The sequence below is a fragment of the Scyliorhinus canicula genome, chromosome 11 (genome assembly GCF_902713615.1).
Source record: "Scyliorhinus canicula chromosome 11, sScyCan1.1, whole genome shotgun sequence".
NCBI lineage: Eukaryota > Metazoa > Chordata > Chondrichthyes > Carcharhiniformes > Scyliorhinidae > Scyliorhinus > Scyliorhinus canicula.
In genome coordinates, this window is record NC_052156.1 from 161,494,360 (window position 1) to 161,625,741 (window position 131,382).

At 44.9% G+C, this 131,382-nt stretch overlaps 3 protein-coding genes and 1 long non-coding RNA gene across 6 annotated transcripts; 1 reads left to right on the plus strand and 3 right to left on the minus strand.

The window, feature by feature from the left end:
* Positions 1-3,833: 3,833 nt before the first annotated feature.
* On the minus strand, positions 3,834-21,986 carry atp5f1c (ATP synthase F1 subunit gamma). 3 transcript variants are annotated; one of them, XM_038811881.1, is made up of 10 exons: positions 21,848-21,986; positions 16,074-16,108; positions 14,437-14,568; positions 13,071-13,275; positions 11,924-12,067; positions 10,991-11,055; positions 7,672-7,827; positions 6,323-6,419; positions 4,531-4,570; positions 3,834-3,978 (listed from the first exon to the last, which is right to left on the minus strand). In XM_038811881.1, the coding sequence occupies exons 1-9, from the start codon at positions 21,889-21,891 to the stop codon at positions 4,561-4,563; spliced, it is 888 nt and encodes a 295-aa protein (XP_038667809.1). In that variant the 5' UTR covers positions 21,892-21,986; the 3' UTR covers positions 3,834-3,978; positions 4,531-4,560. The 3 variants fall into 3 exon arrangements, with proteins under 3 accessions (XP_038667809.1, XP_038667810.1, XP_038667811.1); XM_038811882.1 differs by lacking the exon at positions 4,531-4,570; XM_038811883.1 differs by lacking the exons at positions 3,834-3,978; positions 4,531-4,570 and having other exon boundaries at positions 6,319-6,419.
* Positions 21,987-22,258: 272 nt separating this feature from the next.
* kin (Kin17 DNA and RNA binding protein) lies at positions 22,259-50,868 on the plus strand. Its single transcript, XM_038811886.1, has 13 exons — positions 22,259-22,428; positions 25,465-25,559; positions 32,235-32,278; positions 33,979-34,101; positions 34,493-34,674; positions 36,905-36,953; positions 38,607-38,664; positions 42,564-42,681; positions 43,706-43,756; positions 47,451-47,519; positions 49,482-49,581; positions 49,702-49,802; positions 50,451-50,868. Exons 1-13 carry the CDS (start codon positions 22,315-22,317, stop codon positions 50,511-50,513), a joined length of 1,167 nt encoding a protein of 388 aa, XP_038667814.1. The 5' UTR covers positions 22,259-22,314; the 3' UTR covers positions 50,514-50,868.
* A 92-nt stretch (positions 50,869-50,960) lies between these two features.
* itih2 (inter-alpha-trypsin inhibitor heavy chain 2) lies at positions 50,961-108,446 on the minus strand. Its single transcript, XM_038811884.1, has 19 exons — positions 108,412-108,446; positions 105,108-105,280; positions 97,692-97,796; positions 96,557-96,719; positions 93,476-93,583; positions 90,415-90,543; positions 90,196-90,312; positions 86,786-86,954; positions 82,621-82,746; positions 72,066-72,247; positions 69,606-69,788; positions 67,151-67,290; positions 64,408-64,580; positions 62,477-62,611; positions 60,085-60,198; positions 56,195-56,393; positions 54,129-54,301; positions 53,644-53,755; positions 50,961-51,566 (listed from the first exon to the last, which is right to left on the minus strand). The coding sequence occupies exons 1-19, from the start codon at positions 108,415-108,417 to the stop codon at positions 51,419-51,421; spliced, it is 2,655 nt and encodes an 884-aa protein (XP_038667812.1). The 5' UTR covers positions 108,418-108,446; the 3' UTR covers positions 50,961-51,418.
* Positions 108,447-122,346: 13,900 nt separating this feature from the next.
* On the minus strand, positions 122,347-124,205 carry LOC119973090. Its single transcript, XR_005462233.1, has 2 exons — positions 124,010-124,205; positions 122,347-122,403 (listed from the first exon to the last, which is right to left on the minus strand). It is a non-coding gene; the product is annotated as an uncharacterized LOC119973090 (long non-coding RNA).
* Between the last annotated feature and the right edge of the window lie 7,177 nt (positions 124,206-131,382).

Genomic DNA, 131,382 nt, shown 5'->3' on the forward strand with positions numbered 1-131,382 from the left:
CACCACACAGCTATAGTAATCTATGTACAGTAGTCCCCCGTTATACCGCGCTCCGCAATACCACGGTTCGCGATATGCCGCGGGGGGGCTTATGGACCCCAACTGTCAGTTGTGTCAATTTCAGCGGCCGGCTCACTTTGATCCGGAGAGGGAAGCTGCTCTCACTGAAACAATCAGCCGGCCGCTGAAATTGACACTGCCCACTGCTCTCTCCCTCCAATCCAACTTTTAAGTTTTAATGTTTCTGATTGGAGGGAGAGAGCAGCCGGCAGTGTCAATTTCAGCGGCCGGCTGATTGTTTCAGTGAGAGAGCAGCTTCCCTCTCTGGATCAAAGTGAGCCGTCCGCTGAAATTGACACTGCCGGCTGCTCTCTCCCTCCAATCAGAAACATTAAAACTTAAAAGTTGGATTGGAGGGGGAGAGCAGCGGGCAGTGTCAATTTCAGCGGCCGGCTGATTGTTTCAGTGAGAGCAGCTTCCCTCTCCGGATCAAAGTGAGCCGGCCGCTGAAATTGACACTGTTTTAATTGGATCCACGATGGGGGTTTTAAATTTATTTAAAAATCTATGCTAGCACTTCCCATTGAGAGTCTACGGGGGTCTGACCTCTCCCCCCGCCCCCCGTAGACTCACAATGGGAAGCGCTAGCATAGATTTTTAAATAAATTTAAAACCCCCATCATGGATATCCGCGGCTCGGATACAACGCGGGTGGCTGTCTTGGACCCCAACACCCGCGTTATAAAGGGGGACTACTGTATAACACTTAATGAATTCCCCCTTAACTGTCCCAATTCAAGAACAAAATCCAATGGACCAAAAACCCTTTTCAAGGGCAAGGCCCAGCAGTCTTATTCTCACTTGACTAAGACTGGTCTTGTTATTGAAATTCTGACCCAATTTTCAACTAGCAGATTCAACTCCTTTCGGATAGCAACTATATATCCAAAGCCACCACCAAGTGATTTTTACTGGAAGATATTTAAAATGAAAATAAAGACAGGAAAAAACCCCACTTCTTTCTCCTTCTGAGTCCACAGCAGTTAAACTGAAAATGAAATTTTAAAAAAACCTCTCAGCCACAGCTCAACTCCACCCACAAAATTACATCACTGAAGCCATGTGATAAGACAAAACCTTTCTTAAAGAGACACTCCCATGACACATATTCCAAATGTGGCCTCATCAATTATCCTCAAAAAGTTAGTGACATGCGATATGGTTACTTAGCCACTGATCACTATTTGTTCTTGGGATATGGTATGGCCAGTATGTGTTCCCTATTCCTACTTGCCCTTTACAGGTAATGATGGCTAAACCACCTTCAGTGCTGAGGGAGAGGCATGGTCAGAGAACTATATGCCCTGTTCCCTGGAATGACAGTCATTCACTTTTTTCCCTTTTCTAATATTCCTTCTGATTTACTCAAAAAATGGACAGCTTACCACAGTAGATGAATGCAACAAATAAACTATTCAGAATACTAGAAACCAAATTCCCATTACTCATAAAAATTGTACGAGTTGTGTCCATGAGAATCACAGGTATTGTTCCACCTGTTTGGAATGTACAGCAAAACCTAGACATGTACAAAACCATATCAAAGGTGTTCTTGTCTAGACTGAAAAACAAAATCATTAGTTGAATAGCATTGTGCTATTTTAAGTTTCTGTACTATGAACCAAATAGGTTCAATGTTGGTGCTCTATCAATGAATCCTCAGGTAGTCACTTCAGAAAATATATCGCCTGTGGTCATGTGCTTTCTTTTGTTCAGATTATGCTGAGAATAACCTTTTACAAATTCTCAAATATTCTATTGTTGTTTGGACTGATATGTTCCAAAAGATTGATTCCAACTCAGTTGATTTCCACAGCTAGTTTGATTCCCTTTCACCTTGCCTCGTGTAAGGAATTGATTCTATTAACCCATCAGCTTCATCGCATATTCCAACAATGCTGCCTGCTACAGCAGAACTTCCAAAATGTCCTTTTTCCTCAGCAAAATGTACCCTTTCATTATGGTTGGCAATCCTACGAAAGGAGACAAGGACGTACCCACAACCGCCACGACAGACACTACTGGAAGACCTACTGGACGCAAGTATCCTAGAGAAAGGGAACTGTAGTGACATGTATGACCGACTGGTAGATAGGGACGACACCGTACTGGACGCAACAAGGAGGAAATGGGAGGACGACCTGGGGATGGAGATAGGGTGGGGACTCTGGAGCGAAGCACTGCATAGGGTCAACTCCACCTCCACGTGCGCAAGGCTCAGCCTGACGCAACTAAAAGTGGTATATAGAGCCCACCTAACAAGAACCCGTATGAGTAGGTTCTTCCCGGAGGTGGAAGACAGATGTGAGCGGTGCCAAAGAGGCCCGGCCAACCATGCCCACATGTTCTGGTCTTGCCCCAGACTTGTGGAGTACTGGACAGCCTTCTTCGAGGCTATGTCCAAAGTGGTGGGGGTGAGGGTGGAGCCATGCCCGATAGTGGCGGTCTTCGGGGTTTCAGACCAGCCAGATCTATTCCTGGGGAGGAGGGCGGACGCCCTTGCCTTTGCCTCCCTGATCGCCCGCCGTAGAATCCTGTTTGGCTGGCGGTCAGCAGCATCGCCCAGAGCTGCGGACTGGCTGTCTGACCTCTCGGAATCTCTCCAAATGGAGAAAATCAAATTTGCCATCCGAGGGTCGGACGACGGCTTCCACAGAACGTGGGAGCCATTCATGCAACTGTTCCGGGACCTATTTGTGGCCAATGTACAAGAGGAAGAATAGTCGGGGGAAGGTAGCGGGAGGGGGGGGGGGGGCTACAGGTTCGTTACGGGGGTTCGATGGCTAGCTAAGGCCCAAAACCAAGCTAAATAAACATGTTGGGGGGGGGGGGGGGGGCGCAGTTACTACTACGAAGATGCTTACCTGTAAATATGTATGTTAATTTTTGCGTGTTTGTTTTTGTTTGTTTTTTTTTGTTTCTCTCTCCTAACAATTTGTAATTTGTTCAATATAAAATACGAAAACTGAATAAAAACATTTATAAAAAAAAAAAATTATGGTTGGCAAGTGTTCATTCCAACTTCTCCATCCCAGAACCACAAAATATTCCTAGAGTCTTCACATTCCACCCAGTCTCCACCTGCTATAATTCATTCTGCACCATTTCCATCACCTCCAGGTATAACCTTTCAGTATTCTGATGGAACCACTCTGGTATCACCTGTAACACTTGACATCTTCCTATGGAAGGTGAACAGATGAGATACTTGTACTTTCACCTCTCCCTATCCAAGGCCCCAAACACTGTTTCTGGTTGGAACACAAGTTTAATTATACTTCTGCCAATATTAATATACTGTATATTAATATATACTTACATAATGTGGCCACTTCTACATTCAGGAGACCAAATATAAACTGGGTGATTTCTTTCCTGAATACCTCCATTCCATCAGTAATTGTGGCTAAGCATTTAGTCACATGCCACTTTGATTCTCCATACCACTCCTCCAGCCTTGGCCTCCCACACTGTTTCAATAAAGCTCAGCCCAAGCAGAAGGACCAGAACCTCAACTTTATATTAGGCAATTTACAGCCTTCTGGAATATCAAGAGTTTATAACCTTTGGACGCAAACAATTTTCTATCAGACAGCAGATACTCCCCTTTGTCTTCCTTTTCCTCGGCCAATGATACCCCCTTCCTTGTGGTTGACAGGACCCTGGACTGTTTTGTGTTCATCCCATTGCTTGTACTTTCTCCCTCCCAGAACCAAAATGTCCCTTGTGTCCTCACCTTCTATTTCACCAGAGAGAAAATCGTAAAGGAGACATTCACTGTGTAAGGTTTTTAATGGTATCATAATTTACAAACTGCAGAAGATCCTACGAATTTAACTGAAATACAGTCCATCATCTTCGAACAGAAACATGTTTTTATTCATTTCCACTGGCATCTTTCTGGAACACCACGTTTACCTGCAAAATTACAATGTAATAAGCATATGAGATCTCAGGATTAATTTAATTAAGGACAAAGTGCAAATCCTACTTTATCATCTCACCATTAAGATGAGTTTCTGTCAGTGTGAAAGTATGAAATATTTACTTTCAAATCTATTTATAGTGCACAACAGGGCAGATTAGAAGCATCCCAATTCTGTATTTAAAATCAATTTAATCGGACAAAGCAAATTCTTTATGTGCATTTCCATTACAATGACCTACACCAAAGTATATTTCCAATCCTTCATACTGCAAGTTGTTGGATAGGTAACTCCTTCAGAAGGTGCTGAACAAAAGGTAATATTTTATATTTGTTATCTGGAATTGGTGCCTAACCACTTTTGGTTACACTGCTGGACAAACTTTGTAACTAAAATTGTACTGGAGAAAAGTTTCATTTTATCTGCTCTTCAATCACAAACTAAATATCTAGCAGACAGAATACGAAGATCTAGTCTACAACTTACTACCAGGCGTTGTACATTTAATTCCGTTTTTGGCTCCTGTACCAATATGAACCATTACCTCTTTGTGGTCCAAAACGTTGCTGCAAGCTTAAAAACTCCTTGTAATTGCAGAAAGTAAAAAAGGAAACAATGATTTATGAAGCTGTACATGCAATTCAGTCATGGCTAAATGTAAGCCCTAGGGTCAAACAAAGGCAGAGCATGCTGGATGCAATTTAATCACAACAGCACTCAATATTATATGAAAATGATGAGCAAAAATACTAAGTGAAACGCACAGAGCTATACTGCATGCAGTTTAAAGTCACACAGGACAAGAACAGAATTGATGCGGTGACAAACTACAATGAAAAGAAAGTGAAATCAAAGCTAAATTGTGTACTATGTCCCATGGCAAAACGTGACAAGGATTACTCAACACTGCAGGATAACATGGTTAGCAGACACTTATAAGCGCCAGATTCAATTAATTGTGCAAAGGAATGTGTGAAATAATACATTTAAGGAAGGGTAGGGAAAAGAAATACATCTTAAAAGCTGAGATTTAAATGTGTGGAAAGCAGAGGGATTCCCACTCTCATCAGAGGTGGTAAAGGGGTAACTGGAATGCTCTTCAAGATTATGAAGGGTTATGAATAACATTGTTTCCAATGATTAGCAAGACAACAAAAGAGAGTGATCAAATTCAAGATAATCGCAGAAAACTATAAAGGGGTGGTTCCAGCTGTAAAAAGGTGGGTGGGTCCTGCTTCACTTCACTCCTTTTACTCCTCGCTACTAGAGCCCCTGAGCTGTTTCTGTCTCACCTAGCCGGAGTCAGGAAGGTCAGGCGAGACAGGGGCTTTGGATTTCAAGTGAAGGCAATTCGCAATGGGGTGGCAATCCGCTGCTGATCGCCACTCCAAGTTACGGGCCAATATAAAACACAATATTTTACTTCACAAACTCAAATATTAAGACCTTCATAATAACAATAGTTATTGTCACAAGTAGGCTTACATTAAGACTGCAATGAAGTTACATTATGCAACAAAATATTGTTTAAACATATACCATAATTTTGTATAGCCCGAGTGTGGTTAAGAATCCCAGGAGGGTAACAAAGCTTTTGGATTTAAATTATCACGTGCTTACTTTTAAGTAAAGCTTTTTCACCCAAGCATCGAGATTTTACATTAAGCTCTCATTCTCCACCTTTATTTCCAATTTGTTTTTTAAAAATAAATTTATAGTACCCAATTCTTTTTTTCCAATTAAGGGACAATTTAGCATGGCCAATCACCTACCCCGTACATCTTTGGATTGTGGGAGTGAGACCCACTACAGCACCGTGCCGTCCTCCCAATTTGTTTATGGTACATATTTTTTTTACACACAAGAACTGGGAGTAGGTAATTCAGTCCCTTGAGCCTGCTCCGCTATTCAATGCGATCATGGCTGATCTCATCTCGGCCTCATCGCCATCTTCCTGCCCACTCCCCATAACCCTTCATCCCACTACTAATTCAAAACCTATCTCGTCCTTCAATTTTAGTGTACTGACATCCACTGTACTCTGGCATAGAGAATTCCACAGATTCACGACCTTTGAGTAAAGTAATTCCTCCTCATTTCTGTTTTAAATCTGCCACCCCTTAGCCTAAAACTGGCCTCTCGTTCCAGAATGTCCAATAAGGGGAAACATCTGCTCTGTGTCTACCCCGTCGATCTCCTTTAGCATCGTATATACCTCAATTAGACGTCCTCTCATCCTTCTAAACTCCAGCAAGTAAAGGCCTAAGAAGTGCTCATGACACTATTTTTTCCGTAAAGGTAATCATATAAAATATCCATCATAAAACAGTACTTACAGAGCAGCAGCACCGGAGATAATCTCAATCAGTTCCTTGGTAATGACGGCTTGGCGAGTGCGATTATATGTCAATGTCAGCTTGTCAATAATTTCAGCTGAAATAAATAATTTTATTTAATGTCATTTCAATAGCCATCTTTCCGATGTCCAACATCTGGGTAGGTTGCTACTGACTCTTTTAGTAAAATAACATCTGTGTTCGCATTAAAAGAAATATCAAATTGCTGAATGTGATTTGCTTCCTCATTGATTAAACTTGCTGAATCAAATTTTGAACCTTCTTGCTTTTTGGAGATTTAAGACGAGAATCTATCTCAGGGATTTTTCTCACTCTGGTTTTGTGAAGGCACCCAAACTTGTGGCAAATGCCCTGCTCCTGATCTCAGTTTTGATACCCAGGCCAGGGAGATACACAAACTGTTGTGCAAAGTGGGAGAGAAGAGGGGTGGAGGGAGGAGAGGAGCTACTACTCGCCCCAAGAATTGAGGGCGAAAAAACCCCATTATTGTCCAGAATACCAGTGCTCTGACTAATGCAAGAGTCCTATTGGTTATATTCTTGAATATCTGCTGTACAGTGTCAAACAGCTGGTGCGCAAAATATTACGTCAAATAACCAAGATCAGAAATGCCACTGAACAGCAGAGAAGGCAGCCAAGAATATGAAACAGCTTTGGGCCATGTAACGTTTTCTTTGTTAACTGCTTGTCAATTTGTAGACGCACAATTCAGGAAAAAAGTATCTATACGAAATAACCTTTCTCACTACAAGGTCAGCATTTGGATCATAAATAGTAACATATACAGCCATAAAGCCAACCATGAAACCCACCCTCCCATCCTAAACTTCATGACCCATTTAAGGAAGACAACTGGGGATCTTGAGGTTTTTTTTCTCTATTGAAAACTATTGAACTTCTATTGACTCTTCTGGCAAAATTTCTACTGCCACTGACTGTCCTCCAGTATTATACTCAAAATGCCATTTGTGTGTGCATTGATAGTATGAACAGAACTGTTCCATCATGGCCAAACCTACTCCCACCACAACGCTCACACAAAAGGATGAGCCATCGGGATCAGAAGGAACAGCAGCTCATTTTCTCTCTAGTGCTCCTTCCGCAAGTTCACTTAATTCAATACATACACCATCTTTCCCATGTACAACATCTGGGTAGGTTGCTACTGACTCTTTTAGTAAAATAACATCTGTATTCGCATTAAAATAAATATCATACTAACTTCCTGGTCTGTAGAAACTCATGCACTCATTGAATAAATTCAGAGAGCCATTAAGAAAGCAAAAGCATAAGATATCCTTTTGAAAATGCCGTAAAAGGTTTCTTACAAGCATTCTTGCTGGCACTATCCATAGCTGTCATCCTGGCACTTTGCTCGCTTGTGGTGGATTCCTTCAAGCTCCAGTAAATGATGTTTGCCAGAGAGAACTCCTGGTAGTTACGTAGAACATCAGCGTCAATGTCGTCATAAATACTAAGGTTCTCTACAAATAAAGGCAAGGATTAATTAACGGTTAGATTTTCACAATATGGATAAATTACATATTGGCAGTGATACAAGATGATGTGAAGGTAAGGACCAAATCAATCACGTTTCGCTTATTCTGTGATAAATGTAAAACAGCCAGAGAAATATTTTCTACTGTGATCGATATAAAGACACAAATACCACACTGCAATTTAGCTTCATGGCAGTACTTGCTTAATGCTTTTCTCCCATTTGTTACAAGAATTTCAAATACATCTTCTAGCCAGAAGTCAGCAATTCTCTAACATATGGAAGTTCCATCAATAGGAAGCTTCCATTACTGTCTGCAATCTGCAGCCTTCTTGGTTGTAGGTGCTGTCCCAGGACCGCAATACAATTTAAAAAAGTTTGATCGGATCCCCAAGACTGTTACTTCGGTCCAGTAGTTATGTTAATCTCCAATTTTATTGAAAGTTTCCCACTAAAGGGCTCACTGTATGCAATGATAAATTGACCCTCCTTCAAATACCCACAACTATCAATCTAGAATTTCTCGAAACTTAACACTTAAATTCTAGTCCTAGGTGACTGTGGAGTTTGCACATTCTCGCTGTAACTGCTCAGGTTTCCTCTCTCAGTCCAAAGATGGGCAGGTTAGGTGGCTTGGCCATTTTAAATTGCCTCTTAGTATCCAAAGATGTGTAGGTTAGGTGGGGTTACAGGGATAGGACGAGGGAGCAAGCCTAGGTAGGGTGCTCTTTCAGAGAGTCAGCATAGACTCAATGGGCCTCCCTCTGCCTAGTAGGGATTCTATGATTTTGTAAATCTCCTCTGTACCCCCTCTAATAAAAGCATACAAGAGCAAAAGAAATAGGAGCTAGAATAGGCCATTCTGCTTTTCGAACCTCCCATTATATAAGATCATTGGCAGTTTTCTACCTTAACTCTCCTTCCCACACCATCTCCATATCCCTCAATTCCTTTTGTTCCCAAAAATCTATTGATCTGCATCAGTACTCAACAATTAAACATGTACATGGGCGGCACGTGGTGCAGTGGTTAGCACTGGGTCTACGGCGCTGAGGATCCGGATTCGAATCCCGGCTCAGGATCACTGTCAGTGTAGAGTTTGCACATTCTCCCCGTGTTTGCGTGTGTTTCACCCCCACAACCCAAAGATGTGAAGCTTAGATTTATTGGCCACGCTAAATTGCCCCTTCATTGGAAAAAAAATTGGAAAAAAACATGCATAACTCTCTATGGTTGAGATTTCCAAAGAGTCATAAACCCTTTGAGTGAAGAGATTTCTCCTCATCTCAGTCCTAAGTGATTGATCCTTTATTCTGAGACTATGACTAAATTTCCAAACCAAGGGCCTGGTCCTATCACATCCTCCTTGTCAAGCGTTGTCAATAATTAAACCCTGTACCCTAGCCATGGTCTAACTAGTGTCTTATTCTAGTTACAGCATAATCTCCTTGCTCTTATATTCTAAGTCTTGGCTAATAAAGGAAAGTATCCCTGATGCGGTGACAAAAGTGGTATTATCACTGGAATAGAAATCCTAAGACCCAGACAGGAGAGCAGTCGGGGAGTGTGTAGGGAGGGTAATAATAATAATCTTATTATTGTCACAAGTAGGCTTACATTAACACCGCAATGAAGTTACTGTGAAAATCCCCTAGTCGCCACATTCCGGCACCTGTTCGGGTACACGGAGGGAGAATTCAGAATGTCCAATTCACCCAACAGCACTTCTTTCAGGACTTGTGGGAGGAAACTGGAGCACCCGGAGGAAACCCACGCAGGCACAGGGAGAACGTGTAGACTCTGCACAGACAGTGACCCAAGCCGGGAATCGAACCTGGGACCCTGCCACTGTGAAGCTACAGTGCTAACCACTGTGCTAAGGAGTTCAGAAGTATCGTTGCCCATGAGTTACAAGTGGTTTTAATTCTAATATTTCCTGGGTAACTATACCTGTAAGACAGTCAGAACCATCCGAAGACTGCAATTTAAACCCGAGTATTGGATGGTTTCCAGTGCAGGGTAATTGTCCAACTGAAGTTTGAACTTCCCTAGAAATCACCATGTAATTCCAATGTGGGGTCTTCTGGGGGTGGGGGGGGGGGGGGTTCGTTCCTCCAGCACACCTCTGGGGTATCCCAGGTGTGATGCCCCAGATATCAGAGGTAATGGGCCACTATTTATTGTGTACTCTCTGGTCTTTAGTGTCCAATACATTACCTCAAACTTTTCAGCATTAAATTCCACTTAACACCTTTCTGCCCACCTGACCAGTGCATTGATATCTTCCTGTGGTCAAAAGCCTTCATCCTCACCATCAGCTACATTCAATCTTTTGTCACATCTACAAAACTTCTTAATCATGGCACCTACATTTTAATCAAAGTCATTGGTATATATGAGCAAACCTCAGGGACCTAATATATTTGTAGAATCCCAGTAGAAACAGCCTTTCCAGTAATAAATTTGCATTAACCATTATCCTTCACTTTCTGTCACTGAGCCAATTTTGAATTCAACTTGCCACTTCCCCATAGATCCCATGATTTTTTTTAATTTTCTGATCAGTCTGCTGTGTGGGATTTTAAAAGCCTCACTAAAATTCACGTAGACTATATGTCAAACTCTATCTTCACTGATTCTCCTAGTTACCGCCTCAAAAAATTCAGACATGACTTTTCCATAAGAAATCCACGCTGATTGCCCCTAATTAACCCGTGATTTTCTAAATGATGATCTGCTGTCCTTCTGAATTAAAATTTTTTTTTTTCTTTTTTTATAAAAGAGTGATTTGCCACTGCCAAGTTTAGGTTGATTGGCCTGTGAAAATTCGATCCATCCCTTTCTCTATTTTTATATTACATCATTAATAGTCCTCCATCTTTAGTTAAAGAGCACAAGGGTGTGGCATGGATAAGATGGGCAAAATGGCCCCCTTCTGCGCTGTAACCGTTCCATGGTTCAATGAATGGAGTACACTGGTCAAAGCCTCCACTCTTTCCTCCCTTGCTTCTTTGAACAGCCTGGCAGATATTGTCGACTACATATTTTGAAATCACATTAAGCTATCATGATGCAGTGTTAATTCGACAAGGTAAACCAGAGTAACACCATTTTCATTTATTTACCTTACAGACGGCAAGGTAACTTACCAGAATTTGTAAGTGTGTCAAAAGAGAAGACTGGTTTCGCCTCAGTACTATAGGAAATCACGGACCTGAAAACAAGAATAAGATATTTGTAGTAATGTTTAAGATGCAGCTCACAATTTCAAGATGAATCTGTAGATTACCTGAATGGGAAACAACTTGCATTTATATAGCTAATAATGCCCCAATATGTTTTCTGCATCAATAAGCAGAAGGCATGCACTTCTTCAAATCTAACATGAAAATATTAGCCTCTTAATTCTGGTATAAAGTATCCCAGTTCAATATCTGTACTGTCGGCATAATTCTGACTTGGACCAGCATGGGTTTCCATGCTGTGAGCAGACCAGAAGCCAGTCCGAAGAGATTGGAACAGGAAATTTAGAGAAATCAGAAGCAATGGCATAGTCGGCACGGTAGCACAGTGGGTAGACCCGTTGCTTCACAACTCCAGGGTCCCAGGTTCGATTACCGGCTTGGGTCACTGTCTGTGTGGAGTCTGCACTTTCTCCCTGTGTCTGCGTGGGTTTCCTCCGGGTGCTCCGGTTTCCTCCCACAGTCCCGAAAGGCGTGCTGTTAGGTAATTTGGATATTCTGAATTCTCCCCGTGTACCCGAACAGGCGCCAGAATGTGGCGAGTCGGGGCTTTTCATAGTAACTTCATCACAATGTTAATGTAAGCCTACTTGTGACAATAAAAATTATCAGTCGGATACTCATGTCAGCTATTTTTGAGGGGATAATGGAAGTGGCAGATTTGAAAAGGAGGGGTCCTTAGGTACAGAAAAACAGTAACAATGTTGGCAGATACAGGGGGCAGTAAAGGAGATTAAGTTGGATGGAAAGGACAATAATCAAGGGAGCAGGATGTAGATCTTATGGAAGAAAAGTAGAATTTATGTACGTTTTTGAGCCGGTGGCTTCCAAGCTACTTACTTAAACCTGTTGAATACAACAGCACCTTTATCAAATTCAAAGCCAGAGCTCAAGAGCTCAGAGGCAATAATTGAGGCATCACCAAATGTTGGGGGTTTCCGGCCCATTTCCTTGAAGGTCAACAGCAAATGACTTCCATAGTTTCTACGATTTAAAGCAAAAACTGAGTCAGACTCATCTGTTTTGGAAAGTTAGACATTGCAAAATAATTTCTCAACATATTTGCAAATGAAATCTTTACTCCTTTGCCTCTAATTTATTAAACTATGGTACTGCTAAAACCGGTATTGGAATATTACCTTGCAATGGCTTGAATATTGTAGCAGTTGTTTGGATGATTTAGCTTAATTCTGGATTGCTTTCAGTGATGTAAACCCTTAGGAATAGATTAATATTTTGCAACCAAATTGAAGGATTGGCTTTAACATTTCTCATACTGCAGAACTGAAGATACGCTGCCTTCACTGTTAGGCTGGCGGCAAGAATTTTTTACCTTTTAGTGTAATATGTTGAATCCAACATAAAATAAAGTCTAACATAGAAACACAAGTTCCCAGTAAAATCAGCAGCTCAAGTATTTACAACACAGTTCCCCAAAGGCGACAGGGTGGCACAATGGTTAGCATTGCTGCCTCAGCGCCAGGGACCCGGGTTCGATTCCGACATCAGGTAACTGTCTGTGTGGAATTTGCACGTTCTCCCCGTGTGTGCGTGGGTTTTCTCCGGCTGCTCTGGTCTCCTCACACAGTCCAAAGATGTGCAGGTTAAGTGGATTGGTCATGCTAAATTGCCATTTAGGGTGGAGTTACAGGAATAGGGCAGGGAATTGGGCCCAGGTAGGGTGGTCTTTCAAAGGGTCAGTGCAGACTCGATGGGCCAAATGGCCTCCCTCCGCACTGCAGGGATTCTCTAAATGTTGCTGGAGGAATATAATGAACATTTAAGATATACCTCTCTTTGCTAATGTTATGGGGAGGTAGCAAGCCATTTAAACATTCCTATAAAATAGCAAAAAAGAAATAGATGGTGCTAAGTATCCATACCACTAGCCCACAATGTCATCTCAAAGCCAGTGTTGTACACAAGAGTATATTATCAATGTTTTTTATTAAGCATGAATGTTCTCAAGCTCAAAGCCAACACATACCTATACAGCAGTGATCTCAGCTTCTCACCAATAGTAGCAATCTTAACCTCCTTTCCTGCAGCAGTCAATTCCGCAATTTGATTTCTTATATTCTTAGCAACATTACTATGGATACCACCACAGAGACCACGGTCAGAGGACACCCCAATGATCAGGTGTTTGGCTTGGTCTTCAGCAGCTTCAATTTCTGCCTTGTCATATAGAGCTTAAAAAAAAACAAAAGGATCAATAATAAAACTTGTATTCATATAGTGCCTCATCACATCCATCAATAAACCTTAAAAAGAACCTTTTCGGGTATGATCAATTCGTGGGCAGCACGATAGCATGTTGGTTAGCACAATTGCTTCTCAGCTCCAGGGTCCCAGGATCGATTCCCGGCTTGGTTCACTGTCTGTGCAGAGTCTGCACGTTCTCCCCGTATCTGCGTGGGTTTCCTCCGGGGGCTCCGGTTTCCTCTCACAATCCAAAGATGTGCAGGTTAGGTGGATTGGCCGTGCTAAATTGCCCTTAGTATCCAAAATTTACTGGGTCACGGGGTAGGGTGGAGGTGTGTGCTTGGGTAGGGTGCTCTTTCAAAGAGCCAGTGCAGACTCGATGGGCTATATGGCCTCCTTCTGCACTGTAACTGCTATGATTCTAAGTGTTCAAGTGCACCGCCTTCTATGTAAACAACCCAGCAGCTATCTTGCACAGCAAGATCATATAGATATGCTCAGTTTCTGGTGGAATTTGCTTGAACTGCAAGAATCTACAAAGAAATTGAGCAATTCTGTGGAAGCACTAAATGGTACAGACTGCATAATGTGCCAAAAGTATCTGACCAGCTGCTCATTTACAGAATCTGCAGCTTGCAAATTTGACCAACAGTCATTTACAGACGAATGAACTATCTCAAATGTTAAATGAGAAAACAGTACTCTTCTGGCAGGAATCATAGGCAGTATTAAGTGAATTGACTGAATCAGCTAGCTTCAGAACCCTACACAGATAGGCCATCGATCTGAAAAATCTCCATGTTCTTGTTCACAAATGCTGTATCTGTGACTAGACAAGACATCCCTCCCACATCTCCATTCAGGTTCAGCATCCCTTATCCGAAATTCTGAAAATTGAAAAATTCCAAAATCCAGACTCGAGCGGCAACGTGATGTCAGGAGTGGGAAATCCCACAAGGCTCTGGGAAGGTTCCCAGGCATTGCGCAGGTCCCAACCCGCGCTGCAGATGCACATTATATTCAGAAATGCGAAAAACTCTGAAATCCGTTATACATTCGGCCCCAAGCATTTGGGGATAAGGGATGCTCAACCTGTATTATGTTGTATTTATTCAAATATTGTAGTGCAGTTGTCTTTGTTTTCATACCAAGAGCTCCAGTTCCATAAACTCTTGCTGGTTTCAGCTCTCTCTCCGCTCTTGCATATTTTGCTGCAGCCACCATTTTCATGGATTGGGTAATCTTTTGGATGTTTTTGATGGATTTCAAGCGCCTGGTAACTGAAAATAGGCAAATATTTAATCAGATAGTGGTTTATCAGGGCCATGTTTTCACATTCCATAGCCAAAACATATTTTTTCCCCCATGAAGTCACCTTGATATATCTGCTTATAAATGTCATGTTCCATCATCAACAATTGTGGTTTTCTCTGGAAGAATATGAAAAGTTACTTTATGGCAGAAATATCTGCTTTTGATGGATAACGTTTTCAAAAATCAAATATAAACTAAAAATCCAGCTATTAGTGAAAACGTCCAGCACTTTCACTTCAATTAAGGCTTTTGCCATCTACTTGTCTAAAAGTAAAGAAACAATTGTTAAAGAGAGCACTTCAAAAATGTCAACTTTGTTCCGGTGTCTTTTTTTTTTATAAAGTGACTCATTCCTTGCCCCCAATATTTGGTCCAAGCAGTCCTTTCAATTCCAAACATTGAAATTCAGTACAAAAGGGGCTAGATTTAAAATCAAACCCAGCGTTGCTTGTGTTCTAATGCTGCTTCATCTTTTTCCAGACAGAAAATTACCAAAATTTCATACTAGTTTGCACTGAATTTTACATGCATTTTTAAAAGGCTGTGTTTGATGTGTTACCATACAAAATCTCTCAATGCAATTGTGTGTGTGAGACTGCTGTCCATCCTAGAACCTATAATTAGTAAAAGCACTGCATTTCAATAAATACATTAAATGCACGCAGAAATGCAAGTGTCAGTACTCAGATCAGGAACGATCTCACTGAAAGACAGAACAGACTTGATGGGCCAAATGGCCGCGTCTGCACCTACGTTTTACGGTCTTACTGTGATAGTAGTTATGCCTTTTAAAAAAGATTATGGAAAATAATGTAATTTTCGACCATATAAATTGTGGTAACTTGAGACCACAAAGGTGGTAGTCGAATGTCTTGTTTAAAAGAAGGAACTTATTTATATAAATAAATAACAAAAGATTAACAGTAACCAGAGCAGTAGTAACTCAAGCAACAGTTATAACTATGAAAACAGGAACTCTCGTAAAACAGATTTTGCTCATGGGTCATCACTTACAGACTGAAAAAAAACAACCAAAGCTCAGAACCCTCAACAGATGCCAGTGAAAGGAGAAAGGCTTGTAAGAACACTTTGTACTAACACAAATATCGACAATTAATTTTACATGCACTAAGATATGCCTATCAACTTCCAACAGCTGGTGAAGTGGGTGGTTAGGAGAGAGTCAACTACAAGAGATAAACAGTGAATGAGAAGCTTTAGTTGTTCAAAACTGCTCCTTTTATATGATCTCACCCACAATGAAACAAAGTGGATGCCCATTTAGCCAGTTGTGTTGCTCATCTTGTGAGCTACCAATGCAGAAATCCAATTCAGTAAAAATATCCATTATGACTCCTTGAAATCCTTGAAAACCATGACACTATAAAGCACTCAGGTTAAAGACAGTCACATGTGATGTGTTCAATATCTAAAACACGTTCTGCAATAATGAAGAAAGTAGAATACTCACTGTCCTTCAGCGTTGCCATGTTTCGGACTTGACCCCTGTAACACAATTAAACTAGACTTTAGTAAATTTCAACAGAAGGGACATTTTATCTGGGTGGGATGGGAGAAACATACCCAAAGTTTAAAAACAAAATGAAAGACTAGAAATTTTAACCGTCCTCTCAACTCAGCAATGCTGCAAGAATTGGCTACTGCAATCATTTCTAATGGCTGATTTTCCGGGACACATGCTAAAACACACATCTTGGGATGCAAAGGCATGAAACTGAGCAATTTGGTTGCTTAATGCAACAATTATCAAAGTTAGATTTTATGAATATTGATCATGTTCCGTACTTAGCAGGACAGGTCAATGGCGCTCAACTCTGCTTTGTTGTGACTTTTTGATATCCCTGCAGCCCATGAAGGCCAACTGGCCTTATGTTCACAGGAATAATTTACAGACACTTTTATTTGATGCCGAGGTTCCAAAAGAGTAGTGCTTATTCAGCAGACCACAACTTCAGAATTCATGCTGTCTTTCACTGGAAGGTTAATAGAAAGCATTGTTTACTTTCTCTCTGCTTTGGGAACCCATAAATAAAGTTTGGTTAAATGTTCGATGTATAGAGTTCATCACTACTAAACTATAATGTGTTATAGAATCATAAGATACCTAAAGTGCAGAAGGCGGCAATTCGACCAATTGAGTCTGCATCGACCTTCCCAAAGTGCACCCCATCATGCCCACACCCAACCCTATCCCCATAACCCTGCAACCCCAATTAACCTTTGGAAACTAAGGGCCAATTTAGCATGATCAATCCACTTAACCTGCACATCTTTGGACTGTGGAAGGAAACCGGAGCACCTGGAGGAAACCCATGCAGATATTGGGAGAAAGTGCAATCCACATAGTCACCCAAAGTTGGAATCAAACTCAGGTCCCTGGCGCTGTGAGACAACAGTGCTAACCAGTACATCAATGTGCTGCCCGCTGTCAGTGGTAACTGTCTATTAAAAATATAAAAAGGTGTCAAAGATCCCAGAAAGGTTCTGGAAAAAAGTTGTGCGTTTTGTTCCGGGATTAGATGGAATAGTTTATCATAGATTAAGCAAATTCACTGATTCTGTGACAATCTAAAAGATACAAATACTGAATCATCGTTGTATGTTAGCCTATAAATCCATAAAGTAAATTATGCCAGATAATGAGATTACTGGACAAAATTGCAACAAGACCCGGACAATATCCAGGCTTGGGCTGACAAGTGGCATGTTACAACTGCGCCACAAAAGTGACAGGCAATGACCATCTCCTATAAGACAGGATCTAACCAGTGCCGTTTGACATTCAATGGCATTATCATCGCTGAATCCCCCATAATTAACATCCTGGAGGTTACCATTGATCAGAAACTGAACTGGACTAGTCACATCAATACTTTGGGTACCAGGGCAGTTCAAAGGCTAGGAATCCTACAGCGAGCATTTCACCTCCTGACTCTTTTCCCCCCCCCCCCCCCCCCCCCCCCCCCCCCCCACCCACCCCACACAAACCCTGTTCACCATTTACAAGGCACCAATCAGGAGTGAAATGGAAAACTCTCCACTTGCCTGGATGAGTGCAGCTCCAACAAGACGCAAGAAGCTTGATACCATCCAGGACAAAGCAGCCCGCTTGATTGCTCTCCATTGCACAAACATTCAAACCCTCCACCACCAATGAACAGTGGAAGCTGAGTGTACCATCTACAAGATGCATTGCAGTAACTCATCAAGGTTCCTTAGACAACATGTTCCAAACCCACAACCACTACCATCTACAAGGACAAGAGCAGCAAATACCTGGGAACCCCACCACCTGGAGGTTCCCCTCCAAGTCACTCACCACCCTGACTTGGAAATATATCGCCGCTCCCTCACTAATAGCAGAGTGGGTGTACCTACCCCTCAAGGACTGCAGCGGTTCAAGGCACCGCACCACCACCTTCTAAAGGGCAACTAGGGATGGGCAATAAATACTAGCCTAACCAAAAGAAAATGGATCCAAGGTACTGACATTTTACACTTTTGCTATATAGAGCGGGGTTTTTCGAAATGCGATGCGTTTTGAGCATAATACAATTTTGACTGATACTCAATTATAATGTAATCAGATTTGTGTGAGCAGTTGCAGTAGCACACTTAACTACACATTTTATCACCTTGTAAACTAGATACTCCAATAGTATTAACATCGTGGTGCACAAAAAGCTAATTCTGAAAATCCTCTCTCCCTCCACAAATCAAACCAATGCTTCATGACGCTGTAAGCTGAAAGCAAAACTTAAGGAAAACCTTGTATTTTCAGCCCAACACTGAAAATAGTTTGCAGAAGTTAGCCACTTGAATATTTCCGCACTGACGACTGGGCAAATACAACACACCCTAACCCCAAACAACAAAGTGTCCAGATTCAATTTCTGATCAGTATTAAATTAGCTAGCCTCTTTCAGATTTGATTTGATTTGATTTATTATTGTCACATGTATTAGTATACAGTGAAAAGTATTGTTTCTTGCATGCTGTACAAACAATGCATACCAGACATGGGGAAGGAAGGAGAGACTGCAGAATATGTTACAGTTATAGCAAGGTGTAGAGAAAAGATCAACTTAATACGAGGTAGGTCCATTCAAAGGTCTGATGGCAGTAGGGAAGAAGCTGTTCTGGAGTCGGTTAGTATGTGACCTCAAACTTTGGTATCTTTTTCCTGACGGAAGAAGGTGGAAGAGAGTATGTTTGGGGTGCGTGGGATCCTGAATTATGCTGGCTGCCTTTCTGAGGCAGCGGGAATTATAGATAGGAATCAATGGATGGGAGGCTGGTTTGCGTGATGGTCTGGGCTACATTCACGACCTTTTGTAGTTTCCTGTGGTCTTGGGCAGAGCAGGCTCCATACCAAGTCGTGATACAACCGGAAAGAATGCTTTCTATGGTGCATCTGTAGAAGTTGGTGAGGGTCGTAGCTGACATGCCAAATTTCCTTAGTCATCTGAGAAAGTAGAGTTATTGGTGGGCTTTCTTAACTATAGTGTCGGCATGGGGGGGACCATGACAGGCTGTTGGTGATATGTACACCTAAAAACATGAAGCTCTCGACCCTTTCTACTTCGTTCCCATTGATGTAGAGAGGGGCACGTTCTCCACCATGCTTCCTGAAGTCGATGACAGTCTGCTTTGTTTTGCTGACATTGAGGGAGAGATTGTCGTCGCACCAGTTCACCAGATTCTCTATCTCATTCCTATACTCTGTCTCGTCATTATTTGAAATCCGACCCAATACGGTGGTGTCATCAGCAAATTTGAAAATCAAGTTGGAGGGTAATTTGGCCACAGTCATTGTGCATATGGAGTATAGTAGGGGGCTGAGGACACAGCCATGTGGGGCACCGGTGTTGAGGATGATCGTGGAGGTGTTGTTGTTGCCTATTTTTACTGATTGTGGCCTGTGGGTTAGAAAGTTCAGGATCCAGTCGGAGAGGGAGGAGCCGAGGCCAAGGCCATGGAGTTTCATAGGAATGATGGTGTTAAAGGCTGAGCTGTAGTCGATAAATAGGAGTCTGACATAGGTGTCTTTGTTAGCTAGGTGTTCCAGGGTAGAGTGCAGGGCCATGGAGATGGCATCTGCTGTGGACCTGTTGCAGCGGGAGGCAAACTGTAGTGGATCAAGGCAATCCGGGAGGCTGGAATTGATTCGTGCCATGACTAACCTTTCGAAGCACTTCATGATGGCTGTCAGAGCCACTGGACGATAGTCATTAAGCCACGCTGCTTGACTTTTTTTGGTACAAGGATGATGGTCGTCTTTTTGAAGCAGATAGGGATCTCAGATTGTTGTAAAGAGAGGTTGAAGATGTTTGCGAATACCCCCGCCAGCTGATCCGCGCAAGACCCGAGTGCTCGTCCAGGTACCCCATCCGGGACAGTGGCTTTCCTTGGGTTGACTGTCGAGAAGGCTGCTCTGACGTCTGCAGTGGTGATCTCAGATACAAGTTCATCCGCATCTTCTAGGGTGGAGAGCTCGCTCTCGCTGACCTCTTGCTCAAAGCAGGCATAGAATGCGTTGAGCTCATCAGGGAGGGGTGCGTTGGAGCTGACGATTTTACATGCCATCATCTTGTAGCCCGTTATGTCTTGCAAACCTTGCCATAGATGGCGGGGATCCGCGTGGCTAGCCTGGGACTCAAGCTGGGTCCGGTACTGACTTTTGGCATCCTTGCTGGATTTCTTGAGACCATATCTGGTTTTCTTGTAGAGGTCAGGGTCGCCTTACTTGAACACCTCAGACCTAGACTTCAGCAAGCAGTGGATATCCCTGTTCATCCAGAGTTTCCGGTTGGGAAACACGCGGATTTGCTTCTTTGGCACACAGTCTTCTACACACTTACTAATGAAGTCAGTTACTGTAGTGGCGTACCCATTCAGGCTGGTCGCAGAGTTTTTAAATACTGACCAGTCCACTGACTAAGCTCTAAGATCAGTGGCAAAGCAGTACAATTAGACAAAGGTAAATAAAACAGGGGTTCCAATCCTCATCACTATACTTGACAGAACACCAGAAGTGCGAACAATGTGAACAACAGGGAACAAGGTAGGTCTTGACTGTTATGTCCATCAAGTCATGAGAACATCAAAAGCCCAGCCTACTCAGTGTCCAAACCTTCACATACAGAACTAGCAAATTGACCACCTTTGCTGCCCTTGGTCCTATTTCAAAAAAAGAACAGGAATGTTGCAATTTTCTAACCCAACATTTATCCCAATAAAATAAATGCAAAATATTGCAGATGCTGGAAACCTGAAATAAAAATAAAAAATATTGGAAAAAATTAAGGTCTGACAATATCATTGGAAAGAGAAAGTTATTGTTTCAGTCTGAATAACTCATCTTCACTCTGAATAGCTTTCTTTTCACGGGAAGATTTGTTTTTTGTATGTCGATCCCTCAACATCACAAAAACAGATTATCAGTTCATTCTCAAGTGCTATTTGCAGGAGTTTGCAGCAAGCAAATTGGCTGCCTGGTTTCCTGCACCAATATAATAATCTTTATTAGTGTCACAAGTAGGTTTACATTGACACTGCAATGAAGTTACTGTGGAAAAACCCCTAGTTGCCACACTCGGGCACCTGTTTGGGTACACTGAAGGAGAATTCAGAATGTCCAATTTACCTAACAAGCACGTCTTTTGGGTGGAAACCCACGCAGACACCAGAAAGTGCACACTCCACAGGCAGTGACCCAAGCCGGGAATTGTACCTGGGTCCATGGCGCAGTGAAGCAACAGTGCTAACCACTGTGCTACCGTGCCGCCCATCACAACAGGGGCTACATATTTTTTAAAAAGACCACTCCCATTCACTGCAAAGTGCTCTGGGACGTCCTCTGGTCGTGCCAGGCGGTATATAAATGAAATACTTCCATTCCATTGGAACCAAAAAGGTCCTTCCTCCAGAGTAGGAAGGAAGGACTTCCTACACGTAAGCGAGTGGCTGGCTGACTGACTGACAGAGAGGCTCACATCAAATGCAATCCTAGGAGGAGGGTGAAGCAGAAAGAGGGGCACTGAGAAGCCATGAAAGCCTTTCCCAATCACTTTAAACTCAGGGCCTTCCGAAGGCCTTGGGGTCACCGAGCAAGATCAAAAACAGCGGGGAGAAGGGGCAATGCATCTTCCTGAAATTTAAAACAAAACGTGGTAGTTCCCGAAAAGGACAGAAGCTGCCCTCTCCTGACTGCAAACTATTTACCATTGGGGCTCAAAGAGCAGAACGAAGCCGCTTCGCGCAAACATGGTGAATCCTCCCCGAGCGGATGCGGCTGAAGGTCAGCCCGCCACCAGTGCGCATGCGCCGGCCGCCTGGCCCACGTGTCCCCTCCCGCTGCCGCGGCGCCTGCCGGGAGTTGTAGTCTTTTCCCCGCCCTCTAAGCTGCGGCCAAAGGGGCGAGCGGACCACATCTCCCAGAAAGCCTCCTCACCCCCTCCTCCCCATTCCGTCCAGCGGAATTATCCGCGCGCCATAAATCTGCGAATAATCTCTCAGTAGTTTAAACATCCGAAGACGAGAACAACAACGAAAAAAAAAGTAAAAGTACGATCGAGGGAATTTTCAAAAAGAACGGCGGATGGGTGGCGGGCGTGGTGACGTATTACGCAGTGCACTGGGACCGGTGACGTCGGCGCGTCTTGCGTAGCCGGGCCTCTGCCGCCGCCGGGATGGGCAAAGCCGAGTTTCTGACTCCCAAGGCGATCGCCAACCGCATCAAGTCCAAGGGGCTGCAGAAGCTGCGATGGTATTGCCAGATGTGCCAGAAACAGTGCCGGGACGAGGTGAGCGAGCGAAGCCGGCCAGCCGCTGTCCGGGGGGAAGGGGGAGGAGAGCCCGGGGCCTTGGCCAAGGGAAGGGGCGGGAGGGAGGGTCACTGGGCTGGCTGCTGCCCGAATGTGGGGTGGGGGGGGTCAGTCCACTGCGGAGAACTCCAGTTAACTGGGCCTGTAAACCCCCCCCCCCCCCCCCCAGAGTCAGATTGGACTCCAAACATTAATAATAATCATCTTTATTAGTGTCACAAGTAGGCTTACATTAACACTGCAATGAAGTTACTGTGAAAAGCCCCTAGTCGCCACACTCCAGCGCCTGTTCGGGTACACCGAGGGAGAATTCGGAATGTCCAATTCACCTAACAGCACGTCTTTCGGGACTTGTGGGAGGAAACCGGAGCACCCGGAAGAAACCCACGCAGCCACGGGAAGAACGTGCAGACTCCGCACAGATGGCGACGCAAGTCGGGAACGGAACCTGGTATCCTGGCGCTGTGAAGCAACGGTGCTAACCACTGTGCTGCGGTGAAGCCCAAAGCGGTGGCACAGGAGCAGAGGGATCTGGGGGGGGGGGGGGCGTAAAGAACAGGAGTGGATGTGAGGAAAAGCCCTTTTTTTAATATGCAGCTGGAGATTAGGAACCAGGAATTGTGCGAGTGGTGGAAGCCTATGGCTTGCAAAGGGAATTGGATCATTTTTTAAAAAAAATGCTCGGTTATTCGGTAGAGGGGGAGCCACAGGATCGGTGGGCGGTATAACCTATGTTCATACCATTCGATGAAAATTGATAAGTGATTTGACAGGGTTGTTGCTATGAAAATGTTTGGCAATCAGCATAAGGGGACAAGCATTTAGGACTGAGATGAGGATGAATTTCTTATTTAAAACATTATGAATCATTAAACTTCTCTACCCCAGACACCAGTAGATTTTGGTTCGAGTGTATACAAGACAAAGTGACAATGACAGTACCACTGCTATGGTAACAGCCGGTGAGATGCACAGGATGATTAGTGATGTCAAAACAAAGATGTGTGTAAAAAGACATTAAGAGAAAGGGGAGGTGAAATTCAACTTGGTGGGCATGCACAATGGATAATATTGCTCCTGCTGCCTGTTCTATGTCCTATGCAATCCATTGATTTCAACGGAACGGAATATCAGGTGGACGGATTAACTTGTCACAAATGTGCTTCTTGTATCCTCGCCTAAGTCAAAGAGTGTTTGAGTGGAAAAGGTGGTGTACAGTCAGTTGAAGAGAATGAGAATAAAATATCAGTTTTTGGGATATAGATTATAAGGGAAAGACTGTCAGGATTGTTTGACAAATCTATTAGTTCATTTTGATGAATTTGCTGACCTTGTAATGCGACAGTTGGCAATACTTATCTGAATTGTACTACATTTAACTTTTCCCATATAATAGATTAGCACAGAGTTCAGTCTTGTGCAATAAATGAATTGAATTTGATAAGAGAGTATCAAGTTAAGAGAATTGAGTCTTAGAAAATGAAAGCATTGGAGGCCGTATTTAGGTAATTTTTTTTGTGTATCTCAAAAATAAATTTTACATAATTATATTCTTTATGTTGGTCACTATGACAGGATCTTACAATCAAGATCCTATAAAAGATGAGAAAATAGAATCTCCTAACTTTGCAGATGGCACTAAATTGGGAGGGATATTTATTACTGAGGACTGCAACAAATTGCAAGACAACACTAATAATCTTACAGAATGGAAATATAATTGACCATTTTGTTTCAACACGGAACTGTGAAGTTTCACATTTTGGTGAGAAAAGTAATGAAGTCCTATTTCCTAGAAAATAGCATAGTAGAATTTAGGGTTCTAGGAGTACAAATACACAATCATTAAGACTAGCGATCCAAATCAATTAAACCATACAAAAGCAAATCAAATATTGGTTTGTTTCCGACAGATAGAATTCAAAAATAGAGAAGTTATATATTGAACCTTCATTAGACCACAGATGGAGTATTGTGTATATAGTTCTGGTTGCCATATTATAAAACAAGTATAGAGGCACTGGAGAGAGAGAGAGCTGATAAGGACTTTTATCAGAAACATCAGGTGATGTGCTATACTGGTTGCAAGGCCACTACTGTTCATTATTATAAATGACTTGGAGACTTGGACTGGAATCGGTTCAAAGGTGTCAACATTTAAGGTATAGTCCACATGAAAGTTGTGGCTAATTATGAGTGATTGTGGCTAATTATGAGTGATTGTATCAAGTCAATACCCAGATCCAGAGAGGTATACAGATAGACTTTGTGAGCTGGAGCAGTTTATCATAGGTAGATGTAAGTGATGAGACTGGGCAACATAAAATACTTAGCAGGAATAATGAAGGGAGAAGTTTCGGAGAAGGAAAAACTTTGGATAAAGAGAGATTGCTGGCACTAACAACCCAATATCCCAGGTAGTAGAGAAACAAACAAAAATTATAAGGTTGCACAACAGCATAAATCAAAAGAGTGATCTTAACATTCTATCTGGCTGAGTATGAACGTAAATGAATCGAGTCCAGTTTTGATTCCTCATACTGCAAATAGTATATCATGATATTAAAGATTCAAGACTGTAAGATTTGTACTAGATTTTAAAAGATTGTGCTATGAAAAAGTTTGTTTATTCTAGGATGTTTTCCTTGTTCGACAAAGAAGAGGCCTCATGGACAGTGTATGAATGGTATGGCAAGCTGCCAGTTCAGATATTTCCAGAAAGAAAGACAAGTGGCTGGATTCTCCACTGTCAGGATGCTCCATTTTGCCGGCAGCCCAGGGATTTCCCACAATGAAAAACCCCATTGACCAGCCGGCGTAATGGTGCATCCCTGCGGCCAGGTGAAACGGAAATGTGGCGCGGCAGGGCAGAGAATCCAACCACAGATCTTTGCATTTGCAATTCACCAGAAAGAAAGCAGATAATTGAATGGTCAGGCTAGATGAACAAGTGGTCTTTTCTTCCCTGGAGCATGTAGATACGTGAATATTTATATGATTGATGTTGTCTTCCAGAATGGTTTCAAATGTCACTGCATGTCAGAATCACATCAACGACAGCTTCTGCTGGCATCGGAGAACCCGCAGCAGTTCATGGACTACTTTTCAGAGTATGTACAGTGTGACACTTTAAGATCCTTGGTCAAATATGCCTGCTGTGATGTTATGGTCTGAACCTCTTTGCCTCTCTCTCACTCTCTCTCTCTCGTTCTCTCACTTCCTCCCCCACCCCCAGCCGTCTTGCTGTAACCAACTTCCTTTATTTCAATGTTTTTTGTTCTTTCTTGCTCTATTACAATTCTGTAAAAGAATCCCACCATTACCAGGACCATCATTTTGAAAATGGTGTCTATATTTAATATAGCAATGATGTATTTTTTTAATTTAAAATTTTAATGTAATATAGTGTTACAACATGCAGACTTTCCTCATCCTGAGGCTTCTTATTTTATCACACTCTTCCACTTATAAGCCTGAAGTGAACTGGAAACTGTGGAAGTAGTTTTTGTACACAACTAATTGATTTTGCTCAAGTGCCTGCTTTTAACGTACTGTGACCTTGCATGTTTAGCACTGTCCTTTAATTGGGGAAAGATGTGCACCACCATTTAACAAAGTTTGAAATTCTAGAAAATTAGACAGTCCAAAGGTCTATTTAGAATGTCACTTTTAAAGTTCCAAAATCTAGCTTTGCACTGGTCTAGCACACTGTTAATAAGCTGAACTGTGAAACCGCCCCATATGGGTGACCACAGATTCCAGGCAAATGCCAAACTAATATATAATTCGTGCTGCAGCTATAGGATTCGTGGTGTGTTGGTTCAATTCATAAATTATTTCAAAGCAATGCAATTGTTTAGTGTCATTACCCATCATAGATTGAGAAAAGCGAGTGGTAGTGGATGGAAAGTATTCCACCTGGAGGGCGGTGACCAGTGGTGTCCCGCAACGATTAGTTCTGGACCTCTGCTCTTTGTGGATTTTATAAATGACTTGGATGAGGAAGTGGAAGGGTGAGTTAGTAAGTTTGCCAATGACACAAAGGTTGGGGGAGTTGTAGATAGTGTTGAGAGTTATTGCAGGTTACAGCAAGACATTGACAGGATGCAGAGCTGGGCTGAGAAGTGGCACATGGAGTTCCACCTTGATAAATGCGAAATGATTCATTTTGGAAGATCGAATTTGAATGCTGAATGCAAGGTTAAAGGCAGGATTCTTGGAAGTGTGGAGGAACAGAGGGGTCTTGGGGTCCATGTATATAGAATTCCTCAAAGTTGCCACCCAGGTTGATAGGGTTGTTAAGAAGGCATATGGTGTGTTGGCTTTCATGAACAAGGGGATTGAGTTTAAGAGGCGCGAGGTTTTGCTGCAGCTTTATAAAACTCTAGTTAGACCACACTTAGAATATTGCGTTCAGTTCTGGTCGCCTCGTTATAGGAAGGATGTGGATGCTTTGGAGAAGGTACAGAGGAGATTTATCAGGATGCTGCCTGCACTGGAGGGCATGTCTTATGAAGAAAGGTTGAGGGAGCTAGGACTTTTCTCGGTGGAACGAAGAAGGAAGAGAGGTGACTTGAAAGAGGTGTGCAAGGTGATGAGAGGCATGGATAGAGTGGATAGCCAGAGGGTGGAAATGGCTGTCATGAGGGGACATAATTTTAAGGTGATTGGAGGAAGGTATAGGGGAGATATCAGAGGTAGGTTCTTTACACAGAGAGTGATGGGTGTGTGGAATGCACTGCCAGCAGAAGTGGTGGTCAGAGTCATTAGGGACATTTAAGCGACCCTTAGGCAGGCACATGGACAGCAGTAAATTGAAGGGGTGAAGGTTAGGTTGATCTTAGATTTAGCATAAACCCAGAAGTAAAATAATCGACATAGATGCCAGATGAGATGAGAATTACTCAGCAGGTTAGAGATAGAGATAGAGAAATACAGCACAGAACAGGCCCTTCGGCCCACGATGTTGCGCCGAACTTTTGTCCTAGGTTAATCATAGAATTTTGGACAATTTGTCATGGCCAATCCACCCAACCTGCACATCTTTGGACTGTGGGAGGAAACCGGAGTACCCGGAGGAAACCCACGCAGTCACGGGGAGGATGTGCAGACTCCACACAGACAGTGACCCAAGTCGAAATCGAACTTGGGACCCTGGAGCTGTGAAGCAATTGTGCTATCCACAATGCTACCGTGCTGCCCTTAAGAAGTTAACCTACACTCCCTTATTCTACCCTAATCCAAGTACCTATCCAATAGCCGCTTGAAGGTCCATAAATTTTCCGACTCAACTACTACCACAGGCAGTGCATTCCATGCCCCCACTACTCTCTGGGTAAAGAACCTACCTCTGACATCCCCTCTATATCTTCCACCATTTATCTTAAATTTATGTCCCCTTGTAATGGTGTGTTCCACCCGGGGAAAAAGTCTCTGACTGTCTACTCTATCTATTCCCCTGATCATCTTATAAACCTCTATCAAGTCGCCCCTCATCCTTCTCCGTTCTAATGAGAAAAGGCCTAGCACCCTCAATCTTTCCTCGTATGACCTACTCTCCATTCCAGGCAACATCCTGGTAAATCTCCTTTGCACCTTTTCCAAAGCTTCCACATCCTTCCTAAAATGAGGTGACCAGAACTGCACACAGTACTCCAAATGTGGCCTGACCAAGGTTTTGTACAGCTGCATCATCACCTCACGGCTCCTAAATTCAATCCCTCTGCTAATGAACGCTAGCACACCATAGGCCTTCTTCACAGCTCTATCCACTTGAGTGGCAACTTTCAAAGAACAATGAACATAGACCCCAAGATCTCTCTGCTCCTCCACATTGCCAAGAACCCTACCATTAACCCTGTATTCCGCATTCAGATTTGTCCTTCCAAAATGGACAACCTCACACTTGTCAGGGTTAAACTCCATCTGCCACTTCTCAGCCCAGCTCTGCATTCTATCTATGTCTCTTTGAAGCCGACAACAGCCCTCCTCACTATCCACAACTCCACCAATCTTCGTATCATCTGCAAATTTACTGACCCACCCTTCAACTCCCTCATCCAAGTCGTTAATGAAAATCACAAACAGCAGAGGACCCAGAACTGATCCCTGCGGTACGCCACTGATAACTGGGCTCCAGGCTGAATATTTGCCATCCACCACAACTCTCTGTCTTCTATCGGTTAGCCAGTTTGTTATCCAACTGGCCAAATTTCCCACTATCCCATGCCTCCTTACTTTCTGCATAAGCCTACCATGGGGAACCTTATCAAATGCCTTACTAAAATCCATGTACACTACATCCACTGCTTTACCTTCATCCACATGCTTGGTCACCTCCTCAAAGAATTCAATAAGACTTGTAAGGCAAGACCTACCCCTCACAAATCCGTGCTGACTATCCCTAATCAAGCAATGCCTTTCCAGATGCTCAGAAATCCTATCCCTCAGTACCCTTTCCATTACTTTGCCTACCACCGAAGTAAGACTAACTGGCCTGTAATTCCCAGGGTTATCCCTATTCCCTTTTTTGAACAGGGGCACGACATTCGCCACTCTCCAATCCTCTGGTACCACCCCTGTTGACAGCGAGGACGAAAAGATCATTGCCAACGGCTCTACAATTTCATTTCTTGCTTCCCAGAGAATCCTTGGATATATCCCGTCAGGCCCGGGGGACTTGTCTATCCTCAAGTTTTTCAAAACGCGCAACACATCTTCCTTCCTGACCAGTATCTCCTCAAGCTTATCAGTCTGCTTCACGCTGTCCTCTCCAACAATATGGCCCCTCTCATTTGTAAATACTGAAGAAAAATACTTGTTCAAGACCTCTCCTATCTCTTCAGACTCAATACACAATCTCCCGCTACTGTCCTTAATCGGACCTACTCTCACTCTAGTCATTCTCATATTTCTCACGTATGTGTAAAAGGCCTTGGGGTTTTCCTTGATCCTACCCGCCAAAGATTTTTCATGCCCTCTCTTAGCTCTCCTAATCCCTTTCTTCAGTTCCCTCCTGGCTATCTTGTATCCCTCCAGCGCACTGTCTGAACCTTGTTTCTTCAGCCTTACATAAGTCTCCTTCTTCCTCTTAACAAGACATTCAACCTCTCTTGTCAACCATGGTTCCCTCACTCGACCATCTCTTCCCTGCCTGACAGGGACATACATATCAAAGACACGCAGTACCTGATCCTTGAACAAGTTCCACATTTCACTTGTGTCCTTCCCTGACAGCCTATGTTCCCAACTTCTGCACTTCAATTCTTGTCTGACAGCATTGTATTTACCCTTCCCCCAATTATAAACCTTGCCCTGTTGCTCGCACCTATCCCTCTCCATTACTAAAGTGAAAGTCACAGAATTGTGGTCACTACCTCCAAAATGCTCCCCCACTAACAAATCTATCACCTGCCCTGGTTCATTACCAAGTACTAAATCCAATATGGCCTCCCCTCTGGTCGGACAATCTACATACTGTGTTAGAAAAGCTTCCTGGACACACTGCACAAACACTACCCCATCCAAACTATTTGATCTAAAGAGTTTCCACTCAATGTTTGGGAAGTTGAAGTCGCCCATGACTACTACCCTGTGACTTCTGCACCTTTCCAGAATCTGTTTCCCAATCTGTTCCTCCACATCTCTGCTGCTATTGGGGGGCCTATAGAACACTCCCAACAAGGTGACTGCTCCTTTCCTATTTCTAACTTCAACCCATATTACCTCAGTAGGCAGATCCCCCTCGAACTGCCTTTCTGCAGCTGTTATACTATCTCTAATTAACAATGCCACCCCCCCACCTCTTTTACCATCCTCCCTAATCTTGTTGAAACATCTATAACCAGGGACCTCCAACAACCATTTCTGCCCCTCTTCTATCCAAGTTTCCGTGATGGCCACCACATCGTAGTCCCAAGTACCGATCCATGCATTAAGTTCACCCACCTTATTCCTGATGCTTCTTGCATTAAAGTATACACACTTCAACCCATCTCCTTGCCTGCAAGTACTCTCCTTTGTCATTGTTACCTTCCCCACTGCATCACTACGTGCTTTGGCGTCCTGACTATCGTCTACCTTAGTTGCTGGACTACAGATCCGGTTCCCATTCCCCTGCCAAATTAGTTTAAACCCTCCCGAAGAGTACTAGAAAACCTCCCCCCCAGGATATTGGTGCCCCTCTGGTTCAGATGCAACCCGTCCTGCTTGTACAGGTCCCACCTTCCCCAGAATGCGCTCCAATTATCCAAATACCTGAAGCCCTCCCTCCTACACCATTCCTGCAGCCACGTGTTCAACTGCACTCTCTCCCTATTCCTAGCCTCGCTATCACGTGGCACCGGCAACAAACCAGAGATGACAACTCTGTCTGTCCTGGCCCTTAACTTCCAGCCTAACTCCCTAAACTTGTTTATTACCTCCACACCCTTTTTCCTACCTACATCGTTGGTACCAATGTGCACCACGACTTCTGGCTGCTCACCCTCCCCCTTCAGGATCCTGAAGACACGATCAGAGACATCCCTGGCCCTGGCACCCGGGAGGCAACATACCTTTCGGGAGTCTCGCTCGCGACCACAGAATCTCCTATCTATTCCCCTAACCATTGAATCTCCTATTACTATTGCTTTTCTATGCTCCCCCCTTCCCTTCTGAGCCCCAGAGCCAGACTCAGTGCCAGAGACCTGGCCGCTGGGGCCTTCCCCCGGTAGGTCATCCCCCCCAACAGCATCCAAAACGGTATACTTGTTTTGAAGGGGAATGGCCACGAGGGATCCCTGCACTGTCTGCCTGTTAGTTTTCTTTCCCCTGACTGTAACCCAGCTACTCTTGTCCAGTACCTTTGGTGTGGCTACCTCCCTGTAACTCTTCTCTATGACCCCCTCTGCCTCCCGGATGATCCGAAGTTCATCCAGCTCCAGCTCCAGTACCTTAACACGGTCTCTGAGGAGCTGGAGTTGGGTGCACTTCCCGCAGGTATAGTCAGCGGGGACACCAGTGGTATCCCTCACCACCCACATCCTACAGGAGGAGCATGCAACTGCCCTAGCCTCCATCCCCTCTTACTTTACAGAATTAGCTGCCCTGTGGACCAACTGGACCTCCGCCCTCCGACTCTGCTCCCAGTCAGCTGTACTCTAAACTCCTGGTTCCCTTCACGCTCTTTGATAAATATAGGAAATTAAATGAAAGGAGTACCTTACTCCCTCCTCACCTAACTCCCTCAGTCACCAAACTCTCACTGTAGCACTCAAATGCCACAAGCTCAGCACTCCCTCAGTCACCAAACTCTCACTGTAGCACTCAAATGCCACAAGCTCAGCACTCCCTCAGTCACCAAACTCTCACTGTAGCACTCAAATGCCACAAGCTCAGCACTCCCTCAGTCACCAAACTCTCACTGTAGCACTCAAATGCCACAAGCTCAGCACTCAGTGCAAACAAAGTCTGCACTGTATCTAGCCCCTATTTATACTGTGACTCTAGCTTCTAAAAGGTTGTTTATGAATCAGAATGAATTACCTGAAAGGTTGGTGGAAGCAGATTGTGAAGTAACTTCAAGATAATTGGATCTCTCCTTAATAAAGGAAACATTTGCAAGGCTCAGAAAAATCAGGAAATGGAACAATTTGGTAGCAGGCACAAGCAAAATGGACCAAATCCTGCCTCCTCCTGTCTATACGCATCTACTTTGCAACTCTGCAGTGTTGGCATTTTGAACTGCTGTCAAATGCGATAGTATCGTGGTGGAATACTGAACACAATTTCTTTTTCTCATCCAGAGAATTCCGCAATGAATTTCTTGAACTACTTAGAAGACGTTTTGGTGAGTTTGTGATCCATTCATGCTGTGAACAACCTATTTAGATTTAGTTTTAATTAACATTTTAACTGAGCTGCTGATAAATTTGATCAGTAGTTGATGCTGGCTGACCATTGTCTTTTTTAGAAGATTATATTGATAAGCACTTTGGTTAGCACTGCTGCCTCACAGAACCAGCGACCTGGTTTGATTCCGACCTTGGGTGACTGTCTGTGTGGAGTTTGCACATTTCCCCCCATGTCTGCATGGGCTTCCTCTGGCTGCTCTGGTTTCCTTCCACAGTCTGTAGATGTGCAGGTTGGGTGGATTGTCCGTGCTAAATTGCCTCTTAGCGTCCAAAACGATAGGTGGGGATAGGGTAGAGAAGTAAATCTCGGCAGGGTGCACTTTCAGAGGATTGGTATAGCATCTGTGGGCTGAAATGCCGCCTTCTGCACTGTAGGGGATTATATGAGTACCATAGCTTCTCCAGTAGTGCTTAATTTGTTCCCAAACATTTAACATAGCTGGCATGGCAGCCTTTTTCAGCTCATTCACGCTAGTTGGCAATATGTGACCTCTTGACAGAATGATGACAAAGTCTTTTTCCCCTCTTTTCTCCTACGGTCCTACAGTAGAGGGGCGGCACAGTAGCACAGTGGTTGGCACTGTTGCTTCACAGCGCCAGGGATCCTTGTTTGATTCCCGGCTTGGATCACTGTCTGTGCGGAGTCTGCACATTCTCCCCATGCCTGCATGGATCTCCTCCGGGTGCTCCAGTTTCCTCCCACAGTCCAAAGATGTGTAGGTTAGGTGGATTGGCCATGGTAAATTGCCCTTAGTGTCCAAAAAGTTTAGGTGGGGTTACGGGAATAGGGTGGGGTGTGGGCTTGAGTAGGGCGCTCTTTCCAAGGGCTGGTGCAGACTCGATGGGCCAAATGGCCTCCTTCTGCACTGTAATTTCTATGATTCCTATGATTTTCCTCTATGTTTAGAGCTGATGTTAGAAATGAGCTATAGAAAATGTAAGGTAAATGCTGCTTCAGTTAATCTTTATGTAACTTGGACATTTATATTTATTCAATGTTCCCAATATCAACAATATTTTGTAGTTCGGAGATTGTGTAAATCACCTGCCCACAGTACTGCCAACACCATTATTGACTAATGACCAGGAGTAACTTTCTTTCTGATCTGATTGTCCACCAATGCCTTTATGGTGAAGGATATTTCCTCTTTGTTGTCTACCTCTACCAATGTATCTGCATTTGGGATCTTTCCACATACAGAATACCAGGAATGAGTGGAAAATTAGATGCTACCACTTAGCTACTACCTGTAAAGGTGAAGTCACTATAGTCCCAGGTGACCACAGGCTGCTTTCCCCTTTGAGGGGGGAGAGCTGACTAGTGGTGATTTAACCTGAGGATCACCACACCTCAGGCAAGGGACAAGGTTGAGATAGAGGGGCCTTTATACATAACCTCAGCTAGTACGGGAATTGAACCTGAGCTGCTGGCCTCGCTCTACATCACGAACCAGCTGTCTAGCCAATTGAGCAGAACTGGCCCCTATGCTACCTATAATAGTACCATGTCACCCTTATGGGATTGGAGTTCTGTTTTAATTTCTTCCTTCTCGTATAGATCCAATATTAGAATGATTTCTGTTACTACAATATTAATTTCTTCTAATAGTAAGATGCATGACCTAATTTATTTTAGGAACCAAACGTGTTCACAACAATGTTATCTACAATGAGTACATCAGTCACCGGGAGCACGTTCATATGAATGCAACAATGTGGGAGACACTGACCGACTTCACCAAATGGCTGGGCAGAGAAGGTGAGTGATATCTGCGTTGAGTTAATTATTATTGCCTCTCCCCATACCCTCAGTTAATTTTTAAAACTGTACCCCGCATTAGTTTCACAATCCATGTTGTAAGGATCAGGTTTCTCCACCTTTACACAGAAGTAGAGATTGCAAAGACTGAATAGTGCATTAGAACTGATTTGAAGTCTAGCTGAAATTTATTCAAAGAATCATAGCTTGAGACAAGCGAGTTAAAATGAAGCAGCCCCCACCATATTTAATTTTGTACCAAGTCTCCGTGACCAGCTGAGCTGTTTGAGATCCACGTGTTTTAAATTATTGTTCAGGCAGTTGTACTGATTAAACGTTAGCTTGCACAAATTGATCACAGTAGCTTAAGTTCACCTCATATCAATTTCAGGTCACTGCAAAGTAGATGAAACACCCAAAGGCTGGTACATTCAATACATTGATCGAGATCCCGAAACTATTTGTAGACAACAGGAGCTGGAGAAAAAGAAGAAGCAAGAGCTGGACGATGAGGAAAGAAATGCCAAGTTTATTGAAGAACTAGTTAGGAGAGGAAAAGAAGGGAAAGAGGAGGTAAAACATTCATCATTCACACTGAGGAATCATTAACATGCTTTACTTTGTGGTTCACTTTCATGTTACCTGTTCCAAAGCACCCAGCACATTATCGGCAGTGGTTTCTCTGGTCCTGGCATGGTCAGCTCGCAAGTGCTCCAGGGTTCCATCCTTGTGCTCTCTCCTATTCCTCAGCTACTTATTGTCCCAAGGCACACGGGTGGGCTTTCATATGTTAGACCAACAGCAGCTCTGGCTCCTGTAGTTATCACTTTTGGCTCCACAGCTATCATTGTGCAACATGCTAATTTGTTCAACATCAACTTAACATTGTCAAATCCAAAGCACCTATTTAAAATTTTATACTGTAACCGTGTCCCTATCCACATCCCAAATCCTCCCCAATCCATCTCCCTCATTTGCACCAGATGGCAGGCAATCTTAGGGTTCTGCTTAATCTTGAGCCTAGCTACCAGCCTTTCTTTCTATCCATCACCTAGATCAGCTATTTCTACCTCTGCAGCATCATCCACCTGTTTCTACTTCATCCCAATACCACTGAAACACTTACCTATGCATTTGCCAGTGCGAATTTGCTTCTTCGAAGCTTGGACCCCCTCCAAGCACCTTGCACTCTACTTTTTCATAAATTCCAACTTGTCCAATATTCCACTGCTTATACTTTATTCCACACCACATTGATTCTATTCTCCGTGATGTTCATTGGCTTCATGCCATCCCACAATGCGATGCGTTCATAGTGTTCATTGCCAAAGACAAGTACCTCCATGGCCTTTCCCCATTCAACCATGCAATCTCCATGTATACAGCTATGTACCCTCTTACCTGGCTCCAACCTTCTCTGTACTCCACTCCCCCTCCCTTCTCCACTCTTAGTGGCAGAGTCTTCAACTGTTTTGGTCCTTCACTCTGAACAGTCTTTCTAAATCGTTGCTATGTTCCACTGTCCCCACCTTCAAAAGTCTACAAAACCTAGCTCTTCAACTATATCTCTGTAATCACTTCTCATTGCCCTATTATTGCTTATTGTTCCATTTTTTTGCACCTGAAAACCCTTGAGCTGCTCACTGTATTAACGGCGCAATCTAATTTTAGCTTTTGAGAACTAGTGAGGAGCACGTTTCTCTGGAAATGTTGTCACTTGAATCCATTGATGTTATCTGTTGTACCAGTAACTCATTATTTTAATGTAAGTGTTTGCTTTGCCACTCTCCATCAGGAGAAGCACACTCAACCTTGCTTAGAAAAGAAGCACTTGATTATCTGAAACAGATCGTATTTTGAGAAACTAATAAAACAGCTATTGATGTTTTCACAACCAAAATGAAGTATACCTCACAATGTTAGCTTGTCGCAATGCACTTTTCTTTTTCTTTTTCCTCTACAATTTTCTCTTTCTTTGCTTTACTTAATCCTCCATTCCTGAAGGTAATGACTCACTAATGAGTTGAATGGTCTTTTTCACCTGCATTAATCTTGCCTTTTTAATCAAATAAGCAAACACGCCATCAATAAATCAGTTAGTTAACTTAGAACCAACATGTTGGGGGCGAGAGGGAATGATGTTCTTGCAGATGGAAAATATAAAAGCGCTGTATTTTTTTTAGCTTTGGAATCTATGCCGTCTTTAAGGGGTGCAGCTTGTTTAGGTGTGGTTCAAAATAGAATGTTCAATACCGTCTCAATTAGTTACACATTTTGCATATCTATAGCGAATCATCACCTGGTAATTCAAAGTTGCCTCTTGACTTGGCTATTCCACCGCTCTCCAAGTTGAATCTTCCATCCTCCGTAAGCTTACGGTCATCCAAAACCCTGTTGCCTATGTTGCACCTCTTTATCCATTAAATGAAGCCTCCGTTTTAAACTTCTCATCTTTATTTTCAAATTGCTCCATGGCATCGCTCCTCCCTCCCTGTGTAAACTCCTGCAGCGCTCCGTGGTATCTGCGCCCTGTCATTCGGGACTCTTATACACCCACTATAACAATTGTTCCACCACTGACTAGGCCCTAATCTCTCTGCCCCTCTACCACTCCTCCTTTGAGCAGCTCCTTAAAACCTGCCTCTTTACCAAACCGTTGGTCATCTGTTCTAATGTCTCCCTGTGCAGCTGTGTGAGAGGTTTTGTTTCATAACATACCTGTGAACATTTTGCTCTACTACATGTGCTATACAGTTACAAGTTCTTGATGTAAGAAATGTGCTTACTAGTTTACTTTTTTTAGGAGCTTCCAGTTTTTACAGAATTGAAAAGAGAAAATGAGGAAGAAAAAGGTACGTTTGTGAAGTGTGTGAAGATTTATTTTTGTTCTCTGACTTCATGAAGTATTGTGCTTCATTCTGTCTCTCGCATGTCTTTGTAACTTGAAACTTTAATCGCTTCTCACTCCCCATCAAGAATGCTACTTTCCCTGAACGTACATGAGTTGCTGTGACAATTCTTTTCTCCACCTGTGTTGACATAAGCGTGCAGTCCTTGAGAAGTTACTACACAATAATTGAGAGCAGGAGCCAAGGCTAATTTTTCTCCTTCCTAGCACATTGGACTTAATGTTATTATCATCCCTAATGCTGCCTTTGCAAGAATCAAATTTGAATTCATTTTGCCTGAATCCATTTTGACTCAATTTATCTGATACCTATGAAATCTTCATATTTTATCTGTTTCCTTCCTGGGCCATCTGAAAATTGTACTTCAGCCACCGATAATCCAATCGTGCTGTTTATATTTTCACTAACTATGGCATTAGAATGTCACCAAATGGCTTCTTCTCAAAAATCAGTGGCTGCATTTGATAGGAACGTAGGAGTAGGCTGTTCAACTCTTCAAATCTGTTCCACCATTCAACTAGATCATGGCTGATTGTCTACCTCGACAATATCTTCCTACGGTGTGCCCATAATCCCTCGATGCAATTAGTATCAAGAAGTCCAGCGATCCCTGTCTTGAACATAGTCAATGACTGAGCTTCGAACAGTTCTCTTGGGTAAAGAATTCCAAAATTTCACCACTGTCTGAATGAAGAAATTCCTCCTCGCCTCAGTCCTAAATAAGACCTTTCAAATGAGACGCTTGGAAGTTCGGTAGACCCTGGAATTCCCTTCCTAATTGGTTTGCCTTTCTCTCCTCCTTTAAGATGCTCCTTAAAACGTTCAGCCATGCATATTGACGGCTGGCTTAGCATCTCCTGCTATTCTATGTCAAATTGTGTTTGGTCGCACTCCTATGAAGTACCTTGGAATATTTTACTATGTTAAATGGACTACATAACGGCAACATGTCTTGATTTAGCACTTAAAAGCAAGAAATGATGCTGTGTAATCATTGCATGTGTTTAGCAGTGGTACAAGGCAAATGCCCAAGGGGCAGGCACGAAGCATTCTGTGCTGAAATGAGGTTGAAATTAGAACTTCTTTCTTTTGTTTAATAACAATTTTCTTTGTCCATCTTTTCTCATTGCTTATTGGCTACTTTCAGGTAAATTCCATACGAGTTATTCCTGGATTGAAGCATTTTTAATTTTCTGGATTTTAATTCCTCAAATAAAGATTGAATGAATTATCTCCCTCTCACTCAGGTCATTGTTCCCCTTAATTTGATAATGTGCTAGCTACACCTTAATTATAACTAGAGGAGTTGATTTGCATTACTTTTGGATTAACTTTCAATGTCCTTCAGAACAATTTTGTTTGAAATGTTCCAGCATAGTTATACGCTTAATACAAGTTTATTACTTTGGTATGTGTTTTTTCTTATTAATGTTTTTATGACTTTGTTGAAAAAGAGATTAATCATGAAAGCTACCCATATTTTATGATGCTTTTGAGGTTTGACTCATTAATTAGGAGGGTTAAATTATATAACAGATTTCCAGCACTTGGAGAATCATATTCAATCAAAGTCTAATGTCTTTCTTTTGTTTATAGTTGCTTTTAATTTAAACAAAGGGCAAAGTTCGTCAGCAACAGCTGCTCCTAAATCTAGGTAAGGAACCTTTGCCGCTGTTTTGTTATAATTTAGTAACACGCCCCTCCAACACTGTAAAAAAAATTTTTTTAGAGCATCCAATTATGTTTTTTTTCCAATTAAGGGGCAATTTATCGTAGTCAATCCACCTAGCCTGCACATCGTTTGGGTTGTGGGGGTGAGACCCACGCAGACACTGGGAGAACGTGCAAACTCCACAGGGACAGTGACCCAAGGCCAGGATCGCATCTCAGTGCCATGAGGCAGCAGTGCTAACCACTGCACCACCTTGTTGCCCTCCCCTTGAAGCCTTAATAAAATAGAACATAGTCCAGTACAGCACAGAACAGGCCCTTCGGCCCTCAATGTTGTGCCGAGCCATGATCACCCTACTCAAACCCACGTATCCACCCTATACCTGTAACCCAACAACCCCCCCCTTAACCTTACTTTTATTAGGACACTACGGGCAATTTAGCATGGCCAATCCACCTAACCCGCACATCTTTGGACTGTGGGAGGAAACCGGAGCACCCGGAGGAAACCCACGCACACAGGGGGAGGACGTGCAGACTCCACACAGACAGTGACCCAGCCAGGAATCGAACCTGGGACCCTGGAGCTGTGAAGCATTTATGCTAACCACCATGCTACCCTGCTGCCCCTTAATATTTTAAATTTTTTTCCCGGCTTTTTGTGTTGGTTCTTGAGGGTAAAATAGCTGTTGATGAAGAAAGGAAATACATTTTGCTAAAGAAATGGTGCCGTTCTAGAGTACATTTTTGGAGTCATTTGTTTTGTTTTCCTCAATAGGTATTTGCAATTAATGTAATTTGTCCATGTTTTTAATAGCCCTCTTTCTCTGAATTAGAATGGTGATCTTCACGATTGTATCACTCCTGGCTGGGCAGGCAACTTGGCAGCATAGCCTCTAAAACAACATTCTGAAGGCAGACGATAGCCACAGTTCTTCAATTCAACCTTTGTGTGTTATTCTTCTTGTCTTCTCCTCTGTCGTTTCCCCACAACCCCGTCCACCACCACCCACCTCAGAACCCCCACTCAAGTGAACATGTCGTTAATTATGTAACTGTGCTCTTATGCTAACGACTAGGAGACATTTTAATAGCAGAGAAACCCAGTCGTTAGAACGTTCATTCAGTCTTGTGGTGGATGAAGATCTGCTTTACTTCTGAATAACTAACTGTGATTTTAACTTCAGGAAGCAGAGTAAAATCACAGAATTATCACAATGCAGAAGGCCGTGAGACCACATCTGGAGCTCTGTGAGCAGTTTTAGTCCCCTATTTAAGAAAATATATTATTTAATTGGGGGCAGTTCAGAGAAGATTCACTATGATGATCCCTAGTGTAGAGGGATTGTCCTAGGAGCAAAGATTAAACAGGTGGAGTAAACTCATTGGAGTTTACAAGAATAAGAGGTGATTTCATTTAAACAAATAGGGGTTTGACAGGGTAAATGCTACAAAGATATTTTCCTTCAGGAGAGTCTAGGACCAGAGGGCACAACCTCAGACTGAAGGGGTGCTGATTTAAGACTGAGATGAGGAGAAATTTATTCTCTGAGGGTTGAGAGTCTTTGGAACTCCTTGCCACAGAGAGCTCTCGAGGCAGAGTCCTTGTGTATATGTAAGGCTGGGTAAAATAGATTCCTGATCAGAAAGGTAATCTATGGTTGCGGAGAAGGGGCAGGAAAGTGGACGTCAAGAATGTCAGATCAGCCATGATCCCATTGAATGGCGGAGCAGGCTTGAGGGGCTGAATGGCCTACTCCTGATCCTATTTCTTATTGTCTTAATTGGTCCATCATGTCTGCACCGACTCTCCAAACAAGTATCATGACTTAGTGCCATTCCCCTTCCCTCTCCCCATACCACTGCACATTGTTTCTATTCAAGTAATCTAATGCACGCTTGAATGACTCGATTGAACCTGCCTTCACCACACTTCAATACATTCCAGACCCGAACCACTTGATTGTTAAGAAGTTTTTTCTCACATCACATTTGCTTATTTTGCAAATCACTTCATATATGTGACCTCTCGTTCTGGATCATTTTACAAGCAGGAACAGTTTCTCCCTGTCGACTCTATCCAGCCCCCTCATGATTTTGAATATCTCTGTCAAACTTCCTCTTAGCGTTCTTCTTTCCAAGGGTTGGACAGTGGTTAGCACTGCTGCCTCACAGCGCCAGGGATCCGGGTTCACTTCCGACCTTGGGCGACTGTCTGTGTGGAGTTTGCATGTTCTCCCCATGTCTGCGTGGGTTTCCTCCCACAAGTCCAAAGATGTGCAGGTTAGGTGGATTGGCCATGCTATATTCCCTTAATGTCCAAAGTTTAGGTGGGGTTATTGGGATAAGGTGGGGCGTGGGCCTAGGTGGGGTGCTCTTTCAGAGGGTCGGTGCACACACGATGGGCAAATTGGCCACCTCCTGCACTGAAGGGATTCTATGATTCAAGGAGAACAGTCCCAACCTCTCCAATCTGTCCTCGTAACTGAAGCTTCTTGTCCTTGGGACCATTCCTGTGAACCTCTTCTGCAGTCTCTCCTATGCTTTCACATCCTTCTTTTAGTGGGTTCCCAGAACTGTACGCAATACTCCAGATGAGGTTGAACTTGTGCCTTTGTAAGTTATGTTCCTATTAATAAAGCCCAGAATACTTTATGCTTTATTAACGGCTCTTTCTACCTTCATTGATCAATACACATATACACCCAGGTCCCTCTGCTCCTGCAGCCCTTTAAGAATTTTACCCCTTATTTTACATTGTCTCTGCAAGTTTTTCCTACCAAAATGCATCACCTCACATTTCTCCATATTGAACTTCATTTGCCACCTCTGGCCACTGCACTAACTTGTCCACGGTCCATTTGAAGTTCTACACCGTACTCTACAATTTACAATACTTCCAAACTTGAAATTGTCCCCTGCATTTAAAGATCTATGGTCACTAATATATATCAAGAAAAGGGTCCGAATACCGTCCCCCTTGGGAACAGCCCTACAAACTTTCCTGCCGTGTAAAATATCCACTGACCATTACTCTCTGCTTCCTATTATTCAGCTAATTTTGTAACCATATTGCTACTGCCTCTTTTATTCCATGAGCTGTAGCTTTTCTCACAATATAAGTTACAGTATCATTCATCAATTTTAGGTGAGTTCATTCTGTAAACTCAGTGCAGTGAATGAAGATTCTATTCCAGTTATTCAAATGTTAATTAGATATGTGCTGAGGTTATTCAGATTTAGAGTACAACTGAGACAGGAAGAAATATGTGAAATGTAAATGCCAACAATTTGTTGAGTGAACGAGATGAGCATTTTTCCATTTGTTACAAGGTCTTGAGGCACGGTGGCACAATGGTTTGCACTGCTGCTTCACAAAGCAAGGGATCTGCGTCTGATTCTGACCTTGGGTTATAGTGTGTGGAGTTTGCGCATTCTCCCTGTGACTGCGTGGGTTTCCTCCAAGTGCGCTGGTTTCATCCCACAGTCCAAAGATGCGCAGATTAGGTGGGTTGGCCATGATAAATCACCCCTTAGAGTCCAAAGGTTAGGTGGGATTACGGGGCTGCGGAGGAGGGGGCCTGGGTGGGGTGCTCTTTGGAAGGGTCGGTGCAAACTCAATGGGCCTAATGGCCTCCTTCTGCGCTGTAGGGATTCTATAATTCGTCATTTGGAAGGGCCATTCTAGTCCATGAAGAAAATGTTCATAGTTTGCCCTAACTGTGCAGGAGAGTCAACTAAAATCATTCTGAATCACAGTGTGGTCCACAGTCTAATTTCCAACTCACTGAGCTGAAGTGTGGCCGAGGAACTGGGGAGTGGAGAGGTGACAGCTAATTGATTACAATAGAATATTCAAGCCATGTCTTGCATGTTTTTCAGTACCCTGGGACCAAGTCCATTGCAAACAATAGCTTCAGTAAAACGAAAGGAATTGGGCCACACTTCTACCGATACAAAGGACAAGAAGAAGAAATCTGCACTGGATGAGATTATGGAGGTAGAGTAATACAGTGCATTTTGCTCCTGTTGTCTGGTAATTGATTTTGTAGTTCAGAATGTTTTTTTGAATGAAGGGCAGACATGTTTGGATATGTTGTGGCCCATTATTCCCGACTTTGAACATTCCGCAGTTCAGTTCAAGGGATCCCCTCCCTAATTTTCTCCACCTCTCTACCACTCTTTCCTCCTTTGAGGAACTCCTTAAAACCTAACTCTTTGACCAAGCTTTTTATCATCTGATTTACTCCTAAGTGGCTCTGTGTCAGATGTGGTTAATCAGTGGGGCAGAGGAAGATCAGTTAAGCATTTTGACAAATGCTTTGTGAATGTTCTTGTGCATTTTTTTGTTTTTGCCACTTGTTCAGAAGGGAGGATTCTGGCACTACAATGTTTGGCACAATCCCTAAAGCGGTTTGGCTCTGGGAATTCCACTATGATGATGAGGAGCAGCAGTCTAGGAATGTTAGGCTGATGAGCTTGAATCACTAGTGGTTGGTAATATGCTGCGCGTGTTATTTACTCCCAGATATTGTATCGCGCTTCTCTGCATTTTGGTTCCTTTCACTTCATTCTTTTTTTGCCTGATATTTCTTTCCCCACCCCCCCCCTCATTCTCCAACTTTTGGAAAAAAGGCTATTAACAGCTTAGAATAAAATTTGAACCTTTTTTAAAACTTGCAAACGTTTTTCCCTTCCACAGCTACTTGCCTTGAAGTGACCACATCCCTGGTGTTTTCATCCACACTGGAAACCTTTCTAGCTCTAGCCCTTCAGCCCTCCCCTGAGCTTTCTACACATGATCTAGATTGGAAGCTGCAAGTGAATGTGGGAACCTACTCTAAGCCAGCTAGCCTCTGTTGTTAAACATTAATCTGTGCGCTTCCAGAATGTTTCAGTGTACTCGGTTAGAAGGTCTCCCCTTGTTGCTGTATTTATTTTTCACTTAACCCAAGGGTTTAAGTAGCAGGGTGAATTAGTTTTGAGTTTAGAATCATAATTTTGAATATTTTTTTTATGTTTAGTTCGAGGAGCAGAAAAAGAGAAGCCTCAGGCGAGAATACTGGCTTCACACTGTAAGTTCAGAAAGTAATTCTTGTGCTTAAACATTCTTTGTACAATTACAGATTCATCTGGCCAACTTAAAATGGAGTGGTTTTTTTTAACACTTCTTTTGTTGTTTTCATGTGTAAGATTTTAAATGCAGTTCCTTATAAACCAGCTCGGCTGCCACTTGCAACCTACTTGTCCTTTGCCCAAGACCAGTGATATACATGGAAAAATGAATTTATGGAATGCCATCCTCCAAAAAGCTAGTGAACATCCTGGAAATATAAGAGAAATGGGTTTCACCTTACTGAGTCACAATCAAATAATAGCTTGTCAATGGTCCTTAGCAGAGCTATGAATAAGTTTCTCCAGGTCTCCATTCATGGTCTGCTTGCCTGTGGAACGTTCCCTAATTATCTTTACTTATTTGGCAGGTTGGAATATTAGGAAGGCTGCCCCAAACTTACAACAGATAGTGGACAGTTAAAGTTTTTACAGAATTGTTAACTCGAGAGACCGGTTTTTCTCCCTTGTGATGGAGCGCCTGGCCTCTAGTTAGTGACTGCCTGTCGTAATGAGTGAAATCAGATCACTGTTCGACATCACAGCCACAAATCTATAACCCATAACTCATGACAGTAGTGCTGACATTGGTCCTCGGGTAGCATGTTGGGTAGGACTGGATCTCGACACAAGACTGCTGAGTAATGTTAAATAAAAACACTGGAAGCACTAAGCAGGTCAGGCAGTGTCTGTGGAGAAAAACAGAGTTGACAGGTGGAATTTTCCATTTTTGTGGCTAAGTGCAAGCAGCTTGGGTGGCGCCCAACCCATTGGACAGAATGGCGGGAACCTGCACCCTATTCTGAAGTTTGAAGCTTATTCATTATGCACAGTTGTGTATCGGGTAGAATCACCGGGCAGGTCAAGAGCTGATTCATCCACCCATCGTCGGTCAGCGGGATCAAAGGTTCCGGCGCCTTACTTAAATACCAGTCCAACACATGCATCTCATTGTCTCCAGCCCACCTGTTTTCATCAGACTTTGCAGGATGTTTGGAACCGAGAAGCAAAGTTACTTGCTCCCACCTCTGCTGGACCTCTGCTGGACTGGCGCAGTGGTGGGGTTAGGAAAGTTAAGAAATGTTGACACCATCCCTGGTTTATGGGTGCTACCACTAAATAAATTGCACTATTGAAAACTCATTTAGTGGGTATGTAAATACTCTGGTCAACTGAAAGTGTTTTGATTTTGTACTTTGAAATCTTCTTATTTCGGGGTTTAGCCATCCTCTTATTCAGTGATAGTGTCCCATTGAAAGATGAAGATTTATGTGATGTCAACCTCAGTGCATCCAGTCTCTGGAACTTGTGTATTGTCAGGGAGATGTGTTGAAATCTTTATTAGGAGTGTATGATGGGTAAGTTTTGAACCCTTATTCCTCAAGAGACAGGAATGGTTGAGGGCAGCTCATCAGCAATGATACTCTAGTAGCCTATGGGTATCCACACTGTTGGTGTCTGAACCCAAGACGTGCATTTCAGGATGAAATCCTGAGGCTGGTCGCCATCTCATTTGCATCCATGTTTGCATCATTAGATAACATTGAAAGTTTCAAACTTTGACTCACATAGTTGCTGCTCCTCTGTGGACTTTAAGTTAACAACTCAGGTCAAATCCTAGAAAGCCATGAGGTCAGAATGCCCAAGTGTGATTGCAGGACTCGTCCTCTCCGCGACGGTTCAGCTATCCCTTGAGATGATCGGGAATGGCTTGGAGGCCCAGATGAGATATTTCCAGATGACCTAACTTAACTTTACTCCAGGGACCTATCAGCTATTACTGGCATGTCTCCCACATCTTCCCTCCTCCATTCCATCAGCCCGCTCATACTGCCCTCAGAAGCCCCCCGGAATTCCTGCACCTCTTCATCTCCCAATGAGCTCCTTCAGTTCATCCTGTGGTTGGGGCTCTCCCTTTGCATAGCCAGATTGTGCACGGTACAGCAAACTGTGATCAAGCAGGAAACCCTCTCTGGTGTGTATTGCAGAGAGCCATCTGAGCAGTCTTGGCATCTTCCAAAGACCAATGGTCTCTATGAGGGAGTGTGTGGCGGTGTGAGCAGCATTAGGGTTAGGTACTTCTTGGCACAAGTTTGAGGGCGATGCGCTGCAGTCTTCAACCAGCGTTTAAGCAGGTAGCGCATCTCTCAGCAACCATCCCAGGCACCTGCATGTGACTAAGGATGTAGGAGTCATGGCAACCCCCAGAGTAATGTGTACAGATGTGCAGGATGTGCTTGCACTAGATCACATTGATGGACAGATAGTCCTTGTGGTTTATAAACATTAGGAGCTGCTGCCAGGGGATTAATGGGTGCAAATCTACTGCACCTTGCACTCATGGGAAACCTGAGGTAGCTGCAAATCTTTGAGCATGACTGTCCTCATGCAGAGAAAACCTGACAATGATGAGCCTTCCTGTAAACGGCATTGGTTACTTTATGCAGCGATGAATTATCAACTGACAAACTTGTATAGGTCCCCTGTAGATCCATGGTAAGACCCAGAGGCAAAGCAGTCATGTGCTGCTGTCACCTTCAAAGCCACTTGCAGAGGGAAGCCTCCAACCGCACGTGATGTCAGGTCTTGACGAAAATGTGGCATATGATGTACGAGGTCTCTGGACAATCGCAAGCATGCCCAACACTGCTTCCCACTCATTTGTAAGCAGGAGATTCTTCAATGATAAACCCTTTATGCGGTAAGTCACCTCCGCTGTCTGGGCCTCCCTTTGTCAGCCGCCTATTATTGCTTAGGCTTCCCCCGGCCATCTCTCCCAGATGGTGCCTCCTACTGGAGCTACGCATGCTGATGCCTTTTCCTCCTTTGCCTTGCACACCAACTTGGATCGGTTGAAGTGGAGGCTACGTGAGTCCCGCAGCACAGTGCAGTCCAGCACTCCCCAACCCTGGCTACAGAACTGATCCAAGTTAGTGAAGCAGGGAAGTCCATGAGTCCAGCAGCATTGCTGCCCATGGAGACCAGCTCAGTATGGAGCGGGAGGGCACCAGCCAGTCTGCCCAGTACAGTGCTATTCAGCGTAACAGGAGTGGCGTTGCGCTATGGCAGGTAGACTATGTATGTTGCACTCACCTCAAAAGCGCCTTGTGAACTGAGATCCGTCTTGTGCATGCCCCACATTTTCAAACATGTTTGAGGTCGCCGTAATTTCCTGCTGGCGTGACGCCAGATTGGAAAGTTTGATGAGATTCCGGCGTACAGCTGTTTTAATGAGCATTCGTGAGATGCAAATGGTGATCGTGCCGCCAGGCAGCGGGAAAATTGGGAGAATTTCAAACTTTTCACGCTGCTGGGGGGGTGGTTCTGATATTTTTGGCTCCCGCTGGATTCAATGCACCCACCATGGGTGGGATGGGAGAATTCCGCCCAATGCTTCAGTTCTTTCATCAGAACCGTTGTCTTCACAGATCTAATCTGCTCAATGTTTCCAGCATTGTCTGCTTATTTTTCCCAGAGTTACACCATCTGCAGTATTTTGTGAAAATAGTTCTGCAAATCGTGTTGATTGGATAAATATGGATGGAATGTGTGCTTGTTTTATCTGTAAAGTACGTGGCCTAAGCATGTGGTAAAATGGCCACGCGGCAGGGGCTCTTGATAATTCGATTGATAAGTATTTTCTTTCCATCTTATCAGGGAATAGTTGTTAAGTTAATAACCAAGAAACTTGGTGAAAAATATTACAAGAAGAAAGCAGTGATAAAGGTAAGAAAAGGACTTCATAAAATGACTGAGCTGTTAATTGCAAAGCTTGTGCTGTACAACCTCGATTATTTGCTGCTCTACTAAACGAATAAGGGAAAGGAGCAAATAATTTTAGTCTTCCAGTCCTTTGCTGGACAGTTTCATAACACTTTGATCTATTTGGATCAGTTCTCATTAGTGTGAAAAGACCTACTTTTTCCCCATATCATGATGCAGGGAGAAAAGACCCTGTTGGCCATCTAATCTGAACCTACATATCTGAGCTACAGTGATAAATTCTGCTGGATGCTGGATTTCTAGATAAAATAGCTAGTTATCCTGCTGGATCAATGACTTAATCTCCTGAACCACCAATTCAAAGTGGGCAATAACATTTTGGCCTGTTTAAGCAAAACTAAACGCCGACTCCCAAAAAAGAATTCTAGCGGATGATCCAAGTTTTGTTGAATTGATGGGGCTTGAATTGATTTGTTGTGAGCTGTTTACAAGAACTTGCGTTTGTCAGTGGTAGTTATTGAATCATAGAATTTACAGTGCAGAACGAGGCCATTTGGTCCATTGAGTCTGCACCGACCCTCGGAAAGAGCATCCCACTTATCTCCAGACTTCCACCCCATTCCCGTAACCCAGTAAACCTATCTAACCTTTTTTTTGGACACTAAGGGCAATTTATCATGGCCAATCCACCTAACCTGCACATCTTTGGACTGTGGGAGGAAACCGGAGCACCCGGAGGAAACTCACGCAGACACGGGGAGAACGTACAGACTCTGCACAGACAGTGACCCAAGCCGGGAATCGTACCTGGGACCCTGGCGCTGTGAAGCAACAGTTCTAACCACTGTGTTACCTTTTCAAATCAGGTGGCTGCAGGTTCAAGACCCACTCCAGAAACCGAGCACACAACCCACACCAACACTAGGTTGCAATACTGAAGGCATGCAACATTATCAGGGGTGCTGTTTTTCCGATTGAGTATTAACCCAATTAGGAACCCCGATCTTCCCCTCAGGACCCCCATCTTTCCCCTCAGGATTGATGTAAAGGATCTGTTGGTGGTATTTGGAGAAGAGCAGGGAGTTCTCCTGGAATCCTAACCACTATTTATACCTCATCTAACATCTAAAACCAAGATTCTGATCATTTATTACATTGCTATTTGTGGAACTTTGCTGTGTGCAAATGAGTTGTCCCATTCCCTTTGTTATTACAGTGACTACACTTCAAAAATAATTGACTGCGTATTAAGCACTGTACGGTGTCTTGTGAAAGGCACACAACAATGTGGATAAATGCACATCTTTCTTACAGTATGAAGTCTTACAACACCAGGTTAAAGTCTAACAGGTTTGTTTCGAATCACTAGCTTTCGGACACTGCTCTTTCCTCAGGTGAATGAAGCGGTAGGTTCCAGAAACATATATATAGAGTATATATATATATATATATATAAATAAATAAACATATTTAATTGCCGAGCAGAAACTTATAGGCAGGTTCTGCACACATGAGTAAGGCCTCAACCGGGACCTTGGATTCATGTCACATTACATTCACCCCCCACCATCTGGCCTGGGCTTGCGAAATCCTACCAGCTGTCCTGGTTTGAGACAATTGACACCTCTTTAACCTGTGATCATCCCTCTCTCTGGATCTGTAAAGACTTAATTACCTGCAAAGGCTCCCATTCAAAGTATGGTCTTACATCTTTGACTTTGTATATATATATATATATATAATATATGTATGTATGTTTCTGGAACATACCTCTTCATTCACCTGAGGAAGGAGCAGTGCTCCGAAAGCTAGTGTTTGAAACAAACATGTTGGACTTTAACCTGGTGTTGTAAAACTTCTTGCTGTGCTCACCCCAGTCCAACGCCGGCATCTCCACATCATCTTTCTTACGTAAGCTGAATGAAAAAACTGTGCTAATGGAGTACGATTCGCCTCACATTACAGGAAGTTCAAGAAAAGTACACTGCCATTATTAAAATGATTGATTCTGGAGACAAACTGAAAGTTGACCAGACTCATTTGGAGACGGTTATTCCGGCACCTGGTAAAACTCACGTTTCTTTACTAGTTATTATATTTGTCGCAGAAGATTGATAGTAGTTATGGAAAACTGGCTCTTAATGGTAATGGCTGAAACATTATTATCGAACCCCTGCTAATTTAGGTAAGAGGCTGTTGGTGGTGAACGGTGGTTACCGAGGAAGCGAGGCCATTCTGGATTCTATAAATGAGAAAAACTTCAGTGCCACGATAATCATAGATTCTGTAAGTACACTTTTCCTTCTGGAGGGAAAGGGGTTAATAAACAGCAGTCCAAAAGGTGGGATTGAGGGGTTATGGAGAAAAGGGTGCGGGAGTGGGCCTAGGTAGGATGGTGCCCTTTCAGAGGGTCGGTGTAGACTCGATGGGCAGAATGGTCTCCTGCAGTGTAAGGATTCTATGTTTCAATGAACTGTCCATTGCCTCAGTGTCATGTACACATTAAATAAATTGCATTGAGCTACTAATTTGTTTACAGATACCAATGAGTTAATGAACACTAAAATAAACAGTTTGCAAAGAACTTGATTCATAACGAGGCCAGGATAATAAGTAAAGCTATGGTGAAAAAGAAATTTAAACGTTGCACTGATTTTGGAATCCTGAAGTTACTGTGCTGCTGACGTGTAGTTTTACAGACAGCATCATACCTTTCAAAGCTGTTTCAGTGGTCCCTAAAAGATGCAGGATTTTTCACTTCTGTTCTCGACAGCCAACAATCCCCTGCAGATTAAATTGAATAGGCACAAAATGATGCGATGAGGTGAAAAATCCCTCCTGTTTGTTGAATTGGCAAGTTTTTCTAGGTTAAATTTGAATTTTCTGTCTCGGGGATTTTCTACAGTTTGATGATTAATCTTCGTTTCCTCATAGGGAGTCCTGCAGGGGCGGAAGATCGAAGGTGTACAGTATGAAGATATTTCAAAATTGGCATGAGAAGCAATCTTAAGTATTATAGTCTGAAATATTTAACAGCTCAAAGCATCATGTTGGTGTCCACTGATTTTCTTTTTCAACACAAACTCTACTGTGTCAGGGTTTTTAAAACATTTTCACCTCTAACTTCAATAAATATTTAGCATTTTTCTGCTTCCCCACCTCTCTCAAGAATGTGATTAATTTTTTCTTTATTTTGAAGCACGCGGCAGATGGATGTATGCATTATGTTTCTTGTTTAATATAATTACTAGAAGCAATCTAAACGTTTCGTGTTATAGTTTAAGGATTTGAGCATTGGTCAAGTGTTAATTTGTATATTTGAACAGAAAACAAATAAAAAACTTTATTTTCATTTTGTGATTAATTGTGCCTAATTTGCAGTTATAAAATCAAACTTGGAACTTTCTCATGTGTTTAATATATATTATGAAATAGAGGCAAACAAACGGCAGAGCAGCTTTATTTGTTTTTGAAACCCTTCATTTATGGCAGCCAAGAACAAAGTTATGTTTTTCTGCTTACAGTTTCACACTCTGATTGAATCTAAATCTACAAAAATCCGTGGCAAAAATAAGGTTTCACTTTCACGTTGCTACACGGCATCCAGTGGATAGAAATCTGGAATATCAGTAGATCAGACCCTCTGTAACATGTCATTAGGTACCATCTAACAAACATCATAAATGGATGTTTAAATGTTCACATCAGTAAGAATCAAAAATTGGTGAAGTGTTATAGAACAGTATTACATGGAAAAACTACTGGTCAAGGCAACATTCTTCCAACTATATCTTTAGAGTTTTTAATAATAAAACTGATTTTCATTAATTGTTTACAATTATTTTCTGTGCTGCAGATCCCTCCTGTCTTGTCTTTCTAACCGTTGCAATTTCATTCAGCATTCATGGATGCTTCAAGAAGCTGTGAAGATGTGGAACAAGATAGTCTTTGAAATGTCCATCGATAAAGCCTTTCCCGCTGTTGTGGACGAACCAGCACTGGACATCCGTTCCGTTAACTGTATCTGTCCGGTAGTCTTTCTGTAAACCTCTGTCGGATAATAGAGAAAGTAGTTACATCAGACAACGCCACTCGTCTTCTCACTCAAATGTTCCTTTTAGGAAATGTAACTTCAGTTTTACAATCCAAAATCCAATCCAGTGCCATCCCTCCTTTGTGCATTACAAATCTTTATGTTTCAAGTATAATTGCTCTCTTTTACTAACTCAATGAGTGCAAGGAATAAGCAGGAAATAAAAATGTTGACTGGCATCACGGAGGTGTGGCTAAAGTCATGCATCTCGTGGGAGATACCAAATGTTTCAGAACCTTCCACTACTACCACAGGACATCCCAAAGTACAGTGCAGCCAATAAAAAGCTTTTGAAGTGTTGTAGTCACTTGTAGAAAATGCGGCAAATGATCTGTTCACAGGACATTGTGATAACAATAACATGTCTTTTGTGATGTTGATTAAGAAATATTGGCTAAGACACAGGCAGTCAGTACAGCACTGCACTGGAACGCTAGCTTTGATTTTGGTGCTCGAGTGAGACTTGAACCCACAAACGTCTAATTCAGATGAGCCACCATTGACATGGCAGAGAAGTGGAGTTGCTGGTACAGGTGAAGCTTTGCCCTTTGAAAAGGTATGAAAAAATGAAATGAAAATCGCTTATTGTCACGAGTAGGTTTCAAATGAAGTTACTGTGAAAAGCCCCTAGTCGCCACATTCCGGCGCCTATTCGGGGAGGCTGTTACGGGAATTGAACCGTGCTGCTGGCCTGGTTGGTCTGCTTTCAAAGCCAGCGATTTAGCCCTGTGCTAAACAGCCCCTATCAGAAGGAGAGATACAAAGCAATTGAGATAGAAATTAGTAATGACATATATTGCTGATTACTATCAAACAGATATATGACAAGGGGCTTAAGTAACCCCAGGAACCTGCTTAATATGTCCCAGTCAGGGGGATTTGCAAATCACCAAGGTTACTTCAGGGCATCTAAAATGGAGTTGTGAAAGTAAGATCATAAAAGTGACTGTTTAACAAAACCTGTGAAGCAAATAGAGAAAGGTAATATTTTATAGGTGAACTTAACAAATCCAATTTTAAAACTTGTCAAATTCAGTTGGCTTAACATGTTTCACTGAGCCTCTCGGCTATCGTCTGTGGTTGCTTTAGGTGGATTAGCAGTATGCTGAGCTTAATGAACTGAAGCAAATGAATCTCCTTTACAATTCATCACTTGAGAGCATTTTATCAATCCCCCACCTACTCCTTTATTAAATCCATGTATAACAAAAATCGCGAATTATTTATGTTGTAAAAGTTTGATGTAACATACACAATTGAACTTGACGAGTCACGTGCTCTTGAACCTACATATAATTGAAATCAAAACTTTACTGGCAGCTGGTGCGTTCGTTAATAAATTAGTATTTTGTCTAACTAGCCTGTGGTCATCAGAATATCAGTAAGTTATATGGAATATTGATCTATACGTGTTGATATTAAAACTACACAAACAATAGTTTAAGAACTAGAGTGGATCAATTTGAAGAATCCTACTTGGGTGAAGCATCAAGTCCCAAGCAAAGGCTGAGCAATCTCCTGTCCCCCTCCTGCAAATCTGATGACCGAGTTATGTTTGCCAAGCTCCCAGCAGCTGGTTACATAATCTTTATTGTCACAATTAGGTTTACATTAACACTGCAATGAAGTTACTGTGAAAATCCCCTAGTCGCCACATTCTGGCGCCTGTTCAGGAACACAGTTGGAGAATTCAGAATGTCCAAATTACCTAACCACACGTCTTTCGGGACTTGTGGGAGGAAACCGGAGCACCCGGAAAAAACCTACGCAAACACAGGGAGAACGTGCAGACTCTGCACAGACAGTAACCCAAGCCGGGAATCGAACCCGGGTCCCTGGTGCTGTGAAGCAGCAGGCCTAACCACTATGCTACTGTGCCAATCAATTGCACTATCGACTCGGGAACACGACAGAACATGGGGAGTAGAATAGTAAAAACTGAAGAGGAAATAAACATAATTTTAATTTCTTTAATTTGAACTTGATACCTCGGTGTGCCTGGTAAAGTAGCTGGTCCCTTTGTTGTTCACATACCTGGTTACTGTAATTTTGTGTCCTTTCACTTCCATGGTGGCTTGTGGTTTATCAGGATCCACGCCCTGGCGGATATTGTACATATTCACCTCAGGTTCATGGATGAACTGACCTGCAATGAGTATCATTTCTTTAACTTTCTCGATAATCTGTCACTGCGACATGAATGATCTTGACTGTTTTATGTGTTGCAAGGCAGAAGGTTTGATATTTTTTGGCGATTAGATTGCAAAACGTATTTATACAGGTTAAAATAAGATATGTTCCAGAATACTATGCCAACGTAGGAGCAGGAGTAGGCCTTTTGGCCCTCGGGCCTGCTCTGCCATTTGATAAGATCATGGCGGATGTGATTGTGGCTTCAACTCTGTCTTTATCTTTATTTTTTTTATTTCTATATTTGATAGGTAAAATATGAAACACAAAATATATAACTCAATTCTGAGTTAATGCTTTGCCCGACAACTTGAATACTAAATATTTACCAATCAATCCATGGACATTTGTTGAGAAATTGTTTGTAGGAGGAGCGTAAAATCCTAGGAAATCCACATTGGTTGGATGATTTTTCCAGACACGGTGAAGTAAGATCAGGAAGATCATATCTTCTCCCACAGCGATCGTGACATTAGCATTTTTGTTCACTGAGACAACAGCGCTGAACAAAGAAACACACAAATTGTTTGAATAAAGTTCTCAGGATTTACAGAACCGGGTCTGAATTGTGATCCAGCCCTGTTTGGCTTGTTGCTGAAGAAAATGCCCTGTCTGGCTTTTCCATGGAGGAGGAGGGGGCGAGGAGCTCCCTGCCGCTGCTGCTGATTTGGGGTAGGAATATCGGATTTTAATTCACTTTTCATCCATGTCCCTGAAAACCAGTCTGGTGAACTTAGTGCATCCCTTTTCAGCATATGCAATTCAGTAGGTCAGTTCTAAGTATGTGGCTGACGTATCAATCAATGTCCCTTTTTCAGAATAAAACAAAAAAAATTGTAATCATCTTTTCCTGTCACTTTTCCATGTGAATAAGCTCATTCTGTCAGTCTTTCTCCACTACAGCATTCTGCGTCTCCGAGGAAAAATTTTTTTTATTTGCTGAACCCAAGGTTTAAAACCTCTCTATCATTTTGAAGGCATAGTTCCCAAATGTGGACTCATATTCCAAAACATTGGATTAACCGATAAGGTCAAAATAACTTATTTAATCCAGCTGCCTTTGGTTGCTTTATTGATCATAGTTTCACATTGGCTAGGTGTTTTTAATCCTTTTTTTTTGTTGAAAATTTAGAGTACCCAATGAAGGGGAATTTAGCGTGGCCAATCCACCTACCGTGCACATCTTTTGGGTTGTGGGGGCGAAACCCACACAAACACGGGGAGAATGTGCAAACTCCACACGGCCAGTGACCCAGAGCCGGGATCGAACCTGGGACCTCGGTGCCGTGAGGCAGCAATGCTAACTACTGTGCGTGTTTTTATCCCTGAATGTGGCGACACAAATAGGAAACCCACGCAGATACGAGGAGAACGTGCAGCCTCCGCACAGACAGTGACCCAAGCCCGGAATCGAACCTGGGACCTTGGCACTGTGAAGTAACAATGCTAACCACTGTGATACATTTATATACATGCACATTTACACACACATACATTTACATACACATATACATACACACTGACATACCCGCACACACGTTTACATATGCGCACTTACATACACGCACATACATTTACATGCATACACACATTTGCACACGCACACTTACAAACACACACGCACATGCACTAAAATCATCAAAATCAACACCTAGGGCGGGATTCTCCCCTACCCAGCGGGGCGGTCCCGGAGGGACGGAGTGGTTCACACCACTCCGGCGTCGGGCCAACCCAAAAGCTGCGGAATCCTCCGTGCCTTTAGGGGCTAGGCCCGCCCCGGAGTGGTTGGCACCCCGCCAGCCGGCGTGGAAGGCTTTTGGTCCACGCCAGCCAGGGCCGAAGGGATTCCGCTGGCCGGCACAGGTCCGCTGCTGACGTCATCCCCGCGCATGCGTGGGGGGGGGGTTCACCCACGTGTCGGCCATCGCAGAGGCTGACATGGCCGGTGCATAGGAAAAGAGTGCCCCCATGGCACAGGCCCACCCGCGGATCGATGGACCCCGATCGCGCCTGCGCCGCTAGGTCCCGCCGGTAAGGGACCTAGTTCAATTTACGCCGGCGGAACCTGCATTGAACCGGCGGAACTTCGGCCCATCGTGGGCCAGAGAATCGCCGGGGGGAACCGCTGCGAGCTACCGCCGACCGGCGCGGCGGAATTACCGCCCCTGCCAATTCTCCGGTGCTGGAGAATTTGGCGGCCGGCGGGGTCGAGATTCACACCGCCCCACCGGCCATTCTCCGACCTTGCGGGATCGCAGAATCCCACCCCTATTGTTTTCATCTCAACCAAATACATTTCATTGGCCATTATGAAGAATTACAAATAATAGCTCAAAGATTTACAAAGGCATTTGAGAATAAGTTGGTGTTGCATTGTGTAGCTCGATGAGTTTACCTGGCGTGGATGAGATGGCTCGACTCTGACCACCAGAGGACAGTTTTGTGTTTCCCATCTTTCAAGCGAATCTTCTCTGTGCTGATCTCAAAGCTCAGGTTCAGGTTGGTAAAATGAAGCCCAAATGTGCCGAAATAGGTGTTCAGCTTCTTATTCTTGGTTTTCTTACCCCCAATAATGTTACCATTGATCACAATACCTGCCAGCAGAAAAATAGAGTGCCCACCTTAAAAGGGACAGAACCAGACAGTGCAACTATTCCTACGTAAATATGGTTATCACAGATTGTGATGGCACATCTTAGGACACAGATTAGCACAGTAAATGTATGAAAGCTTTATTTCTGAAAAGGAAAAAGGTATTTTTCTTGTTGCAGTGTCAGTTTCCTACCAGCAGATGCTGGTGTTGTGCTATATATTGTTTGGTTGCTAGAATCCAACAGTATCTGGTACTGACTTCTTTCTGCTACCTGATTACTGCTGTAAGAGGTCCCATCATTAAAAAATCCAATGCTTCAGCACTCCTTGTCCCAAAGCTTCATAGTCAAACATTTTTTAAAAAATGGCCAAGATTTTCTTTTAATAATGGAGAGGAGTTATCGTTATTATGGAGTAAAAGGTGATTGTTATAACCCTCATGGGACTTACAGAGAGGGGCCGATTATAATAGAACATAATAATAATCTTTATTATTGTCACAAGTACGTTTACGTTAACACTGCAATGAAGTTACTGTGAAAAGCCCCTAGTCACCACACTCTGGCGCCTGTTCGGGTACACTGAGAGATAATTCAGAATGTCCAATCCACCGAACAGCACGTCTTGTGGGAGGAAACCAGAGCACCCGGAGGTAACCCACGCAGACGCGGAGAGAATGTGCAGACTCCGCACAGACAGTGATCCAAGCCGGGAATCGAATCCGGGTCCCTGGTGCTGTGAAGCAACAGTGCTAACCACTGTGCTACCGTGCCTAGTCTCCCCGCAGGCCTCGTGAGGGGCGGGGGACCACCAGTGAGATCATTGACGATGGGCATAAAAGCTAGCCCAGATAGGAGCCCAGGCAGAGAGGTCCTGGCTAGGTTCCTGGATTGTGACCTGCAAATAGCCTGCTTTAACAATAAGCGGTTTTCATTATACTTCTCATACGTGATTCCTCTGTGACCATCAAAGTGGCATAGTGATGACGTCACTGGGCTTGTAATCCAGAGGCCCAGGCTAATGCTCTGGGGCCAGGGCTTCAAATCCCATTATGGCAGCTGGTGAATTTAAATTCCATGAATAAATCTGGAACTATGACCATGAAAATCCATCCGGTTCATGTTAGGAGAGGAAATCGCCATCTTTACCTGGTTTGCACTACATGTGAGTCCAGATCCTCAGACCTATGCAAGTCAAGCCACCCAGTTCAAGGGCAATTAAGAATGTGCAACAAATACTGGCCTTGCCAGTGACCCCCAAATATCATGAAAGAATAAAGAAAATAGCATGCACCGTTAAAAGAAATCCTGAATTTGCTGTCTGAGATACCTTGCTCCTTCACTGTGGTGTCTCCACTCTAACAGAACCTTGGCACAAGATTCAGCATTAAAACCTTGCAACAGTGTGAAGTGAGGGTACATAGTTACCAGAAAATATTAGGACTGGTGCATTCCGGGATAAGTGAATTTCTAATGCCATGTGGTCGGTGATAATCCCTTCAAGAGTTAATTAGTTTTGGTGATTTACATGTTTATTTCTTACTTTTTCCGATTTTAATCTCATTCCCTTCACTCCTGCATGGCTAAGTGAGGATTCTTTACTCTGATTGGATGAAGAGCCATACTGTTGCTTGTCCTGCTCAAACATGCCACAGATGCCCTGTGGCAGCCATCTTGCTAGCTCAGGTACCAGACTAGAGCAAGTCTCCACTCCAAGCCCCACATCAACTTTTTGGGCAAATCCCAGCACAGCGAAGAAAATTCTTTCAACGTTCGCAGCAAGGCCCAAACAATATAATTGAGGCTGCATGAATTCCATTCCTATATATCAACCTCTCGAGTAGGTACACTTCTATCTGAAAGTAAAGGTAATTGAGTAAACTCTTCAAAGTATTAACTGATCATTGCAATCTATGTCTGATTCTGGCACCTGCAGTTATGTGATGCTTTATATTCTTTATAATGTAACGGGTAGATTTTCATTTCCATAGAATCCACAAAATCTCCCTATCATGCAAAAAGAAATAATTTGGTCCATTGCGTCTGCATCAAACCTCTGAAAGAGCACACTACCTAGGCCTACGCACCCGCCCTATCCCCATAATCCTGTGCATGATCATGGCCAATCCACCTAACTTGCACCTCCTTGGACTATGGGTAGCACGGTAGCACCGTGGTTAGCACAGTTGCCTGTCCAAAAAAGGTTAGGTGGGGTTAAGAATAATAAATAATAATTGTTTATTGTCACAAGTAGGCTTCAATGAAGTAACTGTGAAAAGCCCCTAGTCGCCACATTCCGGCGCCTGATCGTGGAGGCCGGTACGGGAATTGAACCCGCGCTCCTGGCATTGTTCTGCATTACAAGCCAGCTGTTTAGCCCACTGTGCTAAACCAGCCCCCAGGGTTACTGGGTTACGGAGATGAGGCTTGGGTGGGGTGCTCTTTCCAAGGGCCGGTGCAGACTCGATGGGCCGGATGGCCTCCTTCTGCACTGCATTGGGTGGCTTGACTTGCATAGATCTGTGAAGCTGGAGAACCCGGAGGAAACCCACATAGATACAGGGAAAACGTGCAAACTCCACACAGTCACCCAAGGCTGGAACCTGAAACCAAGTCCCTGGCACTGTGAGGCAGCAGCGCTCACCACAGTGGCACCGTGCCACCTTCACTGCCTGCACAATAATCTGGAGGAGATAGTGACATACTCATTGATTTCGAATGACTGAAAATCAGGCACATTCCACAACAGCAGATAATCCACTCCCGCATGGTTACTGTCTATGTGCTGAAGAAAATGATCTATCCCATGCTTTACTGACATTCGTTATTCAGATTCAAACCCCCCCCCCGCCCCACGCCCCCCCCCCCCCCCCCCCCCCCAAGCCAGCCTGCTTTAATTTAGAACTTTACATTCACGCCAAGCACAATCCTTGCATTAATAAGGAATGAAAGCATTTTATATAGTGCCGACCCTGAAAATATTACAATCAAGTTGGAGGTGGTTATGTCACAAATATTTCCCAATTTCATTCTGGATCCGACTGCACATTCCCAAACCCACAATTTCCCAGATGTTCCCCTTGCTTTCTGCCCAGTCTCTGCGACAAACAAGAACATCAACAGAAACAAGCAAACACAACCACCTACCCCCCCCCCCCCCCCCCCCCCCCACCACTGCGCCGTACACCGCCAACCCCCCCCCCCCCCAACCCAATTAACAAATATTACCGTCGGCTCATCCTGAGCAAGACGTATTTTTGGGCGAAAACCTCACTTGTATGAAGCCCAGTTTGTTCAGTAATTTCTTTGATGTCTCTCACCTACTAGGCCTTGCCTTTGCTGAACCGTCTCTTTAGCCTTGGCTGGAAACTAATTCAACGTCACCACTTCCAGCATCATCAAGCTATAAATCCCTCCCACGCGTGTGGAGAATTGTACTTGTTAAAGTAACGTCTGAAATCTTTTCAAAACGTCTAACCAGCGCAAAATAAAAGATTACACTGTTTAGACCACATAGTATTTTATATTTAAAATGAGAGGAATTAAGAGAAAAAAATCATCATTGTCGTCCCTAATCCTGAATTATATATTTAATTATAAAATTGTGTACAGCCACTTACTCCAACACAATGATGATTTAAAAAAGGGCTAAAAATAACCAGCGTTTCAAAAGAGTAGCTAATTTTTCTGTTACCTTTGATTGGATCAGACACCAGGTTCAGGATTTTACCAGGCTCTGGATTAATATTGAAGCAAACATTCTGCTTACTCTTCGGCAGGTGAACAATGAAGTGTGGATCATTTTCAACTAAATAGAAATAATATATTAACAATTATTAAACTGGTTTGCAGTAGCTTACAGTCAGTATGTGACTTCTTGGATTTGGTAGCAGTACAAAATATGCTCACACAGTACGGTAGTTTCATATATAGCACAGCAGTGGATAGAAGGCAGACAGGCTTAGATTAAACTTTTCCCAAAACGAACAATGATAAGGGCCTTGACAGTAGGATTGGGCAGAGGAGGGCAACTTGCTGAGGGGACGCGTTCTGGCTTAATTTGTTTTGGGGGCTTCCAATCTCCTTCGAACACCAGTTCAGCAACATAACGATCAAAATATGTCAATGTAGGTCGTGGGCAGAATTCTCCGGTTGTTGGGTTTCACTTTTCCCGTTGGCAGCGCGCCCGCCGCCAACAGCTTTCCTGGCGGCATGGGGTGGTTTCGATGGGAAATCCCATGGACAAGCAGTGGGAGGATAGCATCCCACGGCCAGGGAACGGCCTGCGGCCAAGAAACACGCGGCCGGAGGCACCGGAGAATCCAGCCCCATGTTTTGTTCTTTATTTTCCTACATCTTTACTCGTCTCTGCTCTCCACTAACTCCACTTGCTTGCCCTCCTCATGATGACGTTGATTCCTTGGTGGGCTACAGTTCCTTGAGAACGTGTGACTTAACAGATTGGCAAGTTATGGGAGACATCTTTGTTTCTCACCTGAGAATTTCATGTATATGCTTCCAGTCAGTGTAGCTCTATAGCCATGGGAAGCAGCAACGCTTACTGGTTATCTCTGTCCTTCCCCCAAGTTCATTCAGGCCAATTATAACCTTTTGTCGCTTGGCCGAGCTATATCAGCCAAGTCTGGAATTAAATTTCTGACCCTCCTGGTTTGTATGGATTAACTACTCAGCTCAGCACATCTGCGCAAAAGATAAAGCTGAAGCATTCGCAATAATACAGTCAGAAGTGCCGAGTGGGTGATCCATCTCGGTCTCCTCCGGAAGTCCCCAGCATCACAAATGTCAATTTTCAACCAATTCTATTCACTCCACATGATATCCAGCTGAAGACATTGGATACCCTGAGAGTGTTCCGACAATTGTCCTGAAGGCTTGTGCTCCAGAACTTGCCGTGCGCCCCCAGCCAAGCTGTTCCAGTACAGCTACAACACTGGCATCTACCCGGCAATGTAGAATGTTGCCCTGGTATGTCCTTGCACACAAGAAACAGGACAAATCCAACCCACCCAGTTACCGCCCTATCAGTTTAGCAAAGTGATGGAAGGGGGTCATCAACAGTGCTAATAAGCAGCACCTAATCAGCCATAACCTGCTCACAGACACTCAATTTAGGTTCCGTCAGAGTTACTCAACTCCTGATGGATTACACTCAACTTGCCTGGGTGAGTGCAGCTCCAACAACACTCAAGAAGAAGCGAGACACCATCCAGGAGAAAGCAACCCGCTTGATTGCTATCCCTTCCACCAACATTCAATCCCTCCACCATCGATGAACAGTGGCAGCCGTGTGTACCATCTGTAAGATGCATTGCAGGAACTCACCAAGGTTCCTTCGGCAGCACCTTCCAAACCCATGACCACTACAAGAAGGACATGGGCAGCAGATAGCTGAGAGCACCACCACCTGGAGGTTCCCCTCCAAGTTACTCACCAGTAGATTGCAGCCAGCCAGTAAGCAGCCTGAGCCCCTGAATCATGTCTGAGGATGAGGGGACTCATGAAGCTCACCCACACCCTCCACCCGCACAGAGACACACACCTTTAGATTAGACGCGGGGTCACTTTCTGGAGAACACGTCACTGACACCTCCCCACAGCAATGGGAGGCAGGGACTGCTCAGCTCTCGGGCACCCGGAGGTCTGAGGAGTGTTATCCCCAATGTCCTGACCAAGTGCCCCTCAATCATCAGCAGATTGGACTTTTCCATGTCACTATTTGGGGGAGCTAGCCGTGTACAAATAGGCAGCCAAATTTCCTATATTACAAAACTGATTACACTTCAAAGAGTACTTCATTGATTGTAAAGAGCTTTGAGGTGGCTGTGAAGGGTGCTATATAAATTCATGTCTTTCTTCCTTTAGTTCCACAGGTAATTCTTAAGAGTTGCAAAAAGCAGGTGGCATGATGGACATTCTAGTATCATTATGTAACCTTCAATGACTGGGTTACATTATCACACTGAAGATTAAATATGTTGTTTTTAAAAAAGGTTAATCCAGATGGGAAGAAAATGAACTGTTAGTAAAATTATCCACAACGTGAGTAACATGTACACGGTTGTTACCTGATGTGACATGAGTTTTTAATACTGGTTTCGTGTCAATAGTAGACCGAATATGTTCCTGAAGGGGTTGAGGAGTGGTTACATTCTTAGCCCAGAGTGGAATGGTAGTCGACTTCTTCCCAATGATAGGTGTTCCTGCAGTATAAAGAGTACCAAAAATCAGAGCAAATCATTTCCATTTAGGTACAGGACCATAGACCTTTCTCTTGTCAGGAACTTGCTAAACAATTCCATCTGGAAGATGTTGTTTTGTGATGGTGTAGGCCGGAATCCTCTGGACGCCGGGATTCCCTTTGCCCGCTGGCAGCGCAGCCCCGCCAGCAGGTTTCGCGACACTCCCAGGAATGGGGGCGGAAACTCCCAGCAAGAAGGCCATGGCGAGTCGCGGACAATGGAGAAGTCCATTGACCTCGGGCAGGATTCTCCGGACGTCAGGCGGAAGCGGCCGGAGAATCCTGCCCAGAATGTTCCGTGAGAGGAACATTCTGGGCAGGATTCTCCGGCCGCTTCCGCCTGGCGTCCGGAGAATCCTGCCCGAGGCCAATGGACTTCTCCATTGTCCGCGACTCGCCATGGCCTTCTTGCGGTGGGCGGGGCGGGAGAATCCAGCCCATAATAATTTGTGTCACGCCTTCATACATCGCCGCAAACTATGGATATAGTGGCATATCCATGGATAGAGATAGCAGGCACAAAGTAACATGTGTACACAGATCTTTAATTTAATATTTTAAAACAAATCCAATTTTTATTGTTGTAAGAAGCTGTTCTATAAGATAAGATGATTTTATAAGTTCAAAGTTGCTTCTAGGGGAAAACGCCAATGTTCTAATTAATTTAATAATCTATATAACCAAATTCCAGTTCATACAGCTCATTACTCTGTTACTTATAGTCATATTTTTATTACACCTGTGGACAATCAGAGGTCATATCAGTAAAGTTTTCAACATGACTTGATTAATCACCTATAATTTGCCATTGTTACATGAAACTGAAAATTATATTAATTACCCACATAAATTGCGGTAATTATTTGCTCTCTTATGCTGCACATGCCTGGTTTCTTCACTGCATTGCAGACAGTGGCATTCCTCTGACTTTTCGATAATAAAAATTAATAGTGAACTTGTGACCATTTATTGTGTGGTCACATATTAGGAAGATGATATTCAAAGTGAAAGGAAAAATATTTTGTATCTTTTTGGCAGAGAGATCCATTGTGCTGATATAATAATAATCTTTATTGTCACAGGTAGGTTGACATTATACTGCAATGAAGTTACTGTGAAAATCCCCCAGTCGCCACACCCTGGCGCCTGTTCGGGTACACTGAGGGAGAATTCAGAATGTCCAATTCACCTAACAGGCATGTCTTTCGGAATTGTGGGAGGAAACCGGAGCGCCCGGAGGAAACCCATGCAGACACAGGGAGAACGTGCTGACTCCGCAGAGACAGTGACCCAAGCTGGGAATCGAACCCGGGACCGTGGCGGTGTGAAGCCACAGTGCTAACCATTGTGCTACTGTGCTGCCCCTAGGCCGCTCAGCATTCTGCTCCACCCTCAGATTGGCTCCGTTCCGGTGTGGTGGCAGCTGGTGTCTTTTGCCCAGCTCAGGAGTCAATAACCGGCCCTGGAGAGAACAACAAACATTCCTCACGCTGTGTGTCAACTCGCCCGTACAGCGGGCAGCACGGCAGCACATTGGTTAGCACAGCTGCCTTACGGTGCCGAGGTCCCAGGTTTGATCCTAGCTCTGGGTCACTGTCCGTGTGGAGTTTACACATTCTCCCCGTGTTTGCGTGGGTTTCGCCCCCACAACCCAAAGATGTGCAGGCTAGGTGGATTGGCCACACTAAGTTGCCCCTTAATTGGAAAAAATGAATTGGGTACTCTAAATTTATAACAAAAAAAGAAAAAAAAACTAACCTGTACAGCACCCGTTTCTGGTGTTCTTGGGGGAATCTGCCAACAGCCTCTGACCGGTTTCTTCACTTTCTACCAACATGGCAGTCACAGGAGTCACAAATTGGTGATCCTGGGCGAGAGCTATAATTTTGCTTGTTATAGTCCTCTTCTCGAAAGCTGATTGAGCCAGCAGCCTGCCGTGAAATGGAAATTGAGACAACTTATCTTCATGTGAGTATACCACAGTGGCTGACGAAAAGAATCATCACAGTAACGTCAATGAACAATACCATCGTGCTCGATGGATAATTTTTGTACATATTGTCAAGTATATTATTCTAAAGGGGCATTGTGGTCAGGAATCATTAATGACAGGAAATTGTGCTATGTGATATTGCCAACAAGTTCTGTGTCTTATCAAATTCTTTTTAGCTTTTAATGGAGGGGGTATGTCATTTATTTTAAGCTGGTTACTGTTCTAGTTAAAACAGTAGACTGAGCAATTAAGTATGTCTGGCCGAGTAGATTATAGCATCTTTATCCACCTGGGAAAAAGCACAACCCTAAAGGGTACGAGTTGTGCGATAATCAGAGTGCAGCCCATTGATTGAAGCACAAAAATAGCTCATATAAAGATGCCAAGACCCACACTGTCATTTTATCCCAAAGGAATAATCATAGAATTTACAGTGTAGAAGGAGGCCATTCGGCCCATCGAGTCAGCACCGGCCCTTGGAAAGAGCACCCCACTTAAGCACCTTATCCCCCATAACCCAGTAACCTGACCTAACCTTTTGGACACTAAGGGGCAATTTAGCACAGCCAATTCACCTAACCTGCACATTTTTGGACTGTGGGAGGAAACCGGAGCACCAGGAAGAAACCCACGCACACACGGGGAGGAAGTGCAAACTCCACACAGACAGTCACCCGAGGTCGGAATTGAACCCGGGTCCCTGGCGCTGTGAGGCAACAGTGCTAACCACTGCCGCACCATGAAGATTGCAATGAGACATAGCACGTATCAGGGGGAAAGTGGAAAAGAGAGAAAAATGAATAATCTTTGTGCAGAATGGTTCATAAGACTCTCAGTGGTTTATCTGGCAACTGGCTTTTTCACAGATGGGGAAATAGGTGCTGATCTATCCAAGGTGGTGCATACAGATTTGATCACCGGCTCAACTTGCATTAGCTGAACTTAGTTTGGGGCAATAAATTGGCCCCCCTTTCCCCATGGACTAAGGAGACTAAACAGTCAGCGTCTCGCCCATGTCACTAAGTCGCAGCAGTAAGAGCCTCCCCGAACAGGCGCCGGAATGTGGCGACTAGGAGCTTTTCACAGTAACTTCATTTGAAGCCTACTGGTGACAATAAGCGATTTTCACTTTCACTTTCACTAGTGCTGGATATTCCCACTGGATGTCTGACAAGGACAAGATTGGACTTAACTCTGATGCTTCCCAGATAATGGAATAAATTGTAAACAGTGGGTGCAATTAGACAAGGCAGCAGAAGGTTAACACAACCTGTCTAACCGAATGCTCGCAACAATGAGTGTTGTCAGGGTAGAAGGGAAGAAAGAATGGGGTGGGGGTGGAATAAAAGGAAAAAGTAAAGAAAAAGGATTGAATAAAGAAAGATATGGCGCGAAAGCAAAATAACACAGTTGCTGCATATCTGATATAGAAACAAGTAATGCTGGAAATACTCAGCAGGTCAGGAAGCGTCCGTGGAGAGAAGCAAAGTTAAAGGGCGGAATTTTCCTTTCTTCTTCTAAGTGCTGGATCATCACCTGACGGTACACTGGGAACCTCCCCACACGGAGCTCTCCAGAGTGGGGGGGGGGGTCCCTGGCATTGCTCCCTGGCATCGTCCCCTGGGTGCCCTTTGCCTGGTTCCTGTTTTTAAAAACTTGCAGTAAACCTTGTCAGACTGATATCACGCTGGCAAGAATGGGGGGGGGGGGGGGGGGGTGGGGTGGGGGGGGGGAGATCCCTATGTGCGGGGGGTCGTCACAGTGAGGAAGCCCTATAATTAATGTTATTATTTATTTAAGTGAGGTTCCTGGCCAGGTACCTTGTTACGTCAATGGCGGGGGTTGGGAACAATTGCGCCCTGAGATCTCACAGGCAAGGTTCTGGATTTTGGCCTCTTGTGGAGTTTTGTTTTTACGTCGCTCGCCATTTGCATCCTAACCAATGTTTACACTACACTGAATTAGATTCAAACATATTACTAAGGAATTAGTTAAATAAAGATTACACTACACATCTACACTATTAAACTATGCTACCAGTTAAACTGTCTCCCACCTCCTTAGCGGCACGATAGCACAGTGGTTAGCACTGTTGCTTCACAGCTCCAGGGATTCGGGTTCGATTCCCGGCTTGGGTCACTGTCTGTGAGGAGCCTGCATGTTCTCCCTGTGTTTGCGTGGATTTGCTCCGGGTGCTCCGGTTTCTTCCCACAAGTCCCGAAAGACGTGCTTGTTAGGTGAATTGGTAATTCTGAATTCTGAATTCTCTCTCAGTGTACCCGAACAGCGTTCGACGACTAGGGGCTTTTCACAGTAACTTCATTGCAGTGTTAATGTAAACCTACTTGTGACAATAATAAAGATTATTATTATACTCTTCTCTACATCTCTTGCTCTCGCCTGCTCTCTCCCACTCTCCCTGAAGTCAAGGAGGCCTGTGATATTTATATGATTGCACCATCTAGTGACCAGAGTAGTAACATTACATTAACGTATTGTGACGCTAACCTCTCAGCTAACAACTGGTTAATGGTAAGATAGGCCCACAGCTGCTTTGTAAAATCCGGAAGTACATATTTCTGCATAGCCAGTATCTTGTCGAGCTCATCTGTTGAAGAGTCTACTTGAAATGATAGGTCACCGTTTGCCTGAAAAAGAACAGAATATGTGAAAGGACATACCAAAGTTTCACAACAATGCAATATGTTAATCTTGTTACAAGTCCACAATCCAGAATTGCCCAAGAATGAACTCTGATGTACTTTTACTAGCACTGTCTGGTCACGTCACAAGATTAGAAACATTTCTGTTGATGCTCCTGAGATTTCTCCAGTGTACTTTTACTGCCTTTGTGATGTTGTGCAGGCTACCTTCAATTTACTGTGCTGTGTACTGACTAAATTATCTGTTTCAGTGCAAAAAAAAATAAAAAATAAAACTAAACCTTTAAATCTACTCAGCAGTGTGATTATCAGATTATATATTTGTGATTGGGTTTCTTTAATCCCAAAGAATCAGGTGCATTTTAGTCAAGATATTCCTGATAAGGTGACTCAAGGTTGATGACACAAAAATAGCATTAAACAAACACGCATGCAGTTGTGTCAATGCTTGTAAATTAGAATTCTTTCAGCCCTGCTATTTCTGCAGTCAACTGTGAAGCAAATCATCATTCACCATGAAATAGAAACGCTATTTCATTGCAGCCTCCCTTCCCCAAAACATGTAAAAAGCACAAAAAGAGAGAGAGCGAGAGCTACATAACAACTGGAAAACAGGGCAGGATATAAGCAGAAACGGGTCTGAAAATCAAGTAAAGAATTCTTCACATGTTCAATTGAAATTTCTTTGCTGGTTAAACAAAATCATGAACTAACCTGTTTTTAATAGTGAAATGACTATTAAAATAAACTTCACACGCAGAAAAATAGCTTGGATTCAGAAACTCAATACAAAATGTTCAAATATTCAGATATGGCCTCACTGTTCATAAATGGTGTATTCATGTGCACACAATTTGCCTGCTACACATGATGGATGGTATAACATGGTCGCGCTTTTATAGTGCTCTGCAATATGTTTCTTCTGCGAAGTGAACCTTTCGCCAGTTGTTTACAGTTCCATTATTTCCTGTAACGTTATTTAAGCTGCAGTTGGTACTTATAGTCCAGGCTTTCCCAAACTGAGGGTCATGACAGTGTGGTTGCAGGGTGAGCTACTGGAGCGGCCAGCTCCGAGGAAGCAACAGCAGCCGTGGAGCGGAGACTCAGGATTGACAGTCCCGGGATTGGTGGCGAGGCCCCCTTCAAATGTACACAATTTTCTTTTACCTGTGGCCAATGTGGTGGTATGGATATGAGCACTGCCATTGGTGCAGAGCACTGGCTTCCCATTGGCTCTGGCTGGTCATGTGCCTCTCGTCCGATTGGTTGGGACTAGTCATGTGACTGCTCTCCAATTGGTCAAGAGGCAAGTAGGCCCCGCCTCCGAGGCAGGGTATAAGTACCTAGAGTTCCCGGCGGTCGGCCATTCTCTGTAGTCGACCACCGGGCTAACAACTAGCAGATTAAAGCCACTATTCGGATCCTAAATGTGTCTTGAGTCGAATTGATGGTCCATCAGCCATAGCCTAATCCAATGAGCTCTTTACAAAATGGTAGGTGTTTTTGTTGTTTATTTTCTGTTTGCATCCCCACCAGCCCCAATTTTTGCTTTGGGGTCACATCAAGGGTGAAGCATTAAAATGGGGCCACAGCAGAGGAAAGCTTTAGAAGTACTGGCTAGTCCAAACTCTAATTAGAAGAGAATTAGAAGGGTTTAAGTAATTTCATTGTACATTAAGAAGTTGCTATTTACTTAAGGCTTTCTTGCATTAAACGCCCTTTAACAAATGCAAAGTAATGAGTTAACACAGCCATTTCTGCTCAAGATAAGCAGCAACTTTGAAACTGAGGTTAATGCCAGCCAACGTAACTGACTGCAAAAAGTAGTTATTTTAAGTGGTGGGGTTTGTAATCCGAAACTGAGCAGTTCTGAAATATGAATTGATAAAATGTGTAAGTGGGCAGAGCAATGCCAGATTAAACTCATTCAAACACAGATAAAGTATCGCTCACACCATAAAGCTAAGAACAAAACTGAAAGAGACTACAGAGTTATAGCAGACACAATGGTTAATGTGTTGAACCAATGTACAGAAGCAAACAAGAAAACTAATAGAATGCTGAACTACAAAGCCAACCGCATAGAATTACAAGTTAAAGGAGAGATGAATCTACGTTACGAATTAGCTCTGGGGCTATTGAATATCCCAAAGGCACAGGAGCTTTAACAGCAGCAACTCATCAAAAACATTTATGGGCAAAACAATTGACAAGTAATTGTTAGAACTGTGAGAACTATATTATATTTACCAAGATCCAAGAAGTTGTACTGAGATCAATGGGTTGCTACATGCACTTACTGAAGATGCTGACACTCGACATGTCATAGTTGAAGGCTTCTTGTTCTTCAATCTTCCTGCTATAATGATCTCAGATCCACTGAAATACTTGTCAAAACTATCTTGCGTCACCTCTGATACGTCATCGCCATAGCGTACGTTGACCATTCTCAGCAATGGCGTGGCCACTTCTTCATAGAAATCCTGTCATTCACAATTAGAATCACAAACTGGTAACTAAATTCAACTTGAACTTTTCAGCACATCAATACAGTTATACCAACCAACCCCCCCCCCCCCCCCCCCCCCCCCCACCCCCCACCCTATCCAGAAGGGGGTTCTGCAGAAAGAATACTGCCCAAGCTGGTGTATTATTAGGGACTTGAAAATAGATGACAGGCACTCCGACGGACATCTCTGTGGAATAGTTGGACGAGAACGCGTAAGCGACCCCTTTGCCTACCGAGCTGGAGGTCCACTTATGCTGTCAAGTGGTGACCTTGCATTTGCCCCCGCAGAGATAGCAGGAAGTGGACCACCACACAGCAGATTAGACAGAGAGACCATGAAATAATTCTCTTGAGAGTAAAGAGATCCTAGAAAAAAAATTACTTCAAAATTGGGTACAACTTTGAAGTACAAAGTCAGAAGGACCAGTAAAGGAATGCACAAAGTAATAAAACTAATTTTTCAAGAAAGTAGTTCAGGCTGAAATAATTCAAATGTTCCCTTGATGCTTGCCAGTAGAAATATCTAAAAGCTGTAGGAAAAGACTTGGGGTGAAATTATGATTCTTAACATCAATTTACCCAAGAGAAATGTATTGATAAACTACATGCCATCATTAGCATATATTTTCCTTTGTCTAATAGAGCTAAATGTGTAATAGTACATTTTAAAGATTATTTTTTTTTCTTCAAATTTAGAGTACCCAATTCATTTTTTCCAATTAAGGGGCAATTTATCGTGGCCAATCCACCTACCCTGAACATCTTTGGGTTGTGGGGGCAAAACCTGCGCAAACACGGGGAGAATGTGCAAACTCCACACGAACAGTGACCCAGAGCCGGGATCGAACCTGGGACCTCGGTGCCGTGAGGCAGCAGGGCTAACCCACTGCGCCACCATGCTGCCCTTTAAAGTTAATTATAGTGTCAACCCTTTCATCTACTTCTCCGTGTGTCTGTGTGGGTTTCTTCCGGATGCTCCGGTTTCCTCCCACAGTCCAAAGTCCAAAGATGTATAGATTGGCCATGCTAAATTGCCCATTAGGGTGGAGTTGCAGGAATAGGTCGGGAAATTAGGCCTAGGTAGTATGGTTGTTCAAAGGGTCGGTGCAGACTTGATGGGCTAAGTGGCCTCCTTCTGCACGGTAGGGGCTCTATAATTCTAAGATTCTAAAACAAATGGAAAGCAGAAGCAAAAAAGCTAGTGGTGTCCCTCAGGGATCAGTGTTGGGCCCACAATTGTTCACAATTTACATCGATGATTTGGAGTTGGGGACTAGGTGCGATGTGTCCAAGTTTGCAGATGACACTAAGATGAGTTGCGAAGCAAAAAGTGCAGAGGATACTGGAAGTCTGCAGAGGGATTTGGATAGGTTAAGTGAATGGGCTAGGGTCTGGCAGATGGAATACAATGTTGACAAATGTGAGGTTATCCATTTTGGTAGGAATAACAGCAAAAGGGATTATTATTTAAATGATGAAATATTAATGTGCAGAGAGACCTGGGTGTGCTAGTGCATGAGTCACAAAAGTTGGTTTACAGGTGCAACAGGTGATTAAGAAGGCGAATCGAATTTTGTCCTTCATTGCTAGAGGGATGGAGTTTAAGACTAGGGAGGTTATGCTGCAATTGTATAAGGTGTTAGTGAGGCCACACCTGGAGTATTGTGTTCAGTTTTGGTCTTACCTGAGAAAGGACGTACTGGCGCTGGAGGGTGTGCAGAGGAGATTCACGAGGTTAATCCCAGAGCTGAAGGGGTTGGATTATGAGGAGAGATTGAGTAGACTGTGACTGTACTCGTTAGAATTTAGAAGGATGAGGGGGGATCTTATAGAAACATATAAAATTATGAAGGGAATAGATAGGATAGATGCGGACAGGTTGTTTCCACTGGCGGGTGAAAGCAGAACTAGGGGACATAGCCTCAAAATAAGGGGAAGTAGATTTAGGACTGAGTTTTGGAGGAACTTCTTCACCCAAAGGGTTGTGAATCTATGGAATTCCTTGCCCAGTGAAGCAATTGAGGCTCCTTCATTAAATGTTTTTAAGATAAAGATAGATAGTTTTTTGAACAATACAGGGATTAAGGGTTATGGTGTTCGGGCTGGAAAGTGGAGCTGAGTCCACAAAAGATCAGGCATGATCTCATTGAATGGCGGAACAGGCTCGAGGGACCAGATGGCCTACTCCTGCTCCTAGTTCTTATGTTCTTATGTTCTAAGCCTTAACTGATTGTTTTAAGTAATGCATTACCGTCAGCTGACTGGATGCATTCACATTTGCCTGAATGCGGCGAGCGACTCCTCGGTTTTCGAGAGCTATCCTTTCCAGGAAGTCGTAGTCCACATCGAACCCAATTCCAAGGCAGAAGAGAGAGAAGTCTTCCTGCATTTGCCTTCTGACATTCCTCTGTATGTTGCTCAGTTTAATTTCACCTGCAGATTAAAATCAAGTTCTAAGGATCTGGAATCCGTATTTGCGTTTTTTAAATATACAAAATGTATGTATAGAGGGGATTTCATCACTTGTTTATAGTCAGGACTTTTGAATTGAAAAGAAAGACTTGCATCTATATAGTGCCTTTCATAATCTCATCCCATAAAGCTTTTCGGCCAATTAAGTACTTTAAAAGCGTGGTCATTGTCATAATGTAGCAAATGTGGCAGCCAATCTGTACACAGTAAGATCCCACAAACAGCAATGCGATAATGACCTGTTGATCTGTTTGTGTGATGTTTATTGTGTGTGGGGGACAGGGGTGGAGTGGGGGGGGGGGGGGGGGGGGGGTCAATATTGGCCAGGATTCCCCAGCTCCTTAAAATAGTGCCATGGATCTTTTACATCCAATTGAGAGGGCTGATAGGGTCTCAGGTTAACACCTCATCAGAAAGACAGCACTTCCAACTGTGCAGCATTTCCGAAGCATTGCAGGCCACGATTTCAGGTCTGGTGTCCTGGATTGCGACGTGAACCCACAACCTCCTGACTCACGGGTGAGAGTGCCGTCATCTGAGCCACAAGTGATATGAATGGCTGAATCGGCGTTAATCGTCCAGCAGCGAGTCGAATAGATGCTTCTCAGAAATAGCATACTCACAAAATGTTATCTGTAGGGGCAGTATAGTGAAAGGAAAAAAGACTTGTACACCTTGTTTAATAATCAGAGTCCAGCCCAAAAATGCAAATCCAACAAGATTATTGACACAGTCTGCTAAACGATCACACCCACTTTCACCTTTAGTGGATGGAAAGTAATAACTGTTTAAAAATCTACATTAAAAGGCAATTATCACTTCAGCGGTTACTCTATCACAAAGTCCTTGGGCTGGATTCTCCGCCCCGCCGTGCCACATTTCTGTTTCACCCCGCTGGCAGGATGCTCCGTTACGCCGGCTAGTCAATGGGGTTTCCCATTCTGGAGCAGCCCGACGCCGTTGGGAAACCCCCGGGCTGCCGGCAAAACAGAGGGCGGGTTTCTCTCAGCCCGGGGCTGGGCTGGAGAATCCCCACGACCGATGCGAATCACGCCACGACGCCCCGATGCCAGCACGCGATTCTCCGCAGTGCGGAGAATCGGCCCCATTGCCTCCGCTGTGGTTAGCGCGGCGCCGGTCAGGGTCGCTCTACACGGCCGGCCCGCCGATTCTCGAGTCCCACCGGCGTCGTCCACACCTGCTCTCAGCCGGCCGAAACCCGGCGTGGAAGGGTCTGGGGCGACCTGTGGTGGGGGGTGGGGTGTCTAACCCCAGGGGGGGGCCTCCGATGTGGGGGCCGGCCTCTCTGGCTGGGGGCCTCCTTCCTTCCGCGCCGGCCCATGTAGTCCTGCGTCATGTTGCATTGGGGCCGGCGCATTGAAGGAATCTACTGCGCATGCGCGCGTTGGCGCCGGCGCCACTGTGCATGCGTGGATCCCACGGCGCCCATTTGATGCCGGGATCAGCAGCTGGAGCGGCGTGGGCCACTCCTGTGCCGTGCTGGCCCTCTGTCGGGGCCAGAATTGCAGATACTGAGGCCACGTTGACGGCTTCGAGAAATGCGACGGCGTTTCCGACAGTGTCAACACATAACCTCAGGATCACAGAATCCCGCCCGGAGCATCCCGCCGGCGGAGAATCCAAACCCTTAAAAGAAGCAAGGCAGACATTCAAGATACTAGGGCTAATTTGCATGGAGTAATATATTCGCATGGATTTTCACAGTAACTTCATTGCAGTGTTAATGTAAGCCTACTTATGACCCTAATAAAGATTATTATTGTTCTATTGTATGTGAATATTATTGACACAGAGTCTTGTGGGAGCAAAGAACTTGAGGATTGCTGAAAAAAAGAGGCATGTCAAAGCTTTTCTTCTTGCACTCATCAGGACATCGTCACTCATCTTGTGAATGCGTTCTGAGTGTAAGATGAAAAGCTTCAAGTGCATGTCTCTTTTTTCAGCAATTTGAACACATGTGTCTTTGTATGTCAGTAAACTAACATACACATTCACGCTATTTACCGATGGAATATTTTCTGACTGGGATAACATCAAGCCGACCCTGATACCAAGCTGAAGGTTTATAAGGTCTATATTCTCAGCACCTTGTTACATGGCTGTAAAACATGGGAAAGGAAGCTCAACAATTTTCATCTTCGCTGTCTGCAACTCATTATGTGTATATCCTGACAGGACAGGATTATGAATGCACCAATCCTCTCCAAGGCAGAGCTCCCAAATTTGTGGACACTTATAAAACAGAGGCAGCTTTGTTGGCTAGGGGATGGCCACAGGATTGAAGACAGATCTCATACTCAAGGACTTTCCACATGGCGAAGAAGCAGGAGCCAGTTGACCAATGGAATGCCCAAAGTTCCACTTCAAGGATCTTTGCAAGTGTGGCGTGAAGGCCCTACGCATCGATTGTTCCACCTGGGAGTCACTAACTTGATCAGAGAAGAAAATGGCTGCACCTCCCGCGGGCTGATGTGCACCATCCCGATGATCAGTGTCTACGTGGCTTGGCGACAGAAGCCAACGCTAAAAACAACAATACACAATGACATTTGATTGCTTCATGCCCAGCATTTGTGGCAGAACCTGCCTCTCAAGGATTGGCCTCTTCAGCCATCAGCAAAGGTGCGCCATGTGAAGACACCCCATCAGAAATGGGTTTGCTTGCTGCATGTCCATCAGCTTTTGTAGCTGGAAAGATGCCAGCAATTGTCAGGATGACAGCAAACCAGGAATCAAAAGCCACTGAATCCCTTCACTCCACTTAAACTTTCAAGACAGCAAAATAAATGATTGGTACATACACAGATGATTAAGCTGGAAGCTAAAGTATCAATAATATATACTTTAATGGTTTGCTTAAAAATGAGGATGTTTTTTATCCTAATGGAGAAATGACATTTCTGAAATATAGAAATATAAAAAGCAGTGTAGCTATGAACTTAATATGCCATTAAAAAGAACTTGTTAAACCCCATTCACCAAGGTGAATTTTTTAGCAAGTTTTTTTGCAGTGATCTTAGCAGCAAGACAATGGAAGTTAGCATCAGTTCAATGATTCCACTTGATTGTAGTCTGTTGGGACCAGTGCACCCTCTAAAGACCCACCGATGACAATTTCTGCATCCCCTGTTTAACTGAACATGCGTGGACTCCAGAGGTCGCTGTCAATTTCAGAGGAGAAATGACGGGTGATCACAGACAATTTTTCCCACCATTACTAGTGGGAACAGAAAATCAAGGCAAGGTTGAAATTCCAACAACCTTTCATACTCGTCGCTGCTATGGCGTTGAGAAACTCACGCAGGTTGCTTGCCAGGTAAGGTTGGCAAAATCTCCCAGTGAGTGTGGGCAGTGGACAGATTAGTGGGCAGTGGACAGATTAGTGGTCAGTTTTGTCGCTCAGTTAGGCTTTCCAATGTAGGCAGCCTGGAGAGAGGGATAGGCAACCGAGCAGCGAGGTGGAGAGAACAGGAGGGGATATTTGTTTCGCAAGAAAACCCACCGGAATGGGTGTAGCACTATGGGTTTTTTCAGTTTGTACCTATGCATGGATGGAGGTTGCATTGGTCAAGCTAAGCCTGTCATACCCGCTGATTTCTGGATTTCATGTTACTGTCAGTGGAAAAGGAAGTTGTGGATGTAAAATCTTTCCTAGTTGCGTTAGGGGTCGGAGGGTGACAAAGGACATCATAAGGTCACAGCAGTTTCAGGTGAACTCCAAGGTCATGCCTGAGGTTTGAATTGATTATTTTGCAATATTCTTCACTCCTGGAGATTAAGCTCAGTTACCATTAATGTCTTTGTAAATGTTAAAGTGGATACAGATGTAATCCTGAAAAGAGAAAGAGTCTGAAATTCCATCAGGCTAGTGGTCGAGCCGCCATTTACCCGAGGCTACTCAAAAAATGTGAGCTGTGCTAATTGAGGCCCATGCTCCTATATTTAATAGCTAGCTGGAGTCTTTAATCATTTTTATTGACTGGAGTGCATTTCACATTGTACCAATATACAAAAAGGAAAATGAGTCAGGCCCAAGAAATAAATTATAGCCCCATTAGCTTAATGATTGTTCTAAGAAAGTTGTTAGAAGCAATCATTAAGCATACTCTGCATGAGTACCTTGATAAAGAAGCATTACTCGAGATTCTCAACATGGCTCTGGAAAAGAAGGTCATGTCTTAAGAAATTTGGTTGAATTATTCAAGGAAGTTACTGGATTGATGGATGTAGGTAGTACTGAAGACATTGCATATTTTAATTTTTAAAGAGATTTTACAAGATGCCTTTCACAATATCAGTACATCCCAGAATGCTTTACAGTGAACAATGTACTTTTAAAGTGTAGCCATGGCTATAATGTCGGAAAAACTGTAGACAATTTCAACACAAGAAAGATCCACAAACAACACAAAGATAAATGACCAGCTATGTTTTTAGATGTTAATTGAGGGATAATTATTGGACAAGACACTGGGAGAAATCCCCAATTCTTTGAATAGAGATCTTCCAAGTATGGGAAGAGGGGCTGCCTGAGTTATGAAGAAGTATGAGGATGTGTTTTGCGACAAGTTAGATAAAATAAAGGGCCTCCAGGCAAAGATCTATGTAGATCCAGAAGCAACCCCTCATTTTCTAGAACGAGACCAGTACCATATGCCTTGCGTGAGAGTTGGACATGGAATTTAAGAGATTGGAAGGAATTCGCACTATCCAGCCGGTTCAATTTGTGGAGTGGGCAGCACCCATAGTCCCCGTGTTAAAGCCTGACAAAACCATCTGCATCTGTGGAGACTACAAATTAATAGTTAATCAAGCTGCAAGTTAGATAAATATTCAATCCCCAAGTTTGAAGGTTTGTACGCAAAGATGTCTGGAGGTCAATCTTATACAAAGCTAGATATGAGCCACGCATATCAGCAACTTGAGTTAGACGAGGCCTCCCGAGGTTATGTTATGATAAACACGGACAAAGGCTTGTTTCAGGATATACACCTACCCTTTGGTGTACTGTGGGCATGTGTTATTTTCTTGAGAACAATGGAAAGTCTATTGCAAGATCTGATGTGAATTGTAGTATATTTGGATGATGTTTTGATAACTGAATTGTTAGAAGCAGAGTACCTAGCTAATTGAGAGGAGGTGCTAAGGAAATTTCAAGAGACTGGAGCATTCCTCAAGCAGGAAAAATGTACTTTTCAAGCCACTGAGGTCACCTATCTGGGCTGTCACGTAACTACACAAGAATTATACCTCATAGAAGACAATCTCAGAGCAATAAAGGTCGCACCGGCCCCCGGAAACACATCTGAGTGCAAGTCATCCTACGAATGGTGAATTACGAAAGGCAGTTTCTACCAAATTTGCCGAGAATTTTGACCGTTTTGCATATGCTACTAAAGAAGCACCAGCATTGGGTTTGGGAGACGCGCCAGAAAGAAGCTTTTAACAGATTAAAGCAATTGTTACTTCCGTCAAGTTTATTGGTGCAGTTTGACCTGTCTAAGGAACTGGTTTTAACCTGTGATGCTTCCCCAAATGGCGACAGTGCTGTTTTGTCCCATACGATGGCCGACGGATCTGAAAGACCTATTGGACAGGCATTGAGAACCCTCTCAGAGGCTAAGAAAAGCTACTCACAGATTGAAAAAGAAGGTTTGTCAATAGTATGTGGGCTAAAGAATATCCACCAATATGCATATAGAAGGCACTTTACCATCCTTATGGACCACAAACCACTCTTGGATCTTTTTAAAGAAGATTGGCTATTCTGCCAATCGCTTCATCAATAATTCAGCGTTGAGTGTTAATTTTGTCTGACTTCCAATATACATTCAAGTACCGGCCTGGAACACATGTCGTGAATACAGATGTGCTTAGTCGCCTGCCTTCACCAGAAAGTGTAGCATCTCCCCCAGTACTGCAGGAAATTGTCAATTTCTTGGACAGGTTGCCAGTTTCGGCGCAGTACATCAAGTATTGGAGCAGCAGGGATCTGCTGTTGTCCAAAGTGAGGCAGAGGATTCTAAGGCATCTCAGGACCAGACTAAACCTGGTGTTTCTGAATTCTCGGGAGAGGGTTGAGGGCAGTCAGTTCAGCTAGAAGAAAAGTTACGATTCAGGCAAATCAGCAAGGCCGTATTCAGTGGATGGAGCCTTGTACATCAGAGATTGTGGAAGCGGTTCGAGTTGGATCCCAGGAATCGTATCAAAAACAAGACCTTTGACGAATCGTCCGGAAACATGATGACCATGTCCGAGGATGAGAATTGTCCCAGCAGCCAGCGGTGCAACCTAAAACCATGTTGCCAGCAGGAAGCATTGTTGACTATCCGAGCAGTGAAGTAGCGAGCCAACCTGTGACAGGTGAGTCTGTCATCCCCATGGAAATGGATGAAGCTGAGCTCCCAGTACCTGAGGTTTCTGCAGTGAGCACCCCAGTGGAGGCATTCCCAACAGTATTACGCTGCTCCGTTAGAAATTGGAAGCCACCTGAGAGACTCAATTTATGGTGGACTGATTGCATGTGTTTAATGTTCTAATTATTGGGGACTAAGAAACGGAATTATTATCAATGTATAAAAGAGGGAGCGATGTGGTGTTTGTCCTCTTCATGGAGCGATCAGCCAAGAGGTGCTTTTAAATCTTCTCGCTCTATTCATGGCTGCATTTGTTTCCTGTTTAAAATTGAAGAAATTGGACATGGAACTACAGAGTTCCCAGGCAAAGTAAAGGTGCATGATCAAGGCACCGGGTTAGTCAATATGGCAGTTAAAGACATTTCAAAATTGGCATCGGAGCTGGCATCACTATATTAGCTGATCATCTGGAATGGCTCAGCAGGTTAATGTTGCTATTAAAAATTTTTAACATTATACTTGGTGTGGAGGTGTATCAGAATGGGTTAATAGTTATGGTAACTAGATAGTGATGTGTATCATGACATCAGAATCATGTGTTAGAGAGATGGTGTAGTCTGCACACAAGAGTGATGTACTTACCCAGGAGCTCATCATATATAGAACATAGAACATAGAACAGTACAGCACAGAACAGGCCCTTCGGCCCTCAATGTTGTGCCGAGCCATGATCACCCTACTCAAACCCACGTATCCACCCTATACCCGTAACCCAACAACCTTACTTTTATTAGGACACTACAGGCAATTTACCATGGCCAATCCACCTAACCCGCACATCTTTGGACTGTGGGAGGAAACCGGAGCACCCGGAGGAAACCCACGCACACAGGGGGAGGACGTGCAGACTCCACACAGACAGTGACCCAGCCGGGAATCGAACCTGGGACCCTGGAGCTGTGAAGCATTGATGCTAACCACCATGCTACCCTGCTGCCCCTATATATATATATATATATATATAACATCAATTACTGGCTATCCCGTGCATGCAAGGATGATGGCCATCCATAAATTTGAAGATGGTTGATGAGGCCAATTTGGGATCTGCAAACATTATGGCACATTGAGCATTTGTTGTCATATGGGATGTCTGGGCATGTGTTAATAATTTAGGTCATGGCGTTTTCTATTCGCTGCACTCCCTTTTTTCTTCTTCATTTTGTCATCATTGGCTCTCGAGATGCTGGGATCCTTCCGAGCGACTCTGCTACCACCTGGTTTGATCCAAGGCGATGGTCTCCCAGGAATTAATGTCAATGTTGCACTTGCTCATATTGGCTTTCAGCGCACCCTTGATCCGCTTCTTCTGCCCTCCTGTGGTGAGTCTGCCCTGACTGAGCTGGGAGAAGTAGACCTGCTTTGGGAACCTGTTATCTGACATCTGGGCTGGGATTCACCATTCCGAGTCCAACCCGCTACCGACGGGGAATGTTTGCGTACCGTTCGCTGGCAACAGGGTTCTCTACTCCCGCTGCTTGTAGAGGGATTTTCCATTGGAGCCATCCCACGTCACTGGGAAACCTGCGGGCGGGGGTGAGCTGCCGGCGGGAACAGGGAATCCCTCCTCCAGCAAACGGCCGGAGAATCCCATCCCTGAATTATGTGAGCAACCCAAGGAAGCTGATGGTGGCTGATCTTAGTCTCAATGCTTGCGGTACCTGCTTGCGAGAGGGTACTGAATTTGGTGAGTTTGTCCTCACATAACATTTAAGATCTTCTGCAAAAAGCATTAATGGTATGGCTCCAATGTTTTGAGGAGTCTTCTGGATGTTTCCGATGTATATGGTATTAATAAAGTACTTTTGAAGTAATCAGTCTGAATCAGACCAGAGTTACTCATAAGCAGAGGGAAACCTTCCCAGTATAGACGAGGCCACGAGAACAAACCAGAAAACCTCAATGTCAATTAAATCGCAAATACAAGTCTCGACAAACACTACTTAGCATCATTAAATAATTGAAAATAAAATACACCCAGGAAATTCTTCTGAATATTACCGTGCAATCAACATATCCTCAAATATATTATTTCAAAAATCCTTCTGTCAGTAAAGGGAAATCATATTAATTAGACCAGGGGTTCTATGGAACTCAAAGTTGAATGGAAGTATAGGAGACTTCAAGATTTCAAAAAATACACCATAGAAAGAAAGGGGTAATTTTAAGCTATCTCTTATTTTATGGAGCTGCAATTAACAAGTACCTACGAACCCCTAGTGGCCCCAGAATCTACCTATGTATAATTAGATTTTGTGGCCTTAAAGGGTGCCATTTAAACACAATTTTACTTTCGTTGATAGGTCGCGTTGGAAATCTGCCTAAGTTAATTTGCACTATTCACAGGGATCATACCAGAGGTGAGAGGTTTTAATTATTTTATGGGGCTTGGGTGTCACGGGCAAGACCAGCATTTGTTGTCCAAATTGCCCTTGAACTGAGTGGCTCGCCATGGCCATTTCAGAGGGCAGGTAAGAATCAATCACATTGTTGTGTGTCTGAAGTCACATGTAGGCCAGACCTGTAAGGGTGTCAGATTTCCTTCCCTAAAGGGCAAAAGTGAGCCTGAAGGATTTGTACAACAGTCGATGATAGTTTCATGGTCACCAATACAGAGTTGGATGGCTTGATCACCTGCGGTTGAGAGGAGAAGCGCGATCTTCCTTGCATCAGACGCACCCTCGAGGTCTGAGGCTGCGATGTACAGCAGAAACGTTTGCTTGAATGTCCGTCAGTCGGCACTGAGATTGCCGGAGGTCCTGAGCTGGTGAAGAGCCTGAATCTTCCCCATGGTGCCGGGATACATTTGCTGGTCATTACGGAACGGACTGAGGTAAGCCACCTTAAATTAGTAGTCTCCTGGTATCATGTCGTGTGAGGTACACTGGTATAACACTGGCTGTAACTGGATGCAGCTTACATCAAAAAGATACTCCAGCCCTTGAAGTTAGTTCAATCAGGTTTATTGAACTAATAGCACAGTTAGCACAGTTCTCTGTGAGTTCGACTCTCTGCTAATTTAAGTGTGGTTACTCTGTCTGACTGAACCAGACCAGCTCTTAGCCACGTGGTGGAGGTGTGAGATTGTAACAACACCCTTGACTGACTCTCTAGATGTTCATCAGTGGAAAGGGGAGGAATGTGAGTGCCTCGTGTCTTTTATATTCAGATCCCACCCCTGAGTGTCCTGCCTGCTTATTGGTCATGTCCTGTTCTCTGTGTCCATTAGCTGCTTGTCTGTGCCTGCCTGTATATCATTATGTGTGTGTCTGCACATCATGACAAGCTTTATAATTCCTGGTTTTTAAAAATATAATTGATGTTCCACCAGCTGGTGAAGTGGGATATGAACCAGAGGATTACCCCGGACCTCTGGATTCCTAGTCCAATGACAATACGACAGTGCCACCGTCATCCCCTATTGCAAGGACTTGGGAAGACTGGGCCTATTTCTTGGAAGGCTAGGGAATAACCAAGAGAGCGTTTCCGGATAAAGAAAGGGTTTGATAGGGTGAACCAGAGAAAATGTTTCCACACGTGGAGGAGATCAAAACTAGAACTCAGAAATATCAGAAAGTCAGTAATGAATCCAACAGAGAATTCAAGCAATTTCCCCAGGAAATGGTTAGAAGGTGGAACATGCTATGACAAGGAGTTTGAGATAATTAGCATAGATGTAGTTAAAAGTTAGCTTTAAAATAAGCGCACAAAGGAGAAAGTAACAGGGGTTTATACCAAAAGGGTTAAATGAAGAAGTGGGGAGGAGATTTGCGTGGAGTATAAGGGCCGGCGTTGACCAGTTGGATCAAATGGCCTGTATCTGTGCTGGAGACTCTATGTAACTTGATGTATTTTTATCTCCTTCATTTAATGAAGGTACTCTGAGTGACTACTTACCGACTGTGGGGTCTCCATCTGAAACCATAATGATGAACGATACAGATCGTGGGTCCAGAAGACCCAGGTTATTGGCTTCCGTCAATATATAAATTGCTGACAGGATTGCTTCATTAATGTTTGTTCCTATTTAAGACAAAAGATTGAAAACAGTGAATGAATGATGCGAGCAATGTAAATGGATCATCGCTAATTAGTGGAACAACAGAGGGGGGGAAAAGGGAGAGACCGGGGGCGGGGGGTACACAGGGAGGGAGAGACCGGGGAGGGGGGATGCAGGGAAGGAGGGACAAACAAGGCTAGAAAAGGAATAGGGCTACAAAGTGCCACAACCAAGGGCTCGAAACAAGGAACCGCTGCAAGTACCCACCCAGTACGGTCTCTGGGCGAAGGGAGACCAAAATACTGACCAAAATCCAAGCCAAAAGGCTAGAAGACTGTGTACCTGAGGTGGTCACAGAGGACCAGATGGGCTTTGTCAAAGGTAGACAGCTTACCTCGAACATCAGGCGCCTGCTGAACGTGATAATGACCCCCTCCGGGGAGAGAACACAAGAGCTGATCATCTCTCTAGATGCAGAAAAGGCCTTCGACAGAGTCGAATGGAAATACCTCATAGAGGTACTGGAGCAGTTCCGGCTTGGAACAGGGTTCACCTCCTCATAAAGCTCCTATACAACGCTCCCATGGCGAGCATACGGACCAACAATACCAACTCCCGATACTTCCAACTGCACAGGGGCACCAGACAAGGATGCCCAATGTCCCCGCTGCTGTTCGCCCTAGCGATCGAACCACAAACAATCGCGCTCAGAGCAGCAAAAGGCTGGAGGGGGATCCGAAGGGGAGGCAGAGAGTACAGAGTCTCACTCTATGCAGATGACCTGCTCCTTTACATTTCGGACCCACAGAGCAGCATGGACGGAATCATCGCGCTCCTGAAAGAGTTTGGAGCCTTCTCGGGCTACAAACTCACCATGAGCAAAAGCGAGATCTTCCCATTACACCCACAAGTAGGGGGGGGGGGGGCAGCACTAACGGGACTGCCGTTTAAACAAACCCGACACAAATTCCGCTACCTGGGTATCCAAATAGCCCATGACTGGAAAGGGATCCACAAATGGAACCTCACCAGTCTGACGGAGGAAGTAAAAAAGGACCTGTAAAGATGGAACACACTCCCACTCTCCCTCGCGGGGAGAGTCCAGACGATCAAAATGAACGTGCTGCCCAGGTACCTCTTCCTACTTAGATCCATTCTGATCTACATCCCCAAGGCCTTTTTCAAAGCGCTGGACAAACTAATCATGGCGTTCGTTTGGGGTGGGGGGGGGGGGGGGGGGGGAGAATGCTAGGATCCCAATGAAGGTCCTACAAAAAACAAAATCCAGGGGGAGCTAGCCCTCCCAAACCTACAATTCTACCACTGGGCGGCGACAGCCGAGCGAATAAGGGGATGGATCAAGGAGCCAGAAGCCGGGTGGGTGCGTGCGGAGGAGGCCTCCTGCATGGGGACCTCCCTCCGGGCCCTCACCATGGCAGCACTCCCATCCCCACCCAAAAAACACTCCAGCAGCCCAGTGGTGACAGCCACCCTCCAGTCCTGGAACCAACTGCGGCAGCAATTTGGCTTGACCAAAATGTCGGACAAAGCTCCCATCTGCAACAACCATAGGTTCACACCAGCACTGACTGACGCCACCTTCAAAAGGTGGGGGCAGGACGGAGGGACACTGACAGTCAGGGACCTATACACGGACGACAGGATCGCAGCACTGGACGAACTGACAGAGAAATTCCAGCTAGCCAGGGGGAACAAGATAAGGTACCTGCAACTCAACAACTTCCTACGAAAGGAGACAAGAACGTATCCACAACCGCCACAACAGACATTACTGGAAGAACTACTGGACACAAGTATCCTAGAGAAAGGGAACTGTAGTGACATGTATGACCGACTGATAAAAAGGGCCGACACCGTACTGGACGCAACAAGAAAGAAATGGGAGGAAGACCTGGGGATTGAAACAGGGTGGGGACTCTGGAGCGAAGCACTGCATAGGGTCAACTCCACCACCACGTGCGCAAGGCTCAGCCTGACGCAACTAAAAGTGGTACATAGAGCCCACTTAACAAGAACCCGTGTGAGTAGCTTCTTCCCAGAGGTGGAGGATTGATGTGAGCGGTGCCAAGTATGCCCGGCCAACCACGCCCACATGTTCTGGTCTTGCCCCAGACTTGTGGAGTACTGGACAGCCTTCTTTGAGGCAATGTCCAAAACGGTGGGGGTGAGGGTGGAGCCATGCCCGAAAGTGGCATTCTTCGGGGTCTCGGACCAGCCAGGTCTATTCCTGGGGAGGAGGGAGGACGCCCTTACCTTTGCCTCCCTGGTCGCCCGCCGTAGAATCCTGTTTGGCTGGCGGTCAGCAGCACCACCCAAAGCTGCAGACTGGCTGTCCGACCTCTCGGAATCTCTCCAAATGGAGAAAATCAAATTCGCCATCCGAGGGTCGGATGACGGCTTCCACAGAACGTGGGAGCCATTCACGCGACTGTTCCGGGACCTGTTTGTGGCCAACGAACAAGAGGAAGAATAGCCAGGTAGCCAAGAATCAGGGGAAAGTAGCCAAGAATCAGGGGAAAGTAGCCAAGAATCAGGGGAAAGTAGCCAAAGCATGAGAGGGAGAGAGAGAGACCGGGGGGGGGGGGGGGGGGGGGGGGGGGGGTGGGGGGTGGGAGACAGCTAAGCCTGAGGAAAGAAAGGCGAACCATGGGGGGGCCGGGGGAGAGGGAAGAGATAGGGAACAAGAGAGGAGAATCAGGGAGGTGGGGGGGGGAGGCAGGGAAATGAGAGCCGGAAGGAAGGCACGGGATACAAAAACGAGCATGGCATCTCCAGGAGCAGAGAACGAGGAGAATGAAGACGAAAGACGGGAGGAACGGCAGAAGCAGAGGTGAGCGCGAGATGGCAGCGAGATCCGTCCGGGAGAAGCAAGCGACAACAACACGAACCACAGCCAAGTATCGGCCACTGTAATTATCTCTCTGGCATCCGAATATATATTTGCCCCCCAGTCCCCACCCCCCCTTCTCTCCCCCCCCCCCTTCCTCCCCCCTCCCTGCAAACAGTCGCCCACTTATGTGTTGTAAATAATTTTGCTAGGTGTACAGAGTTGCTGCTGTTGAGCTGGTGCACAATACCCTACCAGTTATTCTATTTTATTTTTTATTGTTTTGTTTTACTATGTACTATTTTCCTTCACTGGGGGGGGGGCCTCCAATGGGGTCTGGCCTGCAATCGGGGCCTCACCAATCGGCGGGTTGGCCTCTCCCCCCCCCCCCCGGGCCTACTTTCTGCGCGGCCGGTCCCTGAACACCAACTCCATCTTGAGTCAGGGTCAGCGCACTAAAGAAGTCCCCCGCGCATGCGCAGGATGGAGCTGGCCCAACTGCGCATGTGTGGGTTGGTGCGGCGAGGCTGGAGTGGCGTGAACTGCTCCAGCGCCGTGCTGGCCCCACAATCAGACGTAACCGGGCCCGGTTTGCACCGTCGTGAAACGCGACGGCATTCACGACGACGCAAACACTTGGGCCCAATATTGGAGAATCGGCCCCTAAATATCTGTTTTGCTGAAAGTGGGTGGTGTTGTGCTATTGGTGTGACGTTATGTGTAATGTCTGGCACATTAAGAGTTAATGTGATACTTCATTCTACCACCAGATGGAGCTGGGGAGCAGGCGTATAAAAGGGAATGCCTCTCAGACTTCTAGGAGAAGGTGTAAGAATGAGTAAGGAGAGGGGTAGGTGTGAGTTAAGATAGATTAGTAGTATAGAGTTCTGTAGCATAGATATAGTATAGTCTTATTTATTAGTTAATACCTTGTAATGTGTTCGAATCATAATTTGTGTAATGTAAATAAACTAAGCTTTGTTTAATAACATAGCTTGATGTTCTTTGGCTACACTACAACTTTAATCCACCCTGAGAAACTCAACAAGGAACATCACAATTGGTGCCACTAAACACAAAGCTGTGGTTCCTCACTTAGCAAGTACAGTGCTATAACTGTGCTGTTGTGAGGATCTAGATGAGCTCTTTCCCCATTGGGCAGGCCAGCGGCGAGTTACCCTAGGCTATCCTTACACATTTCCTCAAACACGTACCTCCATTGGGTTGGATTTTCTCAACATATTTCCTGGCCTCCGCTATCTGGTTAGGAGTGGCTGGAACCAGGTGATCATTCCAGAAACGAATATTGTGGTTGAAGTCAATGATGGTGAATTGGTCCTCAGGGCGGAGATCGGCCAAAATCGTCGCCATGGCTTCAACAGTCTAATGTGGAGAATGGAAAATATTGATTGGTTTTCTCATCATTGGACTCAGATCTCCAGAATGACAGGCGATTTTGGAAATGATTAGAGAGTCACATTTTTGAGTTAGTTGTCCAGCTCCTTTCCACATACATGCAAAAGGTTTAGCTATTCACCAAAAGAATGATCAGACAATCCTAGAATCTGGACCGAGAATTCTGAGTTACAATGCAAAACTGCAAAAACGATTGACAGTGATATCTGGAAGTTGCTTTGTGAGACATTATATCAATAGTTGCTATTCTTAGGTTTTAAATGGTACTGTTGGCGGTGGGGGGGAGGTGGATGGAAGATTCAAATTTCTGTAGGTCAGAAACATGTAATGGATCCCTATTATAATTAATATAAAACCAATGTGTCAGCCGTTGATCGGTTGGTAACTTTCTTGCCCCGGACTTATTAGGTTGTGGGTTCAAGTCCTACTCAGGGCAAGTCTGGGCAGCACGGTAGCACATTGGCCAGCACAGTTGCTTGACAGCACCAGGGTCCCAGGTTCAATTCCTGGCTTGGGTCACTGTCTGTGCAAAGTCTGCACGTTCTCCCCGTGGCTGCGCGGGTTTCCTCCGGGTGCTCCGGTTTCCTCCCGCAAGTCCCGAAAGACGTGCCTGTTAGGTGAATTGGACATTCTGAATTCTCCCTCTGTGTACCCGAACAGGCACCGGAATGTGGCGACTAGGGGGTCTTCACAGTAACTTCATTGCAGTGTTAATGGAAGCCTACTTGTGACAATAAAGATTATTTTGAAAAGAAGTCCTATTTGAGCGCAAAACCCAAGGTTGCAGCTTCAATGCAGTCCTGAGGGAGCCATGATGTGGAGATGCCGGCGTTAGACTGGGGTGAGCACAGTAAGAAGTCTTACAACACCAGGTTAAAGTCCAACAGGTTTGTTTCATACACGAGCTTTCGGAGCACTGCTCCTTCCTCAGGTGAATGGCTCTCCATTCACCTGAGGAAGGAGCTGCGCTCCGAAAGCTTATGTTTGAAACAAACCTGTTGGACTTTAACCTGGTGTTGTAAGACTTCTTACAGTCCTGACGGAGAGCTGCCATGCTTCAGATGAAGCATTAAAGCGAGATACAGTCTTCCCCCTCAGGTGGATGGGAAAGATCGCATGGCACGGTTTTAAAGAAGCGCAGGGCATTATCCCAGGTTTCCTGGCCAATATGTTTCCCTCAATCAGCATCACTAAAACAGATTATCTGGTCATTAACACACTGCGGTTTGTGGGAGAGTGCGGGAGCCGTGTCGCTTACAACACAACAGTGACTACACTTCCAAAGTACTTCATTAGCATTTTGAGGTGTCTGGTGGCCATGAAAGGCGCTACACAAACACAAGTCTTCATTTTTATAATGCAACTTAATAATAATAAATGGAGCATTTAGTTGTTTGCTAAAAATCCTCCTGTGGTCTTGTACTCCAAGCCTATTTTATTAAAAGACTCTTGAGGGAGTTAGGAAACTGTGACATAAAATATACTTTGTTTTTTTTTGTAATTAGGTGTCGCCATATAAAAATTCACTTAAATATTATTATATTAGTAAGTAAGTACTCCTTCAAGAAACTGGGAATTTGCTTCGGCATTGCAAATATATCACATTCCAGATATCGTCTGAGGTGTGCAGACATAACCAATTGATTAGGAGTCTTGGAACTATTTCAATGAATAGAAGCTAAACTAGATACAACATGGAATGCTGAAGTTGGCGCCCTCTATCGCTATCAAGTAGTATTGTTTTGCTAACTTTTAATTGAGGGATGTTTCCCCAGAGTAATGCTATTTTAGCAATGACCCAACCTGCCGTGCTAACGGACATAATAGAGATCGCAGAGAAAATGTACCCTCGGGTATCTGTTCAGAATCCCTTGCCTGGGGGAGCTCCCAATTTCAACTGTACCACCCTTTCACTTTGGGTAGCCCTCCCTCTATCACTGTTTCACCATATTGGAAATCAAGATCAAAAGTGGAGGGGATGACAATGCACACATGAAAACCCAAAGATGCACACACAATGATTCAGAATCCAGGAAGCTGTCTGACAAGAATGCTTTCTTTTCTCCAACCTGTAGAAAATATATTGAGGGCAACGTCTTTCAAGGGAGTACGCAGAAAGTCAGAAAGAGTAAGTGTAATATCCTCGAGGGATGCGAGCACAATTTAACCAGCATGTTGTGCCTGGCGCAGTTCTGGGCGCGCTGGTTAAATAGCGGGAGAGGCCAAAATTGAGATTCACACTGGGCGCGAATCAGTTTGCTATCTACCCAGCCCTTTCCCGATTGCGAGTTCCGCATCTTGCCCAAATATGGCAAGCATATCGTTAACCCCAATTTGCATTAATTTAAATCTCATTAGCGAGACTGAAGTTGAATGTAACAGCCACCTGGGATTTAACTGCCTCCCCAGCACAAAATCTCCGCCCCCTCCAAACCGGAGCCCTTGTGATGCACGCCCCAGCGCAGTCGCAAGGCCGTTGGCGCCTCATCGGCCGGCCCATCTGCGATGCTGTTCCCCCGCTGGGCCGAGTTCCCGATGGCGTGAGACGCATGTGGTCTGAGCCGGCGTGCCGGCTGCAGACTGTGTCCTGCGCCGCCACTCTCGGCTGGGATCCGTGCCGCTGGCTGATGGGGCATCTGCTGGGATTGGGAGGACCAGCAGATGCCCCGGGATGGGCTGTGGGGTCCCGGTTTGCGCGTTAGGTTATGCGCACGGCCGGCGCCATGTTGTACGGCGTGATCAGTGCAGATCGTCAGCCGTGCGCGTGGACGGCCCGGGTCCCGGCCATTCTCCGGCCGTTTTTGCCGTGATCCGCGGGCATTTCATGCGGTGCCGGTGCTAGCCCCTCCGGTTCTGAAATCGGTGAGGGGTCCGGGCCGATTTTCCTGACGTGTTTCTCCGTTCGAGCCGGCACTCAGTCGCAGAAACGGAGAATCCTGCCCCATAGCCTCAGTCGATGCAGCTGTCTGGGATCCATGTGTCCCAGCGTACAAGTTGTGAAAAGAAAATTAGACTGACCCAAGCAACAAAGGCAATTAGAAAGGAAGAGGCATTATCAGTATGGATTGATTACGTCTGGAGACATAAAAATGACGATATGGAAATTTTCTCAACCTCTGAGATATTGGGATAAAGATCTGCTGCATCATTTCAGAACCTTCACAATATGTTAATCCTGAAGAAATATCACTGGAGCAAAAACATTTACCTGCTTCATTTTAATTCCCCACATTGAGCCACTCACGTCAATGACAAAGACAATGTTCTTGGGAAGTGGCGGAAGATTGCTAGGAGCAAAAAAGTGAGCAAAGTAACCATTGGAAACCTACAATGAGAGAGAAAAGACGATTTGCAATGCTTTAGTATCAAAGTAAGTTTTTTTTCCCCCAAGGTGCAAAGTGAAATGTGCTAAATATCAGGCAAGAACCTGGATGCTTCCACCGTTGAGCTCTCGTTTCACATCATATCTCACAACAATGCTGCCATCAATGGCAGAGTCCGAACAATTGGGACATTTCCGTTGCTGGTCCAAAGTTGGCTTGAAGGAGACATGAGCCTAAAAACACAAGACGGAATTGTGAGTGCCTCATCGGCAATGACATCTAAAGGGGAATTTAGCATTGGCCCCTGGGCCCTCGTTTGGGCGATATTGTGGCGCTCCCTGTTTCACATTCACCCAACGTATCAAATAACTTTGCTACACGGTGGCCTGTTGCTTTTGATACTTTTAAATTAAATCTTTTTATTGCCATTTTCAAAATTATATACATTGCCGTTCGTTTTCATTTATTGTACAGTCACCAAGGTTTCTTCTCAGGTTTCTCTATTCACAGTCTGTCGCCGTCTGGCTCAGCATACGATCCTCCCTACCTCCCCCCTCCCCACAGCTTCCCTCTCCTTGAACCTCCCCTCCCTCCCGTCCCCCTTTCTTCACTGTTGCCCCCCATTTTTCTTGCTGAGCTTTGCTACCTCACCTTGTTCCCCCTCCCCCGGTCCTCCCTCGCTTTCCTCTTTCTATTTTGTCTTGGCTATTTCTCCCTGGCTACTGGCTATTTATTTATTTATGTGTTGGCCACAAACAGGTCTCGGAACAGTTGGGTGAATGGCTCCCATGTTTTGTGAAGCCCTATTCCGACCCACGGATGGCGAATTTGATTTTCTCCAGTAGAAGAAATTCCGACAGCCAGTTTGCAGCTTTCGGTGGTGCTGCTGATCGCCAACCGGGCAGGATTCTACGGCGGTCGATCAAGGAGGCAAATGCAAAGGTGTTCACCCTCCACCCCATGAAGAGAACTGGCTGGTCTGATACTCCGAAGACCGCCACTTTCGGGCATGGCTCCACCCTTAGCCCCACCACTTTGGAGATTGCCTCAACGTAGGCTGTCCAGTACTCAGCAAGTCTTGGGCAAGACCAGATCATGTGGGCGTGGTTGGCTGGGCCTCCTTGGTACCATTCACAACTGTCCTCCACCTCTGGGAAGAACCTGCTCATACGGGTTCTGGTCAAGTGGGCTCTATGTACCACTTTTAGCTGTGTTAGGTTGAGCCTTGCGCATGTGGAGGTAGAGTTGACCCTGTGCAGTGCTTCGCTCCAGTGTCCCCACCCTATTTCAAACCCCAAGTTTTCCTCCCATTTCCTCCTTGTCGTGTCCAGTTCGGTGCCGGCCCTCTCTAGCAGTCGTTCATACATGTCACTACCGTTCCCTCTGTCTAGGATGTCCAGTAGCTCTTCTAATAGAGTCTGTCGTAGTGGTTGCCAGTATGTCCGTGTCTCCTTCCGTAGGAAGTTTTTAAGCTGCAGGTATCTGAGTTTGTTGCCTTTAGCTAGCTGGAATCTCTGCTCCAGTTCTTCCAGTGTTGTGACCCCACCGTCAGTGTATAGGCCCCTGAATGTCAATGTCCCCCATCCTGTTGGGTAAAGCAATTGCATTACTGCTTTCTGATCTCTGCAATTAGGTATTTAGGATGCGTCATGCATCATAACGGTTTTCGTAATAAAACCTAGTAGAAACTGTAACTCATGGGCAGCACGGTAGCATTGTGGATAGCACAATGGCTTCACAGCTCCAGGGTCCCCGGTTCGATTCCGGCTTGGGTCACTGTCTGTGCGGAGTCTGCACATCCTCCCCGTGTGTCTGTGGGTTTCCTCCGGGTGCTCCGGTTTCCTCCCACAGTCCAAAGATGTGCAGGTTAGGTGGATTGGCCATGATAAATTGCCCTTAGTGTCCAAAATTGCCCTTAGTGTTGGGTGGGGTTACTGGGTTATTGGGATAGGGTGGAGGTGTTGAACTTGGGTAGGGTGCTCTTTCCAAGAGCCGGTGCAGACTCGATGGGCCGAATGGCCTCTTTCTGCACTGTAAATTCTATGTTTAAAGTCATAGAGTTTACAACACAGAAATAGGCTTTTCAGCCCATCTTGTCTGCAGTGGTCATCAAGCACCTAACTGTAAATTCTATGATTCTATGATCTATTCTAATCCCATTTTCCAGCACGTGGTCCACAGCCTTTAATGCTGTGGCTTTTCAAGTGTTCATCTGAATGCTTCTTAAATGTTCCCACCTCTACCACCCTTTTGGGCACTGAGTTCCAGATTCCTAACGCCCTCTGGGTGATAATGCTTTTCTTCAAATCCCCTCTAAGTCCCCTGCCCATTACCGTACATCTATACTCTCTGTTTACTGACCTCTCAACTAGGGGAAGAGTTACTTCCTATGTATCATGGGCGGGATTCTCCGATCGTGAGACTAAGTGTTGACGCCGTCGTAAATGTCGTCGCGTTTTACGATGGCGCCAACAGGCCCCCAGGATCAGCGATCCTGCGTCCTATAGGGGGCCAGCACGGCAGTGGAGCGACTCACACAGCTCCAGCTGCCGATACCGGCGTCAAATGGGCGCCGCGGGTCTGCGCATGCGCGCTAGGTTCCGTCGCCACGCCAGCCCCGACGCAACTTGGCAGAGAGCTACAGGGGCCGGCGCGGAGTAAAAGAGGCCCCCATCAGGAGAAGCTGGCCCGCCAATCGGTAGGCCCCAATCGCGGGCCATGGTGGAGGCCCCCCCCCTCCCCCCGGGCTCGGATCCCCCCTCCCCCCCACCAGGCCACCGCAGGATGGATGCCGAGGTCCGGCAGGGTAAGACCACATGTGAACACCGCCGGCGGGACTCGGCCTATCTCGGCGACCACTTGGCCCATCCCGCCCAGAGAATCGGCGGGAGGGGGGGCCACGTAGTGCGGTGCCAATGGTGCCGATTCTTCAGTCATTGGATAATCGGCAGACGGGCGGCGTCAGGGCGTCGTCGCGTCGTCGCGTGAATCGCGCCTGGCCCAGCGATTCTCCGACCCGGCCCCAGGGTCAGAGAATCCTGCCCCATATCTATGTCCTACATAATTACGTACACCTCAATCAGGCCCCCCCCCCCCCCCCCCCCCCCCCGCCTTCTCTGCTCTATGGGGAACAACCCCAGCTTAACCAGCCTCACTTTTATTTACCTTGTTTTCTCCTTTAGTTATACGGATAAGCCCATCGAACTGCGCTCCAAGCATGTTCGGTGCTTCAATGTGGCTGATCCCTTCTGGCTCAAATATATAGACATCAACCTGAGGGGAAAATAAATAAGCTTTTTAAAAAGATTGATTGGTAATTTAGTGATATTAAATCACCTTTTATTTTTCCGCTGCTGAAGGTGATGGTTTTTGGCGCTTGTGAACGTATTCGCATTACCTAACGATGAACAGCGTCGTAATCAAGTCAGAGCAAAATACTGCAGATACTGGAAATCTGAAATGAAAACGGAAAATGCTGGATAAATTCAGCAGGTCCGGCAGCGTCTGTGGAGAGAGAAACAGAGGGCAGATTCCCTGGCCTCTCAGCCGTGTGTTTCTCGGTGGCATGGCGATTGCTGGCGATGGGGTTCTCTGCTCCTGTCGCTGTCAATGGGATTTCCCATTGAAGCTACCCCATGCCGTAGGGAACCCCGGGGGCGGGGATGTGTTGCCGACAGGACCAGAGAATCCCGCGGCCGGTGTTAACATTTTGAATCCATTTGACCCTGCTACAGAACTATGGACTCGCAACGTTAACTCTGTTTCTCTCCCCACAGAAGCTGCCAGACCTGCTGAGTTGATCCAGCGTTTTCTGTTTTTATTTGATAACCACCTCTAGCCAAAGTTACGATGTTCCCACTGGTGCCTGAAGTGAGGCCACCTAATGCAGCAGAGATTAGAGACAGAGACCTGCCTGGTCAGGATGTCACAGGGCTACAAAACGGGCCCGATTCTCCGCTCCCGGGAAAAATCGCGAAGGCCGTCGTGAACTCGGCCGAGTTTCACGACGGCCTCGGAGCCCGCTCCTCTCACCGAATTCACCCCCATCCGGGGGGCTAGGAGCGGCGCGCCGAGAATGACGCGACGGCGGCGCCTATGTGACGTCAGCCGCACATGCGCAGTTTGGCCGGCTCCAACTCGCGCATGCGCGGCTGACGTCACAACGGCTGACAGCTCGAACCCGCGCATGCGCGGTGGGCATCTTCCCCTCAGCCGCCCGCAAGACGTGGCGGCTTGATCTTGCGGGGCGACAGAGGGGAAATAGTGCGTCTGATTGAGATGCCGGCCCGACGATCGGTGGGCACCGATCGCGGGCCTGTCCCCTCCCAAGCACAGTCGTGGTGCTCATTCCCCACCAGGCCCTCTACAAGCCCCAAAACGGGCATCTCACGGCGATTTCACGATGGCAGCGACCAGGTTTGGTTGGTTTAGGGGTTCAGGGGCTGGTTTAGCTCACTCAGCTGAATCGCTGGCTTTTAAAGCAGACCAAGCAGGCCAGCAGCACGGTTCGATTCCCGTACCAGCCTCCCCGGACAGGCGCCGGAATGTGGCGACTAGGGGCTTTTCACAGTAACTTCATTGAAGCCTACTCGTGACAATAAGCGATTTTCATTTCATTTCATTTCATTTTTCAAACGTCGCGAACGCCAGGCCGCTCGGCCCATCCGGTTTGGAGAATCGCCGGTCACCGTGAAAAACGGCGAGCGCCGATTCTTCCGAGCGGGGGGTGGGAGAATCGCGGGGGGCGCCAGGGGGTCGTGAAATTAGTCGGGGGGCCCTCCCACGATTCTCCCACCCGGCGTGGGGAGCGGAGAATCGCGCCCCAAGTGCCCCCATTGAACCACTGAACGGTTAGGGGTCCAGACATTTACCTGTTTATTTTAGTGAATCCCCTGTTGTTTCCAGGAATTTGGAACAGGGTTAAGAAGCTTAGCTGCTAACTTTCTCTTCCTCTAACAGGCGACTGCAATAGATGTGGAAATCCAGCCATTTGCAGCCATGTGGGAACTGCTGAATCAATGACTGACAGCAGGAGCTGAAAGGTCCCTCGGGCCCAGTAACTTAGGGGCAGGTCCACCACAGTGATGTCTTGTCTTGGGGCTGGGCAGGTAATTCCACTGGACTAGTAATCCAGAGGCCCAGATTAATGCATGGGACATGGGTTCAAATCCCACCACAGCAGCCGGTGGAATCGAAGTTCAATTAATTAAAAAAGAAACTGGAATTAAAAAGGCGGCCGCGGAAATGGTGACCATGAAAGTTTTGTCAATTGTCGTAAAGGCACAGCTGTTTCACTAATATCCCAGTCTGGCCGACATGGGACTCCAGACCCATAGCAATGTGGTTGACTCTGAAATGGCCCAGCAAGATACCCTGTTCATGGGCAATTAGGGATGGGCAATGAATTGTGGCCTTGCCAACAATACCAATATCCCAATAAAGAATAAACAAAATAAAAAGATAGAAGAAAGATCACTGCTCAGATCTAATCTTATCCACACCCTTTTCCTGCCTGAAGACAGAATGTCATGTAATTTATATGTTGACTCTAGCTGTGAGCACAATTGTCAACTGCTGTATAAAGTGGTCGCTCCATTGAAAACCCCAGCGTCAAACTCACATTAGGCCCGAGGAATACGTGTCGGTTTAGGGGGTGGGCCAACCAGCTGTGAATAATTAAGGTCAATGCTCTTTCCACACAAGTGAGCAGCATTATGAAATTTGACTCTGAAAGCAATTCCCTACTTTGTAATGAAGATAGCATTTAACTTCTTCAGTCAAGTCAGAGGTCCTGGTAACATATTGTATGGAACATTGAATAAAACGGTGAGTGAAATCTTCTATCCTCATTCGCAGATGGGACCCTTTGGTTTCTGAGAGTGAATGGAAATTTGACGGGAACGCCAGATTTTCCATTCTTGCTTGCAACCCTGGAGGAGATAGGAGAACCCCGCCCAGTATATCTTCCGGAGCAAATTACCTTTACATTGCACCTTTAATAGATGTGCAAATTGGATGAGATTTAACACACTCAACGAGTTAAAATCAGGTCTGATAGATATTGAGCCAAAAGAAGAAGGTATGAGGAAGGGTGAATACAAGTTTGACCGGGTAGGTGGGTTTTGAGGAAGATGTTAAATGAAGGGGAGAGTTGGGGAACAAACTGCAGGTTGTGGAACACTTGCCATTCAGTTAGAGTGAAATGCCTAGAGTGCACAGTACCGCATGAGAGACTAACAACAATACCTGGAGTTGCTTCGCCAAGTTGCCCGGGTGGAGAATAATAGTCTGTTCATATCGACCCAGTCGTCGTTGCAACAGTTCTTGGCAGTAAAGTTCGAAGCTAACTTTGCTCCCTCCAGGTACATTTACTTCAGCTTTAAAACTTTCCATCTCATGGGCAGATGTCCTAAACATGGAAAGGCATCAATAGGTTACTGAACACACCTTCGGCTGGATTCACCGTTCCTGAGGCTAAGTGCTGACAGAAATGGAGGATCCGTGGCATTTCACAGTGGGAAAACCGATGCAAAATCCTCACCCTTACCGCTAGCGGGGAGTGGCTAGCACCGGAGGTGTGTGAAACACCCGCGGAATGCGCGGAAAACGGTAGGAGAATCACGGGGTCCCATGCTGCACATGCACAGGGCAGACAAGCCGCAGCCGCACGTACGTCTATGCCCTCCCCCCCCCCCCCCCCCCCCCCCCACCAGACATACACCGATCGCGCTGGAAAAGATGGCGATGGCCGTGCAGTACAGTGCACCCGCCCACCCTGACTCCACAGCCCACCCCCTGGCCAACCCCCCCCCCCCCCCTCCCCACCACACCCCCCAGCCGTGGCAGAAGCCCTCCGGCTAGCGGCATGGAACTCGGCCGAGTGTGGTGGAGCTGGACACTGTCTGCACGCCCCCCTCTCGCTCTCTCTCCGCAGCTGGCATGCCAGACCCCTGACTGCTGAGACCACAGCAGTGGCCCGCGCCGTCAGGAACTCGGCCCATCGGGGGCGGGGCATTGCGGGTGGGCTTGCTAATGACATTCCAACGGTGTTGTGACTGCACGTGGCGCAAGTCCCAATGATGGCGATTTGGAGGGGGCGGGGCATGGCGGCACGGCATCAAACCGGTGCCTACCCCGATTCCGGCGCCGGGAACCATTCTCCGCCCAATCGCCGTTCCCGATTTCGGCGCCGGGCAAAGGAGAATCCCACCCCTTTTCTTTTGATCTTTGAGTTTCCTATTGGGCAGCCAGCAACACGCACAGGAAAAGACACAATCATTTCCTGATTGGGTTTCGAGACCACGTAACCACTGGGGAGATCCAGGGCTTAAATAGAGTGTGTAACACAGATAAAGAAGATAAAGATCAGATAAACCTTTACCTAATAATCCCGGCGGCCTTGCCTTGAGCTCGTGCTTCTGCGTAAAGTCTTCTGGCTTCATTTTTTTCCTGCACAGATCCAACAAATGTTATATCATTCACAGTCCTGTTCGAGAGATGGAAAATATATGAATTAATTTTGTTGTAGTAATGATGTTGGTTTTGTCTGGACTTTATTGGGCTGGCTTCTCCTGTGCCCCAGCCGTGTGTCTCTCTGCGCCCCGCTGTTCGCTGGCGGTGGGATTCTATCTTCCCGCAGCTTGTCAATGGGATTTCCCATTGAAGCCACCTCACAGCGCTCGTGTCATAGCTACCTTGAGCCATGCAGCATTCCTAGCCAAGTGGATAGGCTGGACACTCACTTCCAGGCCCCTGCTAACAACGCTCTTCCTGAAATGTTCAAGCTCATGCCAGACTTATTTATCACCCTTTTACCCCCCCCCCCCCCCCCCCCCCCCCCCACCGCCCCCCCTCTCCTGAAGGGTCAGACCTCTGGCTCAAGGTCAGGTCCTTGCTTCCCAGCTGCCATCCAGTACTTTGCCTCAGTGGCTTTGTGCAAGAATTCACACTTGAGTGTGGGCAAGTTATTTAATGTAAGCAAATGGAACCCTCTCACCAACAAGTTCTCGATACGGTCACTGCTCGACAGCCAAGCCGGGATTTTCTCTTCCCACCAGCCATCACTTGACTTTTGGCTGCTCTCCAAATTTTTCCCGTTCTGCCCGCACTGCGAGCAGGGCTGGGAAATCCGCCCTCAAGAGTGGGAACCCTGGCTATTTTCCTTCTCATTATCCCAGGGATTTGGAGGTTAATCATGGTGCTCCGACTGACGAGGAAGTGGAAACTAGCAAAAGGACAGGAATTGAGACACCTCCAAATAAAACACTTCCTCCGCAAAGAGACAGTAGGGTACCCCGGGGCCCCAGAAACCACACTACTGGAAGGACCTGATAGGCAGAAGCAGCGAGAAGGGGGGCTATGTGGGACAATATACGGACAGCTACTGGACAGAGCTTGAACACCACTGGATGAGACTAGACAAAAATGGGAGGATGAACTGGGGACAGAGGTAGGGTGGGGACTCTGGAGCGAGGCACTGAGCAGGGTGAACTCCACCTCCTCCTGCCCAAGGCTCAGCCTAATGCAGCTCAAAGTGGTGCACAGAGCGCACCTGACCAGAACCCGAATGAGCAAAGGTGGAGGGCAAATGTGAGCGGTGCCAGAGGGGCCCGGCCTACCACACCCACATGCTTTGGGCTTGCCCCAAGCTTGCTGGGTTCTGGAAAGCCTTCTCCGAGGCAATGTCAAAGGTTGTGGGGGTGAGGGTGAAGCCATGCCCAATAGTGGCAATCTTCGGAGTATCGGAGCAGCCAGAGTTACACATGGGGAAGGCGGCCAACGCCCTCGCTTTCGCTTCCCCAATCGCACGCCGGAGAATCCTGTTCGGCTGGCGAACGGCAGCACCGCCCAAAGCTGCAGACTGGCTCGCTGACCTCTCGGAATTTCTCCACCTGGAGAAGATTAAGTACGCCATCCGAGGATCAGAGGAAGGCTTCCCGGGCACTTGGGGGCAGTTTGTCGGCCTGTTCCAAAGCCTGCTCGAGGCCAGCAGCTAAGGGGGATAAAAAAGAAAGATGGGGAACCAAAGGACTGCGCAACCCATGGGGTGGGGGGGGGGGGGGGGGGGGGGGGGGGACCAGGAAGGTGGGGAAACCATAAGAGAAGAGGAAGGGTGCTAAAGCCAATGGGGGGGAGGAGGAAGGAGGGGGGGGGGGGAGGAAGAATCATAGACCGATCCAGAGGGCAGCAAACTGTACATAGAGTTAGTTAAATGAAGGACAAAACAAACCTCTGTAAAATAAAGTAAATTGGCGCGGGCAAGAAAAATGTAATGTATATACACAGTAACTTTATAAATATGAGAAAAGCCAATAAAAAGAGTTTTTAAAAATCATGTGCTCCTAAAGCTCTAACCTAGGATGATTTAGAAAGGAAATCTTGCTTTCCATGACCACAAAGCACTTTACAGCCAGTGGAATACTTTTGAAGAGTGGTTACCTTTGTAATGTAGGAAACACGGTCTCTTATCTGCACATAGCAAAGTCTCACCGGAAGCAACAGGTAGTTTTTAGAATGATGCTGATTGAGGACTAATTATTGACCCTCTTCATTTTCAAATTAATGCCATGGGGCCACTCCACACGCACAGTGACTCAGAGCCGGGATCGAACCCGGGACCTCGGCGCTGCGAGACAGCAGTGCTAACCACTGTGCCAGCGCACCGCCCTCGTGAAGTGCTAACTTAACTACGATTGGCAATTCCCGATGAGCAATAGCCTTCAGACACACAGCCACAAGCCGCGGTCAGTGGGAGTTATGGATGGTAGGCGGGGCAGACAGGCAGGGGCTGGGGTGGCCCCAGTAATGGGTGCACACAATCCAGGCGGTGGCTTGACGGAACCGTGGATGCTGAGACACCCACCCGACACCCCATGCCATGGGTGACCAACCCCCCACCACCGATGGCGGCCCAGACCCAACTGAGGCTGGGTATCCGGGACCCCCCCAACCACATGCCCCCCCCCCCCCCCCCCCCCCTCCCAACCCCCCCCAACCCCGAAGATGGCTATTGACCTCCTTGGGTCCCTGCAGCAGCCATTCCGCCAGCCTCACGTTTTTACCAAGATGTACTAAGTGGTGTCCACGTGACCACTTGCTGGGGAGGCAGTTAGATCACAGGAGACCATTAGATAGGGGCTTGGTCCTGTTAATTGTATGGAGATTGGCTTTAAGTTGTGATTATCGGTTTCTCGCCATGCTACGGCGAGATTCTGATTTCGCCAATGGCAGCGGGTTGGTTAGATCTCAATCCGATCGGCGCCTGGCCCAGTTATCGACTTTGGCCTCTCCCGTGATCTAACGGCCACATCATGTTCTCGCTCAAGGGCAACATGACCATTAAATCGCACCCTATGTGCCTAACAAGCCACTCAGTTCAAGGGCAATTATGGATGGGCAATAAATGCCCACTTTGCCAGCGATGCTCGCATCCTGCAAAATAATTGTTTTGATATACATTTGTTGATTTTCCTGACATTCTTGTGAATGTCCTGGCGACTGTGAGATAAAAAACTTCAACATCAAAGCTTCTCTTTTCAGCAATAGTTAGAAATAACTTTAGTTTAAAATTTCCCTTAAAAGTAACTTCTATTAACTTACTAAACTTTACAGCTTTAAAAACTGGGACCTGTTGAGCAGTCAAACTCTAATGTCAGTGACCCAAAGAGCAACAACAATCCACATGAGCCAATAAGCACAAAAAACCCCAAAAGATCCAAAGTCTAACCTGTTGTATTATGTACTCTGGGATAACACAGGCTGCAACTCGATGCAGCTTTGACTAAAAGATACTCGAGACTTTGAAGTAAGTTCAATGTGATTTATCTTACTATAGTAACTCGGTCTAATTAACCAGCCTGCTCTAAGCCACATGGTGGGTGTGATGCTTCTGATCTGCCCCTGTCCTACTCTCTAAGTGTCGCCTGTGGAAAGAGACAGAACATGTGTGCCCTGTCCTATGGGTTGTGTAATGCTCCCTTGTGGTAGTGTCACCTCTGGGTGTCTTGACTGCCCATTGGTCGTGTCCTATTCTATGTGTTCATTAGCTGTATGTCTGCATGTCATGATGTCTCTGGTGCTCCCTCTAGTGTTTACTTAGCTGTAGTGTATTTACATTAACCCCTTATGTCTTCACAGTGATGCATATCACTACATAACCATTTCACAGAATCTGCTCTACCTTCTCAGTAAGACGTGAGGTCATTCGTTAAAGGGGCGGGATTTTCCGGGCCCCCAGCCGTGTGTTTTTTGGCAGCTCGCTGTTTGTTTCCGGTGGGATTCTACGCTCCCGCGGCTTGTCAATGGGATTTCCCATTGAAGTCCCCCCACGTCGACGGGAATCCCATGGGCGTGTGTCCACGGCCAATGGGAAAAATGAATCGTAATGGTCGGAGAATTCCAGCCAAGGTGTTTCTCAATGAATCATTCCTTGAAAACGTATTTTTTTCTTAAGTTTTAATGTATTACAACAGTGGTTTATGATAAAAATAAATATCTAAATTCATCATCACTAGTGAGAAATGGGTTGCCTGTGAATCAGCCCTCTATTTAGCATTGCGCTCAATTTCCTCTTCCAAATTTCCAGGAGTGCCGCCCACATCAGTCAGAGGCTTTGATTTCTGTGCAGGCCTCAAAATGGGTGTGGACCACACCGGAACCTTGCTTAGGTATTAGGATCGGATTCGATGTTCATTGCAGGACCCTGACGTCATTTTTTGGGCCGATAGCAGGGTGTGAACAGCCCATGCCTGGTGTGAAATGCTCTCAGAACCATATTGTAGGTCTTTTCACAGGCTGCTAAAATGTACAGCACAGTAGCACAGTGGTTAGCACTGTCGCTTCACAGCGCCAGGGTCCCAGGTTCGATTCCTGGCTTGGGTCACTGTCTGTGCGGAGTCTGCACGTTCTCCCCGTGTGTGCGTTGGCTTCCTCCTGGTGCTCCGGTTTCCTCCCACAGTCCAAAGATGTGCACGTTAGGTGGACTGGCCGTGATAAATTGCCCTTAGTGTCCAAGAAAGGTTAGGCTGGGTTATGGGCAGAGGGTGGAGGTGTAGGCCGCTCTTTCCAAGAGCCGGTGCAGACTCGATGGGATGAATGGCCTCCTTCAGCACTGTAAATGCAATGATCTTCTATGATGTACTTTTCTTTCACTTTTGTTGGGGACGGCAGAAGGAATAGCAGTGCCACAAAAGCACCCAGGTACTGATGTTCACTGTGTGAACCTCCACTTCCTCTCCCTGTAGGATTGCCCCCCCCCCCCCCCCCCCCCCCCCCCCCCCATCCCCGTCCCCAAATCATACAGCCAGCTGGCTCAGCCGACTTTCTGTCCTCCCAAACTGCCAAGCTGACCTCTCGAGAACCACATTCCAGCATGGGCTTCTGGAGTTATAGAGTCAGAGATGTTTACAGCATGGAAACAGGCCCTTCGGCCCAGCTTGCCCATGCTGCCCAGTTTCTATCACTAAGCTAGTCCCACTTGCCCGCATTTAGCCCATATCCGTCTATACCCACCCTGCCCATGTAACTGTCGAACTGCTCTTTAACAGACAAAATCATACCCGCCCCTACCACTGCCTCTGGCAGCTCGTTCCAGATGCTGGAATTTTGTTGTCACTTAGTGCGATAACAAACTGTAACGACTTGATCACCAAAGCGGACCAAACCGTGCCCGGTAAGCTATCATAGGTCAATCTACCAGCCTCCTGAATGGCTACATCAGTGCACTCCACACAGTGCAGTATTTAGCCACATTAACTGTGGATCCCACATTTGATGATCAGAGTATAGGTTCCAGCTGAGTCAGCGGTAGCAATGGTACAGTTGGCCACAGGACTACTTGGGGAGCAGACAGGGTAAAGGTTGGTCAAACTTCCTGCTAATCCCTCATTGTTCAGGCTTGCAGATCAGGATAACTCATGGTGGAACCCTATTCCAAGGTGAGCATGCCTTTGCCAATGGGTATCCCAATGAGAGTCAGTCAGGGGTAAAGTCCTCCTGAACCATTGGCCAGAATTTTCCCACTGTTGCGATTCTCTTTTCCCACCAGCAGTGCATCCCCGCCTGCAGGTATCCCAGCGACATGTGGTGGCTTCAATGGGAACTCCATTTTTTACAGATGCACTATAGAAAGCATCTTATCTGGCTGCATCACAGCCTGGTATGGTAACTGCTCGGCCCGGGACCGCAAGGAACTTCAGAGAGTCGTGAATACCGCCCAGTCCATCACACGAACCTGCCTCCCATCCATGGACTCCATCTACACCTCCCGTTGCCTGGGGAAAGTGGGCAGCATAATCAAGGATCCCTCCCACCCGGCTTACTCACTTTTCCAACTTCTTCCATCGGGCAGGAGATACAGAAGTCTGAGAACACGCACGAACAGACTCAAAAACAGCTTCTTCCCCACTGTCACCAGACTCCTAAATGACCCTCTTATTGACTCCCTCATTTAGGGCAGCACGGTAGCATGGTGGTTAGCATAAATGCTTCACAGCTCCAGGGTCCCAGGTTCGGTTCCCGGCTGGGTCACTGTCTGTGCGGAGTCTGCACGTCCTCCCCGTGTGTGCGTGGGTTTCCTCCAGGTGCTCCGGTTTCCTCCCACAGTCCAAAGATGTGCAGGTTAGGTGGATTGGCCATGCTAAATTGCCCGTAGTGTCCTAAAAAGTAAGGTTAAAGGGGGGGGGGTTGTTGGGTTATGGGTATAGGGTGGATACGTGGGTTTGAGTAGGGTGATCATTGCTCGGCACAACATCGAGGGCCGAAGGGCCTGTTCTGTGCTGTACTGTTCTATGTTCTATGTTCTAACACTACACCCCTGTATGCTTCAACCGATGCCAATGCTTATGTAGTTACATTGTATATGTTGTGTTGCCCTATTATGTATTCTCATGTATTTTCTTGAATTTTGTTTAATTCCCTTTTCTTCCATGCACTGAATGATCTGTTGAGCTGGTCGCAGAAAAATACTTTTCACTGTACCTCGGTACACGTGACAATAAACAAATCCAATCCAATCCAATGGACAAGCGGCGGGAGTCGAGAATCTTGCCACCAGCAAACGGTGCGCCACCAAGAAATGTGCGGCTGGGGCACCGGAGAATCCAGCCCATTGTGTTGACTAAATTAATTCATGGAATGTGGGCATTTATTCTCCATCCCTAACTTGCCCTTGAGCTGAGTGACGTGCTCAGTGACTTCAAAGTCAACCATATTGCTGTGGGTCTGAAGTCACATGTCAGCCGCACCAGGTGGAAATGTTTTTTTTTGCAACAATTAACAATGGTTTCCTGCTTATCATTGCAATTTAAATGACAGCTTTTTATTGAATTCAAATTGCACCATCTGCCGTGATGGGATTCAGGCCCAGGACCCCATACATTGCCCTGGTCTCTGGATTACCAGCCCAGTTACAATATACCAAAGTGCCACCCCCTCCCCTGTAATTGTACCTCGAATCTGCAAGTTACAATATTGACACAAACAGCTATATACCCAAATCTCTGTCTGCATGCTTGCTTCTTGATCTGTTAGTCTCATCCAAACTGTTAAGCTACCTTTTCTCTCTTACAGGTGCTGGCTATGGGTTGATGAAAAGATTAAAATAAATTTTTAAAAAGCTGACAACGGTACAAATCTGAAATAGAAACCGGTCGATTAGAGTCTGAAATAGAAAAGCTGAGTACCGGCGGAGTACCGTCGCCCGAGATTCTGAGCATTTTGTGCACTAGATCTGATAACGAAAGTAACATCCAGGAGCTGGTAAGGAGCAGGAACAATTTTACTTGCTTTGAGTACTCACATTGTGAAGTTTGAGATGTAGGCTCCCTGTGGAATCTGTACGTTGAAGACCATGTTCTGGGCACTCGATTCCTTGTTCACGACCTTTGTGCTAAAGACTGTTTCAGCAAAGCGTGAGGTGATAATGGATTTCACTTTATAACTGTGTATGGTGATCTGTTCCTCAATGTGATCCTGTTTGACAAAACAAGGGCTTTTAACAACACATTTCTCTGTGACTGAGGTCATCCATTTGTAAATGGAAAACAAATGATTGCTCTCTCGCGATTTGTTGTCCAGGGTGAACGATAGCACAGAGGAGATGAAGTGCAAAGCTTTTCCATTTCTGAGCGGTTTCCCTCAGACACGCACCTCTAGTGCCCCTGAGTGATTTGATCTATTCACTGACCAGCTATCCATGGGCACTAAGTGGGGTGCTCTTTCCAAGGGCCGGTGCAGACGCAATGGGCCGAATGGCCTCCTTCTGCTCTGTAAATTCTATGATTCTACGATAACCAGCTTCCCAATCTTCCAGGTGGAAGATTGCAGAGAGCAGTGGAAAATGTCATGAGCTGGATGTTGTGGTTGATGCCTAAGCTGGGGAGCACTTCCATGGGGCCCTGTGACCGAGGGAGTGGGGATAGGACCACGGTGGACGAGGAATCAGTTTTCCCAGAGCAAAACTGCGCCTCCTGAACCCGCGAGAGACGTGAAGCATTTAAAAATTTGTTGGTGCCCCTTCTGGCCTGAGTGCTCTTAACTGAGTTGCCCGAGTGGGAAATTCAGTCAAACAACCCAGGGAAAATTGCAGTTGGTTCCAGTTTCCGTTTGACCCAGTTAAACAGGATAAAATATGAACCTGGCAGTTCCTGACTGCTTTAGGGTGGGAAAGTAAATAGGGAGATTCCAACTTCTCACATGCTCAAATTGAAGGAAAAAGCATATAAAGTGGCAAAGATTGCTGGGAGATTAGAGGACTGGGAAATCTTTAGGGGGCAACAGAAAGCTACTAAAAAAGCTATAAAGAAGAGTAAGATAGAGTATGAGAGTAAACTTGCTCAGAATATAAAAACAGACAGTAAAGTTTTTACAAGTATATAAGACAAAAAAGAGTGGCTAAGGTAAATATTGGTCCTTTAGAGGATGAGAAGGGAGTTTTAATAATGGGAAATGAGGAAATGGCTGAGGAACTGAACAGGTTTTTTGGGTCGGTCTTCACAGTGGAAGACACAAATAACATGCCAGCGACTGATAGAAATGAGGCTATGACAGGTGAGGACCTTGAGAGGATTGTTATCACTAAGGAGGGAGTGATGGGCAAGCTAATGGGGCTAAAGGTAGACAAGTCTCCTGGTCCTGATGGAATGCATCCCAGAGTGCTAAAAGAGATGGCTAGGGAAATTGCAGATGCACTAGTGATAATTTACCAAAATTCACTAGACTCTGGGGTGGTCCCGGTGGATTGGAAATTAGCAAATGTGACGCCACTGTTTAAAAAAGGAGGTAGGCAGAAAGCGGGAAATTATAGGCCAGTGAGTTTAACTTCGGTAATAGGGAAGATGCTGGAATCTACCATCAAGGAAGAAATTGCGAGGCATCTGGATAGAAATTGTCCCATTGGGCAGACGCAGCATGGGTTCGTTAAAGGCAGGTCATGCCTAACTAATTTAGTGGAATTTTTTGAGGACATTACCAGTGCGGTAGATAACGGGGAGCCAATGGATGTGGTATATCTGGATTTCCAGAAAGCCTTTGACAAGGTGCCACACAAAAGGTTGCTGCATAAGATAAAGATGCATGGCATTAAGGGTAAAGTAGTAGCATGGATAGAGGATTGGTTAATTAATAGAAAGCAAAGAGTTGGGATAAATGGGTGTTTCTCTGGTTGGCAATCAGTAGCTAGTGGTGTCCCTCAGGGATCCGTGTTGGGCCCACAATTGTTCACAATTTACATTGATGATTTGGAGTTGGGGACCAAGGGCAATGTGTCCAAGTTTGCAGATGACACTAAGATGAGTGGTAAAGCGAAAAGTGCAGAGGATACTGGAAGTCTGCAGAGGGATTTGGATAGGTTAAGTGAATGGGCTCGGGTCTGGCAGATGGAATACAATGTTGACAAATGTGAGGTTATCCATTTTGGTAGGAATAACAGCAAACGGGATTATTATTTAAACGATAAAATATTAAAGCATGCCGCTGTTCAGAGAGACTTGGGTGTGCTAGTGCATGAGTCACAGAAGGTTGGTTTACAAGTGCAACAGGTGATTAAGAAGGCAAATGGAATTTTGTCCTTCATTGCTAGAGGGATGTAGTTTAAGACTAGGGAGGTTATGTTGCAATTGTATAAGGTGTTAGTGCGGCCACACCTGGAGTATTGTGTTCAGTTTTGGTCTCCTTACTTGCGAAAGGACGTACTGGCGCTGGAGGGTGTGCAGAGGAGATTCACTAGGTTAATCCCAGAGCTGAAGGGGTTGGATTATGAGGAGAGGTTGAGTAGACTGGGACTGTACTTGTTGGAATTTAGAAGGATGAGGGGGGATCTTATAGAAACATTTAAAATTATGAAGGGAATAGATAGGATAGATGCGGGCAGGTTGTTTCCACTGGCGGGTGACAGCAGAACTAGGGGGCATAGCCTCAAAATAAGGGGAAGTAGATTTAGGACTGAGTTTAGGAGGAACTTCTTCACCCAAAGGGTTGTGAATCTATGGAATTCCTTGCCCAGTGAAGCAGTTGAGGCTCCTTCATTACATGTTTTTAAGGTAAAGATAGATAGTTTTTTGAAGAATAAAGGAATTAAGGGTTATGGTGTTCGGGCCGGAAAGTGGAGCTGAGTCCACAAAAGATCAGCCATGATCTCATTGAATGGCGGAGCAGGCTCGAGGGGCCAGATGGCCTACTCCTGCTCCTAGTTCTTATGTTCTTATGTTCTTATGCTGGATTTCCACCAGATCTATTCAGCCAACCATCTATTTATTTCTTCATCCATTCATCAAAACTATCTTCCACCCTCTGAACGGGGCCTTTGGTGTTAACAGTGGAAATAGTCGATTACATGTATGCAACTGGAGAGAATATTAACTTGAGGAGATTTTTCACTTTATTCAGTGGTTACTCAACCTTTCAATAAAGAACAAATGATAGACGAATGACAGGAAAGTCTGTGAAACGTTTACATATAAATTATTTACAAAAGTAAAGTACCAGTAAAAGGAAAGATGTCAATAACCGACTAGTCATGTAAACATCGTGATAAGTAGACAGATAATGGTTAAACTGGTCAGTGATTTCAAACGCTACAGAATAACAACAAAGAGTATTCCCACCTCCATCTCGCCCTGCTCCTTGCTGCTGTCATCACTTCTCTGTAAAAATACAAAAATAAAATGTAAAAACAATATTTGCTTCATAGTCATTGATTCATACAGGTCGACAGCCTATAAAAGGCCTTTCAGCCCATTGCACCCGTCAAAAACAACCATCTAATCCCATTTTCCAGCACTTGGCCCATAGCCTTGTCTGCCTCGGCATCTCAAATGCACATCTAAATACTTTTAAAATGTTATCAGGGTCTCTACCTCCACCACCCTTTCAAGCAGTGAGTTCCAGACTCCCACCACCCTCTGGATGAAAAGGTTTTTCCTCACATCCCCTCTAAACCTCCTGCCCCTCACCTTAAATCTCTTCCCCCTGGTCATTGATCCCTCCACCAAAGGGAAAAGTTTCTTCCTGTCTACTTTATCTGTGCTCCTCATAATTTCATACATCTTAATCTGTCCCCCCTCAGCCTCCTCTGCTCCAAGGAAAACAATCCAAGTGTATCCAATCTCTCTTCATGGCTAAACATCTCCAGTTCAGGCAACATCCTGGTAAATCTCTGCACCCTTTCCAGTGGCTATCTCATCCCTCCTATAAAGTGGATTCCAGAACTGAACACAATATTACTGTAGCTGTGGCCTAACCAGCATAACATCCCTGCTCTTAAATTCTATGCCTTGGCCAATAAAGGCAAGTATACCAGATGCCTTCTTCACCACTGTATCTACCTGCCCTTCTACCTTATATCACCGGTATACATGCACAGCAAGGTTCCTCTGATCCTCGGTGCTTCCCAGGGTCCTGCCATTTATCATGTATTCCCTTGCCGTGTTTGCCCTGCCCAAATGCATCATCTCACACTTATCCGGATTGAATTCCATTTGCCACTGATCAGCCCATCTGACCAGCCCGTCTACATCTTCCTGTAATTTAAGGCTATCCTCCTCACTATTTACCACCCCAACAATTTCCGCATCATCTGTGAACTTACTGATCAGCCCCCCTGCATTCATGTCTAAATCATCCATATAAACCACAAACAGCAAGGGCCCCGACACGGATCCCTGCGGGACCCCACTGGGGATTAGAAGCCAGGCTTCCTGCCATTGTAAAATGTTGTTTTTGAATTTAGACAAACGCACGGTTGCACAGTGGTTAGCACTGTTGCTTCACAGCGCCAGGGTCCCAGGGTCAATTCCCAGCTTGGGTCACTGTCTGTACGGAGTCTGCGCGTTCTCCCTGTGTCCACGTGGGTTTCCTCCAGGTGCTCCGGATTCCTCCCACAAGTCCCGAAAGTTGTGCTTGTTAGGTAGATTGGACATTCTGAATTCTCCCTCCGTGTATCCGAACAGGCGCCAGAATGTGGCGACTAGGGGCTTTTCACAATAACTTCATTACAGTGTTAATGTAAGCCTACTTGTGACAGTAAGAAAGATTATTATTATTATAGGCCTGTTCTTGTGCTGTACATTTCTTTATTCTATTAATTGATCAAAAATGTGCCTTATTAATTTGTAAACAATGGCAATGCTCAAAGTCAGGGAATCTTACAATGTTTCAGTAATATTGCTGATTCAAATGATGATGCTGAAACTTCAGGCTAATGATTCAAAGACCAAAGGTGATGTTTGTCTTCAGGCCTAGCCAGATGATGGGCCTTTCGCATCTTGGCCAGGCTGAATTGCCAGGGTGCAACTTTTATGACACAGTTAAGTGCACCACTCAATTCATTTACTAGCAAACAAGTGTATCAATATATAGTCATGTAGCTACTGGCTTGGTATACATCAATTCTCAGCAAGTCTGTCATGAAGAAAAGACAACAATCTCTGATTCCGCAATGGCATTAAGCCAAATCTTTCTGGAAAAATGCCAATGAGTTCACAATGCACAATGTTAATAATGAGCAAATTAGCCATCATGTTCAGGGGGAAAACATACGTTGTGAATTGGTGAATCATCAGAACTTGTTGGCTAATTTATGCACTTCCTCCATTTGCTATGCACAAATTACATCTCACCTTTTGCTTCCCTGTTATATTCAAGGACTTGCTAGATTTTCACATTGATTATCCATTGAACTCATTGTTGAATAGTATGTCTTGTAGGTAACGGTGTAAGTACCTGTTAACAATTTGACAATTACCAATGCAATGCCAATCAATCAATCACAGGCAGATTACTGCCTGTGATGAATGTGTTTTGTATCTAAGGGGGGCGGGGAGTGTTTTCTTACACTCAAGAGTGATTGTCCCAATTTAAATTCCTTCAGCAGGCTTTTTGAGAACTATATTTTAAATAATGAAAGTTTATTTTATCACACATTTTCCCCAGAAGTTTATAAGGTGACTTTTCACTCACTAAACTCACATACACTATCACGAACACAAACAGATACAGATGAAGATAAAACAACATAATTATAATTAATTATTTTCTTAGTCTCTTTTGTGGCAGGCCTGTAGTTTGTTAAATGAGTTGATGCTTCAATGAAGTGAAGGTCTTTCAAAGAAGAGAATTTTCAGCAAGCTGCAAGGCTTACTAGTTGAACCTATAAGAGGTTGGTTCTCAGGTGAACTTCAAGTTGTGACATGTTGATGGGAGTCCTTCTACCACTTTCAAATACATTCTGTTTATTACTCTGGTTGCTTAGAAGACTCACAATTGCTTTGGTGACTTTCTGATTGAACTCTCTCTGCAAGGTCTCTTCTTGCTGAATTTTTAAAGTAGGTTCCTCACCATGGGTTGGTTTAGCTCAGTGGGCTAGACAGCTGGGTTGTAATGCAGAACGAAGCCAGCAGCACGGGTTCAATTCCCGCACCAGCTGAGAATTCTGAATTCTCCCTCTGTGTACTTGAACAGGCGCCAGAATGTGGTGACTAAGGCTTTTCACAGTAACTTCATTGCAGTGTTAATATAAGCCTACTTGTGACAATAAAAGATTATTATTATGTGGGTTATACAAGTTCAAAGTACTTTTCCTCAAAAAACAGGTGGGCTGCATTTATTATACGCCTTGTGTTGTCATTTGACACTTTGAAATTCACCCAGTCTAGGCTTGGGTGAGAGATGTTCAGAACAAAGTGGAAGTTCAATGGGATTCCAGTCACATTTGTCTAACACACATAGAGTTTTTATGTTTCTTTTGTTCATAGTGAAAGAGAAAGTTGAGCTAGCTGGAATGCCTGAGTTATTTTTGTTGTTGGTCCATCCTTAAACAAAAGGTTGTGTGAATTTTCTGAATGACTGTGAAAACCTGTACTCAGGAAACTCAGGGGCAGCACAGTGGCACAGTGGTTAGCCCTCCTACTGCCTTGGGAAAGCGGGCAGCATAATCAAAGACCCCTCCCACCCGGCTTACTCTCTCTTCCACTCGCTGCTGGGCTGTCTTTCAATGTGTACTTTTGATTTATTCTATTGTAATTCCATCAAGCTCTTTGAATTGAATACGTTTACTTTGTTCTCCATGTCTGTCATTCAGCTGGTTAAACATTGTACCATGTAACCTGATCTAACTGGCTCGCAATCCATTTGTCCTAGTTTATGTGACTCTTATTGCCTCACACGCTTCTTCCATCGGGCAGGAGATACAAAAGTCTGAGAACACGCACAACCAGATTAAAAAACATCTTCTTCCCCGCTGTTACCAGACTCCTAAACAACCCTCTTATGGACTGACCTGATTAATACTACACTCCTGTATGCGTCACCCAATGCTGGTATCTAGGTATTTACATTGTGCACCTTGTGTTGCCCTATTATGTATTTTCTTTTCTTTTCTTGTATTAAATGATCTGTTTGAGCTGCATGCAGAAAAATACATTTCACTGTACCTCAGTAGACGTGACAATAAACAAATCCAATTCAATCCAAGCCAATGATTTGCAGTGGCCATTTTCATAGACTGTGTTCAAAATCATTCAAGTGCTGACTAAATTAGCTCACACTATACTGGAACATGGCAAATCTCTTTGGCCCAGAAAGGGAACAATTGAAGTTGCTGAGTATCATTCCTGTAAATATAAGATTCAAACAGCTTCAAATTTTAAATTGAACATTTTTTTCTTGCTTGTCCGTTCCGTCTCTCTTTTGATCCAAACTTTCTTACCCTCTCTTTATTTCTCTTTCTGTGGCCGCACCTCCCTACATAAACACACACTTCTGCAGTATTCCATTGTTTCTTTCTCTATTCTTTAATCTCATTGATTAAAGAGATTCATCTTGAGCTGGGCACTCACTGCAGCCCCAGATGTCCATTTGTCCATGCCATTATCAGTTTGCACTTCCAGGAAGTTACGGTACAAATTCTGTTTACAGGAAGGCACGACACATGGTGCACAGCATGTGATCGCTCATTTATTTTCTGACGATAGTGAGTTAAGACCAGCGAGCCGTTTTGGACTGTGGATCCATCTAACAAAAATCACGCAAACTTAATGCGCTCAGGCCCTTCAACGGACAAGAGAGTAGGCTTTCATTGTATTCTTTCAATTCCGATTCAATCCCTTATCTCGGAGGTGCACACTGTTCCAGCTCACCGTCGTTAAAAGCAGCATTTTAAAATTTGCATTTGACCTATTTTCCCCCGACTCTATCTCTCCATCAGCAAGGCCGTAAACCCTCACGATATGTTTGATAAGTCACATCAGTCAGACACATCACAAAGCCCCAATGCCAAAAATACCTGAGACATACACAAAAGAGAGGCAGCAAAGTTATGCATCACAGAAATCACAAAACTTTGCTTTTTCCCTTTTCATGAATGCAACAAGAAACAGCAATCTCTGAATGACCTGCATCAGACAGAATTAAACATTGACCGTTTGTACATAATCTGCAAATCGAAACTGACATTTTCTCTGCAATGAGGAATAAACATTCTTCACACTGTTCATACCCATCAAAGCAAATCAAACAGTGGGGGATTTTCAGATACTGTTTCTCCCCAACATTAGTTCATTCATATTCACTTTGGCCTCACTTTAGGCAAGTTAACAAACTAAAAACAAGATACTTTCTGTGTTCATAAAGTTAAAGACACACTATTAGGGTTGGATAATGGAGCACTCTTTTCTCATTTGATTTAGCGTATTGCTTCACAGCGCCAGGGTCCCAGGTTTGATTCCCACTTAGGTCACTGTGAAGAGTCTGCACGTTCTCCCCGTGGCTGCGTGGGTTTCCTCCGGGCGCTCCGGTTTCCTCCCACAAGTCCCGTAAGACGTGCTGTTAGGTAAATTGGACATTCTGAATTCTCCCTCTGTGCACCTGAACAGGCACTGGAGTGTGGGGACTAGGGGCTTTTCACAGTAACTTCATTGCAGTGTTAATGTAAGCCTACTTGTGACACTAATAAAGATTATTATTATTATTATTAAACATCACCCAGTTTAAGCATTGAAAAGAACAAATGCAGAGTGTGATGCTTTACTTTACCTTAACAACACGCCTAATTGCATAACATAATTTTGTACCCATGCCACACCAATGAGAACTTTGGTTAATTTCCATTATCACCCATTATTATGCCACCTAACATGGTTAGTAATTTCCAGCTAATTTGTACAAAACTATGGTGATATTTATGTCGGCACATAAATCTGCTATGAACTAGGTCCAGACTACACACAAAGTCTTTCCACCACACCAAACACAAACTAGGATACCAACAGTGTGTAAAAGGTCCTAGAAGCTTAAAATTCACAACTGTTCCCTTTCCCCTGAATAAGCAGATTGTGAAATTGTTTTCTAATGGAAATAAAGTGTTCCTTTTCTCGTGTGTTAAGTGTAAAGGATAAAAACTCTTGTCAGATGGCCTGATTTATATTACAAGAACACTTGTAGCTAAAGCTATAAATGATTCAGTAATGCTAACTGTGAGTCAACTATATACAAACAACAGATGACTAAGAGTATTAAAATGCACAAGCAACCTCTCTCTTTTAGCTCTCCAGTCAGTCTGAGGTCACCTGACTCTAACATTCACTTATACAGTAATTAGGCTCCTAATGGTCAGTCGGCAAATATACATACACAAGAACAGCAGGCATAGTTTGCACAAATAGTCCAAATCTACAAATTGAGTCAATCAGGTTTTCATCTGACTCTCGTTGATCTTCTCAAAGTCTGACCTTGCTGCTCAGAACTTGTAGATTCAATGTTCTCCATGGCATTCTCACGCTCAGGAACTGCTGAACTGTCTGACACTGTAGTTGATTCTGACGTAGATTTGTCATCCATCATGTTGTTGTGAAAGTCTTCTCTGATTTTCAAGAGTGCGCGACGATTTGTTCTTAAAACCAACTCATCCTCTGTCTGTACATGTAGGAACGAGGTGCCACTTCTTCAAGATTGCCTGAATCTTCTACTCTCACAATGTCATCACTACTCAGAGGTGGTAATGTTCCAGACGCTCTATCATAGAACTACTTTTGTTTTGCTTTAATGTTTTACATTTCCTGCAGTACCACTGTATTCTCCTCCTTCTTTTCCAAGTATGGAAGTGTGGTACGCAACCTTCTATTCATGAGTAACTCTGCTTGCGATCTACCATGTAATCATGGTAACACTTTGTAATGTATTTCATGAGATTTGGATCAGATTGGCTGTCCATTGCTTTTTGTAATGATTGTTTATAATATGTGCACATTTTTTCGTTAAAATCTCTGGGATCCATGCCTGTACGAGCATCACCACTTTCTTGTTTCACACATACCATGGAATTTACTCCATTCGTAGGTTCTTCTATCGCCTTGACAACTTGTGGCTCTGTATCTGATACAGCTGGTAGGGTTAGAAATGGGATTGACATGCAGATCTACATCTTCAGCAATGTCATGACTAATAGTTTGTGTCGGTGCTTTAGATAATGCATCTTCTTTAAATTGTATCTCGCTGTAGAATGGTAGTGCACTAAAATCAGTGAACACATCGCTGAATTTGCTGATGATGTTCTCATGATCGTTGGATTGTTGATCCAATTTTTTGTGGATGATACATAACAGCTGCACTAGACCTAATTCCTCACAGGACTGGTCACCTAATAATGAATCCAAGCCCTCGGAAACAATACAGAATGCGACGGAATAAACTGTGTTCTTCACCACCCCACTCAGGTCACAAGCACCATAACATTTAATGCTTGAACCATTATAACCTCGCAGAGATATTTTATGATTTCTTCTAATCGGCTGAATTTTTAGATTTTCAAAATCAGTCATGCTGATTAAATTGGCTTTGGCACCAGTGTCTAACTTCAATTGGACCACTGTACCGTTCACTTCAAGTGGTAGCAGCCATTTGTCCTCATCAACCGCATTTATTTTAAATGGAGTATCAGTTTGCATTTCTTAAGTGCTGGAGAATTTTTTGATGTCTCCAAAAATTATTCTTCGGTGTTATTACTCCAACAAACAACGATGTTTCATCACTGGAGACTGTGTCTTCCACTGTGCTGACTGATCTGGGGTTGAGCTTCGAGTAACAATTCTGAGGAAAATTATTTTGTTCCTTTGCATCTGGGGCAAAATTTGCCAAACCCTGGACACTGCCTTAATTTGTGCCTTTGACCACATCTTTTACACAGAAATACTTTGTCCTGATTGTTAACCTGTTTGTTGATGTGCGAGAAGCTACAGGAACGTTCCTGCCTTTTTCTGGAAGTTTCCCACCCTTTTGGAGAAAGGGCGGCAAACGGAGTGTGTAATGAACTCAATTGGCTTTATTGGTTGGCCAATTGGAGTATGAGCTCCCTCAATGATAGCTCATTGAGGGGGCCAATATAATCACCTGTGAAGGCTTTGTGAGTCAGTCTTAAGTTGACTGGACTGCTAGCAGCACTGTTTGTAGCTGCTCCTGTAATATCGTTATTGTAAATAAATATTGGTGTGGTGACGGAACTCCTGCTTCCCGTGGATTACTACAGTGTTGACGAGGTAAACTACGAATTTTGCGGAGACCAGCTGCCGCACTCGGAGGGTAAGCCTTGCCATTTTAAAAATGCCGTTTTTGGGAGGTTAGAGGCATTCGACCCGGCTATTGAGGACTGGTCCCAGTATGTGGAGAGAATGTGTTACTTCTTCCGGGCAAATTATATACTGACGGACGAAAGGAGACGGCTTATCCTGCTTTCAGCGTGCGGACCCTCCGCTTTCACCATTATACGTAGTCTGACTTATCCCGATGCGCCGGACACGAAAACTTTCCAAGAAGTAACGGAATTGGTGAAAGAGCACTACGACCCAAACCACCCCCTCATTGTGCGTAGGTACAGATTCTACACAGCGAAGCGAGAAGACAGGGAGTCAGTCACAAATTTCTTGACCCGCCTGAGAAGGCTGGCGGAAAAATGTGAGTTTGGCCTGACGCTAAATGAAATGCTTCGGGACCCGGTTAGTGTGTGGTATAAACGACCTCACAATACAGAAACGCCTGTTGGCGGAAACGGAGCTAGACTGCTGGCAGGCGTTACAGCTCGCACTGTCCTAGAAAAGGCAGCAAGTGGGGCGCAGGAACTACAGGGCACGCCAATGGAGGTAGATACCTGTGAGAGGGACTACCACAACGGGTCCTGCTACCAGATAGCCGCTCTCAGGAAAAACCTGAGGAATAGAGGGAAAAAGGGAAAACCCCAGAACTGCCCCCAAGTTTGCCAGGACTAACTGGAGACAGAGGGGAGTACCGGCTGAGGCTCCCCCAACAGAGAAGGACCGTTTCTGGCACCAGACAAAGTGGGGTAACAATGACAGAAACCCTAGAAGGAGGTGGCAAAAGAGGAATAGCAGGTGGGGACGCAGGGAAGTACACAACCTAGACTCTCCATCCTCCTCCAAAGGGGAACAATTATATAATATTACAACGAAAGAAAGCAGAACCCATTAGGATTACCCCACGGCTGTGAACGGGCGGCCGACATAATGGAAATAGACACGGGGGCAGCCGTATCAGTAATGGGAGTGGCAGCATTTAGAAAAATCAAAGATGGACTCCAGCCACTAACCCTAACAAAAACATCGACGAAACTAAACCTACACGGGGGAACCCCTGGAAGTTCTAGGCATGACTCATGTACCTGTGGACTATGAGAAACAATTGCTCAGAGTACCGTTGACGATAGTAGAGGGCTCCGGACCGAGCTTAATTGGACGGAACTGGCTGAAAGACCTAAAATTAGATTGGATGAAAATTTTCCAGAGTGGAAGCGGGGCAGTTGAGTGGAGTACTCAGAAATACCCAGAGGTCTTCCAGGAAGGTTTGGGGGAAATCATAACCAAAGCAACTTTTGACGTGGACCAGAAGCCCTTCCGAAATTTTGTAAGGCCAGGCCGGTACCTTTTGCATTAAGGAAGAAAGTAGATGACGAAATAGAAAGGTTACGGCGCGACGGCATTATCAGACCAGTACAGTTCTCGGAATGTGCACGCCGGTGGTACCAATTTGAAGCCAGACGGCTCGATACGTCTCTGTGGAGATTTCAAACAGGCAGTAAACAAATACGCACTGCTGGACAAATACCCAATCCCGAAAATAGACGACCTATATGCCAAATTGGCAGGTGGCCTTTTGTTCACGAAACTAGACATGAGCCACGCCTACCTGCAGTTAAAACTGGATAAGGGCTCCCAGAAGATCGCTATACTTTTTCGTTATACTAGGTTACCTTTTGGAGTGTCATCAGCTCTGCGCTATATTCCAGCGTACGATGGAAAATATTCTGCAGGACTACCGCAGGTGGCGATTTATTTGGACGATGTCTAATCAAGGGTAGGACAACAGGGAACACTACGGAACCTGGAGAAGTGCTCAGGCGTTTCGCAAAGGCAGGCGTACGGCTCTAAAAAGGGAAATAATGTGTTTTTCTGGCCCCACAAGTGACGTACCTGGGATATAAAGTAGACGAGTCAGGCTTACATCCATTAGAGGACAGAGTAAGGGCAATAAAGAAGCCCAGCTCCCCACCACGGTCCAGGAGTTACGATCATTTCTAGGGTTGGTAACCTATTATGAAAATTTATTGAGAATAGGCGTCCATCCTAGAACCCCTCCACCAGCTACTAAAAAAGGGGCAAGAAGGGAATAGGTCCACCCGCCAAAACCGAGCATTTAGGGACATTAAGGAACAGCTGTCATCCGAAAATGTCCTAGAGCATTATGACCCAAGGAAGGAGTTGGTGGTCACTTGTGATGCATCCCCCTACGGGGTAGGAGCCGTCTTAGCCCATAGAGGAAGGAATGGGGAAGAACGGCCAATAGCCTATGCTCCGAGGACCTTGGCGATGGCTGAGAGGAAGTACGCCCAAATCGAGAAGGAAGGACTGGCGGTGATATTCGCAGTAAAAAAATTTCACCAGTATCTGTACGGGCAAAAATTCACCATAGTGACAGACCAATAAGCCGTTATTAGGGTTATTAAAAGAAGACAAGTCAATACCCCCGATTGCTCAGCTAGAATCCAACGCTGGGCATTGCTACTGGCGGCATATAGATACGTTCTGGAGCACAGACCGGGAACACGAGTAGCACATGCAGATGCTTTGAGCAGACTTCCCCTCCCGGACACTCAGCCACAAATACCAAAAGTAGAGGAGACAGTAATGACTCTAAATCTTTTGGACACCCTACCAGTAGACGCACAACATATTCGGTTGTGGACTCAAAAAGATCCAGTTTTAGCCAAGATGAAGCATTTACTGCTAACAGGGGAAGTGGAAAGACCAGTGGAGCCCCAGATGCACCATACTGGAGCAGAAGGACCAAATAACTGTAGAAGACGGTATCCTATTATGGGGAGCCCGGGTAATCGTCCCAGCTCAGGGCCGTCAGGCAATCTTAACTGAGTTACATCACGGACACCCAGGGGTTGTCTAAAATTGAGATGCTAGCTCGAAGCTACGTTTGGTGGCCAGGTTTGGACACAGACATAGCAGCCTTGGTACGTCGGTGCCAGGAGTGCCAACAGGGGCAAAGAATGCCACCAGCGGCGCCATTGCACCCGTGGGAATGGCCAGCAGGACCGTGGACCCGCTGCATATGGACCACGCCGGCCCTTTCATGGGCTCAATGTTTTTGGTGATAGTGGACGCCCACTCCAAATGGTTGGACGTCCACCGGGTAAACACGGCAAGCACAGCATCGACAATTGAAAAGCTCAGGGCCTCGTTTGCAACACATGGACTTCCGGAGGTATTGGTGTGGACAACGGAACGGCATTCACAAGTGGGAATTTGGAAAATTCCTGAAGGAAAACGGAGTCCGTCACATCAAAACGGCCCCTTACCATCCAGCGACCAACGGCCTGGCAGAGAGAGCGGTCCAGACACTAAAGCGGGACTCAAGAAGCAGCCGGCAGCGTCAATAGACACAAAGCTCTCCGCTGGCTGTTTGATTACAGGACCACACCGTATTCCACAACGGGCCATACCGCTAGCTGAACTCTTAATGGGAAGGCGGCTGCGAACGAGGCTGAGTCTCCTTTTCCCAAATTTAACGTGGAAAGTGGAGAAACAACAGGAGGCCCAACGCAGGGGGCATTGATAATAGTCGGCAGCAGAGACATTTCCAGGTGGGGGCACCGGTTTGGGTCAAGAATTATGGGAATGGACCAACGTGGGTCAAAGGCACGGTAGAGTCCCCAAACAGGGCCCATATCCTATGAGGTTTCAATAGGAGGTAAGGTGCTGAAGAAACACCTAGACCAAATAAGGGCAGTGGAACCACACCTGGAGGCAGGCGAAGCAGGACCGCCTCAAGCTGGGATAGCCCAGACGAAAAGGATACCCACACCCCAGCCCCGAGCAATTTCACCAGACCCCGTCATCCAGTCATCAGAGCCGGAGATGGACACACTCGACGAGGCCGCCGCGACACCTCTCCCCGAGGAGGAGGAAGAACAGCTTCCAAGGAGGTCATCAAGGAAAAGACGGGCACCTATAAAGTATACCCCACCCACTTCGGAGAACGACCCGGCGGACGACAGAGGTGACAGACCCAGACACGAGGAGCAGGAAGAAGCTCCGAGGAATGCCAGCTGGCAGGAATTCCTCAGACCTTGGGGGGGAGGGTGTAATGAACTCCAATTGGCTTTATTGGTTGGCCAATTGGAGTATGAGCTCCCTCAATGATAGCTCATTGAGGGGGCCCATATAATCACCTGTGTAGGCTTTGTGAGCCAGTCTTAAATTGACTGGACTGCTAGCAGCACTGTTTGTAGCTGCTCCTGTAATATCGTTATTGTAATAAATATTGGTGTGGTGACGGAACTCCTGCCTCCCGTGGGTTACTACAGAGTGCCTTCCCCCAAGTTTATTAGACAGAGAACAATACATTCTCAGTGCTGAATACACTGGAATAGAATGATTCATTCATTATATCAGACACTGACTGGATTTCCACAGTTAAGGACACTTTGAATATTTTTGCCTCTTAGCTACATGCGTTCAACTAGAACTTATATGAATAAAACACTGATTTAAAACTAGACTCTATAGTTATATTACTCTTTGGTAATATACCGTTACTCTTTGCTTCATAAACCCAGAAAGGTCTGATGGCGTGATTCCTGAAGAAATCATTAATCTTTAACTTAAATTAAATTAAATTAAATGGGGAACAGAGAGAAGTAGATCCTTGGAAAATAGGCAACAGGTTTAGATAAGGATCTGGATTGGCGCAGGCTGAGAGGGCCGAAGGCCTGTTCCTGTGCTGTAATTTTCTTTGTTCTTGCTCTTAAAGCAAAACTGATTTATTGAATAACGATTGATTAATATTGAGTTTGCACACTCCACAGAACTATAACTAGTAATAAGTAGTCTATGTAAAGCAATGACTAATTTTAACTACACATCCTGCTTCTATCTTATATTAACTATGCTGCGATATGTCTCTCTTACACTGTCTAGAAACTCCTGGTTAGAAGTACCCAAGATCCTCTGAGTTCTCATATTTATAGTGGAAACTAGTAGTGCCCTGTAGTGGTTGTGTTACCATGAAATGTAATAATAACCTTTTACTTGTCTACAATATACATATCGTTACATCTATCACTAATGAGATTCCTAGTGATCAGTCGGTGAATTACTACACAACCATGATATCCTACAAGAGGTAGAGTAGTTATGTCACTGGAACAGCAATCTCGAGGTTTGGACTAATGATGGTGAAGACATGAGCTCACGATGCACCATGATGCTGCAGAATTTAAATTTGGTTAATTAACACACTTTAGAATTAAAATCAGTAATGGTGCCTATGAAATTACCCAACCAGCCTTGGGCTCCCTCAGCACTCTCATTACAAATCAGCGAAGAACAGGGGAATTCACCCTGGTGTTTTCGGCCAATATTATTCCTTAACCAATATCACAAAACAAAATCTAGTCATCAAATATTTGGGGGAGATTATTGCGTGCAATTGGCTGTTGCATTCCTTACATACAATAGCTGCTACACTCTGGTGCTGTCAATGGCTGTAAACTCTTTTGGAGTGTTCTGGGGTTGTGATTGGCCAGATATCAATGTGAGTTCTCACTTTAGAATCGGCACTTTGCATACAGCAGGAGGAAGAAGTGCTAAAGTCAATTGAAAAAGTAAAAAGAAAACACCCATTACACACAAATTACTAATTTGCTATGGAGAGGAATGTAATTTTAATTTTTAATTCTTACTGGGCACCAGAGTGGAATGATTTCCAATGTTCCTGTGTAAAAGACATCATAGTTATCTTCTTTCTGAAGCTTTTACAAGTTCAACTGCAGAAAACATGAACATGCCTCTCCCCAGATTCGGTGAAAATCTTTGGCTGCATCAAATCTTTTCAACACTCTTGATTAGTGCATTCAATGTCAGCCGTTATTGATTCGACCAGAACCATTCATGCAATGTACCACTGGAGTACGTTTCTGTCAGAGTCAATGGATTCTAACAATACCTTTATGGCGTTCTTTCATATTGTTTATATTTGCAGGAGGGTTAATCTGTAACCAAATCATCTCCGGGATCTCCAACGAACTGATACAAAAAATGTAAGTTTGTTATGACGTCGAACAGCAAATAGATATTTATTAGTTAAGAATAGGTTTTGTTAACACATCTCTCTTTTAATAGCCTCCCCCGACACTGAGAGACCTTTTATGCACCAACCACTCAGGTTTAAAGTTAATTCGAAAATGCAAAGTACTGGATCCTGTGTTAACCCCAGACTCCTTAGGAATGAAAATGTAATATGATCCAATAATATATTTATTAACTATTGTAGTGTTTGTTCCTGTTCTACAAAACACAGGGAATGGTAATGTATTGATTACATGCTAAGTTAGTATTCCAGAACCAGAACTAATGATCAATTGACATGCGTCAAATGCCGGGTGTGCGATTCTCCGACCCCACGCCGGGTGGGAGAATCGTGGAGTGCCGGGCGAATCATGCCACGCTGCCCTGGCACCCCCCACGTGATTCTCCCATCCCCCCCCAAAACGGCGTGTCAGCGTTTTGCGACAGGCAGTCGGAGAATCGCCGCTTGCGTTTCTAACGGCCCGGATGGCTGGGCGGCCTGCAGAATCCGACGTTTCATGCCGGCGCCAACCACACCTGGTCGCTTGCCGGCCGGTGAACCATACGCTGCGACAGCCTTCTGCGTGTGGGGCCTGTGGGGGGCGGAGGGAGGATCGAGCACCAATGGCGTGCTCAGGAGGGGTCTGCCCGCGATCGGTGCCCACCGATTGTCGGGCCTGCGTCTCTGAAAGACGCACTTCTTTCCCTCCGCCGCCCCACAAGACCAATCCGCCATGTCTTGCGGGGCAGCGGAGGGGAAGATGGCAACCGCGCCGCTTTGACACAAGCGTCAAGGCCCGGCATGCGAGATTGACGAGCCGCTCCTAGCCCCCCGGGGGGGGGAGAATAGGGGCGAGTAGCAGTCTCCGACGCCGGAGTGAAACACTCCAGGTTTCACTCCGGCGTCGGCACTTTGTCTCCCTTTGGGAGCATTTTGCCCGACATCTGGGGAATTTAATTAAACTACTTAAATAACCATTGGAATGAAAAGCTAGTCTCAGCCATGGAAGCCCCAAAACCACCAAATCCTCATTAAAAAATCCAACTAGTTCATTAATTAATGCCTTTTAGGGAAGGTAATCTACTGCTTTCTTGCCTGGCCTGGCCCTATATTTGACTCCACAAAAATATGGTTCACTCCGAAATGGTCTTGCAAGCCTCTCAGCTGTATCTAGAAGGTGGCTCACCCTCACCTTCTCAATGCAGGTAGGGTGGACAATTAGTGCTGACTTTGCCAGCGACGCCCATAATTCATGAATGAATCAAAACAAAATACTTATTGAAAAATGACCCCACCAAACTAATAAAGGTTACATGTCCAAAGTACCTACAAACGCTGCATTCTCAGCTAAAGCAAAACATGGCTGGAGAAAAAAAACCTCAATTTAATATGCCTCTCTTTGTTTCATTAAATTAATTCAGCTTCCAGTTCACAGAAACACCGTGGAATCTTCAAGTCAGCAGCTCAGCTCGCAAAGTTTGATGAACAAATGGTAATTAGCAAATTCAAACTTTAAAAAAAGTAAAGCAAAGGCCAATCGATGAGACTTGCTCTTACACTCACATCAAGAATGTCACCTGCAAAGATTTCAAGACTTTGTATCTCAGGCATGAGCAAGAGCCAGACGAAGAGGGTGAGATGTTTCATTCTGCCTGATGTTCCCACACTGATGATCCCGACACCAGATACAGGGCTGGCAGCTCACTTATAAATTCAGGCAAAACAACTGGAAAAGTTACATTTGAAGTTCCTTCCTTGACTCCGCTTAACACTTTGCCCTTAGCTCTGGTCAATATTTGTACTGGGTATGTTACCAAACCTGCAAATAAGCTGCGGAGATTGTGTAAACAAGATGAAGTTCTCTGTAACGTTGGATTATGAACCCCCCCCCCCCCCCCCCCCCCCCCCCCCCCCCGCTCTTTTGCTTTGTGGGCTCCTTTGTTATCAGGCTTGATTAAAAACTGGGAGATTTCAAAAAGATTAAATTACAGCTATCAGTGAGAAAATGCTACTGTACAAATATGAAAAAGATGGCGCACATCAAGTAATTAATAAAGAATGCAACTAGAGCATAAGTAACTTACTATTGCTCATGAGTTTTTCTATTTTTGTTCAAGGGTCATTTAGATTCTGGTTAATTCCAATTAAACATGTTCTGAACTGACGCTTTAGTTCTAACTTCTAGTGTAAATTGTGGACTCCTGGATACACACATATGAAGAAAAGTGTCATAAACAGTTAATTAGTTTCCTCTACATTTCACTAAATAGAGGTGTCACTTTTTTTCCATCATTCTGTAGGTGACTTACTGGTGTCTCCTGTGGGCGATTTGGATTGAAGGCAGGACCTGTTACAGATTAAACTTTTGCCACTTGTCTATTCTTTCTAGTTAGGAATCAATACTACATTTATTTGGGGAGTAACTTCTCCTGACCTGGATTATAGCCAGTTTCCAGTTATCAAGAGGCGCTGGCGGCCACTTTGAAGCTGGTTTTGGTCTAATTTCCCTGATTTCAAGAAGGTTTACATCGACAGTGCCTCCCAGCACTGCCATTCCTGCCGACATGACAAGGACAAGAGCAGCAACATGGTGGGAACACCATTACCTTCACACAGAAATGCTGATTTTGTCATGTTTCACCATTTCGTCATTGACTTTGACCTCAAAATCTTGTACCTAATACCATCAGGGAGCATCGCCCCCGTGAGGAGTGCAGTGATTCAAGAGGAGACTATACGCTTTGAAAGGTATCTCCAAATACAGTAATGGCAGCACTCACCTACATAACGCGAAGCAACTAAGAAAAAAGTTGCATCCTAAAAAACTGGTGGGAAGCATGGAATATTTGTCATTGTTACAATGTGATACAGGGAGATTTAGCATAGCCGTTGCAAGTGCTGTTTGCAACTGTAGGGGCACTTGATGAGAGCACATGGAGTACTGCGCAATACTTTGGTCCCCCTGACTGGGGAAAGATGCAAAATGACATTTGAGGCTGAGTCAGAGGAAGTTCATCGGAATGATTCCAGAGATGAAGGGCTTGACTTAGGAGGCGGTTTGAGCAGTTAGGTCTATACTCGCTGGAGTTCAGAAGAATGTGAAGAGATCTAATTGAGGTTATACAAGATGCGGAAAGGAGATTGCAGGGTAGACGCAGAGCGATGTTTCCCCTTGTCGGACAATTCCAGAACAATAGGCCACAGTTCTAGGCTAAGGGGGGCGAGCAGATTTGAAACAGAAATGAGGAGGAATTACTTCACTCAAGGGGTTGTTAATCTGTGGAGTTCTCTACCCCAGAGTGCAGTGGATGTCGGAACACTAAAGCAATTTAAGGAGGAGATGGATATTGTTTTAATTAGTGAAGGTGTTAAGTGGAGCCGACAGGAAGGAGGAGCATGAGGCCGAGATGAGATCAGGCATGATCTTATTGAAGTAGGCGTGGGAGTAGTGCTCGAGGGGGCTGAGTAACCTACTCCTAGTTCTTATGTTCTTCTGGAATGGTAAGCAATTGAATGCCAAGGGGAGATAGTTAGATTCTCTATTATTGGAGATGGTCATCGGCCTGGCACTTGTGTGGTGCGAATGGTACTTTGCCACTTATCAGCCCCATCCTGAATAGTTCTGCAGGTCATGGTGCAATGGAACATGGACTGCTCAATAATCCGAGGAGTCACTCATGGCACTGATACATTGTGCAGTCATCAGCAAACATCCCCACATCCTGATCTTACAATAAAGGAAGGCCATTGATTGACAGCAGTTGAAGATATTGGGTCCCAGATGTTATTCCTGTAGGAACTCCGGAAGCGATGTCCCAAGACTGAGATGATTGACCCCCAACAGCCACAACCTTTGTGCCAGGTGTGACCTTAATCAATGGAGATTTTTCCCCCCTGATTCCCATTGACTCCTGTTTTGGCTGGGGCTCCTGGACTGCCACATTCAGTTAAATGCTGTCTTGATGTCATTGGCAGTATATCTCACCTCCCCTCTTGCGTTCAGCTTATTTGTCCAAGTGTTGACCGAGGCTGTAATGAGGCCAGGAGCTGATTGTAAAGATGACAATGTCATAGCACCCAGGACAACAATAATACAGCTCTATTTAAATTGCAAAACCTTGGTGAACAGGCAAGTTTCTTAATGCAGGACACCACTATGGCAGAAAGAGTAAAGAAGTGTAAAATGAGAAAATAATGATTATGTCCAGTTTCGGTTTAAAATCACTGCTAAGAAAGAAGGGAAGAATCAAGGGGAAAGGGGACTGCTTGGCATGGTGTGTTTCATTGTAAATCCACCTTTGCCCCAACAGCATGTTTCCCTTATAAAATTAGTTGTTGTGTGAGGCCAGTTTATTTCAATGTATGGCCCCCTTTCAATATGTTACTTGGCTGGACAAGCATGGGCTTTGTCCTGGGGCCCAGGGGACATGGTAGCTTCCAGGCTGCTGTGTGCCTGTGCACCCAAGCAGCCTTGACAGTAACTTTGAACCACTGTGCTATTAGGTAAGGAGTTTTAGGATTTTGACTCAGTAACTGTGAAGGAATGATGACATACATCCAGGTCAGGGTGGTATGTGACTTGAAGGGGAACATGTAGGTGCTGGTATTTCCATGCGCCTGCTGCCCATGTCCATCTCGGCGGCAGAATTTGCGGGTTTGCAAGGTGCTACTGTATCAAAGTTTATTGCAAATGAGGGTCAAGGCGTGTCTATGTATAAAACGAGGAGCACAAGGCTGTTATGGAACTCGCTTGATTCTTCCCAGTAAAATGATCAGAAGGAAAATCTGGGGAATTTTGTGGTAAGTGTGCAATACTCTGTCACTCTTCCAATCAGGCAATGCTTAATGTCCAGGTAGTGGAGATGTAAATCTATCCTGGTACATCTGAATCCGTGTGTGGCTCTACTCAACAGCCCCCTAGTCTGACATTACACCTCTCAGGAGTACTTCAGGCTTTCTACAATTAACCATTTGCTTATCTGATCTTAAATTTCTCCCTTGACTTCTGTGACTTATAATTGATTCTTTCCCTTGCTTACTGCCATTTACGTTTGCGAACAGCAAGCCAGCAGATAAACTCCAATCTTTCCTTTGGGAGCATCAAGTAATAATCTGCAATGCACACAGTCTGGTCATCCTATTGAGGCAATGAAATGAAAGGAGTTCAAAGGTTTGATGGCCCTGGTGCTGGACAAATACAAGTGGAAGTTAATGATTTCTGAGACTACCTCATCGGAAAATGCACAACAGTCAAAAGAGGCAAGCTGGTTTTCAAACCAGTTTTTAATCTGATCCTGCTTGTTTGGTTACCCTACATTGATAACATTCTTTTAATTTTCAATATTTTAAAAGGAAAACTAACATTGAAAGTGCATTTGGTTATATCGGTGTAAACCTTTTTTTTATTTGTTCGTGGGATGTGGGCGTCGCTGGCTGAGGAGTATTTATTGCCCAACCTGAGGGCATTTCAGAGACAACCACATTTCTGTGGGTCTGGCGTCACATGTAGGCCAGGCCGGGTAAGGACGGCAGATTTCCTTTATTAATGTCCTTTAGGGAAGGAACCCTGTTGTTTAATTAGTTTCCAACCATTATTTCATATCACTCAGCATATCTGACTGCATTTAAGATACGCTTAAATCAGCCCAGGATACCAGACATTGCTTAATGATTTCATTGAGGATATACCAAATTGTTACCTTAATTAGGGACTATACATTAATTTGATTGAAGAAATGCTGGAGGGATGTAACATTCTTTAATCTGGTAAATAACAGCTGACTCTGGCGCTGTTGCTCTAATTTAATTAACAGTGGGCGCGATTCAGCGGCCACGTTGCGCCCAACTTGATTTTAGGATGAGACCGTTGAACCTTCTGAGAGGCCACACGTATATTTGCCACACTCGAAACGTCTCGCGAGGTCCAACAGAATCTCGGGAGACGTCGTGATCTGGATCTCGTCCTCATGGGGGGTGGCCCAGATCAGTCAGCATATTTAAATGAGCCATATAGATTCTCCTGGTGCCTGGGACTCAACACCTGCGCTGGGAGACCTTGCCAGGGTGCTACTTAGTACTGGTCCACTCAAACGTGGATGAGGCCTAATGGCACATTGGGGGAGGGGTGTCTCCAGGCCATTGGACACCCCTGGGTGGTTGGGAACAGGACAGGGCCGGGTGGTACCATAGTACTCCCCTGGCACCTGAGCATTGACAGAGCCGGGATACCCTGGTGACACTGTCGGGTGCCCATTGTTAAGTAAGGGTTAAGAGACATTGCAATTAGTTGTCTCATTTATGTTAAGTGTCCAATAATTGACACTGATATGTAAAGGGGCTTCAGGTGGCCTCTGGGTCTTGTGATGTGTAGAGTTTTGTGGAGAGACTGTTGGAAGAAATAAAGTGTGTTGGTGAAAAAGGAACAGAACTTTTGTCTCTCCATACCACAGCATCTAATACATCTAACAATTGGTAGCAGAGGATGGTTGCTGTGTAAATGTGAAGGGTTGAAAGATATAATTTTTCCAGATCAAATCAAGGAGTGAGTGAAAAAAAAAGGGATATATGGCTGAACCCAGGATAAAGATGGCTGGATATGACTATCATAGAACATAGAACAGTACAGCACAGAACAGGCCCTTCGGCCCTCAATGTTGTGCCGAGCCATGATCACCCTACTCAAACCCACGTATCCACCCGATACCCATAACCCAAAACCCCCCCCCCCTTAACCTTACTTTTATTAGGACACTACGGGCAATTTAGCATGGCCAATCCACCTAACCCGCACATCTTTGGACTGTGGGAGGGAAACCGGAGCACCCGGAGGAAACCCACGCACACAGGGGGAGGACGTGCAGACTCCACAGACAGTGACCCAGCCGGGAATCGAACCTGGGACCCTGGAGCTGTGAAGCATTTATGCTACTGAAAGGGAATCGTACGACCAATGGAGAAGTGCAGTAGTTATGTGGACTAAGGTAACTGCTTTGGGAAAGAGAAAACAAGGTATGGCATTGGCTTTCTTTCCCATATGGCAGTAAAATCCAAAACAAAGTGCTTTCTGAGCTGGAATTGGAAGAATTAGACTCAGAAGAAGGTCTGGCGACTTTATTCCATTATATGGATAAGATTTATAAGAAAGATGACTTGTTAAATGCGCATGAAGCATGGTCGGATTTTGATAAGTTACGGAAAATGGAGGATTTATCTATGGAAGACTATATAATGGAATTTGGCAGACTATATAAAAGGCTGCAGAAACACAACCTGGAATTTCCACAGTCTGTGTTGGCCTCTAAATTACTTGACTGTGCTAGAGTGAGCGACATGGATAGACTCCTGGTTTGACAGGAGTTCAGTTTACGGATAAGGATACCTTATTCGAACAGATGACAAAAGCTTTACAAAAGTTTCTGGGGAAACATTCAATTCCGATGACTCTGATGACCCAAATAGGCCAGCCTGCAATAAGGCAGAATATGGAAGCTACACTACTATCAGGATGGCGAAATCGTATGGCTATGAACAGGCCTCAAGACTATAAAAGGAGACCGAGACAAGGAAATTATGAAGACAGAAACCAGTTAGAAACTACAATAGGAAGATGAACCCCAGAAATGCACAGGGCATGATAAATCGATGTTTTTGATGGACTCTCAATACCATTATGCTTTCAACTGTCCAACTCGTTATGATAGAGTGTTTGAAGCGACACATGGCACGGAAGAGTCAGAAGAGGAAAAAGTAGTCACCAGAAAGAAGACATTGTCCTATTAACAAGTAGTTTTACGCGGTAATGAGGCTGTTGGTTGCAGAATCCTTCAATTGTGCTGTATTGGACAGTGGCTGCACATCTACTGTGTGTGGGATTGACTGGTTAAAATGTTACCTGGACTCCTTGAATGCTGAAAATAACAAGGTTAAGGAATTTGAAAGTTCCACAAGTTTCAGGTTTGGGGATGATAATACTCTGAAGTCGCTGAAAAGAGTGGTGATCCCTTGCAATATTGCTGGAGTGAATCATTTCATTAGCACGGATGTTGTATCAAGTGAGGTACCTTTGCTTCTGAGCAGACCGTCGATGAAGAAAGCATACATGAAACTGGATGTGGAACAGGATAAGGCAACAGTTTTTGGAAAGACGGGTGGACTTACAATTTACACAGTCGGGACACTATTGTATTCCATTACTGACAATAATATTTCAACTAGAGTGGTTAAGGATGTGTTAATGGCAGTTGAAAATGGGACTTTAGCTGATAAAAGCTTGTTGTAGTTAAAACTGCATAGGCAATTGCACATCCGTCTCCTCGGAGGCTGAAAAATTTATTAAAGGATGCAGGGGGTAAGGGATGACTACTATACTAAACTGATAGAACAGGTTAGTGATTGCTGTGAAGTTTGTAGGAAGTACAGAAGGACACCAGCACGACTGATAGTAACCCTACCTTTGGCCAGGGATTTTAATGACATTGTGGCCATGGACCTTAAGATCTGGGATAAAGCAGATAATATATTTATTTTGCATTTTGTAGATTTAGCAACCAGATTTAGTCAATCAACGATTGTACGAAGTAAAGAAAAGAGAGTAATTCTGGATCAAATCGTGGAAAAATGGATTGGGACAGGTATGGGTCCACCGGCAAAATTCCTACGGACAAGGGGGAGAATTTGCTAATGATGAGTTTAGGGATATGTGTGAAAACATGAATATCAGAGTTATGAACACCGCTGCAGAAAGCCCATTTAGTAATGGTGTCTGCGAAAGAATCATGCTATCATCGATGACATGCTTCGGAAAATCTTGGCAGATCGACCAAACGGCAGACTCAATCAGCTTTAGCATGGGCGGCACATGCAAAGAATTCATTGCAGATGGTTGGGGGCTATAGTCCTTATCAATTAGTGTTTGGTAGAAATCCTAAAATTCCGTC

Bases quoted from the DNA above. Each gene is read 5' to 3' on its own strand.
- itih2 (XM_038811884.1), bottom strand. The intron at 96,720-97,691 runs GTAAAGGTTTAT...TTCCATGTTTAG, and splicing joins AAGGCCGCCGGGATTATTAG to GACATCTGCCCATGAGATGG. The intron at 62,612-64,407 runs GTTAGTTTTTTT...TTTATACTGCAG, and splicing joins CAGAAACGGGTGCTGTACAG to GAACACCTATCATTGGGAAG.
- atp5f1c (XM_038811881.1), bottom strand. From the start codon at position 21,891: ATGTTTGCGCGAAGCGGCTTCGTTCTGCTCTTTGAGCCCCAATG. The intron at 16,109-21,847 runs GTAAATAGTTTG...ATTGTGTTACAG, and splicing joins CTGCTCTTTGAGCCCCAATG to GGGTCAAGTCCGAAACATGG. The intron at 7,828-10,990 runs GTAAGTTACCTT...CTTTATTTGTAG, and splicing joins TGACACACTTACAAATTCTG to AGAACCTTAGTATTTATGAC.
- kin (XM_038811886.1), top strand. From the start codon at position 22,315: ATGGGCAAAGCCGAGTTTCTGACTCCCAAGGCGATCGCCAACCGCATC. The intron at 25,560-32,234 runs GTATGTACAGTG...TTTCTCATCCAG, and splicing joins TTCATGGACTACTTTTCAGA to AGAATTCCGCAATGAATTTC. The intron at 43,757-47,450 runs GTAAGTTCAGAA...CCATCTTATCAG, and splicing joins GAGAATACTGGCTTCACACT to GGAATAGTTGTTAAGTTAAT.